This window comes from Numenius arquata, chromosome 2 (genome assembly GCF_964106895.1).
Source record: "Numenius arquata chromosome 2, bNumArq3.hap1.1, whole genome shotgun sequence".
Classification (NCBI taxonomy): Eukaryota; Metazoa; Chordata; class Aves; order Charadriiformes; family Scolopacidae; genus Numenius; species Numenius arquata.
The window spans coordinates 63923324-64057143 of record NC_133577.1 but is presented as its reverse complement, the minus strand read 5'-3'; the positions used below and the strand labels follow the sequence as shown (position 1 = coordinate 64057143).

Below are 133820 nucleotides of genomic sequence, written 5' to 3'. Positions count from 1 at the left end.
TTGATTTAAACTCTTCAGATCTGTAACTTCACTAATATCAATATTTAAACCAAGGGGGAAAAAACGCAACTCTTATAGCAGGCACTATATTCACTTTACCCCACTGGCTCTGCAGTAAAAGAGCTTAGCTGAGAAAAGTCCTGGTTCTAATAAGGCTTCCATACCAGGGAAAGGAAAATCATTTTTTATAAGTGAAAAGCACAACCAGTCAAGCAAGAAAGGAATTTTGTTTGTTTGTTTCTAGAGTTGCCTTTTTATTTAAGAAAACACAATGGAAAGCATAAAAATCTCAGAAGAATGAAGCAGACAACAGTGCCCTTAGGGAAAGGGAAGGAACACAGAGGCTGCGCTCCAACAGTGGGCACTGTAGATCGCCAAGTGGTGCGGAACCAAAGCCCCTCCAACCCAAAAGTATATATTTATGATTACACATGGGCTGCCTTCTCAATAGTTCCCATGCTACAGTATGCCTGCTAAGCATCTAGTTCATCCTGTTTGCGGGGCTTTTAAAGTCAATTTAATACTCACAAAAGAGATTCAGCACATCTCTCAGGAGTCTGAGGACAGGAGCATTTACAAGATCACATACAAAGGGTGACAAGAACTATTTATTACGATTTCATCCAAAAACCAAAATGGATCTCTGAACAGATGCAGGACATTTAAAACTGCTCCCCCCTTACAAAAGGGCCTCCCAGAAAATATTCTCCTAAATACCAGTCACACATGGATTGTTTCACTGGAGCAGACATTCAAGGTCACTCAACCCCCAAAACCCTGCTTTCTCCTCTAGCTGTTTTCTGTGGATCCTCAGATAACAAGACCCTTAATACCTTTTTCTCTTTTCATAGCATCATGTCCAAGCACTAGCATCAAAGCCTGCTGTTTTACAGACTCTAGCACCAGTGCTTCATCGTACATTCATCCAAATTCTCAGTAACTGCACAGCTATTTTAATGGATTTCCCCTCCAATCTTGGAATAACACATGCCACGTACCAGATATTCACTCACCTAGGAGCTCACAGCCTACCACCAAGGGGGAAAAAGGTGGGCAACAGCTCTTAATTCTTCCCTGTTTGGCTGAACAGCGTTCTCCCTCCCGTGCGCTGCATTCTGTATAGCCACTGCAGTGCTCAGAGCAAGCCGACTCGCAGGAGCAGCTGGAAAACAGCCTCACATCTTCTGAACCGAACACAAGTGTCCATCTGAGATTGAGGGTGGATCTTTCACAGTAAACCTATCATCTACAGCTCCCTTAGCCAGAGGGTGGGTCACAGTGACAAGTGGCCATTGGAATAAGGTGATAACTAGGGCAAGAGAGAATAATAAAACCAGAAAAATCGCACGTGTGTGTGTGTGTGTGTGTGTGTGTGTAGGAAGGGAAAAGAATAAGTGGAGCAAATAATGAGTGAAAGAATGGAGTCAGTATACAAAGAAAATTATTTACTGAACAGACCATTTGTGCTGCTGACCTCAGTTCATTCCTCTCCAAGTTTTAACTCCTTACAGTCAGGGCTTCGCCTGGGAGAGAAGGTCACAGCTCATTTCTACCACTACTCTCCCATAACCATTCTAAGACATAACCACCGGATCCTGCAGGTGAGGACACGCTTCAGCAAAGGGCTGCTGCTCAGTTTCAGCGCTCTAGTAAGTTGTCAGAAACCACAACACGCTGACCAAAAGGCTGGTCAGCCCATCATGTTCCCCCTCCACCTCTAAAGAAAAGCCCTTTTGAACCCAGAGTTGAAGGGGGTGCCTAGGGTTCATATCCCTATTATTTTTAAGGCTGTCACAAAAAGGAGACTTTTTCTGCAGTACCTGAATATTATCAGCTTATAAAAAGTTAATGCCTGCCAAACATTCCTTTCCACAACAAGGACTGCTGTATGCAAGTTAATCTCACACCCATGACCTTGTTCTTGCCACCTAAAGATTTTGCTGCCACAACTGAAACTCCACAGACACTGCACGTGTTTGCTGTGCGGAACTGTGCCATGAACTCCGATGTCAAGCAACTTGCGTTTTCCACAGCAGGCACTATCCCATCAAATAAGAACACTTATATCCTTCGCATTTCTACTTGGGGAAACAGGAGAATATAATTTTTTATAACTGAAAAAATATATTTAATATTATATCTTTTAAGTCATTACCGCATTGGAGAATAGGATCACAGAATCTACTTGTTCTCAGATTCTCTGATACTTATTAAGGATATTGCCTCCATATTGGAGCCTACATGACGAAGCAAGCAGCAAACCTCAGTAAAATTGTGCAATATGCGGTGTAACTTAACAGTACATGTCACGATTGTGTTACACGGCCTAGCATTTAATTTACAGCACTGAAAGCACCTTCTAGGCCATACCACTTTAGAAACTTTTCTAAATACAAGCCAAAGTGTCTGACTTTATAGACAGGCTGGAGGCTGCTCCCCTTCTTCTGTCAGGTGTCAGGACTCCATTCAGTCAAGTAAGCGGAATTAAAACTGAGTATCTGCAATTGCCATTGTAGCAAATGAAGCACAATTCTAGTAAATAAATCAATCTAGCTTAAGCTAAGACAGCTGTTACAAGGACCATGCTCAGCTACCCACTCTTATGAATCATTTCCTGAATTGCAGTAATTAGCACAGCATTGTAAGGCAATCATCCTCAAATCCAACAGAAGAAATTAACACTCATCTTAGTTTACTGTGTTCATCTCACAGGACTTTATTCCCAGCCCATTTCAGAGTCTTCCCTTCAAGATCCACCTCTTTTGTGACACCAACAGGAAAAGGAACAACCAAGACCAGCTAGTGTGCAGCAGGCAGTGGCCTGCTGGGTCCGGTCTAACCTATGCATGTTCAACCTACTCAGCCATCTTTCCTCTGTCTTCACCGCTGCCTCTTTCAGCTTTGTTGTACTTCACATTTCTGAAATTCCTTGCCTTCTTAAAAGTCTAGAACCAGAGTACTATGCTCAAAAGCTGAATTCACCAGCAGACACCAACTGTGAGAAAGCATCATGCCCGTAAGTTATCATCATGGTTTGCATGGCTGCATACTAAGGAATTCACCACCATTATCCTCTACCATCATGAAAGCCTTGACTGCCTAGGATGTTTTCCTGTATGCTGGTTGATCCCTATAGTTTTATGAAACCTGTTAGCTTCTCTCACCCTTGGAAACCCAGACTTTTGATATTACAAACCTTGAGCTCATTGAGAGTTTGATGAAGCATAAAATAAGCGTAATTTAACAGTCAAATGAACAACAAAGGGCCTTTTGTGATAGCTGAAGAGTACAGGAATAGAGCAGCAAAGGAATGAGGACTTGGAAAAAGACAACCTCTTATATTTGGAGGTGACATTCTGCAAAATTTGCTTAATCATCTGATTTATCAGTGACATAATACGATTTCAAATGACTACAATAACTACATTAAGTGTAATTGCTGTACTGACACAACTAATCTGAAGATGTTAGATTAAGAAAGAAAATGATCAAAATGATGCAGGAGTACAACACAATAAGGAAATCTGACCTCTTGAAAAACATCTTCATTGAAATTTTCTGGCAGAGGTTAAACAGTAAAGTCCCCAGGTTTCTGGCACAAAGAAAGAAGACTTACAAAATAGTTCTCCTCAAAAAAGTGAAATGATTTTGCTTGTGTAATAGTACCTTACAGCTCCATGGGAGCTACAGTTCCAAAGTGACTATCTCAAGATACAGCCCATCTTTAAGATGGAAGAATTCATCACAGGTAAAAATAAGTCATTTTTTAATAGCAGAGAAGGAAGGATACTACACAGCAGTTCTTGAAATAAAACATTTGATTTTGACAATATTTCAGTTTGGGAATGTCCACAAGTTAAACTAGAATAGAGGAGGTTTGAGGAAGAAAATTATGAAGCTAACAAGTTGTCTTCTAGAACAGTTTCACCAACACTTTCAGCTAGCCTTGGAGAACAGAAGAGACAAATGCTTTTTTCAATCTACCCTTTTAGATGATTACTAAACATTTTAATTCCTTCTATCCTAACACTGCACATTTTAGAAGACTGTTGCTTCAGTAACTATTTAAAAATAAACTCTCCAGAGGGCACATAGCACTAAAAACAAGCCTCTCCAGACCCATGAGACATCTAGACAATCATCCACAAAAGGGAACATTAGCAGAAGAATTCTCTTACAGAGGAAGTGAACATCTCAAGTGACACTCTCCAAGCAATTTAGCTGTTTTAGATCACAGTTAAGACTATACCATTCCTAAATTAACATTAACCGGTTCCCCTCCAAGAAAATAATACAGCAAACTGCACAGCTAATCCAGTTCACAAAACATGTCCTGGACACATTCTGTGTTCCTACCAGCTCCTCCTGTTAAGAACAGGCTTATGGCTACTGCTAACAAAATTCAGTAGTTTCTACTCCATGCACCAAAGAAGGGTAAGATAATAAACAGCCAGGAGAAAAAAAAGAGAAAATGCCTGTGCGGACCATGAAAGAGAAAAGATGGCAGTGGATTAAAGGAAGGAACATGTGTAGGAGGAGGAAACCAGAAGGAACACTGAATAACAAACCTGAACTGTGCACTATGCCCTCTAAAGGCACCCAAAAAGCCAGCTTGGATTCCAAAGAGCGGGTTTTCCAGTGGCACCTGAGCTACAAGGATAAGATATCAAAAATACAGTCCACCATTGCTGGGATGCCAGACTCCCCTCCCCAGTGCTAGTGAAGTTCAGTCTGACCATGGCCAGAAGAAGGTTCTGCATCTTGGGGAGTTACTGGGCAAGAAGGGTACAAAAAGAGATGGAAGGGAAAAGTACAGTCAAAAACCAAACAAGCAGACCTGGAAGAGATGACAGAGAAGAGCTACATGTTGTACACACAGCATACTCATCAACGAAGACCCCCCTCCTGTCCTGGAGGGAACACGGATCAGGAAACTGCTCCCGGTGGCCATGAATACATTCATGACCACAACTGTATCAGCAGACTGTGGAACTGGCTCCGCATACAAGCTGACCACCTGAAAAACCTTATCCTTTTCCTGATTTTACTAAGTCCCATCACTTACTGTCTGGGTAGGATACGAGAACAGGGAAGTGGGAACAAATATGGTACGAAGCAGAGAGATGTCTGAGGGACAGCTGAGAAGGAAGTCCACTCAGTATCATGAATCCTGATCACGTTGAGCAGAGCTACAGATGCGGGAGGATATGCCAGGGACATTTGCCCTGAATACAAGCTGCTTATTCCAACACAAAGGTTCCCAGATGACGCAAATATACACCTCTCACAGATACATACCTCCTCATAAGCCCACAGAGTTTACATTTTTGTGGCTTTAGAAGAGTCCCACTGAATGATTTGAAAGTTGGTTCACATTCCGAAATAAATCCACTGCCAAATAATATTCTATTCAATACGCTGAACTCAAAACTTCCCAGCATTTACCATTCTAAATGTCAACAGAAAAATCGTATCTGCTTTCTTCCACTCTCATCTGCTTTATTTAACAAAAACAAAAGAAAAACCCCACAACCTCAGAGCAGAGACTTCTTTATTGTGTTTTAATACAATATTTGGCACAGCAGCCTCCTGGGTGGGTCTCCAGGCATGTGTAACGCAACAGGCATTATATGTAATGCAAAAGCAACGAGAAAAGTATAACGTGCAATGATGGGCTCAGCTGTAGCCCATCTGTCTTTTCTCTCAGAGGGAACACTGAATACCATCACTGTAGAGAACTATTAGTGGAGATCTGCTACTGATGCTGTCATCTTCTGGAGAACTCCTCCATTTTCACATGTACAAACTCCTCTCTTTCTGAAGTACTGGAAGCAGATCAGGTATCACTGACACCCAGCCTTTTCCTATATTTCCCGAATGTGTAAGCAGTCCTACTATCCCTGAAAAGTCCACAGCATGCTTAGATTCTGTCTATAAGCAGCAAGACAAATGACACAAGATCTAGGAGAAACTTGAAATACCAGGTGCAAGGCCCTGGCATTCCCAGGCTCACCAAGGAAACTATACACAAAGGCTAACTCTAAACCAGTCTTTCTTTACAATCAATGCAGAAAGAGGCACAGCTCTAGCAAATTCTGAATGGGAGCTTCACTTAATTAGCAATTTAGCATGGCTAAGTGTATCTTCAAAAGCATGCCACACTCCTCAAAACTGTTTACCCTTCCCCAACACAGTTTAATCTGGCTTTTCTTTCTCAAACTGAGTAGAACTCTATTTATAGTAGATGAAGTACCACACACAATGTACACAGACTGTTATTAAAGACATAACTTTTTCCTACAAAAAAAAAAAAAACCACTTAGTGAAACATTCTTGGATTTGACTGTTTAAAGCAAGATTCCTAGGCAAACACCTGTCTTCATTCCTGATTTCTGTGCAGATCACCACGCAACAGAGGAGATACGTCTACTGTTCCTCTCCTTCATTTCTTCAGTCACATAACCATGATTTTGCAAGTGTTGGAGGACACTTCTCAACACGAGTTTCAGAGCAGTCTATTATACAGGTATCACTGGATGGATATCAACTGGTTTCACTCTCTTTAACTAGGTTCAAGCCAAATTTGGTTTCTTTTTGCCTTGAGATTTCTTTCTTTAATGAACCCTGAAAAAACATAAGCAAGTGTTAAATGGTGCAAATGGCTACAAGCTGCAGTATCTCACAGAAATGGAGCAGACTTTACACTATCCTTTTCACAGGACCCAACAAGAGAAGCCCGTTTTAACAGCTAGTAAGTCTTTCTAAATATGCTGTGTATACTAAGAAACAAGAAAGAAGGGCCTCCAAACCATCCCGTTAAACCAAGGCAGTTCCACCATGGCCATAAAGAGATAGAAATTTTAGATAGGTCTCACATGGCCACAAGCTCTTTTACTCACATAGCAGTATAGATAACAAGATAGGATCCCACAAAAATGCTGCTGTTCTGCCTACACTTTAACTTCTAGTGAGAGGTCTCCCCACAGACTCAGAGTAAAGAGATCTTAATAATTAAAAGGGAGGTCATTATAAAAGTTATGCTATCTATTAAGTCACTTTTGAACTAAAGTTACTTAGAAGAGTAGATTATACCCTAAGACTTCCTCAGACACGCCGTCCAAAGTATCTTGGAGCCATGATATTAAAGGATATAACTAAGTAAAGCTTGAAAGGAAGAGATTTATTAAACGTCTTCAATGCAGTGAAATGTCCTCTTCCCTCAACCACATCAGCTCCCAGCAAACCTTGCCTCACTTCAAAGCACTGCAGATTCAGAGGAATTATTTCCAAACAGCAGGGCAGAAAGCAGTAATAAAGAACAATTTTCCTGCTGGCCAAAGAGGAAGTTGATGCAATAAGTGGGTCATTTCCCAGATTTTAATTAAGCTTTACAACTGGAGTCCTAATGCAGGCAAACACAGCAAAAGACTCATACCATAAGACAAATATTCCTGAACTGATGTTGGAAACAGCACAGGAAATGGAAAACAGCAAAATTTTACCTTTTGTTTTGTATCCTACAATAATGTTTGAGATCACCAGTCTAAACCAGAACTAGGAACAGAACAAGAAAACACACCTCTTGTCCACAGAGACTCCAACTCAAGGAATGAGAGGATTGCTGGACAAGTGGATCCGAAGAAAGAAGAAAGCACAGCAAAAACACTCATGAAGATAAGCAGTGGCCTTCTCAGTCTACTGCCAGGCTGTTCTGGTTCAGTCAGCTCACAGCAAGGGAGGGCATTGAGAACTTCTCTGAAGTTCTGAAGGCAGAAGATGAGGTAGCTCTGTCAATATTTATGGGACTCTTCTTCACGATGGGTGAAAAGCATCCATCTACCACACCTCTTCCAGGATGGGCAAGGTAAAGAGAGATCACAACGAGGCTTTAATGAATGCCTAAAAGTTAGCAGCATTAATGGGTGGGACATGTAAAATTCTCCACAGTATCCCACTCTAGATGACAGTCAAAAAGGATCAAGAAGGAAATTAGCTTATTCTGCAGTTGTAGGACCCAGCATAGGAGTGGGTCCCACACACAAAAAAAAAAGCCCACTTTAAGTAAAAATGGTCATTGTTTTGAATAGTCGAGTGTCAACAAAATCCAGACACAAAGTGAGGGCAGCCTAGACTAGTTTTAACCATGTGGCTAGACACAAAAGATCATATCTCAAAGACGTTGTGGAGAAAGAATGAAAAAGGTTAACATATAACCCAGATAAGGATCTGGGGAGAAGGCAGAGATGACAGGCTGAGGAGATAGGAATGTAGTAAAAAGGTTTTCCTCACAGTTTCTGTAGCTTTCTTCAGTGCCCCTTCTCAAAACATGAAATGCAGTTTCTCATGTTGCCTATTGCAAAAACAACAATTGCAGAACAGTTGGTCTCTACTGGAGCAACCAGGGCTCTGTCTTCAGCAAGTGCTATGCTGGTACTGCACACCCTTAGCAGAAAAGTTAAGAACTCTCCTTAGGAAGTAAGGGATGAACCAGGTTCCTCTTTCCTGAAACTGAAATAATTCTATTGTTAATTTACTGCTGTCTACAAAGAGCAAGAACTCGCATTTCCTTTCCTAGTCTCACTGAATACTTTTGAATTGAGTCAATTTCAATATCTCAGAAAGAAAGAAAAAAATCCTTTGGTTTCCTCTTGCTACCAAGCCAAATAATTGCTGCTTCACTAAACTTTAAAAGAAAAAACATGGGGAAGGGGTGTCAGAAGAGAGGCTGCCCACACAGGTGAGCACCCTTTCTTTCCTGAAATTATTTCCCACATCTGGGCACCGAATCATAAGCCACTCCATACATAAGAGCATCACAGTGCTGCTCCAAATCAAGATACAATACAGGCAGGATAATGAGAAGAGCTAAGATTCATGTCAGTTTAGTGTTTACACAAAGAAACAAAATGCTGTCAGAGCCCTATCAGCTACCTATTCCAAATACCTTAAAATTAGGAGGAGTTTGTAGAAACAGACAACAAATAAGTCGGTGACTGCATGTCTCAAACACTCAGTTGGAATCCAAGTGTTTTCATACCATTCACAAACACCATCTATGTGCAGATCTCATTCCTCAGAGTGTACACTCTTGGGTTTCTTTTCCCTTTCTCCCTCGTGCAATTACAACAGAAGATGTCATTCAGCTGGTGGAGGGAGGGGGAGAAAAAGGAAGGAAAGGGTGGTGATTTGCTGTTCCTATGCTAGCTTACCTCGTGCTCTGTCTCCGCTGTTTTGGGCTCCCCTCTTAGTAAATAAACAGTGCCTGCCTCTTGTATCTTACCACATAATTTCCAAACAGCAGCATGAACACCAGATCAGTATCATTGCTGCTTTATTTCCACTTATCAAATTATGAACAGCATCTCTGTAGCTGACATCTCGGGGCTAAGGTCCATTCTAGGTTCCAGTGCTGCTGGGAGACCTAAGAAAATGCAAGCCAGGCTCCCCAGATGGATTTACCAGTGGATACTTCCCCCTCCTCCCCTTTTTAAATGCAAGGTGAGATTATCCATAGGATCTGCTACAGTAAGAGTACTCGCCCAGGAAAACTCTCTCAGACCACATCCACACTGGGAGTATCTCAGCAGTATTACAACAGCCATACATTATATTGGCGAAGCTGCATTTCACACCCATATATTAACAACAGACCACAATGTTAAGAAAAGCCCTAATAGCACACCTGCTTTACTCATATAACTGAATCTGTGCAAGGACCTTACATACAACAGATCATACCCCTGACTGACACTACACTAATAGAAGATTTTAGTGTAGCCCTAACCTCAGCTGTATAAGTTAAAGGATTTCTGCCCCACACCCCTCCCACCCCCAGGCTGTTAAGATGTAGATCAGATGGCAGAGAACAGATTCCTAAAACATCAGGGCTGGAAGCTGCATGGCAGAAACAAGTCTTGACCAACCTGTTACCACAGCTGCCTAAGCCTTCTCTTCAGTATTAGCACAAAAGCCATAACACCAAAGAAAGTCCTCATACAGACTCGCTGTAGCTGTCATTTCCCATGACACAGTCAAAAGAGAGTGGAAGTTTTCTGTCTCTACCAAAGAAAGACAGCAGCAGCAAGGACAGTTCTCCCTCTCCTTTTACCTACAGCTACCCTGAATACTACTCTAAGATTACAACAGCAAGACAGCCCTTGAGTTTGCAAAGGAAAAAAAACACAACACAACCCTAATCCATTCATGGATTACTTAAGTGACTGAGAAGTCATTTTGAAATCCTGCAAAATGACAGGAGTACATACAACTAAGCATCAATTCTGCCTTACCTTTCTCTAAAACAACATGGCATCAGCTCTGTATTACCATGTGTACAACAATAACTCAAGCTCTCATGGAAAAGTAACAGTGCTCCAGTCTTTATCAAAGGAGACGTGCACCTGCAAAATAACTAAGATTTCTCATGTGAGGCAGGTTTGCAAGATATTTGAAATGCAGAGAGGCAAGAAAGCTTAGAATAAAATGTCATCCTGACCTCAACCAGCTGTGTTTAGGTTCACACCAGGAATATACAGTCACATACTAAACACACAGGATTAGTATTCAAATTCATTGAAAATGGAAATTCAGATACATGTCATTCATAATCAGCATAACTATTAGTTATTTTTTCTGCAGAAACACTTGAGAGTAACTGTTGAAAGAAAAATCTTCATGGTTGTCCCGTAACATTTCAGAGGAGTTCCCCTTTCCATTAATTTAAGAACTAAAGGATTTCCAACTTCACCAATTAGCTAGAAGGCGTACCTTGCACCTGTAATTTAAGCTACAAATGAATACAAGTCTAGTATATCTAGTTATACCCATCTGTGTTCTTGGACACAAGTACTTTGTACTTAGCTTGCAGCCTGCTAAACATATCTGTTTTCTTAACTGTAGTGGGACTTTTTCCTTTTGAGCTGCAGATGAATGCCTAGTAGACTTTTGGCTGGTTTAAAGGGACACTGCCAACTTCAATCTAACTCTAAATCTAGTTTTGTGCAAGTGAGCTTTCGGAGAATCTTAGACCCGTAGAAACATTCCCATGATTAAAGAATTCCCATGCAGCGAGTTATTTTTACCAAATACATCCCTGCAGTACAACCAACGCAAACACAAGCGCTTAAAGCGTGACAGTGAAAAATAAGTAGAATAAGCACATTCTCTAAAAGAAATGCAGGAGGAGGCATCAGCATAACTATCGGGAGAAGAAATCTATTTCAACTAAGTTCTTAGTTATACACAGAAAATCCTGTTTACTGTGTTTTTTTAAGCTCGCAGCTTTCAAAGTTTGTAACTAGAAGGGGACCTAACAGGCAGGCAGTTTCTGCATATCCAGACTGTCCAGCAAGAGGCCAATTATTTGCTCAGCTTCCCCTAAGCCCCCTATATTAGTACCGACCCAGTCCACTTAAGCACAGAATAACCAAGAAACCTAATTTTAAGCCTTAAGTCTAAGGCTCAAAGAGATTTCCCACAGATTCTTCAGTTTGTCAACCTTCCGAAGCAGTACAATGGAATCGACAAAGGAAGTGGCAATTTTTGTAGTGCCAGACTTGAAAAGTATTCCTCCATCTCAACGAAAGTTCCTGTCGATTGCTCCACAGCACTAACCTTAAATGGATGACTGCCTGAGGTAAGAGGATGACTTCTTTGGAATATGGAATGAAGCTGTTACAGTGAATGCATAAGCAGGTTTTTATTATAATGAGACAAGGAACCCTATGTTTAGAAGCAGTTACCCTTAAGTATTCTAACACCCTTAAACACATTTTAGGCACACAGCCTGCAGAGATTAAATCTGTATCATAATTAAAAAAAAAAAAAAAAGCAGCAGAACAGAGACAGAAGCACTAGAAAGCTGGACATCCCTTGTACTGCACATACCTAGAACAACAATAAAAAGGCTAAAGGCTTAGGTCTGCAAGAAGCCTACACAGAATGAGGCCGGTACATGCAATTTCTCCTGCGGAGGTGTCACAAGCTCTCTGACGATGAAAGCACGGGGAGGACTTTATGACACTGTGGCAGCCACCGCTATAAAGTTTGCCGGCGGTGTAACGCAACCCGCAACGGCGGCTATCCGCGATAAAGCCCAGGCAGAAGCACGCTGTACCCAGGCACCCCGGGGTGACCCAGCCGGCGGGGCAGGGCGCTGCCGCTGGCAGACCCCGCACCGGGGGGCACCCCGCGCCCCCGCCTCCAGCCCGCCACGAGGTGCCCCGGTACCTTTGGCTGAGCCAACCCCCCCCTTCGGCGAGGGGCCGCTCGGGGGTCCCCAGGCCGGCCGCCCGGCCGCCGCCGCCTCGTTCCTCCCCGTACGCCGATCCCTGTAAACGGGGTCAGGGAGCCGGCAAGGACCCGCCACCCAGCTGCGGGCCGCCCCCGGGGGATGGGGTTTCGCGGCGGTACCCCGCCGTCCTGCGCCAGCCCCGGCCGCTGCCGCTCCCCACGGGCCCATGCGGTCCCCGACCCCGCCCGGCGCCGCCCGGAGACCCCCGCGCCCCTGCCAGCGCCGGGGGCGCCACGACAGGCCGCTCACGGGGCGATGCCAAGGGATGAAGCGGATCCTCCGCCGCCGCCACGGGAGACGCCTCCCCCTGAGCGGCGGCCACCCCACCTGCCACACCACACCACACCGCGCCGCGCCGAATCCCGCCCTCCGGGGGAACCTCACCGCCGCACTTGCCTTCGCCTCATACTGCTCCGGGGGCGGCGGTGGCGGGGCTGGCACAGCCCGAGGCGCCTCCTGCCTCGGGGGGCGCCGCGCTCCGCCCGTCAGGCTGCCGGCGCCGTGCGGAGCGGAGCAGCCCGGCCCGGCCCGGCCCAGCCCAGCCCGCCGCGGGAGGGAGCGGGTGAAGCGGAGGCAACGGTGGCGGCGGCGCGCGCACACCTTGGCAGCTACCGCCGCCTGAGCCCCGCCCCGCCCCGCGCGCGCGAGTGGCGGTTGGCGGGGCGGGAGGAGGAGGAGGAGCGCGAGATCGGGCAAGCCCACTCTCCCCGCCCCCTCCCACCCCTCGCCCCGCCCTCTCGTTCCCTCGAAGCGGGACACGGAGAGGGCGGCGGGGAGGGGAGGCGCCGGCCACCGGGCCCGCGGATCTCTGAGAGAGGTGGGAGAGGGGAGAAGCGACAGCAAGGGGGACGCAACAACAAAAGGACGCGGTTTCCACACACAACCCCACAGCCCTTTCACGCTCTCGGTCCCCCCTTCCTCCCCCCGCTCCCGGTCAATGGTACGTTCCCACCGCTCGAATTGCACACGGCCGGGCGGGGATTGGCCGCATGGGCGGGGCGGGGGCGGGGCGCGCGCGCGCCCTAAAGGGCGACTGGCGGAGCGGCGATGGAAAGCAAAAAAGGGGCGGGGCGAAGCGGCAACTCTTTAAAGGGCCCCCGGGGCGGGGCTGGGGGTTCGCGTGCGGGGCGGCGGCGGGAGCGCGCACGGAGGGCAGTTGCGGGGCGCGCGCGAAGGGCCCCGCCCGCCGCAGTCAGAGCTCCTTGAGGCGGGCGCCTGAGGGCGGGAGCCGGCCCAGGTCTTTCCCGTGCACCGCTTCTGTCGCACCTACACCCGCCGTTACCTGCCTCCTTGAGGGGGCAAAGCGGGTGTTTCCCATTCGAAGTAAACCCGCTGTTGAGAAGAATCCTGTGAAGAACTATCCGCCCCCTCTTCCCCTTCCCCCCCACCCCCATCCCAGGGCAAGGCGACGGCAGCCCTCTCAGAGGAGGCGAGAACAAGGAGGGCCCTCTGGCAGGCCGGGACAGCCGAAAGGATCGGTGCCGGCAGACAAAGGGCTGGCTGCCGGCGAGGCTGCTGGCACCAGCCGAGGTATACACTTGGAAGATTTCCACCCAGGCTTTGCGTGTAAACGCGAAACGCTGCTGAAGCCGAGCACGGGAGAGATAGCATGTAAGAAACCGGCAGGAGAAAGGTGGCAATTCAGATCTAAAAATGGCTGGAGAGGCGCTTATAAAATCAGCATGCGAAAGAGCTAAATATATTTTTGGTTTGGGGTTGGCTGAGGAGAAGCTTGGAGCTGTGGTCATAGCAACTCCTCCTGTTTGGATCCTGCTGCGTTGGGGGAAAATAGCTCATTGCCTGTGTGCTCTGCGCAATGAACAAAAACACGCCAGATGAATGCCTGCTCCCATTATCCTTGTCTCCTCCTAATTGAGTCAACTGGGAAGACCCAAATATTGACTAATCCATCAGGTTACGCTGAGGTAATAGTATAGGTACTGGATAGACAGGGTAAATGACAAACCCCTGTTCTTGAAGAAAGGACTGACGGGAACACAAAAATGTTTACAGAATCACAGAATTCTCAGCGTTAGAAGGGACCTCTAGAGCTCATCTAGTCCAACTCCCCTGCTAAAGCAGGATTGCCCAGAGCACATCACTCTGGACTGCATCAAGGCGGGTCTTGAAAATCTCCAGAGAAGGGGACTCCTCAACCTCCCTGGGCAGCCTGTTCCAGGGCTCTGTCACCCTCACCCTAAAGAAGTTTCGCCTCATATTTAAATGGAACTTCCCATGTTCCAGATTGTGCCCGTTGCCCCTCATCCTGTCACTGGGAACCACTGAAAGGAGTCCGGCTCCATCATCCTTCAACCCACCCTTTAGATACTTGTAAGCATTATGTTTGGTTGATAGGCTTATGTAGGCGTGTGTAGGCTTATATATGTATATATGCACATCTGTTTAATTTTTTAATGCCCTCAGAAGCTTCTGGTTGCTGGCTGAATGCTCTGCATCTGAAATAGCAGTCAAGAGGAGCACTGTCAGTTCAGCATGTATATACACCCACATATCTTTGTGCATATATATATATACATGTTTGTATACTGTTTATACATAAATGTTTCATTTCTGTCTGTACACTTTAGTGCGTATAAACAGTGCTCTCCTACATGCTGTCTTTACCACACTCAGCTGAGTGTCCTTGAATTCTTCAGCCAAGGGAGCCAGTAGTCGATGTGCAGCTGAGCAGAGCAGGAATGCAAACCAATACAGAAGCACTGTGAATGACCCAGGGATTAGGAATCAAGTACAAACCCAGGATAATATCATAATACTAATGGTAATACGAAAGTACACCAGTTTTCCTTTAAAAAGGCCTCTCCAGCAGAGCTAATTCAAACACCTTTCACATCCAGACCCGTGCAGTCTCCAAGTCCTACCAAAGACAGTCTTCCAACCCTACCTTAAGAGAAGTTTTGATCTCCATAGCTTATTAGGGATTTTGGCATGAAAAACAGTCAGGTACTGCAATAAAATATGTGATAAACAAACAAAATAGATACCATTCATAAGAGATGCATAAAATGAGCTCGTGACACAGCTGAGGAAATTCTTACTACAGCGTAGTGTGACAAATATCAGCCAGAAGTGCACAATTCCCAAATCACTCTCTATATCCCTGCCTGAGAACAGATGGAGGAAAGCCTTGAGCTGATCTAAACTTGGCTCAGCCCACCGTGTTTACCGATGGCGTTTCCACGAGCGTAGAAATTAGGGCTACTGGTTGCAATCAGCGGAGAGCGGCAGCCTGCCGATTCAGCTTACGTGTTGGGAAAGCTGGCAAAGATGCCCACCCGCCCCTACCTGAGCATGATAAGATGCACGATGTCGTGCACGTACGAGTGCCAAAGGGCAGGAAGATCTCCAGTCAATGGATATTCCCGCCTTTGAAGTCAGCGAAGGTCACGCGACGTCGTAGCTCATTGCAGGGGAGGCAGCAGCCTGTATGACAGCCAAACCATCGAGGCGTCCTCCTCTACAAGGATGCAGGTTGAGGATGTGTTAGATTATTGGAAAATGAGAGCAGGTGGAAGAAAGGGTTTACATACGGTGATAAGGGAGACATTTTTTAAATGCTCTCAAAGGGGCCAATGCGTACAGTGGGTGTCCGCTGATTACTGGCTGAGCACTCTGAACAGTCAGGGGGAGGGCTGTCAGTTTAACAGTAATCTTTGTAAAATGCTAATAAGGACCCAAACAATTCCCATTAGGGAATCGAAGAGCCAGCTGCACTCTAGCACAAGGCTGCTTGTGGCATCCACAGCAAGACTTGTACGTCTTGGCTTGATATTTTGGAATCCAGCACCAGAGAGGCTTAGTCATATGACAGGGTTATTTGCATCATTATGCCGTTGGATTCCCAGAGCGGTTTTCACAATGCACCGTAAGAGGAAGGGTTTAAACAAGTGGAACTAAAGCAGAAACAAAGCACTATACTTCCTTTGCATCTCTCTTTTCACTGCGCGCACGTGGTGTCCGGAGTGGGAGGAGGGTGGAAGGCAGTACTGTACAGAACTTCAGGCTAATAAAGCACACACACAAAAACAAGGGGCTGCAACAAAACGGGCTGCTTTTTATGAGCAAGCTAACACAGCTGAAATCCTGCATCACAGCCTAGTAGAAGACTGACGTTCCAGCCCTCAGCAGAGGGCTACAAAGGTGACTAGGGGCCTGGAGCATCTCTCTTACAAGGAGAGGCTGAGGGACTTGGGTCTGTTTAGCTTGCAGAAGAGAAGACTATGGGGGGATCTGATCAATGCTTATAAATACTTAAAGGGTGGGTGTCAAGAGGATGGGGCTGGTCTTTTTTCAGTGGTGCCCAGGGACAGGACAAGAGGACATGGGCACAAAATTGAATGTAAGAAGTTCCACCTAAACATGAGGAGGAACTTCTTTCTTGTGAGAGTGGCAGAGCACTGGAATGGGCTGCCCAGGGAGGTGGTGGAGTCTCTATCTTTGGAGACATTCAAAACCCACCTGGACACGTTCCTGTGCAACCTGCTCTAGGTGGACCTGCTCTGGCAGGGGGGGTTGGACTAGATGATCTCCAGAGGTCCCTTCCAACCCCATATCATTCTGTGATTCTGGTGACGTGCAAGGTAAGCCCATTGCCGTATCTTCCCTGAGGACTTTACAGAACTGCTGGTTTGCGCTGGGCCAGGTAACAGTCACCTCACCCCAGCCAAGAGGTGGTTCCCTGTGCATGAGCGAGTGCTCACAAGCACTCTGTGAAACTGGGTGCCTGGCACTCCAGAAGTGACCGCTGGTAAGCAGAGCAGCCATCGAGGCAGCAGTCCCAAACCAACCCAAGAAAAAACACTGCAGTTCAGAATTCAGCTCTTAAAAGGAGGTGAGCTGCTACTGCTCAAAATCAGGTCAGATCATGGTACCCTGTCCCATTTTGAAAAATCAATACACAAAAATGAGGCCCGATTTTTTTATATATTCTGCTTCTACAAGAAATTAGTGAAGGTCCATAAGGGCCAGGTGCTGCTCAAAGACAAGAAGTATAGCAAGGAAGGCAAGTTACAAAATAAAATCCAAGAAAGTTTTTGCTATCTTCATGATATCAAAGCTATTTTCACAGTAAAAATGGCCAAGAAATCTTGAATTCTCTTCTGACGACCTTCCAAGGCTCAGAACTTGCCAGGTGCATGACCCCTCCTGTGGGAATTTGTAATCTCTTTAAAAACCAAGAACAGCAAATTCCACTGGAAGCATACTGTCCTGGAGCAGAGTCCTCACATCTGGAATTAACAAGTAAATACACAGCAAGTGGATTTTCAAACAAGGAGGTGATCACTGAATTACAGGGTTGGAAGGGATACTGAGAGGTCATCTAACTCCATCCCTGCGAAAGCATCTCTGTTCCATCTGTTTTAGCTCTTAAAGACCCCCCAGTGCTGCAGACACCACGGACTATCCAGGCAAGATGTTATTTTCTCATGATTCACTCTTTTTGCCTTTAGAAAGTTTTCCCTAACGATTAACCTGGATCTCTTTTACCATAATTTACATTTACTTCTCATCCTACCCATCACAGTCAAAAAAAACCATTTGTTCCTCTCGCTCCTGCAACAGCCTTTTAGATGCATGAAGATTTATTGTGTCACTTCTTATTACATTCCCCAGACCTAAAACTACATTTCTTCTTGCCTGTCCTCCCAGGTTACACCGTGAGACCTCCGGTGAGTCTCGGTGTTCACCTTTGGTGGTTCTCACTTTAGTCCACGTCTTTCCTGAATTTCGCCATGCGGGAATAGCACACAGCGTGTTCCCAGTTGAGGCCTTTCCAGCATGATGCAGAATGGAAAGAGCACTTGGTGTGTTCTGCAAACATCCCTCCTGTTTACACGTCTTAGTATGATGTTTACAGCGCCACATACATGGCAGCATTGTAAAAGTCAAGGCCACAACATGAAACCAAAGTGCCACTGAAGCATCTGAGATGCTCCCCGTTGGCCAGAACTCTTATCTCCTGTATACAAGTGTTTCTGCTAAAAGTCATTGCATTTAAATTGCTACCTGCTGGAGGCAATTCAATTGAGGATCTCATTGGTGAGTTATAATCTTATTTTCTGATACTTACATCTACTTGGACGTCTAGAGCAATTATTTTTAATGTGAAAGTAAACTGTATACAAATCAGCAGCTGAATGCTTTCAAAAGAAGAAGTGTTTCCAGGAGAAATTGAAGGACGGCAGAGAAAGTCTAGTCTACAGAGATCTGCAAATTTGCTGTCTTCTGCGTTAGCTGTAACTATTAGCGGGAAAAGTTGTCCAATTCTGGAGAAAACATAGAGCTGGCTTCCTAAGCAATAACACAGGTGTTAAACTTGTGTTTGAAATACAAGGCAAAAGTCATCAGCCACCTGGCATTCTCCTGATGCAAACGGTTATTCACTGCATAATCATTTGAATAACTGTAATATTTTTAAAATGATGCTATTTAAGCCCCTTATGCTACCCCTGAACAGACACGCACACACTAATCTGGAGTGATGTTGTGTGTCAGGGGTGGGAGCTGAGTTCCAAATAAATTGCTGGTGTTGTTTTATTACAAGAAAAGAAATACAAGACCAATTCACTTGAAAAAAACTACCTATTGGCTCACTTAAAAAAAAATATATTAAAAAATAGAAAGTTCTCCAGGTAAAAACTTTTCCAGTTCAACAGGGAAATAAACAGCCAGCCCATCAGATCCAGCAAACTTTGATCATGTAGAAAAATGTTTGTAACCCTTCAGGGTAAGAAAATAAGCTTTCAGATAGGAACTAATACTGGCAGTTTCTCTGGGGCTACATGCAAATCTGCTGAGTGTTCAGTGTAGACTTAAGTATTTGGGAGCACTTAAGGGCTAAGAGAGGCTCTGGGTCTGTGCGTGCGCACTGTAGATAATTTCACCGCTCACAAATTTTCCAAGCAGTAAAATATAAAATTGTGGCTAGGTTTGCTGCTATGACTCAGGACTGTGGGCATACAAGAAGCTAAGGAGAAACACACAACTTTCGCTTCACTGTGCTGTAAATTTTTAAGGAGAGGTAACCCCAAACAAAGGCTAAACAAGGGCAGAAAACTCCCTCCTCAGACTGTACGGTACGCTAAGGGCCAGGAAGAGTAGTCCAGCTGAGTTTGACTTCACGCTTCCTTTACGAACAACAGCAGCTGGGGTGTATAAAGAGATGTAAGAGCATCTAAAGCAGTAAGACATGTGCTTTTCGGTAAGCAAAATATAGATATGCAAGAAGAAGACCATACCCAGCTGAAGTACTACTAGACTGTTGCCATGCTATGCAATTAATGTATTAAACAAGAAATTGGAGGTACAGCATTTCCTTGTACTCGAGAGCTAACCTCCGAGAGCAACTAAAGGAAAGGATTTAAATGTACCTTGGTGAAATATAAAAGAGAAAAAGTCTTGTGAGGTCATCATAGAGACCCTTCATTGGTTCTTCACCTAATTTGGGCTATGCAAATTCTGCACAAGAGCTGCCTGTGGAGGGCTGCCCTTGGGACTGGTTTAGTCCACGTAGTATGCATTAAGGTCTAAAAGGCATGTTTACTACTTTGAGTTTGGATTAGGGGAGAGCCTGAGCTATGTTTTGTATACGTGTTCTTAAAGCAACAGCTTTTTACTCCTTTAACCAAGTGTATAGAGCAGCTCCCTTGTGGTGGTGTCTAGGAATAACGGACAGCCCTGAATCTCAAACAGGTCTGGAAGTTTTCTTCAAACTCTTAACTTACCCGTGACTAGGTTCTCTTTAGTCAAAGGTGGCCCTGGTTGATGAACCTTATTGCTTTTCTAGTACTTAGATAAGTCCTTTTACAAGCTATAAAAAATACTCTACCTGTGTCCCATCCAAATTCATCACTGTTTAGAGAAGCATTAATAAAAAGGGAAAAGTAAATCAATGAAGTCACTTTATTGATCCTGAGAACGTGGAACTACTATTAATAAAACATGTTGATGTTGTTTTATGGATAGGTCAAAGTCCTGGTAAGGGTGTGTTTGTCATTCTAATTTATGTGCAGTTTCATCAACAAAGTATTTGTTATTGCAGTATTGTATTTATTCATCTCCTGTTTTCCTCCTCCACAGCCAGAACATCTGCTAAACGTTTCTGAATCTAAGCTTGTTGGGATAGGGCCCATTACTTTTACATATTTATGAACTGTGTGGTACACTGGCATTCATTCAGCAAAGGCTGCTTCCCGAAGCTCATGCGCGAATGACATAAACCGGTATGGGTTTATGTGCGAGAGGTCCACATGTGCAGGGGTCACCGAGGGGGCTGGAAATCCAGTTACATGCAGGAGTACTTAAGCTCCACTGCTGCAGAGGAACAGAACTATCTGCTAACGTTTGAGTGATGCGGGAACACAAAAAAGGGAAAAAAAAAAAACCAACAGGTATTTATGGTGTCCTAAGGAACTGTAATGAAGAGTAATGGGATAAAATTGAATGAAAAGAATTTGTGTCTGAGTCCAGAAACATCCTCTATCATCAAAATATTTTCAAGTCTAGTCAAACAGTCCAAAAAAGCAAAAGCTACTATGCGTGTGTTAGTTATAACAGACTGGACAAAGCAGAACACAGGACTGGTTCTTGGGGTGGAAAAATGAACAAATAATTCATTTCTGATTTCTGTTTTTCTTCTGTTGTCGGCCAGCCTCTCACGCCAACGCTCACACAGGCTCAGCATTATGCTATTTACACACTGGAGGGAGTGTATTCTGCCGTTATTGTGCGGAGAACTTACACATGTGACTCCCATTACCATGAACAGAAGCTATGTTCATAAATTGCCCTTGTATGCCCGGGCTGAGCGGACCTGTCCCTATTTGCCTTTCCGGCTGGATTGTAAACAGTGCCTTTCCAAAGTCGAGGTTGTAAGATTTTCAAACCTTGTGAGAAAGAACGTAGTCTGTCTCCTTTCAACCGTGAGAGCCGTCCGTGCTTCAAGGATCATTTGTCTGCCTAAATCTATGCCAGCAACAAGCGCAATCACAGTCTAATAGTCTTAATGAGATTACAGCTAGAGATGCCCCAGTGCTGCCGTCTGGCCAAGGCACAGAACAAGCACCAAATTCATCTGGAGGAAAAAAAAAATCTCCTTGGCTTTCATGTGAGCAGGCTGCAGGTTCATCAAGATTTCAGATTTACGGTGTACAAGATGCCTTTGATTTCTTTTTCCTTATAATATTTTGCAGTGCAGTGCATTATTATTTTTTACAAAGCAGCATATTCTTCTCATGGATCTCTACATTTAATTCATATTTTTTGGGTGAGAATTTAGATCATACTGCTCTGTAGCACAATTACATTTACAGATGCCTATTGTTAGCCGTGCTAGGTTGATCTCACCCATGGCTTTTGTATGTTTGACTACTGTCTGTCTGTCTGATTGACTGCGACATCCATGTGCTACGGTGGAGTGTGGTGGATCTTTGCCAATACAATAATTCTTTTTATCAGCAGTTTATCTGGCGCATCTGTTTGGCTCACTGGAATGAAATTGCTTGTAACTCTATCCTACATAGGGCAAATACTCTTTCCGCACCTGTTCCAAGCAGCATTTGGTTTGCTTACTGCTTAAATTCTTAATCTCGACAAAACCAAATAAGTTAGCCTGTATAACAAAGGCTGGAATAATGAATTAAATGAAAAAGCTGATCTTTAGATAGTACCGTATCAGCTGGCTAGGGTACAAAAGCTGGTGTCAGTGCATTAAGGTACGGATTGTGCAGTGCTCACTGCAAACTGCAGATACTGCCCTGCAGATTCCATCCGGCTCGCTGCGAGAAACCTGCTGCTAATGGGTAAATCTGCAGCTCCGGCAGGACTTCATGCCTAAAAGAGAAAATCCCGTAGTAGCGCATTCGTGGATTTTGCATGAAGCCTGTTTAGAAGAGCGAGCACAAAAGAAAAATCCCTCCCCTTAGAAACAAGAAGCCCCAGGATTTTATAGTTGATAACAAACAGTAAATAACATTTTCAGCAGAAGGTACGAGAGGCCGGCTGGGTCAGTACTCACAGAGCAAGGCTGCATCAGTGACCTTCTTCTCGCCCAAGTCAACTCCTCCCCGACAGGTGCTGATAGTTCGCCCGCCTCTGCGTGGGCAGGCAGCTAAATGAGAGCCCCCTCGCCACCCACCGTGCCCTGCCTCCACACGGGTTTCTCCTCTGGAGGGCTCGTACAAACGATTTTCTCTTTCTCTAGGCTGGCAAGGTAAAGCCAAAATAAAAAAGGAAATGGGATCTGGGATGCAAATCTCCTTCTGTACGTCTTTCCCAGAGCATCTCGCAGGGTCTCGGGGAGGCTGTGTGATGATGGGTCTGGCTGCCAATCTGTCATTGTTGCCGTGGTAACGGAGCAGTGGTCCCCTGTGGCTGGGTGAGGGAGCGGCAATGGGAGCACCGAATGTATGTATTGCCTCCTCCTTCGAGGATTCCTCTGACCTGGGTAATCCACCCATTTCTTAAAAAAAAAAAAAAGGGCTGTTTTATACAGAAAGTACTTCCCTCCCCCAGCTTTGGTGCACACACGCTTTGGTTACTCTACTCATGGAGCTCTGCAGCATCCGTAAATCTTGTTTGTATGGTATAGGAAAACGGGCATAACCCCAGGAGAGCCACTCACTTCCTCTGGGAAATACCGTGTCATGTGAAAACAGGAAAAAAGAAACCTTGTTCTGGTAAAGACCTGAACATCAGCACACGCTCACCAGCGTTTGAAGAAGCGCTAGGACGGAGCGATATCATTTTGTCTTTCTGAGCAGGTGAATGAGCAGTTGAGACAGCAACAGGGTATTTTTCTGCCAAGCGTTTCTCTGCCAACATGACCGAGCGCAAGTGTGTCTGTGAGGCCCTAGTACAGCCACGGGGAAGCTCGGGGTGGGCAGAGTTCCTTTGTTCCTGTCCCCTCAACTGAAAAGTCTTGACGTTATTCTTTCTAAGCCTTAATATTACCGGTTTCTACATTCCGTTGTTACATTAACATAAATATCATTAGTAATGTTAGGCAGGACAGTCCACAGCAGCAGAGCCCTACAGACTCTGGGCTGCAGTCAGGGCTGCAGAAGCGGGCGTTATTTTGCTGGACAATGAACAATTCAGGCTTGTTTTGGAAAGCAAATCCTCGGATAGTTAAAGAATACCACTTGTTTACGAGACAGACTGTTTATCTCATCTTCTTAATAAAATGTTGTTAATGCTTCTTTGTTACTTTCCTTATTATTCTCTCTTAATGCCAAGTGCTTCTTTTAAGGTAATGGATTTCCTCTCTCAGGATGCCAGTAACAAACAGGGCTCTGTGTGCACATCGGTGGTACAGATGAAAACAAACACACAGAAATAAAACCCCCACATTTGTTTTCTTGACTAACTTTCCTACCCTCACTTCTAACTCAAGTTGTTTGAGCTTTCTCTGACGGTGGTTCTTCACAGCTTGTTGGGTAGAGACAGGCCTCCAGGTGCCAAAATCCAACTTTTAAAGATCCCATCATGACAGGGGATTAAGTATGTTTTTGCCCCACTATACTCTGAAGCAGCAGAGAAGGGATGAGCTCAGAACAGCAGTATCAGCCAGAAGGGTTAAAAAGACTTGAACCAGATTCAAAAAAACGCGAGTGGGCTAAAAAAAATCTCAGATGTTAAAAACAATAACAATTCAAGTCTTTTTACTTGTCTTTGCCTCTGCCTTCAGGCTCAGTTTTCCATCTTTTCTCCAACGCACTGCAAGGACTATAATTTTATTTGGTTTAGGAAAAAAACTTCCATTTCTCCTATGTTTATTGGATTCTAAAACATGAGATTTGGAGAACACCACCAAATGCGGTGATGCCCATGACAATGCCGCTAGGTTTGGCAGCGCAGGAGCATCTCTGCAAAGCAGATAAGCCCATTCCAGGCTGGTCTCAGGAAGTCTGGAGCCTTCACATTAAAGATGCTGTACTTTAACAGCGTCCCCCCACACCACCTCCTTCCATGGCGGCTTAGTGGCTTGTTCAAAACTAGTTCTGAGTACACCCAGAGTTATGAGCATCTGGTTCCACGCAGATACGAGGTTACTAAAAATATGAAGGCGTGTTATGAAAAGCCACGTTATCAGGGGCATTTTATGGCTGCTTCTTCAGTAATCTTAGATGAGAATGAAAAATGATTAGAACTTGAACCGCACACTTAATCTTACATAGGGAAAATGTAAAAATTATATGTAAAATTACATATAATTAAATATATCTGCTTTTCTGACACACACCCCCCCCTTCCCCAGACATTTTTAGGCTTGGCTTAGTGGAAAAGACCCGGTGCCTCTGGGTGTGATTGCATGCAGCCATTCAAAATGAAGCTGTCCCTTGAAGAAGACAATCCTCAGAAGGAATAGCTCTGGTACGTAGGGGAGAGGAGGTGGCTGGGCTTGGCCTGCAGCACCGCAGAGCCTTTTCCATTTGCAGCTTTATCTTCCCGCAGTCAGAGCACTTGCCAGAGCTATTTAATGGGATCACGAGGGCTGCTGTACCATTACTTACAGAAGAGGGTATAAAAATGACAGCAGCTAACAAGCACCAGTTTCTCATCAGTCGCCTCATCAGGCTAATTTCACAAACAGACAATTTCGGAGGCTCAAGCGCTGGAAATGACATTCCAACTGCTGGATCCAGGCCAGCACAGAGAGAGTACTTCCCTGCGCCTGCACGCTTCAATCTCAACCAGAAACAAAAGAGAGCTACCCTAAATGTACATCCACAGGAGGACAAAGATTTCATAAACCGAGCTGGAAGGCTAAAAGGCACAGCACATTCATTCTTCCTAATGATTAAGGGGCAACAGGAGCAGGAACATGAATGTTCCTTTGTCCGTAAATGTCCAGACCACATTCCTGGTTGTGAAGTACCCTCACAGAAAGGAAAGCTTTGTCTGGAGCTCATGACTGAGGACAGCAAGGAAGCCTTAAAAAAAAACCAAACCAAATTTGGTGGACCAGGGGGGAAAAACACACCTTTAATTGAGGAGTTAGTTCAGAGGAGGTGTTCATGCGTCCAAGGGAGGAGGCTGGCTGATGCGAAGGGCGGAAAGTGGACAGAGATGCGTGTGTGGTCCAAGAGCAGGATAAAGGCAGGGAGTGTGTGTTTATGTGTGTAGGAAGGGAGCGGATTGTTTGTAGTGGGAGTGAAGTCCATGCATGTGAATTATAGATGTCAAAGCTGAAAAAGAGCTTGTTGGCCTTTTCGCTTTTCCTTCTGGTAGCCACTGAAGATTTGAAAAGTTGAATCTTCCGCTCAATGCACCAAAGGATCTAACGCAGTATATCTGCTCTAATATCATCAGTCACTAATTAGGTAATTCTGACCAAAAAAAAAAAAAAGTGACAAGATTGGTTCTTTCAAACATCAAGGTTCATTTTTGCTCTTAGTATTGCTATCCAGGTTTTTTTAAACATGCATTTAATTATTTTTTTTCACTCAGATCTATAGTTAGCCTTGTTAGGAAGTGCCTATGCTGGTTTTCTGTTTTTAAAAGATGGGCCGACATTTGTTCAGTTTTTGCTTGAAATTCTCTGGTGCACTGCTGGTAAAATTAACTCACAACCAGTTTTCAAGGCTATTGGAAAGTTATCACCACACTAAAATCTGTTCTGTGCTAAGTGATTTGGATATGCTAGGCTTTTTTCGCAATATTTCCACACCTGATTTTCATGGAGATCCTTGCTCCTGCTTGTCTATACTCCCATTAACTGCTGCTATGGTCATGCCTGTTATTGATGGGTTTCTGGAAAGCTCAGCGACTCAGCAATTTTATAACTGCATTATAAATAATTCAATCAACTGTTCTTCCCCACGTCTACTTCTCATTTATTAATGGACTTTCTTTCTAGCAGTATTTTCTCATCTCTCATCACCATCTAATATATATATACTTGGGGGAGGAATGTAATTAGTTTTGCAGTCCTTCTGCCAAAACTTCCACTGACTTCAGTCTGAGATTTGCCTAAAGAATGCCTGATTATAGCCTGTAGGAGTTGGTCCTATTTCTGTACACCAGGAACAGGCTGAAGTGAACACACACAGGTGGGCAATGGAGTCCCATAGGCTTTTTAACCCACAGGCATTTTAAGAGAAGCATGAAAACGTGGGTTTATATGTACAAAAGGAGGAAGGTGAAGGGCATGAGGGAAACCAGGCAAGGTGAAAGAGGATTCTGTTATACAAGAACAGAGCAAACTGAAGAATTTATATGATTAATTCATATTAAACTCTGTTTGGTTGGGGTTTTTTGTTTGGTTGGTTGGTTGGGTTTTTTAACTTTTCAAATAACACAAGAGTGGATTTTCTTTCTTCCCCCTTTTCTGTCATCAGACAGCTGTGCAAATATTTTAGCATGTGATTGTGGAAGCACAACACTGAAAACTTCTGAATTGTGCCAAGAGAAAAGCATAGGAAAACAAAAGGCAAAAGCCTGGGGTAGATCTAGCTGCCAGGATCTCCTGTCCCCAGGGGAACTAAACAGAGGAAAAGGGAGAGAAAAAAGGAGAAATCTGATAGCTTTCATTGCTTACAGTGACAGTGTCCCAGGTCAGAAGGAAACACAGGCTTTTGTAATCTTTTTGAAGGAGGGTGGCAAAGGTATCAGAGCAATTAGCAGTCCATTAAATCACGGCTTTCTTGAAGGTTGTTTGCTTTAGTCTGCAGCATCAGCTGCTTGTATTGTACCTGCTTAAGATAACTGAGTTCTCAGGTTGCAGGTAAATCAAAAACTTGACTTACACAGTGCGGTAAGTCAGTCTTTGAATTTAGGAAATCAGAGCTGCATGCTTGGTCTGTGGTTGTACTGGCCTGGCACGAAACAGGTCTTCTTCCAGCAGCTTAAGGGGTTCATCACTTTACTCTGCTCTGGTGAGACCTCACCTGGAGTACTGTGTGCAGGTCTGGAGCCCTCAATATAGAAAGGACATGGACCTGATGGAGCGGGTCCAGAGGAGGGCCACCAAAATGATCAGGGGGCTGGAGCACCTCTGCTATGAGGACAGGCTGAGGGAGCTAGGGTTGTTCAGCTTGGAGAAAAGGAGGCTCCGGGGAGACCTCATAGCGGCCTTCCAGTACCTGAGGGGGGCCTACAGGAAGGCTGGGGAGGGTCTGTTTACAAAGGCCTGCAGCGACAGGACGAGGGGCAATGGTTTTAAGTTGGAGAAGGGGAGATTTAGATTGGATATTAGGAAAAAGTTCTTTACTATGAGGGTGGTGGAACACTGGAACAGGTTGCCCAGGGAGGTGGTTGAGGCCCCTTCCCTTGAGATATTCAAGGTGAAGATCGACGAGGCCCTGGGCAACCTCATCTAGTTGGGGGTGTCCCTGCTGACTGCGGGAAGGTTGGACTAGATGACCTTTGGAGGTCCCTTCCAGCCTGGACCAATCTATGAATCTATGAATCTATGAATCAGCAAAGCAGTGACTCAGACCAGCTGACTAAGAACGCGTCTCTTCACAGGTTCTCTCAGGAGTTTGGGCTACGTAAGTGTGGGCAGCAGGTGATAACACAAATCTAAATATGCCACAGCCAGGAATCAAGCTGCACTGATTCTCTGCCAAAGAATCCTATCTTCTTACTGTAGGGGAACAAATTAATCCATAAAAAAAATAATAGCTTTCACTTGCAGTATTCTCAGTGTCTTTTGCCACACTCATTCAGCGATTCCTCTGCACTGAATGGCAGAACAGCTTCGTCTTTCCCTCCTGATTAAGTCAAAGCAAGAAGTCGTGCCATAACCAACCACTATCTCCCAGCAATGGCAAATGCTAAATTTTGCAAAGGAATTCATGCCAATTCATCCAGCTGGTGAGGGGTCACAGGAACAAGGTTTCTCCTTGAAGCTGGCCATCATTCTGTGCCCTGAAACACAGAGCTGATGATAATTCTCGTTGTTGTTAGGCCCATACCGCTGCCAAAGTTATTCAAACAAACACGAAACCTTTGGCTGTGCTGCACGTAACCTCCCATCGCAGGGAATTAAGCAGGTGGTTATTAAAACTGCAATAACACCCACACTGCGAGCACATTTAAACCCTAAAGGAAGAAATTCTTCCTTCCATCAAAGAGAGCAAAATCATTTAATGATTTCAGGAAGGCTTCATACTCCAAACTTCCTCTAACTTCATTCCACTTCCATTTAATTACCTGAATGATTAATTAAGGTTAATCAGCTAATGTTTTGCACAGTGCTTTGAATCGGTAAAGCACTGAATAAATCCTTGGCATGAATTGTTTATTAGGCTACTATTTATTTCATTGTTGTTGCTTTCTGGGCTCTTCCTTTTCATATTCCCTTTCATAGGCAGTGGCCAGTGCTACCATGGCTATTATTTCTAGCCCGAGTTACGCATTCAGCAACACTATCCTCCTGTGGCTGCTTCAAGAATATATAGCTTTTCTGGCATCCTTACATGTACTTTTATGGAACCAGAGTTCACAGTGAAGACCTTGCGCTCCATTATCCTCTTAACGGGGTTTTCACCTCGCCCTCAGGCTCAGGCTTCAGTCTCGCTGCACCTATGACCTGCCCGCATCTGCACAGCCCTGACAACAGACGGAGGCTCCCCTCGCTCAATAAGACAGCACAAACCAAGGACGGCTGCAGCTCCTCCCAAAAGGAGATCAGTTTCCCAGCCGAGGCCTGGAAATATTTGCAATTCTGTTCCTTTCTTTAGGAAGCCTAAACAGGGCTCTCTGGATGATGCAGGGGTGAGCGCATAGAATCATAGAATCATAGAATGGTTAGAGTTGGAAGGGACCTTAAAGATCATCTTGTCCCAACCCCCCTGCCATGGGCAGGGACACCTCCCACCAGACAAGTTGCTCAAAGCCCCATCCAGCCTGGCCTTGAACCCCCTCCAGGGATGGGGCATCCACAACTTCCCTGGGCAACCTGTTCCAGTGCCTCACCACCCTCACAGTAGAGAATTTCCTCCTAATATCTAATCTAAATCTCCCCTCTTCCAATTTAAAACCATTACCCCTTGTCCTGTCACTACATCTCCTGACAAAGAGTCCCTCTCCGGCTCTCCTGTAGGCTCCCTTCAGATATTGGAAGGCTGCTATGAGGTCTCCCCGGAGCCTTCTCTTCTCCAGGCTGAACAACCCCAGCTCTCTCAGCCTGTCTTCATAAGGGAGGTGCTCCATCCCTCTGATCATCTTCGTGGCCCTCCGCTGGACCCGTTCCAACAGGTCCATGTCCTTCCGCGCAGACCACAGCGGAGTCATGGCTAACGTGGCCTCCAAGCACAAAGAGGAGGCTTGTCTGTGACAGAAATCTCACCCTCCTAAAATAGGTTTGAGGCCACCTCCCAGCTTCTCCGCAGTCTTGTATGGCTCTGAAGAGGCGGTTTACAACTAGATGTACAAGCGCTGGTTTTGGGTGTCTCAAGTTGCGGTTGTTTTGAGAGACCAGAGACATGACTTTCAAAACACTGGAACAGGCTGCCCAGGGAGGTTGTGGAGTCCCCTTCTTTGGAGATTTTCAAGACCCGCCTGGATGCAGTCCTGAGTAACATGCTCTGACATGCTCTGGGCAATCCTGCTTCGGCAGGGGAGTTGGACTAGATGATCTTTATGGTCCCTTCCAACTCTAAAAAAATTCAGTGAAATTCAGTGAAAACCGGGACGTACCCCTCCAACTGAAATCAGTGGGTTCCGTAGCGACTGTCTCTCCAGATCCTTTGAGGTAAATGTACAAAATACTGGGTTTGCTTTGTTTTGTTTTGTTTTTTTTTTTTTAACTGTCAGCCATACAAATCCTGCTTTATAATTGAGAGTCAAGTCAAGTTCTTTCCTTCTTACTCATAAGTAACATTCAACAGGCCACAACAGGCCACAGGGATGCCAAAAATATAACTCTTTGGAACTTGGTAAACAATTTTGTTGATACTGCTGAAAACAGAGCAGAATCATTTTCTCTCAGCGCGTTGGCTCTTCAGAGGTAATGACAGCTCCTTTCTTTGAGTCCCTGAACTCGGCAGACCCAACTGTGAGCACAACCGGGGCAGGCTGAGCTGGTGAATCTCATGATCCTTCTCTCATGTTCCAGTTTACTTTAACTCCTTCTAGGTTCTCCGAAGCAAAAGAGAGTCTCGCGCTCAGAGACACCAAAGCAGCAAAGGACAAGTCCAGAAATAAAGTCCCTGTAACGTTTCTTTCTTCCCTGCCTAGGTCACTGCTAGACAAGCCTAGGGCTGTTTCTAAGCAGAAACATCGGTGCAGGGAATCACAGAATTGTCAGAGTTGGAAGGGACCTCTAGAGCTCATCTAGTCCAACTCCCCTGCCGAAGCAGGATTGCCCAGAGCACATCACTCAGGACTGCATCAAGGTGGGTCTTGAAAATCTCCAGAGAAGGGCACTCCACGACCTCCCTGGGCAGCCTGTTCCAGGGCTCTGGCACCCTCACCCTAAATTTTTCCTCATATTTGAATGGAACTTCCTATGTTCCAGCTTGTGCCCATTGCCCCTCGTCCTATCGCTGGAAACCACTGAAAAGAGTCCGGCTCCATCATCCTTCAACCCACCCTTTAGGTACTTGTAAACATAGATAAGGTCTCCCCTCAGCCTTCTCTTCTCCAGGCTAAAGAGCCCCAGCTCTTTGAGCCTTTCTTCACAAGGGAGATGTTCCAATCCCTTAATCATCTTAGTTGCCCTACGCTGGACTCTCTCCAGTAGTTCCCTGTCTCTCTTGAACTGGGGAGCCCAGAACTGGACACAGTATTCCAGTTGTGGCCTCACCAGTGCAGAGTAGAGGGGGAGAATGACTTCCCTCGACCTACTGGCCACACTCTTCCCAAGAGAAGGAAAAGAAGAAAGTGTGGTAATCAATCTGCCTTCACAATCCCCCTTCCTACTGTATCCTCACATTATAAGCAGCTATGGGCATGGTTTTGGGGGGACTGTGAAGCCCTGCTTTCTTCTAATCCTTCTTGTATTGGCCCTTACCAGCTCTGGAAGAAGACTGCTAACAGCACCGGCACCCAGCCAGGGTAGCCATGCAAAGTGTTTGAAACTTTCAAGTTCTCCAGGTCAGTGTGTGTCACAATGATGTCCAGGGTTTGCCCCGTACAAGTACCAGTCGCAGTCCCCAGTGCTGAGAAACGATGGGATTTGCAGTAAGTCAGCAACTGCGGAGCAAAGAGCCCAAGAACAAAACGGAGGCGGAAAAAGGGAAACAAATGGACAGCACAGAAAAGAAAGAGAGAGAAAACAAAAGAGAGATCAGAGCGGCTTAATATGGTTTAAGTCATTTGTGGGTGGCATCTCTAAACACCAGGAGAGCTAGTTAAAGCACCAGAAAGGTGGCACACTTGTCGTGGGACCTGTGTGCACATACAGACATGGAGGCATTATACAGGCAGTATGGAGAATTCAAATACAGGGGTTTAAGTCGATGTAGTACTGTGTGTATGTGCATGTTACATACATGTAGTACCAAGGGAGTAGAAAATCATGAGCCAGGTCTGGCACTATAGCACAATAGGCTTAAAAAACTTAAGATTTTGAGCTTTAAAAAAAAAGCCAAACAGGACTGTGAGCACTTTTTTGGCTAAAATTGCAGAAGTGACGGAAAAAGGTGAGGATGAACTGAAGCGGTTGCTGCAATTTGTCTGCCACCCATTAGTACCTGTGCTGGAGAAGGTACGCAAACCTGCTGCTGCATTCTCTGTCACTGCGGAGCCTACTGCTGCAGCCAAAGAAAACTGCAAAGGTGGATTTGCCCTAACTGTCCTGACTGACGGCTTTCTCTGAAATGATAAGTTTGGAACAAATTGCAGCAAACGGCTGATGAGATGCTGCCCGAGTGCTCAATACGGAATGTGAGGAACAGCCTTGTGGAGAAGACTGGGCAGAAGGAAGAAACAATATGTAAGAGTTTTGACCTTTTTCACCGAATCAACAAGGAAACAATATATGGGTCTTTCTTCTCTTTGGCTACAGTCGGTGTGCAAGAGCAGGGGGATTGGTTTCCGTGGCTCATTAACCCAGGCTACTGCTGTTTCATGGAGATCAATGTATCATTTAATAGGAAGAGGCTTTTCGGCTCTGCGAGATTTTATCTGCTGATGGATACCATGATATTTATAGACATACGCATCAGCGTAACAGGAGGAAGCAATTCTCTATTAGTCGAATTGGGTGGATTCCCCCCATTTAAATTCCATTATGGATGCAGCTTTCTGTATAGGATTAACCACTTAACTCACTGAATCCTGAGCATCATCAGCTATTGTTCACAAGAACTGATGATCTCCACAGCTTAGTTGTGGGATGGTTGACTTGTTTCAGCCTCAATTATCTTTTCAAAGAATAAGGTCCTTTGTTAACCTCTGACTTGCTGAGGAACGTGTAGGCAGCCTATTAAGTACTTCACAGTCCTCTTTTAACCCTATGATTCAGGCAGCTATAGAGAATTAGTCCCGTGGTTGTCCTATTTCTGACCAGTCTGAATCTTCAACTGTCACATGAATAGCAAGACCAGAAAACCCGTTTTGATCACAGCAAGCTTCAGGAAATAAACAACAGTGGCTTGGAAGATCAAGGCAGAAACTATGTGCATATTATGCAAAGTGCTTTAATACTTTCAGCCTAACTTTTGGTGATGATTTACAGAGCGTGCTTTCCTGCTAAGAGAACTTTGAGAGTCAGCTCCCTTGGGGATCTAACATGCACTGATTCTATCTCCTAAAATTATCCAAGTATCTTTTCTAGTATTGAATTTCTTATGGCGAACACACCTTTTGGCATGAGACAGTCTTGCAAGGGGAGCTTAGAATGGGCCTATTGTTCCGGCAGCTCACAGCGCAGAGGGAATGTTAACTGCTGCTTAATTTGACACAGAAGGACGGATGCTGATTTCTGGCATGGACAAGTGTTCTTGAATACAAATAACAAATCTGAGCTATTTAGGGTTTTGTTTCCAATTGCCAGAGCTATCATCAGTCATGTCTGTCCATCCACTCTCCCTTTCAAACTTACCATGACCTCCTCATCCCCCTATTTCTCTTAACCTTCTCTTGTGTTTACGGTGACCTCCACCCTCATGACTTGGTTGTATTCCTAGTGCCAGTGTGACACACCAGCACGCAGCTCTCATCTCCCTCTGTCTACTACCCGTCTAGTGCTTCCTGGCAAATACACTTAATGAGAAACACGAGGGCAGATGCTGTCTATGCCTGAGTGCAAAAATTAAGTTCCCAGTCTCTGGCAGAACCCACACCATTTTCCATCCTTGAAGGTCTCATCAAAGTTTATACGTGACTCTCTTTCCCATTGCCTTGCTCTTAAGTAATTTTATTTTGATGGTGTATACAGCCTCAGTGTACTATTGCTCCTTTGCTTTACACTAGTCCATTTCTTTTCATCCAGATACCTTAGAACACTTCATAAATGCAACTTAAACAACAAAACTAATAAGCTTTCTGTCAGGTAGAAGAGACAATGACATTATCATCTCTGTTTTATGAAATGAGAAGCTGATGTTCAGAGAGAGAAAAATTTTACAAGAAGAAAACTCCAGTCAATAAACTCTACTTCCAAGATGACTTGGGATAACTTTAATGCTTGAAATGCACCTATCCAAGAAACTTTTAATTTTTAGCTAAATCAAGACGCTTATGCAAATCAATTAGTCAAATTGTTTGAAAAAATTACTACATTATAGAGTTCTTTAATCATCTTAGCAACACCTGGAGCAGCGTAAAAAGTCATCATCAGGGCCACCCCCAGCGGCAATAATAGACTTTAAATGCCCTGCCCAGCCTCACTGGAGGCTCTCACCCCGCACCTCCTGTCCAGTGGTCCTGGGGAGGGGGGGACTCCATTTAAACCCCATGCTTGGCACCCAGGCCTGCCTCGAGCTACATTGTGGCTGTGCAAGTCTGTGGCCTTCTCTGTGTCTCCTGGGTGGACATTGGACCTGTGTTGTTGTCCTGCTTCCTGCTGCTCCCAACTGGACTCCCGGGATGGACCCTGAACCTAATTACTCACCTCACCTTGTCTGGCGTGGTTGGTGAAACCTGTTATCGGCGCCCAACGCTGCCCACCCTGCTCAGCTCCTGTGGGTGCGACTGCACCCCGGTCAGGGAGGACACTGCTACCGCCTGCTCTGGGATCACCCTTGGCCTCACAACCTGTCCCCTGCTCTTTCTGCTCCACGACACCTTCATCCTCACCGCTAGGTCATTGTCATGAAATGCTGGAAAAGATCTCACAAGCACTGCAGTGCAAAGCCAGCAAGCCACCTTGCTCCAAACCCTTTTCGGTGGTGGTTTAAAAGCAGCCGCTGACTTTGCAGCAACTAACACAACTAACACAAGCCGTTGCGTTACCGCTCTCCAGATGAGCCTGTGTTGATCCGGCGTGAGAGTAAGGGACTGTAGGAATGCCATGCTGAATTCCCCCGGCTACATCTGCTGAAGGAGGAACGCAGTGGGAGACAGGAGAGTTACAGCTTAAAGCCCACTTTCATAAACCAAAAATACTTAAAATACAACTTGCCCAATCTACAGTAGAGTTCCAAAAGATATTAATTACAGTTTATTAGCTTTTCTGTAATGTTTCAAGCAAGTTCTTTCAGGCTGTCTACACTGAGTCATTTTTTGGAAATAAACAGTTTGGATCTAACCCTAAATGAGAAATTATTTCAGATTTGGTCATAGAGACTGGGTTTTCAACTTCCTCCGTGAACAGGCATTTGGAACTAAAGTGTGTCTAGAAAATTTTGGCCTGCCTGTTCAGCCTGCCCGGGCTCAGGCTGCTCTCAAAACTGAAAACCTCACCGAGAGACAAGGGTTAGATTCTTCACGGACTGCCCTTCCCCCAGTGCCAAGAAGTAAACATGTATGTCTAAGGCTACATAAACTAATTAGACACCTAATCCTACTGTTGTCTGCATCTGGTATCGCCAAGAAAGATGAGAAGGAGCAGCAAGTAAGGGAGGAACAGAGGGAAAGAGAACATCAGCTCCTCAGAGAAACAGGGGCCAATACACTGCTGGAAATGTCAATTTTCCACAAGGTGTAAGCATAGCTCTCAAACCAATAAGCCCCTATAATAGCACACAGGTCTTCAAAAGGAGGGGAGAAGTCCTCCCCGAAAGAGACATGCTGTACTTTCATTGACTACATAAATAAAATCAGAGGTAAATTAACAATAATTTAAAAAAAAAAAAAAAGGCAATAGCTTCTTAATTACTGTATCAAGTTTTGGCACACGGGGGTACGCTTACCATAAAACACAAGACACAAAGGTTGCATCAGCAAATAACCCCTTCCCAGAGGGTCCTCTCCCAAGGCTCAGGGGCTGCTACCACGCAACTCTGCGTCACTGCCGGCTATTCTGAAACAAGCTCTCATCACGTCTTTTGTGAGCATCACAAAACCTGGCCAGACAAGAGCCAGGACCGGCAGCCTGAGATGCAAAAGAGTTCGTTAACTTCATAACGTTTTCTGTCATTTCCAGTTCAAGATGCAGAATACGCATCGCCCGTTTGTGTCGATAATTAACAGAAGACTGCAGTAAATGTGCATTCAAAATGAGTGATGGATATCTGACAAACACTGAAAAAAAGAAGTACTGAGAAGTTAGGAAGCTAGGTTAGAAATGAGAAGAAAACCTATTTTCTCGAATTGCCTCATTTGCCCTATGGTACAAACACTTTCAGGATTCGTGCTGCCAAGCGCTTCTCCCAACCATGAGAGCACTTTGTCTTTTGAAAAAGAGGAAAGGCAGAGATTAGTGGAGGACAACTCATTTTGGCAGGTGGGGCTCTGAGAAGAGGTATTAACTTTTAGAAGGGCTTACAACCCTAAATCAGTGAGCAAAGAGGCGCGGTGTTAAGCAAACAGGATTTGATTGACCTACAGTGACGACAGGCCTTGGGATTTTCTCACAGATAATAACTGGTTGCAGAAAAGAAGACGCCCGAGGCCTTTAACCAAATTGGTCACCTTAAAGCTATGAAATGCCCCACCCAGCAGTAATTATTACTATTATAACAGTAACAATGAAATCAAAAGTAACAGCTGTTATTCTTTGACTGCTGCCCTGCCAAGGCTGGTATTTTATTTTATACGGAGCAAAGAAAGAGGCTTAATCAATTTAAAATCACCCTTTGTTTTGGGAAGGCTTTTGCCATTACCTGAGCAAAAGTCAAGTTTCAACAAGTTGTGAAAACAGCTCTGTGTTTCCAGTTTCCCAATTTCCAGCGTTTACACCTTACACCATGTTTGTGTGTCTGTGATGAAGGTTAAAACAGGGATTTGGTCATACTTCTACGATACCCCCAGTTGGACCGTGGCTGTGACTACCTCTGTAGTTGCCTTTTCTGCCTTCTACCATCTTTGCCTGTTGTTTGTATGGGTTTTTATGTGGCCAAAATAAGAGGCAACTGCGTTTAAATCTGCTAACTAGGGACATCAGCAGGTGGTCTCAAAATCAGGTGAGTTGCCTCTTCTTAGTTCTATTTTTGAAACAACAAAATAGGTTTGATTCTGTGCCACCGTGCCCGGTGAGGTAAGAAAGTGGAGCGTCGCCATCGGCCATCTGTTCAATGCACAGCCGGAAAGCCTTCACCTTCACCCAACCCAGGGCTCTGACGACCGCCTGCCGGGAGACAGGGGAGCCCTGGATCCGGGCTAACTGAAGGGGTCTGCAGCCAGCCATCTTCACGTTGAATAGGGATGTACCGCTGATGGAAATGACAAGCGGATCACAGATTCTGGCACGTCACGGTCTAGCCAAACCCAAACAAAAGCACGTGGCGATAAGGACAGAGTGCTGCACGCTGGGACCTGCGGTGTCCACAGATCTCATAGCTTTATTAAAGAGTCGCTGGTAAGCTATGACGTACTACAAAACTCCGCATCTTTCCTAGAAACTATCCTTTCCTCAGTTGTGTTTATAATGCTTTTTATAATTTCCAGCTCTTCTGTTTGTTTTTATACGGGTGTAAGAGGGTTTCTTTCTCTTCAAGTCAAATCATAGGGCCTCACTGTTTCCAGCTCAAAGTCTCCCTAATGCTGCTAATCTCATATTAACAGCCTACTGACACAGAAGAGACCACAGAAAAGACTGATTGCCAGCTCTCTGGCCCTGTGACCGTGTGCTGGTCAGATCTGGATTAATACTTGAGGCGATTTACCTCAGGAGGCCTTGTTACAGGTGCCTGTAACTCTAAACTCTCCTTGAACTGCCTGGCAGGAGAGGGAGGAGGGGAACCTGTGAATCCACAGCTGATGCAGATGCAAACAAGGCGTCTCTGAAGTTCACTTTTCCTATAGAAAGATCAGGATGACAGCAGCAAAAAAATCCTTGATTTCAAATAAAAGGCGAGGAGCTCAGCATCAACATCCTACCCAGGACACAAAATCCATTGTGATGCTTCCTCTTACTACCTGTCACTGGCAGGAAGTTTGCTTGACTTCAGCTTTTTCAGTTACTAGAAATGGTTACCCAGGAGCATGGGCAAACACGCTGATTTCCTCCAGCATTTGTGTGGTGGTACAGCTCTGCAGCGTATGCTAATTCACGTACGAGAGTGATTCTTTCAGTTTTAAAACCAGTTTAAGCTGTTCGCATTTAAGGAAAGATGGAAAAACAGCATCATTCTTACTTGGGAATGAGCGTCCATGTGACAGTTTGGTTCACCAGCCCAAACGTCCCCAGGCTCCTCTCCAGGGCTGGGCTGCACCTCCTACGTTCGCAGCACTGTGCCGTGCCAACTCTGCTGCTCCATGACCCTACATAGTAGGAGGAGGGTGCTGGGATGACGGATCAGGCTGACCAGCTGTGCTTGACGTCACCCAGCAGAAGAAGAGTCCACGCGCTGCATCTGGGCTGCACAAGGAATATGCCCGACTGCCGGGGACAGAAACGGAGGCAGGAGCCGATGTTGCCCGTGGCCAAGTCAGCCTCCGAGGCTTCACGCATGCCAGAGTCTGGAGCGAGAGCATCTCTCATCTCCACTAAGATGATTCCATTTTGGAATGATTTCATTTTGCTTGTTAATAAATTGCCAATAAAATCGATAATTGCTCCTGGCCTGAAGTGAAACAATCCTGTTACTGAGTTACTGTTACTTGCAGGTCAGAGAGTTGCAAGAGGTTTGGCCTTCAAGGCACCACACTGTCCCCTCTAGGAAGAGGGGTGAAGTACAAAAACATTATACCATACCTTACAAGAGAAATTAATTTTATCCATAATTATTATTACAAGGCGGCTTGTTCCACCTTGGCTTCTGAAACAACCACACTGCAACTCGTACACATCTTCTGTTGGGAGCAACTCCTACCTCTCCCTGACCCTTCCCTGCCTCTGACATAACCACGTGAGTGTTGCGCCTCGCATCTCTTTCCATAGGCCTTTATTAATAAGGAGCATCTGCAAGGAAACAGGATCTGACTCACTCTGCAGCAGCTGCTCCTGCTGCTCACTTCCCCACCTGAAACAACAGTCCCCTCTTTCAAAAGTCGCCTCCATCGCCGCAGCACCCGAATCCAACATCGCCAGTGCAACGCTCTGCTCCCCTTCTAAGGGACAGAATATCCTTGGCTGCTTCCCGTGAAAGAACTTAATTAATTATATCTTTGCAAATCGCAAGCTTACCTTGTTTTTGTGCTGTCTTGCTCCTTTTCCGAGTCTCAGTGGGCAGTATCCAGCCAGTGTGAGTCTTTTTCAAAATTGATTCCTTATCCATATTTGGGAATTTGTGCTGGGCACTAGCTGGTACGAGGCATGTTCTTCCCACAGTGCACTTTGGGACTTGTAGTTCCCAAAAAGGAATGTTGTTTTCCAAGTTGCAAGTGCCGAGCAACGGAAACAGAAGTCTGAAACGCCTTTACCTCTGCCTTTGCTTAGTCGCTGGGCCCTTCCTTTTACAAGGTTTCTGTGCTGTGGGTTTGCCTTAACCAGCCTGAATCCTCCAGGAACGTCTTCCACAGTTAAGGGCACAAGCCTGCAACCTTCTCAGATGCACTGCTGTGCGAAAGCTGCTGCTGCTGCAGAGTGCTCCCCCCGCTACCGTGAGGGGCTGGTGCGTGGTCCTGCCTCCTGGAAACATCTACCTCTAAAAAGAGAGTTATGACCAAGTTTTTAATCACACTCTCCACGCTTTCTTCCCTGCCTTCAACACTGAAATGGCATAGCATCTCGCCTTTAAAAGGCGTGTTGCACTTTTTAACACGTTCTGCATCAACGTATTTTTTTTTTTTTTAGTTAAATAATCACAGTAGGGGGTCAGCATTACCAAATAAATAAGTGCCGCCCCTCCTGTAGAGATTCATTTTTGAAGAGCATTTGCACTGACTGCCATAATTACCTTGTAACCAAGACACCCTATTGTTTTTAAATAACAACTAAAGAAGACTGTGAATCATTGCCTGCAGGCTACTGATGGAGACGCTGTTATTACGTCCAAACTCTGATTCCTTTAACAGCGTAACGTGCTTAAATGTGCAGGGCCACGAAGATGATCAGAGGGCTGGAGCACCTCTCCTATGGAGACAGGATGAGAGAGTTGGGGTTGTTCAGCCTGGAGAAGAGAAGGCTCCGGAGAGACCCTACAGCAGCCTTCCAGTACCTCAAGGGGGCCTATGGGAAAGATGGGGAGGGACTCTTTATCAGGGAGTGGAGTGACAGGATGAGGGGTAACAGTTCTAAGCTGAAAGAGGGGAGATCTAGATGAGATATTAGGAAGAAATTCTTCACTGTGAGGGTGGTGAGGCACTGGAACAGGTTGCCCAGGGAAGCTGTGGATGCCCCATCCCTGGAGGTGTTCAAGGCCAGGCTGGATGGGGCTTTGAGCAACCTGCTCTAGTGGAGGTGTCCCTGCCCATGGCAGGGGGGTTGGAACTGGATGATCTTTCAGGTCCCTTCCAACTCTAACCATTCTATGATTCTATAAAAGCAGAGGCAGGGGGTGACTGAGAGAAAGGCCGTGGATACAGAGGAGGCCAGGAGAGGAAGGAACCCATGACCCCATCCCCCGAGACCCCGCCGGCACAGCGGGGGAGCGCTCTCCCTTTACTACCCGCCCCGAAGGGAGGTGAGGAAAGCCGCGGGACCGCCGCCGTGCTGCCTGCCTCGGAGGCGGCGGCCTCCTCCTCCTCCTCCCCCAGGGCCGGTTGCTCGGGCAGGGACACGCTCGGGGCTGGGCTGACGCCCGGCGGCCGCGGCGGGGAACGGCAGCGGCCGCGGCGGGGCTCTGGCCCTCATGCTAACGGGGCCTGCTCGGCCGCTTGCCCTCGGCAGCCGCACGAGTGAGAAGCTTAAGAGGCTTTTAGCAGGGACCGGCAGCGACCCCGCGGAACGGCGTGGTGATCCCACAGCCGGCGGCTGCAGCCGCTCGGAGGGCCCCCGGAAGGGGGTGGATTTCACCACGAATCCCCGCAGAGCCAGCCGCCGCCCTACCGGCTGCGGGCGGGACGGACCCCCCGGGCAAGAGAGCGCACCGAGGAGCCTCCGCTCCAGCACCGCGCCCTGGCGGCCCTTCATCCCCCCGCTCCCTCACGCCGCCACTAGACTACATGTCCCGCCGGCCCGCGGGGCAGGGAGAAGATGGCCGCCGGGGCGCCCCTTCCGCTGCCGGGAGGCGGTGGCGGGGGGGGGCGCTCCCTCACAACCTGCCGGGGCTGTGGGAGGCTCCGTGACTGCCGCTGGCTGCCCGAGCGGAGCGGAGCCGATCCTCTGCCGGGGGGGTGCGGGGGGCGGTGGCGGCGCTGGAGCCGGAGCCGGGCGGTCGGCGGTCGGTGGGGCGCGGGGAGGGAGGCAGCAGCCCTGCCGGTAGCCCTCCCGCTGCCGCCGCGATGAGGAGCGAGCCGCTGGCCTGGGCCCCGGTCTCGGCCCAGGCGGCCTCGCTGCTGGAGGAGGCGGCGGACCTGCTGGTGCTGCACCGGGACTTCGCCGCCGCCGTGGAGAGGTGTGAGGCGGGCTGCGACAGCCTGGGCCCCGGGACCGGCCCCAGCTCCAGCCCCGAGAGGTGCGAGCGGGGACAGGGTGAGGCGGGGAAGGGGCCTCAGGCTCAGGCTGGCTCCTGACTGCAGGCCCTGTCTGCCCTTTGTGTGGCTTTATGTGTTTAATAGAGGGATTTTTGGGTTTAATAAAGTGGGGCTTGCTTGTTTGTTTTCGGCGAGGGGCTAGAAGCCTCTTCGATTCCAGTATAAACATTATCTGTATGAATGGCAACAGCAGCCGTGGTCCTGGCTGTGGTTTTGCCCAGCTTTTTCTTAACTATCTAAGTTAATGGAGGGTGGCTGTAGTTGCTAAAAAGTCGAGTTGGTAACCATTTAAAACCCGGCTTGGCTTTGGCTGCTATTTGGTAAGGGCCTGCCTGTATTTCCCTTTTTCCTATGAAGAAGGGAACGTTTGAGGGAAGCGAGGTGTGCCAAGGAGCCTTCGTGGCATCCTCCTCCTAGAGATACAGACTCAGTCTGTCTTCTCGGGGGGCGTTGAATTTGCCTTTTTATCGGGGGTGAGGAGAGGGGAAAGGAGGGGAAGCGGCTGTTGGAGAACTGCAGAGTGCCAGGGCTAGGCTGCTGGAACGGATGCAAGGAAAAAGGTGGTTGTAAGAAGCGCTTATTGAAGTGTCTCTTCCTTACCAGTTCTGCAGAAGTGAAATGCTCCCTTTGTGTTGTGGGGATTCAGGCGCTGGCTGAGATGAACCGGTGGAGAGAAGTTCTGTCTTGGGTCCTACAGTATTACCACATCCCTGAACATCTGCCTCCAAAAGTTCTGGAGCTGTGGTGAGTTTCTCTCTGTGGCTGTCAGATACCCAGGGCTTGTGTTATTTAGGTTTAGTAGCAGGACAGACTTGAATATTGTGTGATATTTTCACCTTGTGCGATGTGAGGATGAAAGCAGAACCTGGGACAGGCCTGTACTTGACCTGTGTGTGCTGGAGCGTGCCTGCAGGCCAGCGGATTGCGTCACGGTGAGAAAGTACAAAAGGGGTGATGGTGAGAAAGTAACATTAGTGTCTGCACCTATTGTCCGCCTTGGAAATCTCTCTGTGTGGACCCTGATACACACCTTCATGCTGGGTGCTTGTGGGTAGTAACCATCAGTGACCTCAAACTTACAAAGAGCTGGTGTTTTCTAATATTTCTTTCTTGTATTTCAGTATCCTGTTATACAGCAAAGTGAGAGAGCCGCAGGTGATGCTGGAGGTCGGCAGTAGCTGGCTGAGAGACCAAAGCAATAAGAGCCTCCCCGAGTATGGTTCGTTGCTGGAGCTCTATCTGTCGCATGTGTTGCTTCCACTTGGCCGGTTTGAGCGGGCAGAAGAGCTTGTACGCGGCTGTCATGTTTTTGACAGCGAGCAGCAGTTAGCATTTCTGGGGACCATTTGTGAAAGCCGACGCTGGTGGACTCAACGGGAAGAGATGCACTCAGCTGCTGAAGAGCAGCCAGATGGAGCAGCGGAAACCGTTTTGGGTAGGCTTTCCCTCTTGTTTGTGGTCCTCTGTTATATATTTTTTTTTTTATTTAGTTACTCTTAGTTTACTTAGTTACTCTTACTAACTAAGGGTAGCAAGTATTAATTATGTATTAAGAATATTGTCATGACAAACCAGCCATGAGGAAGTCCTGTTGTGTGCCACAAAAGGAAATGTAAGACTTAGTGATCCATTTTCTCACAATTACAAAGTGTATTTAGTCTCTGCTGATGTCAAGAGATGAGAATTATTTTACAGGTTCAAAAGCACTTCGGAGTAAATGTATTTTTTTTTTTAAAGGTACAAAAGGGAAACTAAAACTACCTAGCAATCCTTTAAGGGTACATTTTGTTGGCTCTGTGTCTGCTCTGCTTTATTTCCATTTACAGTTAAGCCCATGTAGAATAATGCATGTCTGGCATTTTAAGTACTTTTCCTCCTCCAGAACTGTAAATCACTTGATGTTATCTCCCAGGAGATTATGGCACTGCTGTGGCATAAGATCATGTTATATTAAAGTAGGTGCCTAAAAAAAAAAAGGTATAACGAATTATATTACAAAATTGTACTGTTTCTCTGGTCCCTATTACAAAAAACAACAATAACCCAACTCTTGTGCAATCAAACTAAGAACAGGGTTACTCCAGTACCTTAGTTTCTTATTATCTATCTGTGTGATTACATTTTTTTTAACTTAACTTTGCCCTAACAGCCTTTCTGTTCTTGTTTTCCAGGTGCTCTGTCCCAAAAGCTCTTGACCTTGTTGACATTGCTACGTAGAGCACTGAGGTCCATGTCAAGCCATTTCTGCTTACTCCCTTACAAAAAGATGCTCTTGGCTACTTTTCTGCTGTACCTGGTGGTGGTGAGATTAGACCCAGGTACAGTATTAAGATTTCCAATTTTTAAAATTCCATTATGGTTACAGAGATGAAAATAGTTGCTTTTAATCGGTTTGGTCTGAATTCTAGACTCCGCCTCTGCCTCAGTCAGCTTGAGGTGCTGCAAGGTGAATGTTTCCTGGAAGAATGATTGCCTGGCAGGCTGTCCTGGCAGGAAAGCGGAGAGTTGCCCAGGGCAGCAACAGAGTCTTGCATTTGATCTGCTTGTGCTGGAGCTTCACTAGTGATGGCTGCTGCTGTTGCTAAAGAATGGGCTGGTCCCACGACGTAGAGGTAGCAGCTGGGGTGCGGAACAGATGGGTCTTTCTCCTTCTGCTGGGTGGCAGGTGCTCCAGAGCTATTCTGCAGATAGTCCATTGGGAAATACTGGAGAAGGCTTGCTAGGGACGGGAGGAGTGCCCTGAGTGAAGGCTGAAGTACTGAACCAAACAGAAGGAAATAAGACAACTAGGTTTTGGTTAGCTCTAGTTGGGGTTAGTGCTTTCTTAGTATGTTTAGTGTGTCTTAGTTTTACCTTTTATAATGAAAGGCTCTTTTGCTTTTTGTTTTATTCTGCAGCTTCTCCTACATCACTGCCATTCATTTACAAACTGGTCCAGCTCTTCCGACAGGCTTGGGCAGCTGTATTTTCTCCAATCCATAGGCCTCCAATTCAAGACTAAGTGTATTCTATCACAGAATGCGTTTTTTTTCTGCTGCTGTAAAAGTGTCAGCTTGTCTTGAGGATGTTATCAGGCTCTTTGAGGACTGTTGAAGTCAGTGTCCGAATTGAGATGACCACCTGTGAACTCCTGTGTGATGATACCTTCGTTTTTTCAGATGAAGAATCGTGTTGTATGAATTTTGAAACCATGCCAAGTATTCCTAACGTTTTACTTGGCTCTACAGCACTATTCTGTCCAACACCAGCCATAAAGCCACTCCTTCCATAATGTACAACTGAATAAGAATCCCCTTTTTGAAACACTTTTTGATTTGTATGTAGCTCTTGAGTGAGGGTTGCATAGCCAGTTACGAAGTATAGAAGAAGGTTTCATCCTTGCAACTGCTGGGCAGTTTTCTGAACAAGTGAAATAGCGTTCCCGGAGGCATGACTGTAAAAGGCAACGGAGTACCAATAATTAGGGGAATATCTGCTTTGCCTGAAGACATCTGAAAAGCCCAGTTCCTGCAGCATGGGATTTAGGACAAGCATGTGGAAGTAAAACACTGGAGAAAGCGAAGCCTATGGCATTTTGAAGGCCATGGTTTCTTTTGTGACTGATGCCTCCTTACACAGGCGCTTGATTTTAGTCATATTTAAGCCAGAAAGCCAGGGTGGTGGGCCACAAAGACTGTTGTGCTGCATCTTCTTGTCTTGAATGCAAATTACAGCACTTCGTGCTTGCCTGATGCATAGAAATTCTTAAGAGCACGTAGTGGTGGTAAGGAAACATTTATTTTTTTTAAACGATATTCGGTATTATTGTGTAGTTGAACAACTGGCGTTGTTGCATTGTTTTACTCTTTCCCTACCTCTTGCTTTGTTTACATAGGTATCAAAAAGTTTCTGTATGTCTAGAATCCGCTCTCCTCCCATCCCCCAATATCTAAAGTCCTGGTTTATGAGGCACCCATTTAGCAATGCTTGTATCATTCAGAACAAAAATTCCTTAATAGGTAGAAAGAGGTATTTCTCTGAGATCCCAAAACCTTCCCCGGATCTATGGCAAGAAAATTATTGTCTTTGCAGAAGAGCTGTCGCCGGACTGACCCCACTTCAGACCACTTGGGGCAGAAATTGGAGGTTTGGGGTAGAACATTCATTTCTTCTCCATCCATCTACCTATCATCAATTGACAAAGGGTAAATTCCAAAGGAGAGAGCACTGGCCTACTTAAATATTGCTTCCACTGGAGCAAACGGTTGTGTACTGGAGAGCCAAGTTAAAAGTAAGGACCCTTTATGGCAAACAAGTAGCCCACCATCCCAGCATCTGTGCCAAAATGATGCAGGCTGACTCACGTCAGCCCAAACTACAAAATGTTGAACAAAGCAGCCTTTTTGGCGGGCAAATTCTATCCAACACGCCAAACCTGTGAAAAGTAGCCAGTAGAGATCCCAGGAGTCCCCTTCAGGTTGTTCCTTTGTCTCTGCTAGGACTTTACACCAGGATATGTAGCAAGTAATGCTTCACCGTATTAAAAAGTTATTCCTTACATACTTTGCACACGTAGGGAAGAGCTGCTCTTGGTATTGCTAGGTGGTTCTTGTAAGCCAACTGCAAGTGTAGTTAGAACTCTGCAACCAACAGTTGATGGGAAACCAGGTCGAATCAAACACGGAGGCTGTGTCTGGACTAGATGGTATCTACCTGCTCCCTACTTTGCAAGGCCTCACTTTAAGTACTTTGTAAGCCAGTTAATGAAATAGCACACTTGAAGTCAGGCCAATTTCTCACCAAATTAACTGTTTAGGTAACAACCCTTTTTTGCTCTAGTTTTCTATTAAAGTTTTTAATTAGATGGCAGAGATGCAATTTTGGAGGTTGGGACCAGTGGTCTGAGCAGGCCATACTTTATGTTCAGAATGCTGTTAAATGTCGTAGCCGCTCATTTACCAGGACTCTTAACGTTCAACTGGATTTTAAGTATAGGTTGGTAACTTTTCCTTTTTTTGAGTACTACTGATTTTGCGTTTGTATTGTATTTAATTCATCGTGAGAGAGCAAGACGGCAGACACAAGCTGTCAGGGATTTTTTGCAATTGATACTAAAACTGCAAATACTTAATTTCCACAATAAAGTGACTACTGATACATCTCTTTGTAGAGTTGCTTATTTGCGCTGTGATTAAATATACGAAAACTTTTATATTTAATGTACTGATACTCTAGAGTTCTCAAACAATTTCTGGAAATGTTTCACTACATGTCCTCATTGCACAGGTATACTTGAATTAAGTAGAGGACTTCTTCAGTGTGAGTCTGATGAGATCTGATGAACTGATGACGTCAGTAGGGTATAAGTCTGCGTTTTTGTAGGAGTTCAGAGAATGCTAATTACTTTCTGTGAAAGATCCAGCATATATATATTTTTTAAAATATGTAAGTGTCTCTGTGTACGTTGGGATGGCCAAGACCATTACTACCAAGAATAAAGTATCTGATATTTATCTCCAGCTGTGTTTTCTCTCTGCGCTCTCATTATATCATGGAAGGAAAAGACATAGCCATGGGGATCCTACTGTTTAAGCCTTGTCGGAGAGAGTGTGTGTGTGCCATGTGTATGTGAACTTTCTGCTAGTAACTCCAGATACAGGAGGAAATTATAGTTCTGCTTTTTTGTTTTGCCATCTTCTTGCTAGGTGCAAAAAAACTTGCATTGGCCTCTGTTGTAGGCAGCTGAAAGGCTGAAGAACAGTTGTCTGTAATCGGATGAACAAGGGTCTCAAAGATAAGGAATGGCTGGCAGAAAGATGAGGTTTGGTGCCTTAACGCCAGGAGACAAGAAGGTAATCCCATCTATGTGCTGTGTCCACAGATGGTCAAATAAGCAAGTGGAATTCCTTGCAGTTCAGCCTGTTCCCCAACTCATTCCCATCAGAGGAACTTAGGCAAGTTAACTCCACGTCCACCATTCATCTACAGTCATCTTTGTCAGAAAGACGCCATTTAAAAATGACACCACCTTTTGAAAGTGTGAATGAAGAAATTCTGAAATGGTTAATAATCTTTATATTAAATGAGTTACCAGTAGCATATTCACCAGTTGTTAAGAGTTTTAAGGAAGGAAACCGGTTATTTGCGAAAACGCTCCATATGTGTTAAAATTCTGGTCGCTAATACCGGGTTTAGCTTGGAGAATTAAGTGGGAAGGCTTGCTTAAGAACAGACTTTAGGGCTGTGGGCCCTTGTACGTGGGTGAAAGCAAGCTGCTGGTGTAACAGGTGAGTGGGTGGAATGGGGACGTTGCCTGGGAGAGATTATGACCTCGCCTGCCTACGCTGTGATGCTGCGGGGCCCCTGCCGTCGAGGTGTAGATGCCCTGCCACCTCGCAGCAGGCAGCGTACGCACCAGCAGAAACACCAGTAACCAAAGCTGCTGCTACCAATCAGGAAAGGAAGCACACAGGAGAAACCATGGTAAAAAAAGAGCCAGGTTATTTTAGAATCACAGAATCATAGTGTAGAGTCATTCATAGAATGGTCAGATTTGGAGGGGACCTTAAAGATCACCTACTTCCAACCCCCCTGCCATGGGCATGAACACCTTCCACTAGAGCACATTGCTCAAAGCCCCATCCAACCTGGCCTTGAACACTCCAGGGATGGGGCACGGATTTTATGAGATAATGAGCAATGAGTTTGACCTTCTGTTTCCCCCTACTCTGGTTAAGATCTGAGTGAAGGTGGGAAGGCTGAAGTGACTTTTTTGCTTCATTTTGGGGGCAAGAAATGTACACAGTGTACAAACTATTGTGTTAGCTTCATAGTAAATAAATTCAGAGTCCAACATGTACAGCGACATTTGTGTTAATGCATTTATTGTAAGAGAACTCATATGCAGAAAAAGAAGGATGGGGTTGGAACTTATTTTTTCCTTTTTGGGTAGGAGCTACCCTGGATGTACTTTGAATAAAGTATGTTTAACCCTGCGTTATCGCCTTTTCCTACTAGATCATAAAATCATAGAATCATAAAATGGTTAGAGTTGGAAGGGACCTTAAAGATCATCTATTTCCAACCCCCCTGCCATGGGCAGGGACACTTCCCACTAGAGCAGCTTAATCAAAGCTCCATCCAGCCTGGCCTTGAACACTTCCAGGGATGGGGCATCCACAACTTCTCTGGGCAACCTGTTCCAGTGCCTCACCACCCTCACAGTAAAGAATTTCTTTCTAGTATCTAATCTAAATCTCCCCTCTTTCAGCTTAAAACTGTTACCCCTCATCCTATCACTCCACTCCCTGATAAAGAGTCCCTCCCCATCTTTCCTGTAGGCCCCCTTGAGGTACTGGAAGGCTGCTGTAGGGTCTCTCCGGAGTCTTCTCTTCTTCAGCCTGAACAACCCCAACTCTCTCATTCTGTCCCCATAGGAGAGGTGCTCCAGCCCTCTGATCATCTTTGTGGCCCTCCGCTGGACCACGAGATCATGAGTATTAAAATTAAGAGCAAAGAAATGTGGACATTTCCCTAGATACTCTGGATGGGAATCATCTGCCAAAGGATTCATATTGAAATATGCCGTGTCATAGAATCATAGAATGGCTAGAGTTGGAAAGGACCTTAAAGATCATCTAGTTCCAACCCCCCTGCCATGGGCAGGGACACCTCTCACTAGAGCAGGTTGCTCAAAGCCCCATCCAGCCTGGCCTTGAACACTTCCAGGGATGGGGCATCCACAACTTCCCTGGGCAACCTGTTCCAGTGCCTCACCACCCTCACAGTAAAGAATTTCTTCCTTATATCTAATCTAAATCTCTTCTCTTCCAATTTAAAACCATTGCCCCTTGTTCCTGTCACCACTCTTCCTGACAAAGAGTCCCTCTTCAGCTCTTCTGTAGGCTCCCTTCAGGTATTGATAGGCTGTTATAAGGTCTCCCCGGAGCCTTCTCTTCTCCAGGCTGAACAACCCCAGCTCTCTCAGTCTGTCCTCATAGGAGAGGTGCTCCATCCCTCTGATCATCCTCGTGGCCCTCCGCTGGACCCGTTCCAACAGGTCCATGTCCTTTCTGTGTTGAGGACTCCAAAGCTGGACACAGTACTCCAGGAGGGGTCTCACGAGCGCAGAGTAGAGGGGCAGAATCACCTCGCGAGACCTGCTGGCCACACTTCTCCTGATGCAGCCCAGGACACGGTTGGCTCTCTGGGCTGCCAGTGCACACTGCCTGCTCATGTTGAGCTTCTCATCCATAAGCACTCCCAAGTCCTTCTCCTCGGGGCTGCTCTCCAGCCATTCTCCACCCAACTTGTATTTGTGCCTGGGGTTGCCACGTCCCAGGTGCAGGACCCTGCACTTGGCTTGGTTGAACTTCATGCAATTTGCACAAGCCCACCTCTCCAGCCTGTCTAGGTCAAACGAGTGTTTTTGAGAGAACCCTTTAAATTCACAGTACTGGGGAGTCTGCATAGTGATCTACAGAAGGAGACAAGCGCCTTTTTTCTTTTAGAATATGGTACTATGTTTTGTTTTTCAGATTTCTGTTATTAAACTATGTGCATGACACACTACTAAAAACTTTAGAAACCGGTTATTGACTGAACCGCCATAATAACAGAAGTGTATGTATGAGAAGGATTTCTCAATAAATTAATTTAGTCTGACATGTAAAGAGTATCGAGTCCTCTTGAGGACTCTTCAAATGTTTAACTCTTCACATGTTAAATTTGAATTAAAAGTACCCAGGGAATGGGCCGAAACAATCAGTGGTTGAAATCAATTAAGGTACTAAAGGCACTTTAGTTCCTTTAATTTCTACAAATTTGTCTTCCATCTGTCCAACACACATGTTCAACAGAAGGTTGGGACATCAGAAGATATTTCATTCCCTTTGCTTTATCTATATAACACAGCATAGCCGTGTCTTGCCCTGGATAACTGGACTTGGCTCATTCCTTAGTTGGGATCTACTGTTGTTTATTTTGTGCACCTATACACAGTTTTTCTATCTGTATGTGCTCACGTGCACTTAAATGTAGATCCCGTGTACTGTACACCATGTGTAGGCATGACTGCAAATCTCTAGCTGCTGTGACTATTGTTTCTTTCTACGCACAGCAAAATGTTTTTCTTCCTATTTATAAATAAGTGTCAGAATATTTTCCATTAATTCCAGTCTTGTGGAAAATTTCGTAATCGCTGGTGGATTCGGGGTTTCAGGAAAAATCAGCCTATAGACTCTTAGGGTGTTCACCGGTTCTTCTCACCATTTCCCCCATCTTCTCCTTTCAGCATGAGTGCATCTCTCTTCACATTGGCCAAGCCGGAGTTCAAATCGGCAATGCGTGTTGGGAACTCTTCTGTCTGGAGCATGGCATTCAGCCAAACGGCACCTTCATCGACCAGCCCAGCAGTGATGACTCTTTTGCCACATTCTTCAGAGAGACAAGCTCCAGAAAATTCGTGCCCAGGGCTGTTATGGTGGACTTGGAGCAAACTGTAATAGGTCAGTATAGGACTAATCTTGGAAAATAGAAATTAATTAACTCTTCTGGGCGCCAAAGTTCAGATCACTGAATAGCAGGACAATGCCCTTACCGTTAGGGATGATCCCAACATACAGGCAAAACGTACAGAGTTTAAGTTCTTAATACCAGCTGTTAATTAAAGCTTTGTTATTCTCAATGAAAAGATGAAAACTGGACTGCGCTCTGTCATGGGTACTCTACTAATAATAAAATCAAAAGTTTACTATTGTTTAAACCTCCACTGGTTATGAGTACAATTTAGCTTTCTTGAAGGGATTCCTTTCTGGTCTTTTTTTTGTGGTGATATTTTTCTTTTCCTAACTGATGGAAAATGCCTTCCTCAAATCCAGATGCCAGAGAGGAGGATGAAGAATCAGGCAACAGAAGTGTCCTGACAAATTTTCAGGGGAAACCACTGTTTTACTCTTGCAAATCTGCTCTTTTTCCAGTCATTCCCCTGAAGGTTCTGATGGATCTTAATCTGATCAGTATATAGAGCTGAAATTTTACCGTAGCGTGGCACAGCCCTCATTTGATAAACGAATTCATTTGCGTAACATGGCAACTTACACTTGGAGCAGAGTCCACTCCTTTTTTTTTTCAAAATGGAGAACATCTCGGATGACACTCCTCACCTCTGTACTTTGTTTTTCAACATACGGATTTCCATACCATTTTCTGCAAACATAAAATGCTTCATTTGTTTTGCAAACATTATCAAACTCGGTGAAATATCTCTTCCCAGCTTCTGCTTTTTCTCTCTTGTTCAGATGAAGTGCGGACTGGCACCTATCGGCAGCTTTTCCATCCAGAACAGCTGATCACTGGGAAGGAAGATGCGGCAAATAATTACGCACGTGGCCACTACTCTGTTGGCAAAGACAAAATTGAGGCGGCATTAAATTGTATCCGCAAGCTGGTATGCACTATTCCACTGGAAGCACGACCTTGGGAGGGTGGGAGGGGAAGTAAACACCACATACGGTTTTTGATAGTGGCTCTCCTTTAGCTTTAACTATTGTTACTGGTTCAGAACAGAGATATGCAAGTCCTGGATGTCCCATCTTAGTTCCATATGAATGGAAGACTTAAACGGAAAACCTCAAATATTGCTATAGCAGTATTATTGTATGAAAAAAAATGATATAACTCTATTGATACTCTAGCCTGAAGGGAAAAGAGACAATGAGAATTTTCTGGGAAAACTACTGACTTTAGCGTTGTGCACTGGGTGTGATTATTGCTGTACCTATTTAAGAGTATCATTTAAAGACATGTTGGCTTATTCTTTCACTTTTCGTTTTGACTTTCAGGCTGATGCCTGTTCTGGGCTGCAAGGATTCCTGATCTTCCACAGCTTTGGTGGGGGTACTGGCTCGGGCTTCACCTCCTTACTGATGGAACGCCTCTCCATTGAATATGGAAGGAAGTCCAAACTAGAGTTTGCCATCTACCCAGCCCCTCAGGTCTCTACTGCTGTGGTGGAGCCCTACAATTCCATCCTGACCACACACGCCACCCTAGAGCATTCAGACTGTGCCTTCATGGTGGATAATGAGGCCATCTATGACATCTGCCGCCGAAACCTGGACATCGAGCGCCCCACTTACACTAACCTCAACCGCCTCATCAGCCAGATTGTCTCCTCCATCACCGCCTCGCTGCGCTTCGACGGTGCCCTCAACGTGGATCTGACGGAGTTCCAGACAAACCTGGTGCCCTACCCGCGCATCCACTTCCCCTTAGTGACCTACGCCCCCATCATCTCCTCTGACAAGGCCCATCACGAGCAGCTCTCGGTGGCTGAAATCACCAGCTCCTGCTTTGAGCCCAACAACCAGATGGTGAAGTGTGACCCAAGACACGGGAAGTACATGGCCTGCTGCATGCTCTACCGAGGTGATGTAGTTCCCAAAGATGTCAACGTAGCAATTGCTGCTGTCAAAACCAACAAATCCCTCCAGTTTGTCGACTGGTGTCCAACAGGCTTTAAGGTGAGTAGGGGTGCCCTGAGCCTCTCTCACATGTTTAAAGGGCAAGTTCAGTCTAGCAGGAAACTTGAATTTAAAGTTTTAGATCTTGCATGTTTTCCATTTGTGAGAAGAATGAACATAAGAAAGACGTTTTTGTATAAAATGTGCCTTTTCTCCTTTGGACATCCCATTGACACAGACCCCTAAGTATTTAAGTAAATGGAAGCATATATAGTATTTCTATATGTAGTAACAGGAGAATGCCAACTCTATAAGACTTTAAACTTAGATTGCATTTTAGGAAAAATATCGAGGTAAGGCTTATACTCTGAAGACACTGAGACACTTGAGAGTGTCCTTCATGAGATGTAAAAAACCAAACCAACCAACCAAAAAAACCCCAAAAGTTATCAATAATACATTGTTGGCAAAAGAAACATTTCTACAACATCTCTGCAAAGAGGTATTTTTTTTTCGTTGTCCTGATATTTTTGTAAGTTTTTCTTCATTAAGGTTCAGTTCTGGTTAGTCGCCTTTTTTTTTTTTTTTTTTTGGTCTTGAGTGAGGTTAAGGAATTGACTTGTGCACAAAAAATAGCTTGAATGACATTAGACTTAACACTGATGTGATCTGAATTTTTCTCTACCTCTTTTCCTCCCCTCACCAATGGTTTTACCTTTTTCTTACCCTGTTTATTGTCTTTGTCCCTTTTCTCATAACTCTCTTTATTCCTCCATCTTTTCTATTGTTATTTGCAGGTTGGGATCAACTATCAGCCTCCTACAGTTACACCAGGAGGAGACCTAGCCCAGGTTCAGCGAGCAGTCTGCATGCTGAGCAACACCACGGCCATTGCAGATGCCTGGGCAAGGCTCGACCACAAGTTTGATCTGATGTATGCCAAGAGAGCTTTCGTGCACTGGTATGTGGGTGAAGGCATGGAGGAAGGAGAATTCACAGAGGCCCGAGAAGACCTGTGTGCCCTGGAGAAGGAATATGAAGAAGTGGGAACCGACTCCTTTGAAGATGAAAACGAGGAAAAGGAATTTTAAAATACACTGTGCCCTTTCCTGTGCATAAGATTGTCTCTGTCTCTTTTTTTCATGTGGCTGTGTTTCTGCTTGGCTCACACACACCTAGTCCATTGCCATCTTAGTAGACTATAAACAGGTCTCCACTATGAGATCACAAGACAGGAAATACAGGATATATGACCTACTTTTTTGCTAATTTATCCTGAAAGGACCTCTGCCATCTATACTGTCATTTATTCAATACAGAGATACAGTCATGTAGCTGTAATATTATTTGCAGAACTCTTGCTTCAGAATGTCCCAGATAATTGCTATGGTCCCCGTGTAAGAAGTTACCTACAGGGCTCAGTCTTTATTTCAGACTAATTCGAAACATAATGTTTGTAAAGCTATAAGATGCACTGAGAACTCTGTTGGTGCCAAGAACATACAGCTTGTGCTAGTGCCCTTGCTTCTGCAGAATCCACAGTGCGGGGTGGTTAGAAGGTGTGATTTTGCCAGCCGGCCTGAGCAGTGGCACAATTCAGGTACTCTTAGCTTCAGGAGTTCAGAACGTACTATGCTTATGCAGCAAGGGTGTAACAATCCTAACTGGACTGGTCTGGAGGCACAAGTAGTCTGACAGCTCTGTTGTAACTGATAAATGAACAACATCTATGACAGAGTCAAGGGCCTTAAAAGGACCAGCTTGTGGCACGCAGGACAGAAGCATTACCGGCTCCATGGGGCTTACTGGGATCACGATAAATCAGAGCCATGACAAAAAATGTGGGTGATCGATAGGTATAGGTGGGATGTCTAAGATCACCAGCTACGACTTCACAGCTTAAGTCTTAATAAAGTATGTTTTTGTATATTTCCATTGCTTGAGGATTTTAGAACAATATACTGTTAAGGCAGGCAGGCAGGTGGCTAGACATGGCCTGAGGTTAAACTGATGGAATAACAAGAGGAACTGTTGGATGTTGCAGACAACGGAACTGGAAAAAGTGGCTAACCAACCCTAAGCTGGGTCTAAACTAATGAGGTAGTGGCCGGAGAAGCTACTGGGCATTACATATAGTGAAAGGAGCGTTTTGGGGACCCCAGCTTGAGTGTGATATCAACAGAAAGTGAAGGGCGTGTTGGCTTAACTGGGGGTACTTGCTACAGCTGAAATTACCAAATAAAGGTGTAAAAGTAGCAGAACGGGGCCAGTGGTGAAAAAGTGGGGGTGGGGTGTCTATTTAGGAGTGGGGGGGAAAGCAAGACAAAGGTAGTAGAAGGTAAAGAAAGTGGTGTCTGTTTGGGGGTACTTGTCAAGCAGCCCTATGCTTGAACAACGCCTGGAGCAAGGCAATAAGCCTGTTTGTGCTGACCTTACCATGTGTGTCCAACTTGCTTATGAGCTCCTGGTTATCTGGAAGGTTTCCCTTAGCACTGATGAACAGACACCCCGGAGGGGATGGAGGACGGACCAAGTATATACCCCTGTTATTTTCACACTGGATTTATTATCTTGTTGCCAAGAGAGCCAATGGGATCCTGGGCTGCATATGGAAGAGTGTGGCCAGTAGGTCGAGGGAGGTCATTCTCCCCCTCTACTCTGCACTGGTGAGGCCACAACTGGAATACTGCATCCAGTTCTGGGCTCCCCAGTTCAAGAGAGACAGGGAACTACTGGAGAGAGTCCAGCGCAGGGCAACCAAGATGATTAAGGGATTGGAACATCTCCCTTATGAGGAAAGGCTCAAAGAGCTGGGGCTCTTTAGCCTGGAGAAGAGAAGGCTGAGGGGAGACCTTATCTATGTTTACAAGTACCTAAAGGGTGGGTTGAAGGATGATGGAGCCGGACTCTTTTCAGTGGTTTCCAGCGATAGGACGAGGGGCAATGGGCACAAGCTGGAACATAGGAAGTTCCATTCAAATATGAGGAGAAACTCCTTTAGGGTGAGGGTGCCAGAGCCCTGGAACCAGCTACCCAGGGAGGTCGTGGAGTCCCCTTCTCTGGAGATTTTCAAGACCCGCCTTGATGCAGTCCTGAGTGATGTGCTCTGGGCAATCCTGCTTTAACAGGGGAGTTGGACTAGATGAGCTCTAGAGGTCCCTTCCAACTCTGACAATTCCGTGATTCTGTGATTCCGTGATTATTGACCTTTCATAAGTGGATTTCTTTTAAAAAAATAATCCATGTTTTGACTGAAACATATACTCAGTACATACAACTTGAGCAGGGCTACAGAAATGCATTATGTTTCACCCAGCTGTTGAGGAGTATTGTCCCGCTTCTGGTAGCTCAGTTTGTATTAGGATTGCTAAATTAGAGCTACGAAGATGATTAGGGGACTAGAACACCTCTCTTACGAGGAAAGGCTGAGGGACTTGGGTGTTTTTAGTCTGCAGAAGAGAAGACTATGGGGGGATCTGATCAATGCTTATAAATACTTAAAGGATGGGTGTCAAGAGGATGGAGCTGGTCTTTTTTCAGTGGTGCCCAGTGACAGGACAAGAGGTAATGGGCACAAACTTGAACAGAGGAAGTTCCATCTAAACATGAGGAGGAACTTCTTTACTTTGAGGGTGGCAGAGCAGTGGAAAAGGCTGCCCAGGGAGGTGGTGGAGTCTTTATCTTTGGAGATATTCAAAACACACCTGGACACGTTCCTGTGCAACCTGCTCTAGGTGGACCTGCTCTGGCAGGGCGGATGGACTAGATGATCTCCAGAGATCCCTTCCAACCCCATATCATTCTGTGATTCTGTGATTCTGTAAACAGTCATAAAGAAAAGCAGACACATCCAGAAATGTCACTAGTGTAGTTTGCCCTTTATCTGCAAAATGCATGGCTGGTCCTTATATTAGTAACTACAGTTCTGAACTTGCTATATTAGGGAAGATAATTCTGCAAGTCCAGACCTAATTCCACAATTTTTAACACATACATAGAAATTTTTTATATGACAATTCTTACCAAAAAGGAAAAAACTCTTTCTAAACTGTATCCTCAGATGTACTTAATTTTTCTTTATTTAAAAGTAATTAAAAAATACATAGCACAGTTCTCTGTTTCAGGGACAATGCCTGAAAGCCAATATTTTATCAATATAGCAGATTTTTATGTGGATACCGAAATACTAGGCTTTAGGATAATTTCAGAAACGCCTGAAATGAGATGCTATCAATTCTCCCAGTAGGTGGCAACAGAATGACAGAATGGAGTTCTACAGGAGACACGAGGAAGCATTAAGTCTTCATTCACATAACGTAATGTGGGAAAGTAACGGAAGATTGGTGAGGAGGACTGTAAATACGCTCAAGTGACTCGCATGTGGGGTGCTGGAAAACACATATATCACACTAATTGTTGCTTAGTTCTGTGTGCTCAACAAGTAGGACATCTGCATTTAGATAAGACAGGCCTGGGATGGACTCAGGGACACCTTATCGAACACGCCCGAGATTCCTGCCCTGCTGTTGAAGAGATCAAAGCACAGCGGAAAACTCTGCCTGCCAGAATCCTTGAAATACAGGCCCAAACAGCAAGTGGGAGCTCTCTCCAGCTCTCTCACTCCCTTCCTAACAAGGACTCTCTAGCTACTAAGGACTCCTGCTCCACGGTACCTGCATCCCCTGCTTGCCTGCCTCTGCCCAGGTGCTGCTTCAGAGGTTCCCCGATCCATGAGGTGTTGAGATTAAATTTGTTCTTTGCCCTTAATCCATGGTTTTGAGGTTGTTCCTGCATCCTGCCTGCATCGGCTCACACACATAAGAAGGTACTATAATGTGTGGGAGATGCACAGACTTTCATCTGTGTCTTTCCATCACCCCAGACCAGCACGTCTTTCCAGCACTTGAGTTTATGGGCTATCTCATGGCAGAGTAGGTCAAGCACTGTCTTTGGCCTAAAGCAGATCTGCAAAGGCCTTTCTCTTAGCTATGCGTCTGTGAGAAAGGGTCATCCCCACGTTCTTCAAGCTCAATTGATTCTAGAGAGATGGCACATAGTCATTGCGCTCCCACCGCCCAGGGACACCACTCAAAACTCGGTCACTCCCTGCTCCCTGGAAGTTTTTGACAGGTGAGGCATGGCCCAGCCTCTCTTCAGCGTGGCCACCCAAAACTGGTGAGTCTACGGGTCCTGGGACAGTTGAGTTTGGTTGGGGTGGAGAGAGGAATGATAAACACTGCCTCCCAGAGGTGCTCTCACCACCTATTTCAGAAGAGAGAAGGGGGCAATGGAAGAGCAGAGAAGGGACTCAGTCCAGCAATGGACTAAATTGCAAATAATTCAGTAATTCACAGAGCTCTTTTAGGTTTTGGACCTGCTAGATCTGACATGTTGACTCACAGAGTGTCTAAGAGGATTTGGGTGGTGGACTGCTCAAAGGACCTTTTCCTGAGGTGAGTCTCTGCACAGAGCTCCACATCTGGTGGAGCTGAGAGCTTTAACATTTCAGATTGTCTGGAACACTGGAGCTTGGCTGGAATGTTACCAGTTCCATTGGAAGAAGAACACTAGAACAACCTATTTCTCAGTCTCAAAGCAATGATCTGGTGATTTTCTGGAGAAGCGTGGGATTCAGATAGCTTAAGCAAAGCAGCAGACAGAAATTGTCACAGGAATTCTTCCTCTGTAAAAAATACTTGTGGCTCTAGAAATCTCTGTAGCTTTTCCTAGCCAAAATCAAAGCGGAGTGATTTGCAGGTTTATGTAAAGATCAGCAAAATGAAGACTACGTATACCAAAGTAAATGTAAGTGTATAAAAACCAGTATGAACTATTTTGCACTGTTAAAATGTTGGCGTTATTTAGAGAATCATAGAATCATAGAATCATAGAATCGTCTAGGTTGGAAGAGACCCTTGGGATCATCGAGTCCAACCATCTACCCTACACTACAAAGTTCTCCCCTACACCATATCCCCCAACACCACATCTAAACGACTCTTAAACACATCCAGGGATGGTGACTCAACCACCTCCCTGGGCAGCCTATTCCAATGCCCGACCACTCTTTCTGTGAAAAATTCTTTCCTAATGTTCAGTCTAAACCTACCCTGTTGCAATTGAAGCCATTCCCTCTTGTTCTGTCATTAGTTACCTGTGTGAAGAGACCAGCACCAACCTCTCTACAGTGTCCTTTCAAGTAGTTGTAGAGAGTGATGAGGTATCCCCTCAGCCTCCTCTTCCTCATACTAAACAGTCCCAGCTCCTTCAACCTTCAACCACTCTTCATATGATTTGTTTTCCAGGCCCATAGATAGACCTCTATGCAATACGTTTTGCATGTAACAGCCACTAAAGTATTTACTTTTTCAGCAAATCCTCCTGTTTTCCAGCATTTTTTACGTCATTACCATAGCATCTGGGCTATATGCATAATAGCGCTGCATTTTGGCTCCTGTATACATACATGTATGTATGTATATATTGAGATATCTACAGATAGATGCACATGGATATCTAAAGGCATATACACATTTACCTGTGTAGAGATGTATAAGAAGACGTCATAAACATCTCTGAACAGAAGAAAAAAAGGAAATTATCTACCCTAACTCATGTACCTCACATTGTACAGAGAAGCTGTTTTGCAGGTCCTGTTGACAGAAGCTCAGGTACAGAAGCTGCAGTGATGACAGCTACAGAAAAACAGATCAGGCAGAAACTACAGATGGTCACCCAAAACCCAGCATTTAAGACATGTGGCACTCATATTTCTGTTCATCTTTTTCTAGGTTGCATAAAGTATGCCTTTATACATATAACCTCTATGAAATGTTTTTGCTGCACTTACAAGTGATAATCATAGAATCATAGAATCATAGAATGGTTAGAGTTGGAAGGGACCTTAAAGATCATTGAGTTCCAACCCCCCTGCCTTACATAGGTAAGATAGGAAGATACATAGGTGCTGGTTGCTGAGAGTGGCAGAAAAATCTATTCATACCACCATGTCAAAGTAGACTAACCTAAACTTTAGGAATTGCGTATTTAAATTTCTACTGATTAAACATCATAATAAACGGTAAGTTTATAAAATCAGGGGATACATAGTGCTCAGATTCAAGCAATTAAGTGTGCCTTCCTCTTTGTTACCTAAGATTTGTAAACACGAGGATTTCTCCACTGGGAGAAGCTGCTGCTTTCCAATGCCGAGCCAGTGCAGAAGGAGCGGACAATAAATTGGTGGAAGCAACTGCCCTAATTTGGTGTGAGAATGTTTATGTGATGCCTCCAGCTACGTCTTGCAATAAGCACTGCAATGAGAATCAAATTGCTTTCTGTGTTTGGACAGAGGAGTTAGAGCCTGTACTGAATACTGCCCCATACTGCTGACAGCCCAGGTGACTCCTCCCAGGAAGAGAAGCGATAGAAGGAAATTGAAGCATTAATAGAGAGGCAGCTGGAGTAAGGACGGAAAGAAGTCAGGCCATCATTTAAGAGTCCTACTAGAGCACGCTTCAGAATGGTAATTATGTTTACTTTCCAGTTCTCTATTTTTGGTTTTTCTTCTCTCCTTCTCTTTTTTCATCCATTTGCGTTCTTATACCCTCTTGGTCTTCTGTATTGGAATTTAGGAGTGATTTTTGTCTACACATGTATGTGCCGGCAGAACAGGGAGCTGGGATGGTATGTGTCTTGCAGGTGATATATATATGGATAATACTCGGGTGCTAGAAAGTACAGCGTATGGCGCGTTACGAGGCCACACTGGGATTTAATAAGCCCGTCAAACTAGGCGGGACTAAATTTGAAATCTGGGGCATACCTGAGCCCTGCCTGTCCGGGTGACTCTGCATGGGCGGGGTGGTGGGGAGGGCAGGAGGCAGCGATGCAGCGGGCAGAACTGCGGAGCCTGTGACTTATTCCCCAGCCGAGGGTGACACTGAAGCGCAGAAGCAGGTGCCGGCTGCGGGGGCCCAGGCTGCCTCCCCCCCTGCAGCCCAGAGCCGGGCTCCTGCAAAGACCTGCCGCCGCTCACCCGAAAGGGAAGGAAACACCAGCCGAGACACCATGGTAAGGGGGGGATGCGGGAACGTGGGAACGCCAGTGACACGGGGACCGGGAGGAGTGTGGGCGAGGGAAGGCAGCGGGATCGGATGTTGTTATTGGTGGTTTGTGCCACAAACCCCTGATCTCACGCACCCATTACCACGTAGGAGTGTCAGAAAATCTCAACGGAGCTGTAAGGCATGGCGGACCAAAGTTTTCTTCAGAGAGTCTCTAGTTAGTGGAATTATGAGATAACTTACATCTAGAGTCTTAGCTTTTTAGTTCTTTCTATTATGACTATATTTTCTCAAGACAGGTTCATTTCCACATGAGATAATAATTTTCTTTAGAAATAAACCAAAAAAAGTTACTTACTTCTGTGTCTGTTTGAAATTAATTTATCCCCAATGGCTGTACTATACATGTCTGTATACACATCCCCAAATATCTATACATGTGTGTTTCTGGAGTGCATGAATGTTTTTATATGTGTATGTGTTAAAGTAAGTATAAAGTGCCTTTCATTTTTATGATTTGGGAAGAAATTAAAATTTCTTCTTTTAAAATTAAAATTCTTTGGGAAGAATTTAAAATTTGGGAAGATTTGTAGAAATGTCTCAAAACCTCTTAGAATGTGAGAAATCCATTTCACCTTGTACCACAATTTAAGTCTAGCGCCGAGTCTTATTTTTGGTACAGAGGACTATGTTATTTTCTGCCACTACAGCTGCAGGTCCAAAATGAGAGCGCTCATTTTGCCGGCAAGATACGCACTTCCACAGGCTCCCCGTGCCTTAAGGCAGACCTTGCAAGCGTGTTTCGGGAATAGCTGGGAGACTAAAGTCTGCATTTGTACAGTAAATACTTAAGCCAGGTAACATTATGTTTTTTTAATAGAGTCAAAGATGTCCCATGTTTAGTTTCACAAAGGACCTGGCCCCTTCTACTGTCTTTTGGTAGATAAAAAGTCAGGTCCACAGTTTGTAAGACAGGTCCTGGTACGTTAGCGATGGGATGTGAAACATGAGTTCGGAGTAGACTCCAAATTTAAATATCACGTAGAGATCAGTTTACTCTGCCTGTGACTCCGAAGAAGTCCCACTCTCTTCCCTACTAAAAGTCCAATGCCTCTTTTCAAGCTGTTTACTATACAAAATTAGAAACCTCTTTGTTCCTGTCTTGTCTCCTTGTCAGAATTTTTCCAAATTACTGCTGGGGTAGGAGAAGATGGAAGCGAAGGCAGGAGTCACGGCAAGAGGTCTGGCTCAAAGGGCAGGGTTGAGATACTGCTTCAAACCAGCACAGCTGAAAGCTCAGTCTAAAAGGCAAATAACTGGTTCTGCAGTCTTCAGCTGCGCTCCTGTACTAAGCTTTACAACATTTACTTTATAACGCAATATTCACTTGCTCATCTGTGAGAAGACAGACCAATTCCTCTACTGATCTGAGAAACCAAGCAAAGCGGCTCCTTAGGTTCCAAGTATTGCTTAACTTGTAATTGTACTTTTGCTTTAAAAGATATTCTTTAAAAAAGTCACCTCATCGCCATGTTTAAAGGAAAAAAATCTTGTGTTTTTTTCTTGCTGCCAGCCTCACAGATTCACTCTGGGGTTTAAAAGAAACGCGGGAGCCTGTCCTGTGCAAAATCAGCATTAATTGAATTCTCTAAGCCCAAATATGCCTTCAGTGTCTCCTGAGCAATCCTCCAGATGAGGAGGACAGACCTATGAACCCTCATTGTCACTCAAATAACTCAGATACTTTTGCACAACTTGGTTGAGAAAAACAAGGTTGTGCAACTACACCTGAGAGCACGTTACACACACTCCTGCATACACATTTGCAGGGTCAGCAACTTACAAATGAGTACTGAACAGAAATAACATATTTCATCGAATGAAATATTTAAATTGACTTTCCGTATTCATTTGAACTTCTGAGGATGACTCACTGGGGCAGTGGCGACTTCTGAAATTCCACTCGCTTCTGAAAAAATATCTTCAGTTATGTTTCTAAAACATAAGCGTATGTCAATTTGTGAAGAAAACACTGCTCCAGAGATGATGCTGCTCACACATTCTGCCTGAGTGTTTAGTTTTTTGGGGAAGATGCATTTCACTCTCAGATCACAGGATGATTTTGCAGGATAAGCAGTTACAGAATTAAAAAAAAAATATTAAAATTAACTGGCCAACTCTGCTATTAAGTCATTGTATAACTCTAAATGAGACATTACAAAATAAAAATGAGTGAGGACCACTCTCTGGCCTTGAAGCCAGGTAGCGTGGCCTGCTTCATATTTAGGCATCTGAATTCTCTTTCCCTCTCCAAAGCTAGGCAGTGGTCAGTGAGCTGCTCATTGGAAACCATTCTTGACAGTGAGTTGCATTCCGGATGGTGCCCAGGCATTGTCTGGGAAAGTATGAACTGGCAAAAGGCAAAATCGTGCCAGGGAGTGTGCTAATAATCAATCAGCACAGGCGATCACAGGCCAGTGTTCAGTACTACAACCTGACCCTTTCTTACTCCCTAGTATAGACAGGGCCACTGAGGTCACGAAGACAGAGCTCAGAAGACAATAATTACAATTGCTCCAAAGCAGAAACTGAAGCTGAAAAACTCCATGTCTGAAACTGCGCTCTCCTTACAAAACTGCCTTTCACCACACCCGGTGTTGTAATTGTCTGGACTAACTCAGAATTATCTGCTTTATAATTCTATTTCTGAACTTACAGAATCCAGCACCAGGTCCTTCATACTCCTGTACTCTAAGTGTAAAGGACTTTGGAGCGATTGGCACCTGCCTATTTTAGGCTGGTGTTACATCCATTGTTTTCTTTTCATTGGAGTTCCTGGCTACCACAGGAACTATGTTCGAAATTATGCAAATGAGCATGCTATATTGGAATGACACTGCCTGAAGAAGCATTGGACCTGCAATGTAAAATTCATGGCTGCTCAGGAGCTTGAAGGAACATTTGTTTCAACTGAGAGAATCTGAAATAATTTCCTGAGGTGAATATTGCTTAAAGCAGTTCTTCCAAGTTTCCATTCTAGCCTGCTATCAGAGGGTAAAAGGATCAAAAGACATCACCTGCCTTGGGTTACATGAGGTTGAAGGATACCACATGGCTGTGTCAGGTTCCAGCCAGGAGTAAAAATAAACTAAACTGGGATATGCTCCTCAGCAGGGCCAAAGCATAGGAAGAAAGGTAGGTTTCATGTAACTGAAATTAGTTTTTTTTCTGCCTGTTTTCATGTACCCATATATTACTGCACAAAGATCCCAATTTTTTAAAGAATGTCCCAGTACCTGGTGTATGTACAGTTTCATTGTGGTCATGGGGTTGAACAATCAAATGAAATGCGAACAGCAACAATTCACCATTTTGGGGGAAAAGCAATACAGTGGGAAAAAGTAACCATCAGGAACCAGGAGGACTAATGTTTCTGACCCTGTCTCTGTTCTCTCCCCTTAGCGTGAGTGCATCTCTATTCACGTTGGCCAGGCCGGAGTTCAGATAGGAAACGCATGCTGGGAACTCTTCTGCCTGGAGCATGGCATTCAGCCAGACGGCACCTTCAAGGAACTGCATGATAAAGTCAACTATGATGACTCTTTTACCACATTTTTCAATGAAACAGTCACTGGGAAGCATGTGCCACGAGCTGTAATGGTGGACTTGGAACCGACTGTAGTAGGTCAGTATAGAATTAAAGCTGGAAAATGGAGAAGAGCTTCCTCTTCCTAATATCACCACGGTGTGCCACCAACCTCCACTGGTACAAAGCAGCACACCCTTTGTATCTTGATCTACCACTAGATAGCATAAAATTAATTTTATTGTGACACAGAATGCTAGATTCTGTCACGACTCAATATGATTCTATGACTCTGTCTCTACAGGTGTTATAAACATAGCAACAGCAGGATCTTTAGCAGTTTAATAGCTAGTACACATGGTTTGCATGACTTCTCTTTGCAAAGATATTTAAATTTTAGTTTTGTTTATCCATTTTTTCCATTTGAATTCTGCTTTTCTCCAGTTTGGATCCAAAGTAGGAGCCTGAAAGTTTCCCTCCAGGAACAGAAGAATTTCTAAATACCAGGGCACCTGGGGAAACCTGATTTTCTTCACGCTTTTTTTCTGGTGACTTGTCCTCTTGTCGGTACAGGCTGTACAACCGACAAGTTCTTTAGAAGATAGCAACTTCTGTGGCTGCATACAAGCCACACTATAAATCAACAGAATGCAACAATTTAAAAATACTTAGGAAACAGTTTTCCCTTCTCCATCAGCATCTGTTTTTTTTTGCAGTCATGACCTCCAGTGACTGAAAGCTTGCACCAATGCCAGCAGCAACCAGAACTTGTTGGCACTGGAGCACAGCCATGCAGCTTCTTAGATTTTCTCTTTCTCGTTCAGATGAAGTGCGGGCTGGCATCTTCCGGGAACTTTTTCATCCAGAACAGCTGATCACTGGAAAGGAAGATGCAGCAAATAACTATGCCCGCGGCCACTACACCATCGGCAAAGAAAGCATTGATATGGTGCTTGATCGTGTCCGTAAGCTGGTAAGTCCCAGGTGTTTTGAAACAGCGGTTTGGATTCTGCAGAAGAAAGAAGTGCAGAACAGGTAGCTTGTTAAATACAAATGATACCAATAGTTTAGAAGAAATTGCAAGACATACAGAGGCATCATTGCTAGTCCAAGAGAGAGAAGCGCAGTAGTTCACTTCCCAGCTGTATGCCTTCAGAGAGTCTTAAAAAGTGGTTCTGAATATGTAATTTGTCATTATTAGCATGGCCGTGAAGCACCAATACTGATACACAAGGGTGAATTAGGCAATTCTACGTTGCTGGTTTCAGCTAGACTAACTAAAAGAAGTGTAAAGTTCAAAGAGAGAAGCTCCACAGATAAGAGTCCCATTTTTACATCATAAATTGAGCCAGTGAAGGAAGAAAAAGACAGGATTATAACCAGCACTTTCTCAAGAAAACCTGCCATGAAAGCTGTGCTGTGTAATGCTGATGACTGCTCTCTCTCTCAGCTCAGAATAAGCTCAGGTAGTGGATGAAGTGTTTTCATTCCTCTTCAGCCCCTATTCTTTCACTTTCTCTTTTGCTTTCTAGACTGATGCCTGTTCTGGGCTGCAAGGATTCCTGATCTTCCACAGCTTTGGTGGGGGTACTGGTTCGGGCTTCACCTCCTTACTGATGGAACGCCTCTCCGTGGATTATGGAAAGAAGTCCAAACTAGAGTTTGCCATCTACCCAGCCCCTCAGGTCTCCACTGCTGTGGTGGAGCCCTACAATTCCATCCTGACCACGCACACCACCCTGGAGCATTCAGACTGTGCCTTCATGGTGGATAATGAGGCCATCTATGACATCTGCCGCCGAAACCTGGACATCGAGCGCCCCACTTACACTAACCTCAACCGCCTCATCAGCCAGATTGTCTCCTCCATCACCGCCTCGCTGCGCTTCGACGGTGCCCTCAACGTGGATCTGACGGAGTTCCAGACAAACCTGGTGCCCTACCCGCGCATCCACTTCCCCTTAGTGACCTACGCCCCCATCATCTCCTCTGACAAGGCCCATCACGAGCAGCTCTCGGTGGCTGAAATCACCAGCTCCTGCTTTGAGCCCAACAACCAGATGGTGAAGTGTGACCCAAGACACGGGAAGTACATGGCCTGCTGCATGCTCTACCGAGGTGATGTAGTTCCCAAAGATGTCAACGTAGCAATTGCTGCCATCAAGACCAAGAGAACTATCCAGTTTGTCGACTGGTGTCCAACAGGCTTTAAGGTGAGTAGGGGTGCCCTGAGCCTCTCTCACATGTTTAAAGGGCAAGTTCAGTCTAGCAGGAAACTTGAATTTAAAGTTTTAGATCTTGCATGTTTTCCATTTGTGAGAAGAATGAACGTAAGGAAGATGTGTTTGTATAAAACGTGCGTTTTCTCCTTTGGACATCCCATTGACACAGACCCCTAAGTATTTACATAAGTGGAAATCTGAAGCGTATATGAGTTAAAATCTAAAGAAGTATTAATTTCAGACCTGAATTTTGAAAAAGCCAGTGAGTGTTCGCTCTGAAGCATCATCTAAAACTAAGGGAATACCAAAAACAATACAATAAATAAAGGAAATGCCTATATAAGGGAATCTGTCAGTTAACACCCTCATCCAGCCTCTCCCCACTGGCTACATAGCAGTGTTTGAAAACATAATTTCAATAGTAATACTGACATTACCAGTGGAAAAACATTAGACATACAAATATCTGCTTTAAGAATGAAAACTTATAACTGGGAACCAACTTTCTGAATTAGTTTCTATGGAGTATTTTGGTGAAGCTGTATTTTCAGTGTTGAGTAGCTGTTAACAAAACTGCCAGTGTACACTAAACAGAAGAATAATATAGACATTAAAATGACCATGTATCATACTGTTTATGACCTTATTAAAGCATTTACAATTTGGTAGTTTTGATAGTGCCACCACTCTACCCCAGCATCTGTAACTTTACTCACTTTTTTTTCAGCTCTTTGACTGCTTTCTGCTCTTGCCTTTTTACAACCTTCTTTCATATTCTTGTTTCCAGGTGGGGATCAACTATCAGCCTCCTACAGTAGTTCCTGGCGGAGACCTAGCCCAGGTTCAGCGAGCAGTCTGCATGCTGAGCAACACCACAGCCATTGCAGAGGCTTGGGCAAGGCTTGACCACAAATTTGATCTGATGTATGCCAAGAGAGCTTTCGTGCACTGGTATGTGGGTGAAGGCATGGAGGAAGGAGAATTTGCAGAGGCCCGAGAGGACCTGGCTGCCCTGGAGAAAGACTATGAAGAAGTGGGAACTGACTCATTTGAAGAAGAAAATGATGGGGAGTAATTTTAAAATACACTTTGCTCCCAGTGAGCACAGAATTGTCTGTGTATTGCACATGTCTAACATTAGGTGACCTTTTTTGTATGCAATATACAGAAATTTAGGAGGGGTCATGCTGAGACATCTTTTATTCCATAAATCTCAGATAAATCGTGCTGTAAGATACAATCGGTTGCAGGAATGCTCTACCACTCCCAGCAATGCAAAAAGACTTGGTCTTCTTCCTTGCACATTTAATGTAAGCCTTTTCAAGCTCTAATACACATGCTAAACCCACTATTTAAGCTTATAATGGAGCACAGTGAATCAGTGGAGTTTTCAAAGTTCTAATTTGACATCCTGTCACAGTTTAGCCCCAGCCAGAAACTATGTACCACACAGCCACTCGCTTACTCCTCCCCCCCGCTGGGATAAATTGGAAGAAAGAGGTAAAACTTCTGGGTTGTGATAAAGACAGTTCAACAAAACTGCAAAAGAAGAGAAAAATAATAACAATAATACTGATAAAAGAATAAACACAGCAAGTGATACACAGCGCAATTGCTCACCATCCGGAACCTGATGCCCAGCTCATTCCCGAGCGTTTATCCCTGTCCCCCTGGCCAACTCCCCCAGTTATATACTGTGCATGACGTCACGGGGTATCAAATATTCCCTTGGCCAGCATGGGTCAGCCATCCTGGCTGTGCCCCTCCCAGTTTCTTGAGAAAATTAACTCTCAGCTGAAAGCAGGCCGTTATCCACCCCTTATTCTATACCATCTATGTCATGCCCAGATCCTACGTTTTCCAATTAATCACTACCACTTTTCCTGTCTTTTTATGTATACACACACACAGAGGTATCATTCCCTTAGTCTATGGGCCATCCCTCTAAAATTCATTTGAGTTAAGTTCATTTAATCTATGACTTTTGGGCTCCGTCTTTCATAAGGGCAGGAAAGATGGTGTGTGCGGTGTTGGATTGTTGCATGCTACATCCGGAGGTCGCGGCTGGTGTATCTGGCATGGCCCATGCCCATGGTCCGAGGGCCGAAGATGTTGATCTCGAGGAAGCTGCTGGGCGCCAGCTACTGAAGCCAGTTCTAGTTTCATCACAGCTGCACTTTGCTCAGTTTCATCAAAGTTGATCCTTCATTAGTTTGAGTGATTCTTACTGTAATACCATTGATAGGGGATACAGCAACTGAGGTAGTGATGACATACAGTATGCAGGGTTATTTAACAATTAACATAATACAATTTAATTTATTGCCTATTTTCACCCAAAATCAAATCCCCTTGAGGTAGACATTGAACTTGCCCATCCTTCCGCATCACCCACAAAGTGCACCCAAGTCCTTGACCAAAAGCAATCCTGCGGATGGGTTTGCCTTTGCCTGGGACAGGACTAAGTCAGATAGTCTTCCCTAATATATTCTTCATGTGCACTACAGAGACTTTATCTCCTTCTACAGCACGTGGAAGTTTTGGTTGGGCAGGGCCAGCTCAATTGGTAGATCCCCTGGTGTTAACTAACCAGGTGGCTTTGGCTAAATGTGTATCTCAATCTTTTAAGGCCCCCCCACCCATTGTTCTCAGGGTAGTTTTTAACAGCCCGTTGTATCCTTTGATTTTCCCCGCAACTGGTGTATGGCAGGAGATGTGATATACCCACTCAATGCCATGCTTGTTGGCCCAGGTGTCTATGAGGCTGTTTCGGAAATGAGTCCCGTTGCCTAACTCAATTCTTTCCGGGGTGCTGTGACACCATAAGACTTGCTTTTCAAGGCCCAGGATAGTGTTCTGGGCGGTGGCATGGGGCACAGGGTATGTTTCCAGCCATCCGGTGGTTGCTTCCACCATTGTGAGCACATGGCACTTGCCCTGGCATGTTTGTGGGAGTGTAATGTAATCAATTTGCCAGACCTCCCCATATTTATATTTCAGCCATCATCCTCCATACCAGAGAGGCTTTAACCGCTTGGCTTGCTTGATTGCAGTGTACGTTTCACATTCATGGATAACCTGTGCAACAGGCTATTCCAGGTATGGAATATTCCTTTAGCCAGCTTGTCCTCTCTATGGTCCCTCTCAGCTTCTATGGGAAGCTGAAAAAATCCTTGATTAACATAAACATTACTTAGCAGCAACTAAAACAATATGTGTTATCAACACTCCTCAACACTCTTCTCATACCAAATCCAAAACACAGCAGCTACTAGAAAGAAAATTAACTCTATCCCAGCTGAAACCAGAACAGCAGTACGATTTTTCCACATTTGGGGGATAAATATCTGTGTTGTGAAAACAAATATCCTTTGTGGTTGGGTACAGCTGCAGCAGGCATAAGAATGTCTTTTCTGTGTCTCTGTGAAACTCTTTAAATGAGCAAATTCTCCCCTTTTTAAAAAAAAAAACTTCTTTTTTTTTGCATCATCCCTATTGAAAGCATTTCAGTATTCCTTACTCTCCCTGAATGTTCTTCCTCTGCAAGAAGCAGCCTCTGCTTTATCCAGCAGACCACTGTGTCCTCTGTGGCAATCTTTATTTAAAGCACCATGTACAAGTGAGTCTGCAATACAGGCGTTTGAATGTTCACTCAAAGATAATTCAAAGTAGTGATCAAAGATCTCAGATTTATAGGATTCGCATCTTGCTAGCAATGACAATTTTTCTTGACTAGGAAACTCCTCAGCAGGTTTTTATCTAGGTCTAGGTCCCTGAAGGAATGCACCCATGAGTGCTGAGGCAGCTGACAGATGTCATTGCAACGCCACACTTGATAATCTTTGATTGATCATGGTGATTGGGAGAAGTGCCCAAAGACTGCAGGAAAGCAAATGTCACTCCTGTCTTCAAAAAGGGCAAGAAGGAGGACCTAGGGAATCACAGGCTCGTCAGTCTCACCTCAATCCCTGGGAAGGTGATGGAGCAGCTAATCCTGGAAACCATTTCCAGGCACATGAACAAGAAGAAACTCATCAGTACTCAGAAGGGATTCACCAATGGGAAGTCATGCTTGACCAACTTGATAACCTCCTATGATGAAACAACTGGCCTGGTAGACAAGGGGAGAGCAGTAGATACCATCTACCTAGACTTGAATAAGGCTTTCAACACTGTTTCCCATAAGATCCTCATAGAGTAGCTGCTGAAGTATGGGCTGAATGAGCAGACAGTGAGATGGACTGAAAACTGGCTGAATGGCCAGGCCCAGAGGGTGATGATCAGCGGCACAAAGTCTAGTTGGAGGCCATTAACTAGCAGTACCCCACAGTCAGTACTGATCCAGTCCTGTTCAACATCTTCATTAATGATCTGGGTGATGGGGCAGAGTATATCATAGAATAATAGAATCATATAATGGTTAGAGTTGGAAGGGACCTTAAAGATCATTGAGTTCCAACCCCCCTGCCATGGGCAGGGACACCTCCACTAGACCAGGTTGCTCAAAGCCCCATCCAGCCTGGCCTTAAACACCTCCAGGGATGGGGCATCCACAGCTTCCCTGGGCAACCTGTTCCAGTGCCTCACCACCCTCACAGTAAAGAATTTCTTTCTGGTATCTAATCTAAATCTCCCCTCTTCCAACTTAAAACCATTACCCCTTGTCCTGTCACTACATCTCCTGACAAAGAGTCCCTTTCCGGCTCTCCTGTAGGCTCCCTTCAGATATTGGAAAGCTGCTATGAGGTCTCCCTGGAGCCTTCTCTTCTCCAGGCTGAACAACCCCAGCTCTCTCAGCCTGTCTTCATAGGGGAGGTTCTCCATCCCTCTGATCATCTTCGTGGCCCTCCGCTGGACGTGTTCCAACATATCCTGAGGAAGTTTGCAGATGACACAAAACTGGGAAGAGTGGCTGACACACCAGAGAGTTGTGCTGCCATCCAGAGGCAGGCTCAGGCTCAACAGGCTGGAGAAACGGTTTGACAGGAACCTCAAGAAGTTCAACAAGGGCAAGTGCAATGTCCTGCACCTGGCGGGGAGGAACAACACCATACACCAATATATGCTGAGCATCACCCAGCTGGAAAGCAGCTTTGCTAAAAATGACCTGGAGGTCCTGGTGGAAATCAAGTTGAACATAAGCCGGCGATGTGCCCTTGCTGCAAAGAAGGTGAATGGTATCCTGGGCTGCATTAAGCAAAGTAGATCATAGAATCATAGAATATCTCAAGTTGGAAAGGACCCATAAGGATCATCAAGTCCAATTCCCTCCCATCCCAATAGGATCAAGTCCTCTCAGGACTACCTGAAACGAACTCATATGACTAAGAGCATCATTCTGACTCTCTTTGAGCTCTGACAGGCTTGGTGCCCGGACCACTCCCTTGGGAGCCTGTTCCAGTGACTGAACGTCCTCTCAGTGAAGAACCTTTCCCTAATGTCCAGTCTGAACTTCCTGTGATGTAGCTTCATTCCATTCCCTCATGTCCTATAGCTGGTCACCAGAGAGAGGAAATCAGCACCTCTCCTTCTGCTGCCCCCCTCAAGGAAGTTGTAAACTGCAATGAGGTCACCCCTCAGCTTCCTCTTCTCCAAGCTGAGCAAACAAAGTGACCTCAGCCGCTCCTTGTAAGTCTTGCCCTCGAGACCTTTCACCATCTTGGTCTCCCTCCTCTGGACACACTCTAATATTTTGATGCCCTCCTTATATTGACATGCCTAAAACTGCACACAGAACTGAAGGTGGGGCCACACCAGTGCAGTGTAGAGCAGAAGAATCACCTCCCTTGACTGGCTAGCTACGGTGTGCTTAGGGAGGTCAAAGGAGGTGATTCTTTCACACCACTCATCACTGGTGAGGCCAGACCTGGAGTACTATGTCCAGTTCCGGACTTCTCAGTACAGGAGAGGCATGGACATAGTGGACAAAGTATGTCTTCCCTCACAGTTCTGTCCTGAATTGGGACCAAAACCAGAAACTGGAAGTTTCATACATAAAACATATTTATGTGTTCACACTGAGAAGTGACCCTGCTCTTCCAGTGAGAGGGGAGAAAGAGGGACCAAGTTAAAGACAAAAAATGTGATAAAAAATGGTAGATGAATTGCTTGCTGTGTTCTTTGAAAAGCTGCTGAAAGCAATGCAATGAAGAAGTGGAAATTATTGATCCAGTGCGGAGTACTTTATGCATTCTAAAAAACTGGGTGGTGAGTTCCTAACTTCCTGAAAGCTTTTTAAATCTCGTCCTGATCATCAATGTTACAGTTTATTTTATTTGCAAGGACACTTAGCGTCCTGGTTTCAGCTAGGATAGGGTTAATTTTCAAGGGGACACAGCCTGGGCAGCTGACCCAAGCTGGCAGAGGGGATATTCTATACCATGCTCAGTATAAAACTAGGGGAGCTGGCTGGGGGGTGGGAATCGCTGCTGGGGAGCAGGCTGGGCATCGGGTGGTGAGCAAAATTGTACTGTGTACTACTCGCTTTGTGTATTCTTTTGCCAGTATTATTGTTGCTGTTTTCCTCTTTCCTTTGCAGTTCTGTTAAACTACCTTTATCCCAACCCACGAGTTTTGACTTTTTCTTCCGATTCTCCCCACATCCCACCAGGTTGAAGGGGGGAGGAGGAGTGAAGGAGCAGCCAAGTTTGTTGCCATCTGGGGCTAAACCATGACACTTAGGATTAAAGATCCCTGTTCTTGCAGTTGTCAATGAACTCTTTGGAATGGTTTGGAGATTACTTTAGAAGCCCTGTGGCAGTTATCAGCAACTAGCAGCTTTTGTCAAAGTGACACTACACCAGGACGCCCAGCAGGCTGTGGATTTGGACACCCGAACACTGAATTGTTCAGTTTTAGCCATCCCTTCATCTCAGCACACTTTCTGGGCTCAGACTTCTGCCCGTTACCTGTTTTGGAAGTGGGGTGTCACAACAGATTTCCACAGGCAAGGCTTAAAATATTCTTAAAGAAGACAAATGCTCCTCTTAATTGAGCACTCAAGTTCTCACAGGGGTCATTACCAAAAGGCGCTACGGCTGCACGCTGCTTCACTATCTTCCACAGACTGTCAGACCTGGTTCCTGTTTAATCTCCAGTGTCGGTTTGCACTTTGCTTGGGTGGTTTAACTGTCTCTAGGCAACTTCTGGCTTAGCAGTTCTTCTATCTCTCTTCCTCCCTTCTATTAGGCGGAGGGCGTACAATCTAGCAATAGAAAAGGGGACATCACTAAATTTAAACCGTTGCCAAGAGGCTCTGCCAGAGTCACAGCAAAGATGCTGAGTCACCTGTACCCTTCTGCTCACCAGCCTCTACAGATATCCATACCAGTCTCCATGTGACAGTTCAGGACACTTTTCACTGCCACTGCTGCCTTGGTTGAAGAGCTCTGACTGCCAGGCAGCTGTGCTGTCTCCAACAGAACCAGGTCCTCCATAATCTGCCCAGAGGGTATGCAACTGGTATCTCTTCTGTGGAGACTGCAACAAGGACAGCTCTGACGGGCTCCAGACAACCTCTTTGAAAGCCTCCTATACGCTGTCTCCTTCCCATGGTTCAGGGAAGCAGGGTGGGGGCTGCACTAAGGTACCCGCCAAAGGGCTGGAAGCGTATAAGCGTACGCTGTCCCCACCTGTGCTAACAGAAGAACTGAAGACAGTTTAGCCTCTCTCCATGATGAATCCATGTTAGAGTAACCCTTCCCCCAGAAGATGCACCCAAAGAGATCTGTGTTACATGACAAAGGGGAGGCAGTGAACACCCCTTCCCATCATCATCAGGGTTGCATTCATCCTCCTCCAAAGACATGGAGTCTTCTAGCCACTCCCCCATAGGGCTTACTTTTTAGTTCAGGGTGCAACAGGAACAAACAGTATGTTAATAATAAGAACACATGTCACTTAATGCCTTGTAGAGCATCTTTGCCGCAGAAATATTATCACAGACTTCCACATTCAACTCCTAAATTGCCTCTATAACCACTAAATGTCTGTATAATACAGGAAGGAGACGGCAAGTCAGGGCTATGTTAAGCCGTGGTTTTCTTCCCCACACCTGTTTTTTCTGTAACATTCCTTGAATTTAGTAACTTAGTAAGACAACAGCTGAAGGCTTCTGCACAGCACATGTGAATTCAGTTTGTTAGCAGCTCATACAAGGGGCTTTTCTGAGGGGTAAACGAGTGCCCCAAAGACACCAGTGAGCCTCTAGGGAGCAAAGAAAGGGAAGCAGAAGCCACCAGGAGCTCTGCACAGCCTGTGGAAACAGCAACACCTTTCCCCTCATTAACCCCTCATGTCCTGCTAAACCAATCCTACAAGCAGAAATGAAGGGTTTAGGGTTTGAACCTGTCCCTGGGGACCGTCTAGTGGCAGCTGCAAGGGAATGACATGGTGTCTCTGACTCAGCTGGAGTTCCTGCATAAAAAGTAGGCAGGTGTGCCCTGTCAAATCACACAGGGACTCTCCCTTCTGTGGTCCCAGAGACTCAGCCTGTTTCACACACATATCAGGACTCCCTACGTCACCCGCACCATTTCCTTGGTCAGCAAAGCTCTGCAGGGCAGCATCACTTACCTTTAAACTCTATCTCCTCAAGTGGAACAAAGCTGGGCCAGCGGCCATCCTCTGACAAGAAAAGTTCCTTTACAGGATGCTGCGCCCCTCCGTTCCTCCTGCAGACACCCAGGAATGAGACAAAGGGGGAAGCCTGGAAACCCAACATACACGCTGGAGAAGTGGCCACCCAAGCATTTCTGCTCATCCAGACACAGGTCACTTGTTGAGGTCTAAAATCTCACAGCTCGGGTTGGCGCTGGAGTATTTGTTTGCCTTTGTGCTGCCATTCGTATATCCTGCTGCACACCATGGCTCACTGTCAGACGGGAAACTGCTGAGCCTTTCAGTTTGCCATGTGGGTTAAGTTTCTAAGTGAGTTACTTATTTGGGGTTATTTTAAACGAGCGATTTCTTGCTTCTAGGTAGGGTACTGTAGGCCTTGACAAGAGATCGGCTTCTCAGTTGCTTTGGTGGTTAAACCCCACAAACGTCAGGCCGAAGACACGTCTGCTTTTGAGACAACTCAACTTTTTTTTAACAACCAACCATGTGAAGTCCGGGCAAAAACCCTGAGGTACTGCATCTGTCAAAGAAGAAGTAGGTTGTTGGTTTTTTTTTTTCTGCAGAGTTCACTTTCTCAACCCTGCCTTTAAAGCTCACTCTTGCCTCTGCCCAGAAGAAACCAGACTGAACCAGATGGAGGTGTTGGAGCGTGGCAGGGGGGCCGCTGCCTTCCCCCAGTAGGGTGGCTGTTAAAGGAGAAACCGCTGCCGGAGCATTCACACACCATTCACGGTGTTGCACACACACACTTAATCTCCGGCGTGCTTCCTCTGCCTTCAGGCTCGACCCTAGGTTTCCTGCAGCAGAGTCTCAGATGTCAGGGTTTGAAAGGTACAGGAGGCAAGAACAGCCTGGGCTGGGTGCCTCCAAACAGAGGGACCCTGAACAAAGAAATCCCTGGGCAGTTATACCCTCGTGATCCATACACCTGCCCCACACGTGCTGTCCACGTGTCTTTCAGTCCAATGATGATTTTTGAGCTGGGGTCTTCTAACATCTAATTGGATTATTTTTCTGTGTCCAGGCAGGCAGGCTCTTATCTTGTTGATTTGCAGTTTATGTCAAGGGTTGGAGCCTCTGTATCTCCTGGTTCATGTTCCATATGCATCCGTCCTTGTTGGAAGAACATGGGGAACCCAAAAGTCCCAGGCTTGAGAGAAAGACTACCAAAACATTAGTATGATATCCAGTACTTTCCCATGCTAAAAGATTAAACAACACTGCCCCATCTGCTAGGAAAAGTACTGAGAAGAATAGCTCCCTCACGGCCTAAAGGTTTCAGCAAATCTAGCTCCTCATGCCAAGTCGAGCTAAGCAAGCAGCACGGATCACACCAAATCATAATTTGGGCCCTGCACTAATTACAATCCGCGGTGTTAGCACAGCTCATCCCGGGCCTGTGGCCCCAGAGACAAGCGGGCAGCCCCTCAGCAAAAAAAAAAAAAAAAAGGGGCTAATGGCACCTGTGCCGCCCTTCTGCCACCCAACCCCGCCGGGCCGGGCCGCACCGCCCTGAGGAGAGGCCTACACGCCGGCAGCGGCGGGGGCCGGGGCGGCGCGAGGCGGGGCCCCCGGCCGCCCGTGGCGGAGCGGAGTTTCGCTTTCTCTTCCCGGGCTCGGGCGGAGCGGGAAACGAAAACTAAAAGGCGGAGCGGGCGCTGCTGCCGCCCTCTGACGAGACCGGCGAGGCAAAGCGCCGCTCCGCCCGGCAGCAGCTCCGCGGGTGGCAGCGTCCGAGCTGGCACGCCGGACTGAGGGGAACTCCGCTGAACCTGAGGGGAGCCACGGCGCGGGTAGACCTGGTGTCCGAGGGCCCCTCGGCGGGCGCGGTGCGACCTCGAGTGCCAGCCTCCGAGGCTCGAAGCGCTCCGGGTCCTGCGGGAGTTGGTAAGAACCCCCCCTTTTTTTTTTTTTTTACCTGCTTGTCAGAATAGGACAAGCCAGAGCCACCGTGCAGCGGGGCGGGGAGGGGGAAAGTGGGAAAAATGAGAGGTGAACAAACGTGTAGTTTGACAGCGAAGTGGGAAGTCTCGCTTCAGTTGTATCCGAGAAAAGCATGGAGGCGAAAGGCTCGCGTCCCTGTGGCAGCCCTTTCGGGGAGTGCCTCAGGGCTGCCGTCTTGTCCCCGGGGCCACTGCCTCGCAGCCCACCTCCTGCCCCAGCGCCGCCTGCTCCCCAACATACCTGTGAGGGGAAAGGAGCAATGGCGGTGGGGAAGAGGCGATAAGGCGCAGAGTTGGTGGCCCTCCTCAGGCGGAGGGGGGCTTTGGGTGTGAGGGGACGGCTGGGGGTTTGTCGTGAGAGGCCGGTGTCTTGGGAGGGCGGATGGGCTATGGAGCAGGGCAGGGTGAAAGGGAGGCCGCGGAGCTGGCTGAGGGAGGGCGAGTGAGGGGGGTAGCTGGTTGTGGGGTTGGGGTTACGAGGAGGGTGTCGTCGCTACCTCTTCTCTGTCAGGCGCTGGCGTGGTCGCTTGGCTCGGCCATGGCACCTGCGTTGAGGGAGCAGTACCGAGTCCCACCCATGACCTGCGAAGGAAACCGAGAAAGTGACCCTGCTCCTCCAGTGAGAGCGGAGAAACCGGGGGCAAGAGGAGAGCCTGCTCCTCAGTTCCTGTGCTCCCTCACCAGTTGTTTTTTTTTTTATACGTTTAGGCAGGGAAAGGAAGGTCATTTGCAAACCTTAGGAATGCTGTGTTTCTGATAGCCGAAATGAGGCAGTTCTATGCAAGGGAAAGGTGTATCTGTCCCCCTGTTCCCTCACTCGGGTTCCTGCCAGTAGTGCCGGGGGCAGAGTTTCATCAAACTGGAGACCCACATCCTCCCATCTCTGTATCCCCTTGCACCTTCCTGCCCGAATGTCTTTCTACCCGTTTCTCAAGTCACCCGAAGCCTTTTAGCCCTCAGCTTGGTCTTTCATCCCACCCTTAATCCTACTTCTCCTCCCAAAAGCTGTCTTGCAAGTTCCCCTCATTCCCAGTACATCCCTAGCTGTTGTTCAGCTACCTCTACTCTGCCTCTCCCCCTCCGTTCTGTCTCCTTTGGCATCCCCGCTGGCTGTGAGCGTTACTTACCTTCTGGCTGATATTACACCAACTAAACCCATTTTCTCTCTCTGTACAAGCAAAGATGGGCTCTCACTCCAGCTGGGCTTTCAGGAGCCTGAATGCCTGGTTAAATCATTTCTCGGGGAAGGAGCAGTGTGAGTTCAGACCCCGTTTTGCCAAGGAAGAAATCAAGCCCAATTTCTCTTTTTCCTGTGTAGCTTTTCTAATCACTGGGTTTGGATATAAAAAGCAACATTCTTGTGACTGTCTTTGAATGTCTGAGGGTTTTTTTAAATTTTTTTCCAGATAAAACTCCTCAGCAAATTCGACAGTGTTTAGTGAATCTGGGTGTATGACACTCTGAGTTGAAAATGGTCTTCAACAGTAAAGAATCAAAAGTACAGTTGGGAAAAAATATACTTAAGCTTAAAAGTAATAATTGGGGAAAACCCCCTTCATTTCTGTTTTCCCTGCCTGATAAATTCTTCAGAAACTTAGATATTTAGCATTATTAGGCAGAGTTAACCTGAAAAATAACAGGCTTTTAAAGCAAAGATTTTCTATTTGTACAAGGTGGAACCAGGATTTTTTTTATTATTTCCCTTTCTTGGTAGCTTTTCTTCATTCTTTCAGCACCTGGCCTCAGATTCATTTTACATGCGGTTTAATATTTGTAAAATAACAATTTCTGAGCATTTGTTTTCTATTTTCTTTCCCCTCTGTGAATACATCCCTAAGCCTATCCTTTTTTTCTGATGCTGCCTTCCTGTTGGAGGTGGGCTTTTAAAAGGGTTCAATTTTGTGTAATTGCATTAGAGTATCTGTCACATTGTTTTGCTTGCATATTTTTACTTTGCTTTAGTTTGGTGATTTTTTTAAAACTTTTATTTAAGAGCCAGCAGCTGAGTCATGAGAGTCTGTCAGAGTAATTGTCTGTTCAATACTCCCTTGAAAATCAATGCATTATAACAGTTCTCTTGCTTAAACAGTTACTTTGCCTGTGATCGCTTGAAGGAGCACAGAAAGAAACTTATATTTAAGTTCTTAAATGCCTTTAAAAATTACAGTCAAAAGTGCCATAGTAGAGCTGTGACTAAGTTGCTTAAAAACAATGCAGAGAGGCCAGTACAGAAAACAAACAAATGCTTATCAGCTAAAAGACTAGAGAAGGTGAAATTTGCCCTTTTGAACCCTTGGGATACTTTGGGTGATAAAGCATTACTTTTACCAATCAGAGGACTTCAGCAACATCTGCCATTTGGACAATTTGAATCATATTATTTACCAAGTCTTCTTGAACAGGGATATCTGCAGTTCCCTGGCGAGGTGAAGCTGTTTCTGTGGAGCCAAAGGTTCGTTTATTTATTTAGCCACAAAAGGAAGATAGGGTGTGCAATTGCTGTCCATCTCCATGTCTGTTACCTTGCCAGCTGCCAGCACACCTACAATACCCATGTTAAGTGAAATATACCAAATGCTGGTCCCAGTAATTTTACTAATTTTACTGACATTCCACATTGTTCATAATGAAAATATCAAATATAAAGACAAATCCTGTGTTTCTGGGTGCTCCCTGTCTTACTGATCTTTCTGTGCCTTTCTACAGTCCTTCTGTCTTTGTGCAATATTGTTGATGGGACAAAGAAGTGGACGTCAAGAAAGAAGCAAAAAACTAGAGCTGGCATTAAGTGAGACCATGAAGGCAGAAACAGAAGTACAAAATAATAAAGATGAAGCCGAAGAGCTGAAGGCCAAAGACCGGAGGCTAACATTAGTCTTTGGGGTGGCAGATTTAAAAAATGGTAATAACATTTTGTCTGTTCTTCACCCTCCATTTTTCTGTTTCTAATACCTGCTGTTCCATTCTCTGTTCTTAGGCTTCATTTTCTCCTATTCTTTACCTTTTCACTGAGGAATACACAGACGATTCTCATTTTGCCCTGCCAAGTAACCATTTTGGGTTTTTGGGAAGGGATTACATGAGGATCTCAGAGCTTTTTCCCCTTTTAAGTCCTTAAACAGGCCATTACAGCCAAAAAGGTCTAGATGCTAGCCCTGTCACTTTCCAAACACAGCCAGCGTTGCTTCTGGATTTGCTAAACCATGGACTATGTGCAAGAGGAGTTTTCCACTTGCAAATAATCTTCAGTTTCTTTTCTTATACCTATCTCTAGGCCTTACATCCTCTTTTTCTGTGCCTGCAGGAGCTATTGGACTGTACAACGTTGGACAGAGCTGCTGTCTGAACTCTCTGCTCCAAGTGTTCCTCATGAATATACACTTCACAGGGATACTTCGAAGGTACCACTTTGAACAACATTTGAACTTTCTGAGATCCTTCTATTATGGCTCTGTTGTCTCCACTCCTTTTTTATATGGGATGTACATTTGAAGGCTTGGATCATCAAGGTGCTAGCAAGGTGCTTTCAGCAAGGTGATTCACTCAGTAAGGTCTCTCTGCCTTGTTGTGTCTGTCATATACAGACTAGGGCCTGCAAAGGTAGAAGTTGCAATGTTCTGACTTGTTAGTCATCTCTGATTCATGTGCCGTTTGCACACCAGTAAGCTGCAGTCTGGAACTGGGTCTTTATGACTTGTATCTCTGTCGTGGTATCTCTCTTTTCCGTAACAGGATATGATTTTATTACAAGTATACTCACAGGCCCTTATAACTAAAGGATGTGTCATGTGTAACTATATCCACTATTAATTTTGTAACTTAAAGCATGTAAACATAAACATATTGTGATCCCTAGCTTCTGGCCCCTGATTGTTATGGCTAGCACCTGAGAGTGAAGAATAAGTGTTGTTGTAGATAGCGAATACATAGTGTTATTTTGTTTTGCTTGATTGGGCTCTCTACTTTTTTGTGAGGAGGATTTGGGCTTCTGCCTCCCTACCAGCCACGCTAATGACTGGTTTGATTTGTTTTCAGGTTACTCAGTTCACTGCAGCTTTAATCACCTAAGCGGATCACTCCTATTCAGTTCTCTGTTTTCCAAATTTCTTACACACTGACCGGTGTGCAGAGGGGGAAGAAGGCACATTACAGACATGCTGAGAGGAGAAGTGTCATAAATGGGCAAAGCTAAATAATGTAGACAATAGGTTACCATTGTTACGGTTAAATCTTAAGAAAGATTTAGAACAACCTGTTGACTGCAATAAATTTAGGGAGGATAAAGAGCTTTCCAGTTGGTATATAGTTGAAATACAAGCGTTATGATACACGTGCCCATGAGGTTTCGAGGGTATGTCGAGAATGAAGGCACAAACAGATGGAAGGCAAGAACAGGTCTGAAACTGCCTGGAACGAATGTTGTTTCTAGAGTTCAGAAAGCACTTGAGGTCCTGCTTGGTTTGCCCCTTATTCAGAAACAGGCCAACTTCAAATTACAGCCTTTTACTTTAGAACTGTCAGCCTGTACAGTGTAGTGCAGGTGTCTGCTTCCCTTTTTTCCTTCTTTTGCCGAAAATGTGCCAATTCTGGTTCTTCTTGAGTTGCTATCTGTGCTCTCCACCTCTGCTCCTTCAGATGTGATATCTAATATTTCTCTATTATACTGCTTGATTACCATTCATGTTGCTTCTTCCCTTTGTAGGATCACAGTGCCATCACACGCTAGGGACAAGAGTAGGAATGTCCCATACCAGATGCTCCTGCTGTTGGAGAAGATGCAGTGTGGCAAGCAGAAAGCTGTTTCTCCCATGGCTCTCGCTCACTGTCTTTCAGCATACAGAGTGAAATGTAAGCAGTGCTGCCTCATGTCCACCTCTGTCTGCAGACCAGGGATGCTAATTATCAAGCACTAACAAGCAGTGCAGACTCTCGTTCTGACATCTCATTCAAAGATTCAGAAAAGTGAGGAGTTAGGTACACGATGACGTAGTGCTCTTTATAGCTGCCTTCTGCTTGTGAGTGAGATGCTGTGTCTTACTTGTGAAGAGGGGGGATAAAAAGGCCCTGCCAGATATCCTTGCTGATGCCCAAAGGGTGGGAAGACTATCGGACTGCTAGGACACTCAGCCACTGATGCTGGTCAGAGGGAAAGAGCTGTGCAGGGCAGAGAGAGGACAGCTTACAGCTTGATTTGTCTTGCTATACTGGCATGATAATAGTGAAAGAGCTGCTATTTCTTATTGGAAGGAAGGGATCATGTGGAAAAGATAGTGAGTTCACCCAGATCCGCAAGGATAGAAGCAATATCCTTTCTGTTCCTTGTTATAAGGGCAGACAGAAGAATTTTCTGGCTTAACCTCCCACCTGGGCAGGGTCCCAAAGGATGGAGAGATTGTTAAATGCACAAGTGACAACGGAATGCTGAGGGTCCGTTTATGTGTACCAATACACATGGTATACCCAAGTGCCCTGGTCTTTATCGTATAAAAGCCAAAACAGGACAGCACTGAAAGAGACAGATGGTAGCCAGCCCAGACCTATATTAAGGAGAAACAGGAGATAACCTGAATATTTCTGTTTGCATCATTTTTCCCTCTGAGACTGACCGGCTCTGCATTCTGCCTTCTCTCTTCCAATTAAAGAGAGATGCTCGAAGAGAGTTTGTAAAGCTTGGCAGTTTCCCACCTTGTCCTTCTGCTTTAAAATTCAGGTGTGGTTCATAAAGTCCTATATCCCAGCAAGTGGTGCTTTACCTGGATCATATATGTGCTATTAGACATGATGAAAGGCATATTTTCTGAGCTTCATTTAATCAGGGATGTCTGTAATCTTCCTAGAACCCAGCTGAAGTCAGTACCTGCAGACTTCCAGGGAAGTTGAAGGCACTTCCACCTCAGGGTGCTGGATTATTCCACAAAATTTGTTTCACCTATGGTCAAGCATAGAGGTAGTCCAGAAATATCAAGATTTTGCTAAACTATGTGTAGTTTTTGCCCAGCTCCTGAATCTTGAGTTCATCATGGGATGAGAACATCAGTTCTTCACATTCAAGGATGTGGATTTCTTTTTCCCCCTAAATTCAATCTTGAAGCAATTCTCTGCTGAGCCATTCTAAGCAAGCTGTGCACCGAACTGTATCCCACCATCTTAGGTTTCTTAATATGCCAGTTTAGACAGAGTGGAAAGCCAAAGCATAATGTTACTCCATCATCCTTGGCTTCCTGTGCTGAAACTGTGTGCTTTTTCCCTGGGTAGCATTCAAGGGGTTTATACCATTCTGTGGATTGGGACATATGGATAGGCCTCCCTATCATTTTTATCTCAGTGCTCAGGAGTGTTATAGCCTTAGCAAGGGGATGGAGGAGACAAGTCTGTGGAGTAATGAAGGTAAATAAGAGAACAGAATCTTCCCTGTTTTATTTCTAAGGACTCAAATGCAACCCTCAATGAGACATCTGAGCCCTGTATTCCGGGAGGTATCGGGTAAACTCTTGACCCTGTGTCTGGTGACGAGGACTTGATTTTTGCACAGGGTTGTACCATGGGGCACTCAGCCCTCCCATCTTTTCCCACTGCCTGCTCAGATCACACGGAGACATTGCAGCTCGTCTCCAGTCTTAGCTCTGTCCCTGGCAGACAGTGGCAAAGGAACGAGAGGCTGGGCTAATGGGGGTCAATAAATCTCCCTTTGCCATCTGTGGGAAGTCGGTGCTTGGTGCTGTTCATAATAATGATCGAGGTTGTGTTTTCTGTTTGTCCAGTGTTTGTGCAGCATGATGCTGCCCAGCTTTTTCTGACTGTCTGGAACTTGATAAAGAAGCAGATGAAAAGGCCAGAGCTGGTAAGGATGGTTACTGAAATGAATGCCAGGTCCTTTGGCCCTTGTTGTGTGTGGTCTTCTGCTTCTTGAAGAACAATCCCATTAACTGACAATTGTCCTAAATGGAATTCTTAAAATTGTGCCCTATTTGAATCTTTCCTTGCATTTTTCAAATGGGAGAGGGAATCTTGATTTCATAGGTTTCAACATTTTGAATCACAGTTAACTTTCGTTCATCCTACTTTTAGGGCATGCCAGGGTCTCCCTTCTAATGGGAAAGTTGATTAATAACGTCAAGATTGATCTTCTTGCAACACTGAATTTAGTTACCTTGCATTTCTTTTTTCCCCAAATTTCTTTCAGCTTTTATTGGCGTATCTTGACACAGATCCTCCATTCTTTGAAGTCAGCCATGTGCATTTCATTATAACTAGTCCCTGTTAGTATGTTACATATATGACGGTTCCTCCCAGGGGACCTGTGTAAGGTAGGAGGAAAATGACTCTTCCTCACCCACTGTCGTAGTTTTATTCATACAGAAGACAGGTTCCTGTTGCAGTTTCAAAAAAAACAATAAAATTCTGCATCAAAGCAGACATTTAGCTGTCTGATCTCATGATGGGCTGTGTCTTTCCCCTCTGCAAGGGGATGAGGGGAAGAAGTTGTTCTCGTTCAAATGGTGGGAAGTGCCCTGTCCACACAAGTCAATGTCAGATCTGGGTTCAGGCCTTAAAGCAGTAACATTGGGTGGAGTAACATGTCCACATGGGCTTTCCCACCCACAGAGGAAATACCTCAGCTATGTTCTTCGTAAACCTTGTTTTGGCCTTTTTTTACCCCTCCAGGTTGAAAAGCTGAGTTACTTGTACACTATCGGTGTACAGGAGCACCTGGTCTGTCAGAAATGCTCTCTTGAAACAAGGAGGAACAGCAGCATGTTAACCCTTCCACTCCCAGTGTTGGGTTCTGATTCTTACATGCTGAAGTCTCTGGTAAGTTCAGTGGCAGCACTATTTTCTTAGGAAGAAGATTCTCCTCTGTTAACTGTGGGAGCCTTCTTGCAACACTGGTGTCTCTTGGGACTCATCTCGATTCTCTGTGTCTGGGGCTGTGAGGTGATCTTTTCTCATTCACCTTTCTTCTTTGTCTTGAGGGGTTCAAAATTTCTCAAAAAAATTGTTTGATTTGGGGGATGGAAAAAAAAAAAAGCCCTTGAATCATCTTTCTAAAAAGAGTATTGACTAAATACTCTGTAAGACTCAAAGACTGATACTGCACAGTGGTGTGTACCTGTGAGACCTTAGATCCCACAGTGAGGTGCCCTAGATAACTTGTAGTGCCTGGCCAGACACACTACATTTGCCCAGTGCACTGTTCTTTTACTGTTAAATCAGTACTGTTGTTTGATAGCCAGATACAACAGTGATGGTGGCTATGTAGGTGCTGCCACAAGTAGACAGTGGATTTTTCAGGTGACACTGGACCATTGGATCTTATTTATTCTCTGACCACTTTATACTGTTTCAGCCTAAACAGACCTCTCAGGCTTTGAAGTGGGTGTAAAAGACATGTATTAGCATCTTTTTTTGTGGAAAATGTGGTACTCTATTGTTTTTTTTCCAACTAATGTTATGATGGCAGCAGCTAGGAAAAACGGGGTACCTTTTTTAGGCTGCTAAACAATCTTTTGTCCTTTGAATAAAATATACCTTCTGTAGCTTTGCTGCTTGCTTGTACCGTGTGAAACAAAGTAGTAATAGAAATCCAGCTTGAAGGAATTCAGTTGAAAGAAATCTCCTCTGTCGTCTTAGGAGGACTGTCTGCAATACTTTTTCCGTCCAGAAGAGTTAACTGATCACAACATGTGCTTCTGTGAACAGTGTGGAATGAAAACACCTTTTCTGCAGGTAATCAGAAGACTATTTCCCTATATGTCTTTTATACCCAGAACTCCTTTTAGGACTGGGGAAGGTGGGGAAAGGACTCAACTGTATCAATTTAAGAGGAGATCAACAATTCAAAGATTTGTTAGCACAGCAATGTCGGTTAGGTATAAACCACATGCATCCTTCCTGTTAGAAAGATCCCTTCTAGTAACAAAAGAATGCTTTCGTGGGTTTTAATGTAAATCACTGAGGGATGTAGCATTTCTGTACCAGCAGAAAAGTTTCTGTTGGTTTGTGTTGTGTTTCCACTGTGAGGCTTTACTCCGCTGTGTAGATTCAGGGGTAGACAAGAATATATTATTGGAGCTGTGCATACACATAAAAGTAGGATACTGTAGGGTGATTTTCTTTCTTCCCTGCTCTCCGCTGTGCTCCCCATTTTTTACTGTATTGGTCTGTGCCAGCTGATGAATTAACTGTTTCATGAAGAGGCAGGTGCATTGAAGAGAGAGGTGTGTGAGTGAGACTGCCTCAGCTCAAGGCTTGGAAGGGACTTTCCACACCATTTGCACCAGTGGGCCACCTCTGTGGCCAAAATGCCTCCATGTGTCTTGGTGGCAGCCATGGCACAAGCAGTAATATCACCAAAGACAGTGCTGGAATCAGTGAGCTGTCAGCTTGGAATCCTCCACGGAGCTCTAGTGGCCACATCACAAGGAAGTTGGCTTGCCTCTCCTCACCTACTTACTGCTACCAACATAGGGTTAAGAAAGTAGATGAGAAAAAAAGCAGCCCATGAGACACCCAAGGCTGGGTGCTGATCACACTCAAGTTGAGAAACTTGGTTATCACAGCTCTGTTACGTGTATGTGTCTCGTGTACAGATGAGCTACAAAGGTTTGACATCTGCTCTCTGGTGGAATTTGCAATCATTCACTGTAGCACTGACTGCTCTCCACTCCATTCACTGGGTGGCAATGGCTGTTTCCACCCCACCTCCCCAGGGTTTGTTCCTTAGTTTTCAATTCCATTATTTATTGCTTTACAGAGCATGAAGCTGGTCCATCTACCACAGACTCTGACCATACACCTAAAGCGCTTCTGCTTCGAAAAGTCAGCCTACGTTCACAAGCTTAGTCACTACCTGCCATTTCCACAAGACCTTGATTTCAGTGCAGTCTTGACAGAAAATCAGTGTGAAGCAGATGACAATGAAAAGGTAAAATAATCCTAATGCCACGTTTAAGAAGGGCAGATTTTCTTCTTCCCTCTGCTCAAGTCTCATAAAAACTTAAGAGATCACACTAGTACTTGCCTCAGTTCAAAGCACCTGTCTTAAAAATGTATGTCTCAGGCTGTACCTGTGCCTAGTTTTGTCTCACATCTCATGTTTTTAGCTGGTTCAGGCGTTATTCAACTTTCTGTTGAGATTAAACAACTTTCAGCTCAGATTAGGTCACCAAAGGCACCATAACTGGAGCTTTCTGCCATAAGGACAAAACCTAGGCTTTACCAAAAAAAAACCCCAAACAGTCCTTTTTTTTCTGAGAGTGTTTAGCATAACTTTTTTCTTCCATTTCTAAATATACTAAAGAAAAGATGAAAACACAGTTCATTTGGATGACCAAATCCAGGCATTGCAAACAGCGTCTTAGAGGCAAGTTCTGTCCTGTGGTTCAGCCTCCAGGGCAAGATGGCCTCAGTGAGCAGCAGACGTACTGCTTCGCAGAGGTCACCAGTCCAAGACAGGGGAACTCCATTCCTGGCAGTTTCCCACGCAGTGTTACTTGCCATGGAGTTGAGGTTAGCGGGGAGATGACAGCTTTGCCAAGCAGCTGGGAGCGATATGCCACAGTGAGGATATTCTTCCCTTACTGAGAAATAGCAAGGGTGACAACAACAAAACCTCGCTGGTGCAGTGTTGGCTGCCCCTTTGCTGTCCTACCGCCTTTTTCACATTCCTGTGATCTCCGGGGAGGCCACAGCCCATAGCTGGCAGGCAAAACTCTGCGGGTAACAGCGAAAAAGGCAGGATGCTCAAGACCAATCTAATCTTTCTCCGTTTTCCTTATGAAACACACATTCTTGCTGTCTTGGCTGTTGCTTCTCTTCAGCTAGAGCTGCACTGAAAGTTACCCTTTTTGGTCCTTCACAGGCTTCCTGGCAGTATGAGCTTTTTGCTGTTGTTGCTCATTCAGGGTCAACTAATTTTGGACACTACTGTGCCTATATTCGAAGCCTCACAGAACGGAAATGGTATTGCTTCAATGATTCCGAGGTTTGCAAGGTAAGGAGACAAATCCACATTTCTTTTGTAGCTGGAGAGACTCTCCTCCAGATCTCATGCAGTCTGACTGACTGCTGATTAAAGAACCACAAAATAAGACTGACGCTGCAGAGCTTTGTGCACCTCGTTCCTCTGCTACGGCGTACTCTGAGCTGAGGGCAAAACAGCTCTAGCTTCTGTACCAAAGAAGGCTTCAGGTTCTGGTTTGCAGTTTGCTGAAGCAGCTGTTAGGTGTTATACCCTGCTTTATGTACTCTAGATCTGTATAATATAAGTGTGAAGAAGAGGCAAAGGAGCTGGTTTTCCTCGAAGGGTAAAAGCATTAAACCAATTTATTAAAAGGTATTTAGTTCCTGGAAGTACCACTTCTACCACTCTTACGAGAACTGGTGTGCTGGTATCACAATGTGTCCATCTCTTAAGAGCTTTCACCAGCCTCCTCTTGTATGTTTTTCTTCTGTAGGTATCATGGGATGATGTTAAATGCACCTATGGACATTCCAACCTCACCTGGTAAGCAAACACATCTCTGCTTTTACCTAATGCTGCTCTGGGGTCTGGGATGAGGGTAGCGAAGAGAGATAAGACAAACGGTTTGAACCGCGTATGGCCTGGGATGTACAGGGCGTGCAGGAGAGTAGAAGAGGCTCATGTTCTGGTTACTCTGATGTGACTGTATATGACTATAGGGGGAGCCTGCAGGATTACTGAATAGTCACAAACGGGTCTGCAGGAGTCCTCTTGTTACTTTTGATTGCCAACTTCGACGCTATATCCTGACTAAATCAGATACGTCAGGGTTCCTCCATGGTTTTTGTTTTCATGCCTCGTAAGAAAACGAGCCATGAAGAAATATAGTCCCTCCTATAAGCTATAGCACTGCCAGCGGGTCAGCTTTATGGAATTTTATGGAAAATGGCCAGTTTTCCAGTTGGTCTAAACCTCAAAAAACTAAGCAGGAGCAAACCTGGGGGGTTACTTGCAACCTAGGTCTTCAAACATACATCTTGTTTTGCTTTTTCTTTGTTTCCACAGGGGAGAAACAGCCTATCTCTTGACTTACATGAAAAAACCTCCTCAGTAGCCTTATCCAGGAGTATCAGAATGTCTTGGGAAGCTGTGCGTTATCTGTGGGACTCAGTGCCTCTGTGCCAGTGTGGACGTGTACAAATGGTTCCACAAGACATTCTGCACTCTGTCAGCAAACTCTGCCTTCACATTTATTTATGAAAAAAGTGCAGGAGAGACTCAGCTAGAGAAAGGATCTAAGGACTGCTGGACCTAGAAACTTTTTCTTTTTTGTATTTTGGTATTTATGTGATTCTATGTATTCATTTCTTCTTAAAAGATAGTGATGTTAGTCATCGTCTCTGCTGACTTACCAGTTTCTTTAGTGTTGATGCCTAGATTCCAGTACAGGGGAGGCGTTTGGCCTGAAAGCCTGTGTGATCTTCCGGGGAGGCATGTGATAACGGCTGGAGAGCTGTGATAACCATACCTTGCCAGTAAAACCGTAAGAGCTTGAGGCCTACTCTGCTTTTTTAGCACCACGTTAGGTGCTGGTAAGCTGGGCAGGGGACCCCAAAAGTCTTGAGAAACAGCTGGAACAAGGACCAGAACCCTTATGACATACACCAGTGATGTTTACTCCTTAACACCTTCCTGAGAATTGAGTCACTGCAGGGCTTGAGATGTGTTTGAAAGTTGGTGTCAGCATAAAGAGGTGCTTTTAAATTAGGAGCTATTGTAGTAGTTCTGATTTAAAAGATGAGTTTGTATATATTTATGCAGATTATTATTGTTTTAGCATACTTATCAGGAATTCATGTGCATTTTCTTTCCTACATAGAGGAAAATATTCAGAGTAAAAGAGATCTGAAGTTAGCTAGTGATTTTGCACAATGCAATCCATACACTGTGATAAGAAGAGACATGAGATGCATTGATGCACTCGAAATTCTGGGATTTTCCTTTAGTATTCTTCAGCTGGTTGCCAGCTGGAATTGTTTTGCTCTCTCCCTTCTCTGCCCATGAAGTAGAAATGTCCCTCAAGCAGAAAGTGTTCTGGAGAAAACAATTTTATGAAGAAAGTGAGTAATTATTAAATCTCTTGTTGAGTCCTGTCACTCTGTCCTGTTGATTCAGCCTGTGCTGCCATGGCAAGACCACACAGCTGGAAGGAAAATGTAGAGAGAGCTACAAAGGAAGGTCGGTAATGTGACAATCGGAAGAAAAGTGTTCTAAAAGCTCATCACGAGACTCAGCTGTGAGTAAAGTTAAAAGTCTTGGTTGTGATGCTTTTAAAGCACTCGTGGTAATTCTGGACGTAACACATTCTGTGACAGGATCAGTGATTCCAGTGGTTTGAGATCTAAAAGTACTTTCTAGCCTAACATATTATTTGACTGTATCTTTACAAGGGTGCTATTTTTGCGGGGACTGAGCACATTTTAAAACGACTAATTTAGTTGTAATAGCAGCTATATGTAACCTAATTTTATTTTGATAATGATGATGAAGTTCCCAAATCATGTCCGTTTTCTGTCAGCATGTGGAAGGTGAGTTGAGAAATCTTCGAGCATAGCTATGACGTTACATTTTTATGAACCAGCAGGTATTTATTTCATTGTATTAACAAGGTCCATTATTCTGTTCAACTGTCTTGTATCTGTACTGTTCGCTCTGCGTTTAAAAAAAAAAAAAACACAACCCAGTGTATTGTTTGTCACTAGGAAGAGGAATTTTCAGCCTGTTCGCCTTTGGGAATGCGTTACACTCTTTCTAAAGCACCTTGCAGTGGGTGAGTAAGAAAACCACGTTCCTGTCTGCTTTATCCAGCACTTTGCATATGTGAAGTAGCTGAAAGACAGTGCCCTTCCAGAAACTGAGAAGTTAATGGATTAAGAGACTGACAAGACATTTCTAATTTGATATAACCTGAAATTTAAAACCAAGCTATGCTTATGAAAAATGCCTCAAATGTGTCATAACCTTCCAGGTACATCACCCACCGTGGAAGCAATTGCTGAGATACTGACTGAAAAGATTCTTAATGTATCTCAATGAAAAGTAATCAATGGTTCTTTTTTTAAAATAAATTAATATGGGATAAATTCCTTAGAAAATAAGACTTGTGGATTATTCTCGGTGTGTTTTTCCCTAAATACCATAAAGGGAGGTGGGAGGTACAGTCCACATGCACAGAGGTTGTATGCTCAAATTAAGTAGTCAGGCTACACCTACTGCTAATCTTTAGCTCCAACAGCCGAGGAAATGAGGCTAAACCTTCCCTGGGCACTTCGCCCTCCTGCTGGAGACACAATGGGTTTATTGTCAGGTTTTGCTTCCAAATGCAAATGGGCCATGGGAGGAATGGGAGGTGTGCAAATTGCATCGCGTAGAGGTTCCAAAACTCTGCTCGAGCTGAGCTGCTTTTGCAAAAAGTCACCTTGGCTGCCTCTGCCTCCACAGCAAAGTTCAGTCGTACGCTGGAGAAGCTGCCCAAGGATGACTTTTAGCCAAGTGCAGGGGATTCAGGGCTAGTGTATCGGTACACAGGTATGACATGGAGACCAGTTATAAGGTGGAGTCCGCCTCAGCCAGGGGCTGGCTGCAGAAACTTGGCCTGTACTGGGCACTGGTGAGGCCTCACCTCGAGTGCTGTGTTCAGTTCTGGGCCCCTCACTACAGGAAGGACATTGAGCTGCTGGAGTGTGTCCAGAGGAGAGCCACCAAGCTGGTGAGGGGTCTAGAGAACAAGTCATATGAGGAGAGGCTGAGGGAACTGGGCATGTTTAGTTTGGAGAAGAGGAGGCTGAGGGGGGACCTCATTGCCCTCTACAACTCCCTGAAAGGAGGGTGTAGAGAGATGGGTGTTGGCCTCTTCTCCCAAGGGAATAATGACAGGACCAGAGGAAATGGTCTGAAGTTGCGGCAGGGGAGGTTTAGATTAGGTATTAGGAAGAATTACTTTACTGAGAGAGTGGTCAGGCGCTGGAACAGCCTGCCCAGGGAGGTGGTGGAGTCGCCATCCCTGGAGGTATTTAAGGAACGTGTAGACATGGCACTTCAGGGCATGCTCCAGTGCCCGAGATTGTTGGGTTGTGTCTGTTTGTGGGTGGGTGTGGTGTGTGGTTGTGGGCATTTGTTTTGGTTTGGTGTTTGGTGTTCTGGGATTTTTTGGTTTTTTGTTGGGTTTTGGTGTGGGTTTTGGGGTTTTTTTGTGTGGTTTTTTTTTGTTTGTTTTTTTGTTGTTGTTGTTGGTTGGACTCGATGATCTCAAAGGTTCCATCCAACCGAAATATTCTGTGATTCTGTGAAAAGCACCACCTGGATTTCTGCCAGAGAAAAATTTTCCGCCGGCGAGGCACTGCGAAGGAGTCGGGAGTATTTGTTCTGTGTTTGAGCCACGGTGCGAATGAAGCCTAGCGCGGGTAGCAAGGGCTTTGAAAAGCCAGATAAAGCCAAAAGTACACGTATGGAGAGATTATTGTAGGTCCTGGTAACTCTTCCTTTCCGTTTTTTGTTTGGTTTAGGATTACCATGTCTTCAGGGAAGGAGCAGTAGCAAAATACACATTCTCTGCTTCATCTCTGACGGACTGCTCCTCAGATCCAGATATTCCCCACCTTCAAGAAACACATTGAAAAAAGTAAACATATATAACAGATATAATAAAAATATATCACACAACATGTATAGTCTCTAAAACTTCAGTATGTTGTAAATCCTAAAATTAGACATGAAAGTAAAAGAGAAATAATTTTTTGATACTTTCAGTATCGTTTTAATTTACAAGAGTCACTTTATCAACTAGTGCAGTGTTTTTGTGTAAATACCAATGATGACGAGATCCATGTTTAAAAAAGACCTTCAAAAAAGGACCTGTTCTAATACGGATTGAAAAACATGGGTTGATAAGACTGTAGTTACTCTAAACTACGATGAAATGTGTAAATCATATTAGGACGTAGCATTACTAGTAATTTTAATAATAATGGGTTCACTGATGATTTTGTGGATCACAATAGTCTGTTGTGTCTGATGGATTCCAATAGTGAATCCTGGGATGATGTTCCTGCAGGGGAACGGAGGTAGTTTTAAGTCATCAAAGGCATCTTCTTCCAATGGGTTTAACCTTTGCTAAGCAGATTCTGTCACTGGCAGTTGCTCCTTTTTTTGGCCCTGGGGACAGCTTCAGTTTTTGGCCACCCTGGAAGCCAGCTCTGGCCCTTCACTGGCCCCTGGCGTTTCCTACAGCGCTGCCTTTCAGGCAGCTTTGTCTTACTGGTCTCCTGTCCTTAAAGCCGTGTTTCTGCTCCTAATGACTGAGACCATACTTTTTCCAGGGAAATTTTGGCTGTGTCAAGCCAGGATGGGCTTTGCCGGTAACGTCCATGCTGGTATTTCCTCTGATACCACAGCTTGGGCTTGAAGATGTGAGTGGAGAGCAGCACTTTCCTAGCAAATGCAAACAGAAACCCCAAACAACCTTTCAAAGGTACTTTATGAAGCAATTAGTTTTTAGAAGAGAGCTATTTAGCTCTGACTCTGTGCCGTTTCCCACGTGGCTGGCTTACATTTCACAGAATCTTCTTGGTTGGAAGGGACCTTTGAGATCATCAAGTCCAACCAACAAAAAAAAACCCAACAAAAAACCAAAAAAAACCCAACAACCACAACACCAAACACCAAAACCAAACCAAAACAAACGCCCACAACCACACACCACACTCACCCACAAACAGACACAAACCAACAATCTCGGGCACTGGAGCATGCCCTGAAGTGCCATGTCTACACGTTCCTTAAATACCTCCAGGGATGGCGACTCCACCACCTCCCTGGGCAGGCTGTTCCAGCGCCTGACCACTCTCTCAGTAAAGTAATTCTTCCTAATACCTAATCTAAACCTCCCCTGCCGCAACTTCAGACCATTTCCTCTGGTCCTGTCATTATTCCCTTGGGAGAAGAGGCCAACACCCATCTCTCTACACCCTCCTTTCAGGGAGTTGTAGAGGGCAATGAGGTCCCCCCTCAGCCTCCTCTTCTCCAAACTAAACATGCCTAGTTCCCTCAGCCTCTCCTCATATGACTTGTTCTCTAGACCCCTCACCAGCTTGGTGGCTCTCCTCTGGACATGCTCCAGCAGCTCCATGTCCTTCCTGTAGTGAGGGGCCCAGAACTGAACACAGCACTCGAGGTGAGGCCTCACCAGTGCCCAGTACAGAGGCACCATCACTGCCCTACTCATTTTACCAGCTTCTGATTGGCAGGCTCAGCGCTGTTTGCACCTGCCTGTGGAAATGTGCCCGGGAAGTCAGCAACGCTTTAGAGAGCTTGATGGATAAAAAAAAAAAAAATGCTGACATATACGAAGCCAAGAAACTGGAAGAGAAATGCTTCTGAGCTAAATCTACCCGAATTTAAAAAAAAAAAAAAATAATTACGAGGGCTGTGAAAAACTGAACAAGGACTTTAAAATAGAGGCAAAGGGAACAAAGACCTTCACACAGGCTTAAGATAAGGTGCTCTGAGCTAATGGCTGTTTTCCTATAATAGACTAATGACTGAAATTTCAGCCTAATGACCGGGATGCAGTTTGATTCAGTATGAAAATGTGCTTTGCTCTGCAAGGGATGGCCGGAGCAGTGGGTGGGATAACCCCCTCCACGTCTGCCTTTGTGATGGGCAGAGTTGGAGGTTGAGGAACTGGGAGAGTCCCTCTCATTAAGGAGGTGGCTACATGTCACCGAGGGACGGGACACAACAGCTGTACTGGAAGGTGGAAGGCCAGCCTGTCGTTTATCTACATTGGTCTCTGCAATGAGCTGATGCGAATTTCTTCCCATCCTCAGTTGTAGACAAACTGTACAGGTACCTCGGCAGTCACCATGAGCAGGGCATCAAGTGGATGATGCAGAGAGCCATGATCATCATATATCTTTCCTTTATCTAACCCATTAGGAGAAAAACCACATAAGTTCACCTCCTCCACTTGGAGGAAACCTTGCCTCCACTGCAGAATTCAGGCAGAAGCGGACTGATCTCTTCAACCTCAGAAATAAAATCACAAGGGTTCGCCTCTGGTTGGTCCTAAAGCTGCAGGGAATCTGCACACCGCAATTAAAACCCTTGGACACGGGGTCGAGGTGGCCAAAGCCAGCTCTGCCTCCAGCTGCTGGGGACAAGGCCAGGCTGTAGGATGGAACAGCGAGAAGGTCTGCGGTGTGAAGCCGTAGGGGAAAGGCCAGGCTGCAGGCAGGAGGCGGCTGCTGCTGGTTGAGATGGGTGCGAGCAACAACGTGAGGATACAAGAGGACAACTACCTGACATGAAAAGGTACGAAATCCTAAAGGAAATCTGGTGCTGGAGGACAGGAGTTTGCTACCATCTGGGACCTGTTGTAGGAAGCAGCAGGGCGGACTCTTGGCCACCTGATTGGTGCCCGCTGGCCTGTGGTGGCCCTTTGGGTGTCTGCCCTGGGAGCACCAAGCATGCTCACGCTCAGCCCCTCCGGCTTTGTTGATTTTTATCTACATTAACTTCAGAACAACAGGTTTTTATGCTTTCAGGTTGAGCATATTTGGCACGCAGGGTCTGCAGGCAGTAAAAAGTACCCGAATGAGGTGACCTGCCCCAGGTCACCGGGCGTTTCAGAGCCTGCCTGTCGAAACGCGGTGCTACCCTGGGGCTGGTTTTGCCGGTAGCAGGCAAAGAAATGTCAGGGAAGGAAAAGTTCATTAGAGGCTGGATAAACAATAAATGCTTACCACTCTTATCCTTAAAATGAGTTCTTGCAAAATTTGGGGCAAGGCTCAGAAAACAGGTGGCGTGCCAGCTCCTTCTGGCAGGACACAGGAGCCTCCAGGCTACGGTCAAACCCACTCTGCATAAAAACGAGAGGTTTTGGATTTTCCAGAATAGGCTGCTATTCCTGCTGAGCCTTGTACAACTGTTACTCCGTTTATGCAGAAGAAGATTTTTAGTTGTGAATGGTAAAAAAAATCTAATGTAGGACAGCATGCGAACAGAAAAACCCATAAAGTAACACTGAGACACCGTCAAGGGACAAGACACTTGGCTTCTGAAAAGTGGGCAAGTTCAAGAAAACGAGAGAGTTGCAGTCTTGCAGAGACTGCAGTCTTGCAGATTAAGCTGTTTTGATTTTGAAGAGTCATGCCAAGCTAACATGATGGATCTTGAAAAGATGAAGCTTTGTTTATTTCTCAGCTCCCATTTCAAGTGAGAGAACCCTTCCTTAGAAGGACCGTGTTGTCCTTGTGTCCTGCAGCTCCGGAGCATGAGCCATAGGCTGCAATGGAGGGGATATGTATAATATGGGTGCCTGGTGCTGTGGGGATCATAGAATCAGAGAATACCAGGTTGGAAGGGACCTCAAAGATCATCCGGTCCAACCTTTCTTGGCAAAAGCATGGTCTAGACAAGATGGCCCAGCACCCTTCCCAGCTGAATCTTAAAAGTGTTCAATGTTGGAGAATCCACCACTTCCCTGGGGAGATTATTCCAATGGCTGGTTGTCCTCATTGTGAAAAATTTTCCTCTTGTGTCCGATGACGGATGGGATGAAGCAGTATTGGGAATTTTTTTTAACAATGATCCCTCCTGTGGCCAGAACTGTGCTTCCTCCTGAGACAAACAGCTTTTTGGCTTCTTTGGCAGGGCGGATGGACTAGATGATCTCCAGAGGTCCCTTCCAACCCCATATCATTCTGTGATTCTGTGATTCTTCTGGACATGTGAGCAGGAACAGACAGGTGAGATGGGAAATTGTTCTTGGGGTGTGTGCAGACTCCGCAAATACCACTTTTCTTGCAGGAAAGCAGAGACTGTGAGGTATACAAAAAGCTGTGACCCCGGTCAATGCAATATGTGTAACTGGCATGACAAGCTGACTCAAATTCATGCGAGGAGCCCACAATAAGTTTTTAAATTCTTCAAAGGGTGAGGCAAAGGCAAAATCCCTGCCTTCTCTAGCTTATTGTAGCCCTTCTGCCCATATTTTCCTCGTTGGCAGCCACTCAGCAGGGAGGAGGAAGGGGCAAAGTCTACTTAAAAAGTTTTGCAAGGGGCTGTGGCCTCTCCTTGCCTGTGGCGGCTGAGAGGGGACCACGCATGGCCACCTACCTGGAGCTGCCCACCCGTGCGAGGATGCCCATCCTGGGACTGGGGACTTGGCAGGTATCTGCTGGAGCTGGGGACCTCTCCTTGTCCCCGGGCCTCTGGTCACACAGGTGACAGCATGGAATTGCTGAGACTTGAGGCAGACATTTTCAGCAATCTCCTCTTCGGGTCAGGAAAATGCAGCAAATGCTCTGCGCGGCGTTTCTTGCCTTTTGAAATATTTCAGGTAATCCAGGTGTTTACACCTGTCCTTCAGGACGTCTTTTTTAAGTGAGCAGGTAGTGCTCACTTAGTGCAGGTAGAAGGAGTTTTTCCTTAGCTGTGGACAAAAATCACATACTACAAAAGTAAAAAAACTTCTGTCTAGCTTGGTTTTTTTTTTGCTTTTGGCGCTGGGTATTAAAATTCCAGCATGCCCTGTAGATGTCATCTTCGACGAGTGCATGGAGATATAGGAACTTAAGCAGCAGTGAGTGGATTTGGAAATGGGAACGTGCATTAACTCCTTGGAGACTGAGGCTAAGTTATTTGTATGGCAGCAGACGAGTAGGCAGCACTTTGCAGGAAAATAGTTTGGGTAGTTCTTTACCCGCAAATGTTACCTAATGGAGTTTTGCTAAGAGGGAAGATTTAAGGATACACTGAATTATAAATGTAAAAGGAGTCCAGAAATGAGATGAAAATGTTAAGAAAGTGAGCTTCTTAAGAAAGAAAACAAAAAAATAGTGGATTGTCCCCTGGATTTGAGACTGGAGACTAAATGTGTTGAATTGCAAGCTGCCAATATAAGACACTGTCCAGTCAGCATAAAAGTATCTTAAATTATTCTTGCTATATTTTTGGGTGGGCTGCTGCTAATCATCACATAACTTATGCACAAATGGGGCTGAGTTTGTTTAACCCTTTCAGTCTTGATTGGTCTGATGACAAAAGGCACTAAGAAACCTAAAGTAACTAAGCAGGCTTTAATAAAACAAAATGTGCCTTGTGTGGGGCCTCTTAGGGGCCCGGTGCTGTGATGGAGGAGCTCTCTGAAGGAACGTGTTAAAACGCTAACAGGAACTGGTTAGGACTAAACAAAAGGAGAATTTTGGACACATGGTCCCTGGCACCACAAAAATCTCTTGTGTTAATGCAATGAAAACGGCCCAAAATCACTGCGATTACTTAATCAAAGCTATTAGATCTCAAGGTTCCCACAGCAACTTCAGCTGTGACTCCCTGCCTTTCAGTGGGGCAATGGGGCCCCTCCTTTACCCAGTCACTCTGCCTTCAGGAACTTGAGGTCCTGTTCAGTGAGTAATGTGTAGAATGAAGCAATGGATTATTTTTCTGAAAAACAACTCACGTTACAGACTTTTGTGTAATCACGGGGTATAAGCGCAAGGTCCTGCACGTGGGTCAGGGCAATCCCACGCACAAATACAGGCTGGGTGGAGAATGGATTGAGAGCAGCCCTGAGAAGGCCTTGGGGGTGAGAAGCTCAACGTGAGCTGGCAATGTTTGCTCGCAGCCCAGAAAGGCACCGTATGCTGGGCTGCATCATGAGAAGCCTGGCCAGCAGGTCGAGGCGGGTGATTCTGTCCCTCTACTCTGCTCTCATGAGACTCGACCTGGAGTACTGTGTCCAGCTCTGGGGCCCACGACATAAGAAGGACATGGACCCGTTGGAGCAAGTCCAAAGGAGGGCCATGACGATGACCAGAGGGCTGGAGCACCTCTGCTATCAAGACAGCCTGGAAAAGGCTCTGGGAGATCTTACAGCAGCCTTCCAGTACCTAAAGGGGGCCTACAGGAAAGATGGGGAGGGACTCTTTATCAGGGAGTGGAGTGATAGGACGAGGGGTAACAGTTTTAAACTGAAAGAAGGTAGATTTAGATTAGATATCAGGAGGAAATTCTTTACTGTGAGGGTGGTGAGGCACTGGAACAGGTTGCCCAGAGAAGTTGTGGATGCCCCATCCCTGGAAGTGTTCAAGGCCAGGCTGGATGGGGCTTTGAGCAACCTGCTCTAGTGGGAGGTGTCCCTGCCCATGGCAGGGGGGTTGGAAATAGATGATCTTTAAGGTCCCTTCCAACTCTTAACCATTCTATGATTCTATATTGTCACTTTTGCTCTCCACCACCAACCCCTCCATTCCAAAGCAATGCTTATCGCTCCTGCATGGCAGCTTTCCCATGCTACAGCAGCACCCAGAGACAAGGCGCTCTACAATGCCCAGCATTTGGCCAGTGTCACCATTAGCTTGCTTTCCCATGCAGCCCTAGGAGCTGCAGCGTTCCTGCGTAGGAAGGGGTGGAATAGGGAAAGGGGCTGCAAAAAGGAGGTCATTCTCCCCCTCTACTCCGCACTGGTGAGGCCACAACTGGAATACTGCATTCAGTTCTGGGCTCCCCAGTTCAAGAGAGACAGGGAACTACTGGAGAGAGTCCAGCGTAGGGCAACTAAGATGATTAAGGGATTGGAGCATCTCCCTTATGAGGAAAGGCTCAAAGAGCTGGGGCTCTTTAGCCTGGAGAAGAGAAGGCTGAGGGGAGACCTTATCTATGTTTACAAGTACCTAAAGGGTGGGTTGAAGGATGATGGAGCCGGACTCTTTTCAGTGGTTTCCAGTGATAGGACGAGGGGCAACGGGCCCAAGCTGGAACATGGGAAGTTCCATTCAAATATGAGGAAAAACTTCTTTAGGGTGAGGGTGCCAGAGCCCTGGAACAGGCTGCCCAGGGAGGTCGTGGAGTGCCCTTCTCTGGAGATTTTCAAGACCTGCCTTGATGCAGTCCTGAGTGATGTGCTCTGGGCAATCCTGCTTTAGCAGGGGAGTTGGACTAGATGAGCTCTAGAGGTCCCTTCCAACTCTGACAATTCCGTGATTCCGTGAAAAAGGAAAACTTGTAAAACTTTAAACTGGCTATTTGGTTGTGTGTAGCCTTGTGGAAAAAAACGCTGCAGTTTCTATGTCTTTCTTTAAATGTAGATGAATCAACCAAGCACCCTTCCGTTGGAAATACTTGGCAAAGTGAAATCATTAAAAAAAAAAAAAAGAGATGATGGGTGGGGCTGCAATGAAGTTAAATGTAGAAGGTGGTCACGCTTTTGAATCATGTTTCTGTTTGAAGTGCCATTTTCCTGAATCGGTATCCAGTCATCAGACAACTCTTCAGTGTCTCCAAGCCAAGAATCTGAAGTGATTTACTTTGCTGTTAAATACCAGGTTGTGTGTTTTACCCAGGAGGTGGCACTGTCTGTAGCGTTTTCTGTCCTCTCACCTCCCTTGTCCTCTGTCAACAAAAGCTGGCTTGTTTGCGGGCAGGGCCAGCAAGCTTTCCAGGGGTGATTCATTTCCTCATGTCGCCCGTACCTCACACTAAAATTGGCTTTAATTTCTGGGCAAATTAGAAATTATTTTGAGATAGCCTGAGTGTCCAAATGTGAATATTCCAGGGCAGATCAGCTCAGGCAACTCATCAGTGATTCCCGTGGCCATTTTATTCCAGAAAACTAATGAAAGCAGGATGCAATCTGGAACCCCTCATTTTTGGGGGGCTTAAAATGTCCAGATGTGGAGAACAGCAAACTTATTTTTCTGCTATTTACCAAATTACTGACTTTTCTTCTCATTTCAGGCTCTCCAAGGAACAGCGAGAGATGCAGTGAAGTTTGCCATCGGTGTTGGGTACCGCTACTTTGATTGCGCCTTCCCGTACCAGAGTGAGAGTGAGATCGGGGATGCGCTATGAGAGAAAATTGAGGAGGGGGCTGTGAGGCGAGAAGACCTCTTTATTGTCAGTAAGGTATGTCCTTGGATAAGTTGTCTCACGTCAGGCCAGCTCTCAGGAAGAGAGGCAAGGTCCCAACCTGCAAAGTGCCAGGGAATGAAGCTCATCTGGGAATTAATTCCTCTCTGTCAGGGCAAAGCATTTTGCAGATGGAGGGAAGGAAGAGGTCAACTCTTAAAAATAAAAAAATAATAAAAAAAAGGCTTGATTTGAGACGGATTTTTTTGTAGTCCATATCCATTGTCAGCCATGGAGACAGGAACTGAGGCCGTGCTCTAAGTTGCCTCTGAGATAGGAAGCGGGGCTATTGTATTCGTGGTCACTCCCGCTGCGCTACCGGCCTCAGCCTGTTAACTCCTGTATGTTATGTTTTGTTTTGTTTTTTCCCCCAACAACAATGGTAGGAAAAAGAAAGTAACTTCTATCTGCTGGAAGCTGGTGGGTTGATTTTCACCGGTTTTGCTTTTTTTTTTTTTTTCCCCCTACATTTTGTTTAATTGTTGTATGAATTGTTGGAATTTTAGAGCATCTCATTCTCATTTTACTTAACTGTCAGCACCGCAAGTAAAATAAGGTGCACAAAAGTGGCGCTTCCTCAAGACGAGAAGATGTGCCGTATCGTGAGCTGCCTCTGTGTCTGCGCCGCGTGTTTCCCCTGCCAGGGATGCTCTGCGGTCCTGAGAGCAGGAGAGCAGCTCCCAGACTCTGTGTCACCCCCACAGCTGTGGTTCACCTTCCACGAGAGATCCCTGGTGAGGGAGGCAGGCCAGAAAACACTTGCTGCCCTCCAGCTGGATTGTTTGGATCTCTACCTGATGCACTGGCCCATGGGATTCAAGGTATTGAGAATTTTAACTCCTGGGAACCATCTGTCAGAGCTCTGCCACTTTTTCCTTTGGGACCAGACATGCCCTCGCTCCTTTCTAATGAGGAGTGTTGTTAAACCTCATTAGGACATAATGACAAACCTCCATATGGAGTGCCAGGGAGGAAAGGTAAGGTCATGGCTGCTTAAGCTAGGTCTTGTAGTACAAAAATCACCTTATTTTACCCTGCACAGCATTCCCACATTATGGGTCAAATTACCATCTGGATCACATCCCACTTAAAGCCTGGGATTTGGCAGTCATTTGCTTATCTGGGATCAAACAGTTGTGAATTACTTAGTTCCTATTTTTCTCTTCTCTCTCTCCCCTCAGGTTAAACAAATCCTCATTTTCCCATCGTGCCACATCCCTGGCCTTCCCCCAACCTGACTGAGGCACACAAAAGTGTCTGCCCTTCCTCTGTCTGCAGGACAGAATCTCAAGAGGCAGATTTTCTTGAAGATTACTTTGTTCGTATATATTACTGGATTTGGCCACTGCTCTCCCCAGCACAAACATAAGCCAGGATATCCAGCGTGTCTCCAGCTCCACTTGCTTGTCGAATTTCTAAGTGATTTCTTTAACTACTTACGATTCAGCCTACCTTAAACTTGCTTTTCTTTTTTGATGATAGGCAGGAGAGGAGCTATTTCCTGCAGATGGAAATGGCATGGTCATTCCCAGCGATACAGATTTTCTGGATACGTGGGAGGTACGTTCATTGATAGGCCAAACAATTATTGCTGGTTCGAAATAACAGCTTGAAAACTTCTGGATTTCCACTTTGGGAATTGTTCTGGGAGAACTCCTGAGGTGAAGTATTCCAGATTGCTGAGTTCTCTGTGCCCTTGGGCTCCTTCTTGTGTTCCTTTGCCAAAATGGACGTATTTTTCTATCTGCTGCCATGCTTCTCTCTAGTTACACCTGAGCTGTCCAGACCACAGGAAAGCCAACATGCCCGTTCCAATGTACCCAGAGCATCCAAAATTCCTCCTCCCCCCCCTCAAAAGTACTGGAACTTGCCCAAAGCCCTTCCCTAAAGGTGTGTGTGCAAGGCAAACGGGGATGAGCACGGGCTGCGTGGGAGACAGGACTTGGGCGCAAGGTCGAATTTCTGCTTGGCTGATGGTTTGGGCTTCCTTTCCCCTCCACCCCCACCCTGCGCTCAGCACGGCAGGGTTGAAAGAAGACAGGAGACTCACCAGGGTAAGGAGAGCTTGCTGATGCTTTTTAACTTCCATCGGATGAAAAATAAAGCACAGTTTTGTTGCTCATTCGAAGGAAAAAAAGTGGACATTTCAGGCTGCTGCTGCTGCTAGCAACTCTAAATAAAAGCGATTTCTCCTTTGGAAGAGGTGTGTCTTCTGCTCTAAAGGCTGGTAGTAGGTTAATTTCTCCTGTTCCTTTTCTGCTGGAGGTGCCAATCTAATTAGGGCTGTCTAGCTGGAACACAGCACTGCTTATACTGTACTGACACCGCTAAATGGTACATCTCCCTTGGGAAATTAATCAGCGTTGATGAATAGGTATCCTGCTATACCTCTCCCAGAACAGCTCCTTGTCGAGCCGCTCTGTTCCAAATGACAAGCTTTTTATCACAGGATAATTATTTTGTTAGCTGAGGAACTACCCTAAAAAAAAAGAATCTCTTTTATTTACGAGCAGAAGGTTTGCCTGGGGATACTATTTCAAAATAGTTGTATTCTACTGAAATAATAATAGTGTTAATTGTTAATCTTGAATAATGTTGTTATTTATTTGTATGATGATACATCTGAGAGCCTGAGACTTTGACCAGGGTCGCACTGTTCAATGGACTGTACTAACGCCACATCAGAAGAGGCTTCCAGCCATGATTTTTTAGCACTGAAGTCTTTGTGCAGGCATGTCTTTCATATGAAAAAAAAAAGAAAAAAAGATCTTAATTCAATAGCAAGTCTGATTCTGTAGTGTCTCTAGCCTATGGAAGAGCTGGTGGATGCAAGAATGGTGAAGGCCATTGGAGTCTCCAACGTCAACCACAAACAGATAGATAGGCTCCTCAGCAAACCAGGCTTAAGACACAAACCCGCAAATAATCAGGTAAATTGTTCTCAAACTCATCAGTGCTGACATCACATTTGATGGAACGTCTCTGGCAGTGCAATAGCTTTTATGTCCAGGCTGTGCTTTTGATACCTGTGTGAGAATCCACCTGTGTTTGCCTAAATCATAAAGTACTGAAGGCTGCAGAACATTCTGTGCCCTTCCTTGCACAGGAAGCAGCAGTCACACAAGTCCACGATGCTCCTGGGTTGAAAGAGCACCCTTCATCTTTCTTCTGACTGAGCTCGTGCAGGCTGAGAGCTGAGCTCTGCAATGGAGGACACGGCGGGGCTTACCCTTCTCCTTTCCTACAGCCCCCAAGGGAAGAGAGGCTGCGTGAAAAGGTAGGACCAAAGCCAGGCTACGCTGCTGGGGTGAATAGGTAGGACCGGATGACATGAGAGTTGGGTGCTTCAGCTGGATGTGCACAACTGGACCTTGGAGCCCATTGATACGGGTCATGAAAAATGAGGCAAGCAGCTGGAAAGAGAAACCAGTGTACAAAGATTGGGCCTTGTTGGAAGCAGGGCTGGGAAGAAGGGGATGCAATCCGAAACACTGGCCGACTCCTTAAAAAACCCACAGATGGAAAAATAACCACCTTTTCAAAGCTGATGTAGGGCTTGGTAGGTCACCATAGCGATGCTAAACTTTGAACTGCCTTCATTTACCTGGACTTATGCAAAGCATTTGACACTGTCCCGCACGACATCCTGGTCTCAAAATTGGAAACTCATGGATTCGATGGATGGACCACTCGGTGGATAAGGAACTGGCTGGATGGCCGCATCCAAAGGGTTACAATCAATGGCCCAATGTCCAGGTGGCGGCCAGTAACGAGTGGTGTTCCGCAGGGGTCGGTACTGGGACCAATACTATTTAACATCTTTGTCGGTGACATGGACAGTGGGATAGAGTGCACCCTCAGCAAGTTTGCTGATGACACCAAGCTCGGTGGCGCAGTTGACACGCTGGAGGGAAGGGATGCCATCCAGAGGGACCTAGACAGGCTGGAGAGGTGGGCTTGTGCAAATTGCATGAAGTTCAACCAAGCCAAGTGCAGGGTCCTGCACCTGGGACGTGGCAACCCCAGGCACAAATACAAGTTGGGTGGAGAATGGCTGGAGAGCAGCCCCGAGGAGAAGGACTTGGGAGTGCTTATGGATGAGAAGCTCAACATGAGCAGGCAGTGTGCGCTGGCAGCCCAGAGAGCCAACCGTGTCCTGGGCTGCATCAGGAGAAGTGTGGCCAGCAGGTCTCGCGAGGTGATTCTGCCCCTCTACTCTGCGCTCGTGAGACCCCACCTGGAGTACTGTGTCCAGCTCTGGAGTCCTCAACACAGGAAGGACATGGACCTGTTGGAACGGGTCCAGCGGAGGGCCACGAGGATGATCAGAGGGATGGAGCACCTCTCCTATGAAGACAGACTGAGAGAGCTGGGGTTGTTCAGCCTGGAGAAGAGAAGGCTCCGGGGAGACCTTATAACAGCCTATCAATACCTGAAGGGAGCCTACAGAAGAGCTGAAGAGGGACTCTTTGTCAGGAAGAGTGGTGACAGGAACAAGGGGCAATGGTTTTAAATTGGAAGAGAAGAGATTTAGATTAGATATAAGGAAGAAATTCTTTACAGTGAGGGTGGTGAGGCACTGGAACAGGTTGCCCAGGGATGTTGTGGATGCCCCATCCCTGGAAGTGTTCAAGGCCAGGCTGGATGGGGCTTTGAGCAACCTGCTCTAGTGAGAGGTGTCCCTGCCCATGGCAGGGGGGTTGGAACTAGATGATCTTTAAGGTCCTTTCCAACTCTAGCCATTCTATGATTCTATGATTCTGCTTCTGAAGAAACCTATTATTTTTTCTATTTTGTAGATTGAGAACCACCCCTACCTTCCTCAGGAAGAGCTGATTAAGTTTTGCCAGTCCAAAGGGATCTCTGTCACTGCATATTGCCCCCTTGGAGCACCCAACTGGCCATGGTAAGAATGCTTTGTGGGACTTACATAGATTGGAGTCAATTCAGCAAACTAGTCCTAGGATGTGGATAAATCCTCACAGAGTAAAACTGAGGTAATTAGAAAAATATTGACTCATTCGTTAAACATGACACACACAGAGAAACTTCTCTCGTGCTTATTATTCAGTCCACTAATTCATACCTGTGCTGTTGCTGGAGTTTCATATTTAGGAGAAAAAGGATCAATTGATTGGTGAATGTAGGGAAGATAATTCTTAATTGAACTTGGGTGAGCTTATTAAACATGTAAGAGAACTTCTGAACTTAAAAAAAAGCAAAACAAAACAAAGCAGCACGTGCTTATGAAAATAGCAACTTTGCAGTCCTGCTGAGACAGATGGATTAGGTTTTTAAATCGACGAGTTGAAGAAATTTTCCTTTTACTCCAGCCTTTATGGCTGCCTCTGACCTGGGACTGGGCATTTACCACAGCAGCTGTGCTTGTGAAGGACACGACAGCTGCTCCTCCGCAAAATGAAATTCTCGGGATCTGGACCAAAGGAATTCCCAGCCCGATCCCAGGCTGGACTGAAATGTGTTACAGTGACCTGTTATACTAGAAACTCCAGGGCTCTTCTCGTGTGCCAACCTGCTATAAAAGGAACAGAGTGAAGGCAGGGGCTTCCCCAGGCAAGGACTGGTGAATTAAAGTGTGCAAGATGATACTTTATTATCATTTAAATAATATTCTTACACTACAGTGCTTGAGGAAGAAGATAGCGGGCCATTCAACTGCTGAAGTCTGCTTTTTATTTTCACAAGTCCAAGCCTCAGGATATTTCCCTTTTTGATGATCCCCAAATTAAGGAAATTGCACTCAAATATAACAAAAGCCCAGCCCAGGTTAATACCTGTCATAGTATTTTCCCTGGAGATGTGTATTTTTCTCACTTGTGCTAAAGTAACTATTTACAGAGGTATTACGGAAAGCTGAGTTCCAGCTGTGCCTCATACACATTGTAATGCTTTTAAAAAATATTATCTCTAATGTTAATTTTAATGATGGGCAGAAGATTAGCAACGGCTTTGGGCTTTAACTGGCACGCTAGCCACTTCTACACACAACATCCCTGGCCAGTCCTGAGCTCTTGTTCAACACGCTCCCACCTCAACTTCAGAGACAGATAATGATTAAATGAGCTCGTGTAGTAATTAGGAAGGGTTTACTACAGTGTTTTTCCTACGTGAGCCATCTCTGATTATCACTAGAGCTGTTCCATGTAGGCACGTATGGTTTTTGACGTTCAGAAGAGAGGCAGAACTTCCCAGCTGTAATTCCTTATCTGTTCCTGCAGGTGCTTATCCAGCTCCAGATTCAAAGAAACGTGAGTGTAATTCCCAAATCTGTCACTCCACACCATCTCGAGGAAAATTTTAAGGTAAGAGGGTACCTTACAAAATTATTAATGGCATTAAACTTTACACAGAAAAATCCACTCTGCCAGGGGAACAAAGTACCCCCTACATACTTTGAACTGGCAAAACCTTTTGTCTGTCAGATACCGTGTAGGTTACTTCTTTACGAATGCAAAAAGTTACTTTAAAAGTAAGGAGCCGAGTCTCCTTTATTAGACCTCATCAAGTAAGAGAGATTAACTTTTCCACCTTGTGACATAAATACGATGCAATTAGACCCCACCAGCACAGTAATTTTATGACATTTATTCATTGTTCACCACGGATGTGCTTCTATTGCACGCTCCCTAGTGCGTCAACAAACACAGCGCTTTTCTGCTTCTGCTTTCGGTATTCTGTCTGCAAATGAACTTATGCTTGTCTTTTTTGAAACTGAAGTAACCCAGCCGTTTGGGACCTTTATTCAGGTGTTTGGCTTTGAATTGGCTAAAGAAGAGATGGAAACCTTCCTTGCTTTCAAGAAGCGGTATCGCATCTGTGCATTAAGGGAGTGAGTACCTCCTCTTCCTCTATGTTTTATCAAGGTTGGATCATCACTGGATATCCTCTTAACAGACAGCATTTGACAGCCCCACTTAAAAAATAAAGAGAGGGAACCTTAGCCAATACCTGGTCACATCTGTATCCGCTGGAATCCAGCACTAGGGTTTATTAGAGCACTGCCTGTCTTGCACAGCTGGGCAGCGTTGAGATTTTTGCAGGTACATTGTGAGTTAAGGCATCTTGTAACAGACACATACCAAACTGCCATCTGAAAATCAAAATCGGCTCAAAACTCCAAAATAAACAGGCGGTGATTTTTTTTTTTTTTTGTTTTCTTTGACTGCTTTATATAAGAGACAGTCAGTGTAAATAAACTCCATTTTAAGAATGAGAGTTGTAAGTTTTTTTGAAGTGAAAAGCTGTGCCTATGTGCCAACGTTATTAAGGCAGCGTCTAGATAATAGAATGGTTAGATACAGATGTACCAAGATCTGTAATTTATTCTCTTTTCCCAGGTTATGCACTGATCTAGTAGCATTCCGCCGACTTAGGAGTTCACAAGAGAGCGGTTTGATATCGCAGGGAAGTTTGGCGATTTCAGCCAAGCAAAAGACAGACTATCTTTTGAGAGCAAGGTCACTGGTGTATGTGAAGGTTACGCAGCATTAACTTCCACTGCCCTGTGTAAACCAAGCAGACTCACGTTAGTGTTTTTTACTGTAGTTCACAGCTTTAGCGCTGCAGAGCTTTCATCAGGGGAAAAAAGCTTTTTCTTCTTAGCCTTAAAACTATAACCTTCAAGTGTTTTAATCATACTCTTTTTCTAGATGCAAAAATCACAAGGACTATCCTTTTTTTGGAAGACTAACACAGGCATCATCTTCGCATCCTCCAGGGATCAGGACCATATATTACTGTTTCAAGCAATTTGTAATTCTGCATGTGTATTAAATCACAGTGTAAGTGGAATATGTATCCAGGATGGGAGAAGGTAGATCACAGGCACCCTGAAAAGTAACCCTGGAGCATGCATACGTTTGCTTCTCTTATTATCAACCACAGTCGTATCAGTCCTTTATCTGTATCTGCTCTACTCTTCTTGTAACAAAATCCTCAGCTGTAGCAAAATATATATTCTTTTATTTAGTAATGATAGTTAAAGAAGTTTAATAAAACCCAATCTTTGGGATTTGTGATAAGCAGTCTTTGTCATAAATACAAATCCTGACACCTTTTAGAGAAATTTAGATTCTTCTAGTGGTTGTATTTTTGGACAAAAGGTCTAACAGCTAAAAGATAGCATAAGTTTTACATAAGACAACATTTTACATTTAACATCAGAAGATCTTTTTGAGATAAGACAACATGCTGCTTGAGATTCTTAGTTCAGTAATCTCAGCATAACAGAATCAAAGCTCTTCAGAGGACACTGCTGAATCGTCTTTCAGGAGCCACTTTCTTAATAAGGTTTCCTACTTATAAACTGTTAAAAACTAATAAACTAGTAGGAGATTTGTATGTTTGGTTATCATATCTACAAGAATATATAAATACTGCCTTTATCAGTAGAATGGCTGCAGTTAGGACTGTGAATCTCTTCCAGCAAATCCAAAAGTCTGATACAAGAGACACACAGGAATTATTTTATTTGGCAACTGGCTTATTTAACAAGCAGAAAACCTGGGGCAGCTCCATAAAAGCCAACAGTAGATTTTCACTCTCTTGCACTGCTCCCTGGATACTGACTGACTTTGACTCAAAGGACATGACTGGATGTTGTTTTCTCTGGTAAAAACTCAGAGCTACTGCAGCTCATACCTCTGCTAGAGGTTTAATGAGGTGTCTGTTAATTAAGACTTCTTGCTCTTGAACTCGTTAACATGCGACTCAATTCTTATAATTGCTTTAGGCTCTTGCAGACCAGTAGAAGAACAATGTGGATCAGCACTGCCTGCAGAGAGGAAGGACGATTGTGTAATTAAGGCTCAGGACTAGGATACACACTTCATGGATATCCTTTTCCAACTGATTTTCTTTGTAGTTCAGGGTTTCAAGCCTATAAAGGAAGTGATGACGCATCTTTGAGCTGCTTTAGACTTCTGCGAGATGTTTGAATAACAGGTGCTCCAGAAGTGGCAAAGCAATTCTGTCAAACTGGATTTCCTACGGCAATTCTTCTAAAGAAAGAGGCCCGAGAAGAGTATCAGCAATTGACACCGAACAGTTACAGTGCAGTAGTATGGACAGGAAGGTGCCTGGAACAGGTACTCCCCCTTTTTTTTTCCTCCCCCCTGAACATACCCTGTAACTCACCTTCTCAGTTAAGCATCATCATAGTCACAGTTAGAAAGTGAGCTCTGTGGAACATGCTCTGCTTCCAGGCATTCAGACTGTGGTGAGGTTGTCAGCCTACAGCAGCAGGAGCAACACCTGCTTGCGGCTGTGGCATACAGCCCATCTTGAAATATTCTCCACTTCATAGGAATTTTCTAACAACATTCTGATATAATCGCAGCTATCAGACTTGAAGTTATTTACAGGATGTTTATAGACTGTGGTAGGCAGGAAGTTGGACTAGATGATCACAGCAGCCATATAATAGTAAAAAATTCAAAACAAGTTAGAAGCCAGAGATTGAGCATTTGTTTTAGAGATAATAGATCTTTTTCAGCTGCCGAGACCTTAGCAAAGTTAAAACGAGAAAAATTTGGGCGATGTCAGTTATTGGGGAAATAAAGTATCTTCTACTTTGCAGCAGATCTACAGCTGTGTGACTATGATGGCAGTAAGCCTGCTGCTACAAGCTGCTCATCAAGAAGCAGACATCCTAGCTTCACCACTTCACCTACCCCAACCTGGATGCCACAAAGGCACTGTTCTAATTGCATCTGCCAACTGTAGAGACGCAGCTACAAAGATGATCTCCCTTGTATTTGGTTTTGATTCCAAAAAGTCTTCCAGCCTCTTCTGTAGGGTTTTCTTTTTGGCGAGTTCAGACTTTGCTTTACATAGAACCTACTTCTTAAGAAAATAAGAACTGCTGTGACAGGCTAGGGTAGGGACTTGGGCTTGGTTTACTGCTATTGTAAATTCAGTTGATTAAAGAAAAGCAAGAGTTTTGTTGGTCAGATCACTGCAGCAGGAGAGAGGAAGGGACAAGCTACAACTGTCTTCTGGGGAGTTTTATCTGTTCTGTCAGTCCAGGGACCTGCAGCAGAGGTACTGCCAGACATTGACACTGTCTAGTCTCCCTCTTCAGCTATCTAGGTAGCCTCAAAGTACCTGCAGCGACAGCGTCTCCACAGACCTTCCAGTGGCCCATGGGGCATTTGTTAGTTACTAATCCCCAGGCTGGATCAATGTCGAGTATGAGGAACAGATGTGCAAGAGGCTACAGGTCTAGCACTTCATAGACCTGAAAATACCAAGGATGCCTCTTAAAGCCAGGAGAGAACATGTCATGCTACAAAGAAAATGCTTCAGCAAAATGTGTGTTCTCCCAGTGTCAGAGACAGCATAGACAGACTCAAGTCACCACGACCACCTCCAGGGAGTGGAGTAAGTTTCTTGAAGGACTAGCACCTTCTGTTCTGCTGTGCCTACTTCCTCAGCAGCATAATAACGAGCTTTGTGTTGGAACTACAGCAGAAGGTTTATATTATTCCCAAATAATTTTCAGTTTCCATCGGCTATGTAACAGTGCTCTTAAACCAAACCTGCAGATACATCTTTCTTAGTCAGCAGTGAGATTATCTGTGCCACTGCACTGAACCCAGTAAATGGAAAACACCTTAGCTTAGCATTTTGCCTTTGTATCACAACATGTTGCCTCATGACTTGAGCTTTTATTGTGTAGTTCACCCATTCTGGTATAGTCAAGCCTTCATTAAAAGTTCCAAAGGGGCTGGGGGAAAAAAAAAAAAAGTAAACTGTTATATCCTGTTTTCCCTCTAAAACATGGACAACATAGGTAATGAACACTAGGTAAAATTCAAAACTGTTGATCATTGCTGCTCAACTTTTTCATCTACTATAATTCCAAGCTCTCTCATATTGAGCTCAATATCATTCAAAAGCAAACAGAATGAGAAACAAAAAGATAGAGACACATTCCACAAACTTCTTGCATTCAGTTCTACACAAAAATTTCTGATACTTGCCGCCTTCTAGATCTTAAAAAAAGACTTACAGAAGACTGACTAGGATAATCAATGGCCTAGGAATAATTTATACAGGCAGCAATTAAGTAGACTAGGACTCTCCTTGACCTGACACCAGTGCACGGAGCTATGCCAGAAGTTAACTAAACCTGGAGCAGCTTGGAAAACACATCTGCACATAGACCAGCTGCTATCTCATCCACTGTAAAAACCATCAGCAGCAAATGAATCTAGCAGCAGACAAGCCCAAAACAAATACGGAACAGAAATTCTTCACAAGATGTGTGGCTGTGAAAAATCATTCCCTTGGAATAGAACAGATTCACAAGGTCACCAAACAAGAAAAAGTTAACCGATGGCTGTTAAACACAACCGCTCTTAAACTGCTGTCAGAATATTTTAAGGCCACACCGCTGCAATGCTCAACTTGTACATCTCCAACAACTTGTTTCGGCCCCAGTTGGAGACAGGATGCTGCTGCAGTAGGTAGATACTTAGTCTGATTCAGTTTAGCTGTTCTTATGAGCAGCTATCAGCTGGCTTGTCAGCAGTTCAGAAAAGATAGTATATTCAACTCAATTTTTTTTTCCTTAAGAATTTGGAAAAAAGATATAGTTTTACAGATGTTTGTAAAAGTGATCTTGTACAATGCACTTTAACAAATTAAAATGCAAAACCAACATGGCCTATGAAAGAGTTTTAAGAGTTGCCTCTCAGCTTAAATGAGCAAGATCTGCCAGAATAAGGCAGGGCTCTGTATTTTTTAAGTGACCAAGGACGTGGCTGAGGGAGGGATGACAAATAGTTACTGACAGAGTTCATAGCTGAAGCTAGGGGAGTATTAAGTGATTAAAAAAGATACAATCATTTGTCCCTAGTCAACTGTTCTGTGTCCCAATAAAGCAAAAGACTCCATATTTCTAGTTGTAACTTCAGCATAGTGAATGCAGATTGAAAATTCAAGTACAGGATTTTCTTTTCCTGTTTTGAGTAAGTTTCCTGTGCCCCAGATTTCACAACTCTGCACAAATGTTACACTTGTGTCAGTCTTGTGAGAGCAACAAGAAGAGAGATCCTGCCTCCACTTCCTCAGAGAGAAAGACCGAGTTACAGAGCATCATATAAAAAGTGATTCTAGCCAGGCAGGCTTGTGTATTTATCTTCCAGTCTCAGCAGTCAAGCCATTTTCTCCCAAAGGAACATCAAGTGCAACCTGAAGCACACTGTGCCTGGAAGACTTTGTTGTGTCCTACCTCCAACCAGCGAGATGTCAATTCCTGCTGCTACTTGCTTTCTCAAAAAAAAAAAAGTCTCTTGCCTTTTCCGATGAGATAATTGCCATTTTCTCTACCTGTTTTCCCTGATAAATCAGTTCATCATCATTCTTTGCTACTATGGAAACAGATCTGCTCTGTCACAGCCATTTTAACATGAAAAAGAGGTCTGCTACTCCGGTATCATTTAAAGCAGTGAGAGTGCAGCTGGAAGTGAAACAAGTTTCGAGTGCAAGTACTGATTCTACCAGTCCCGAGAACGTGATTATTCTGTCTCCTGCTCTTAATCTTTCCTGTAGGCTGGACTCAACTCTCCCTAGGGTGTGCTACAGTATCACAGCAGCTTAACCGCTGCAGCAGAGTCCTGAGAAAGCCTAGTGAGAGAGGCCAACAAGGTGGAGCTGAACGACAAGTTCTTAAATCAAACACACAAAACAAAAAACAACCACTTTTCATTGGAAGAGCTACAAGATTGTATTTGTCCTTAAAAATTTCTTTGATCAGAAACCCAGAGATCAGTCAAATCACAATACAAAAACAAATGCTGTTAACAGTTATAGCAGGAAGAGCTCAGTTCGCAGGAATGCTAGGCTCCGGATATCTAATTCTTTGATCTTTCCACTTTACCTTTTAGAAGATGAAAAGAATTGTAGGCAGAGAGCGTGGCACAAGTATGGGGGTACAGCAGACATTTATTTTACCGTAACAATCCCCAGATCAACCTTGATTAAACAAAGACTCGACTGCAGTCTGAAAGACTGGCTCTTCCTCTGTCTCAGCCTTATTTAATTATATCTGGCCTTGAAGCAGTCCAAAAAAATCGTTATGGGTGCCAGGGTTTTCTATCACTCCCTTCCCACTTCTCATCCTTTCTGACAACAGCCTGCTTTCTGTTCAAGCTTATGCTTAGCCATCCCTTCGCACAGGTGTTTCTCTGTTTTTCCTCTACTCCCACTCTCCTATTTGCCCACGCATCCAAGCCCTCTGCCGGTTAAGTGCTGCACTGTGTCCCAGAACGACCCTTTCCAAATTCTTTCCCGCTAAGTCATCCAGCAAAATACAGAGAGAGCCTGTTACAATACCACTCCACCCTGAGTGCTAGCTAGTCTTCCTTCTGCTGCCGAGCAGTCTGTCTGAAAGTCTTCTCCAGTAAAATTCCTACTCCGAGAATGGAAAATTTCAGGCACAAACTTCCATAAAGTTACAGTGAAACGAAAACAGGGGAAATTAACAGAACCTGATGTACTGTTTTGGAAACCCTGACCCTCAATGTAACTTTTTGCCAGAACACACTTGTCACAAAAATGTTATTTCCAAGCAAGTCAACATTGCCCCAAACAGTTTTCTGTCACAACTCAGACTAATCTAAGAAAATTAGCTGCTCTGATTTTTTTAGATGCCTTTGGGCTTTTATTTATCGCATTATAGATATACAAAAACCTTCAGCTGCACAAGTGTTTTTGTATTTGCTTTTAAGCCCGGAATTTAAACTGATTAAAATCAATTTATGTTAGGAGAATCAGCATTAGAGGAGAATATTGCTTAGAGTCAAACATTGACTCCCTCCTCCCTCCTTGTGTTGTAAGTTAACTCAATCTTGTTTGTTCAGCCTATTGTAAATTATTCTGACCAAAAACGTGTTGGATGTAGAGTCTGGCATCAGCAATAGTGGAAATATTTAAAAGAAGCATTTGGAGATAATAAAATCTGCTTTTTCTGTATAGGGTATAGTATTTAACAAAGAAAAAATTTAAATTAGTAGAACTCCTTATTACCTTTATCAGGACCAGGAAACATATCACCTACTTTGCAAATAGCTTGAGAACAACTGCCTTCATAGTACATTTTAACCTGGCTGAGTTCCCTTTAAGGTACACTATGCTATGCAGTTATGGAATCAGAATCCTACCTTACGTTTACCATTTAGGGGTGGTTACGCATTAACAGTTCTGGTGTCTCCCTTCTTTCATCTGTTCAGAAAGAACTCCCTTTCTGCCAGACCTGCACAACCTCCTTCAGAGGACAGTTCACAGTAACTCAGACCTTGGAAAAAAAAAGTTACAAGAACATACAAGAAAAATCACCCAACACTAGCCACTGTTTTTACAAGTGCCTAAATGCATTTTGTGAATAGTCTTAAGCAACTCTCAAGAAGGCAAAAAAACCTTCAAACCCATTACTGGCAAGTATTGTGAAAACCATAAAAACCCAAGGGACAAGCACATCTCACATGTCAGAATTTGGGTATAAGCCTCTTTTTCTGTTCTCCCAGAACAAAGTTTCTGACCGGCTAGCTTACGACACAGGATTTTCTTGGAAACCTATTTTTACTATATTTGCAAGTGGTAGCTTGTACAAGCACAGCATTCTTTCCTGCATCATGTGCTGCCTGCCCTGAAAGGGCAAGTTTTCTACTGCTTACTAGAAGAATCCCATAGGATGCTGTGTAGGCTTCATGTCTTCAATGGAATGAGTTTTCTACCAGCCAAAGTATACTATCAGTAAAATAAAGACCAATTTAAACATTAGTATATTAGCTGTCAGACACATCAAAAGAGCTCTGAAGAGAGGGGCTCAAGCACATCAACAGCCACCACAGGTTCATCACACTAAGGGTTCCACATGTGCACTAGCATGAGAACAGCAGACAGCCAGCAGGTCATACATAAGTTAATGTTAACAGCAGATGATTTCTCGGGGGACAGTAATTTTTCTTGCTTTTGCATGATCTCTGGAGACAGCCGATACAACACAGCTACTCCAGCATTTCTACTGTTAGAGCATTGCTGAAATAACCATCTCATTACACACAGTAATGAAACTTGTATTTTATTATAAGCAAAACCAGCTTTTATATCACCAAGAAACCAGGACCTATACACTTTTCAAAGAGCTACCCATGTAGAAACTGCTGTACTTAGAAATCAACTTGTACTTTCAATTAGAGGGAAAAAAGCATGGAGTGTTACAAAGAAACAAAACCAAACCCAAAAATAATCAGAAAAAAACCAGACCTCGTTGATTACATAAAAGTCTGCCAACATCCTGGTCCTTCCAGACAGCAATAGCCACTATCTCCAATTCACAGTATTCCAAAATAAAGTGACTGCTTGTTCAAACTTTCTCAGTGTTTTCTGCTTACCAATTCCAGACATGCAGTTTGGCAAAGACAATCTACTAGTCCACACAGTGTGCTCTTCAGAAACATTTTAGCATTTCCTTCTTCCAAAAAAAGAAAACAAAGTCACCGAGTACATACACTGCATCTTTGTAGGGGGAAAAGAAAAAAAAAAGGCAGGGGGAAGGTGTCTGATGCAGTGAGAAAGCAACGTAGACAACTCATAGGCAACAGCAGAAGCATATTTGGGAAGTCTGGAGAAAGGCAGGAAACCATCTTCAGTATTCTGCATTGAAGGGGTAGTCCTTATGAGTCTTGCACCTGAAGGAAATCAAAGAGGAAAGATTATCTCATGTCTGAAAGATACTATATGCAGCTGTAAATCACTGCAAAAAGCCAACAAGAGAAGAGCTGAACTCTACAAAAGCAGAATCTGTTTCTTTCCGTTTTCCTTGGTGATGTGCTGCATTTGTAAACAGAAAGATTCTTCTCAGCATTTCAAGCTATGCAACCTAGGTGCTTTGCAGGCAACTAATTCAAGGTTTCACTGTTTACTGCCAGAAAGGCCTTTTTTGCAGTCTTCTAAAGATCTTGTATGTGGCTTTAGGCTTCCAAGTTGCAAATCTTCATGTTATTTTTTTGAATGTTCACTCATGTTCCCAACCACTCCCAAAAAACATACTGTCAGTTTTTATAATACACCTAAGGGTCATCACAGAAAGGCAAAATACTGCAAGTATAGTTAATCAACAACTTGCATCTACATCATGCTCATTTCTCCAATATAGATGAAATAAAATTTTTGAATAAGAAGGCGCCTGTTGCACTTCTACAGAATTTCTGCAAAACTACAGAAAGTTTCTTGGAGAATGAACTAAAAATGAAAGTTTGCTTTATGCTCATTGCAATTTGGTTCATAACACGAACATTTAAATCTTACTCCGAAAAATTATTTTGAGGATGACCCCTTTGGAAATTGGGTTTGCATATTCTGAATTTCAACCAAGACTAGTATCAATAACTTTATATACTAAACTATGACATACTGATAACTTAACAGCTTGAAGAAAGAAAAACACCACTGCCACTTACGTGCTCATTGCACAGGCTCTCCAGTTTCTATTAAAGCTGAGAATGGTTGCCATCTCCTCTTTAGTCAATTCAAAGTCAAACACCTAATAAGAGAAACAGCTGGAAATCACCTCTTTGAACAAAAGAGAGATTGTAAGCAAAAATCACAAAATTACAGAACGAGTCCACAGTGCAAGGGTGCTTGTTAGGAGAAATCACTGCTTCACAAAGGAGGGAAAGGAAAAAGGCCTCTCTCTGGATTTCTGAGACTTCACTAGCTAGAGAAGGGGCAGCAGGTAAGCAGGAACAGGAAGGGATTAAAAAAAATAAATCTGAAGTTGCAGTTACATGTGCCAGTTGTTTTAAGAAGTCTAGAGAGCACTTCATGCTGCAGAATGCCTCCATTCTCCGTTTGTGAAAAATGCAGCTTTCTGTCCTATTACAAAGGAACACATACAAGGCTTTCACATTCCACCTAATGCAACTGTCTTCCAAAATCCTAATACTGGTTTCAGTCAAGGACCACTGAATTAAGAGCAGTGATATAGTTTCCGGACACCAGGACTATTTTCTCAACAGTTCTTGCTTTACATAAGTCTTTTGTGGTGTGCTACTGTACTCAGGCCCCAATCAAGCTCTACCAGATGACTCATCCACATGGCATAGAAGAGGAAGCATCCTATAACGTGACTGCTAAGATTATCAGCATAGCTTTCCAAAAGCTTTGCTCACTCCTGCTCTCCAGCTGCAACCTTAAGTTTAACCCTCAGTAGACTGTAGGTAAACATATAGAGAAAAGAAGCCCAGTCCTCTTGCCTGAGGAGGCCGTAGGAAGGGTGTGAAAGGATCACTGCTTGCTCTGCAGTGGGAAGACATGCCATCTGTGAACATGCCATGCACCCAGCTAACTCACCTTGAAGTTCTCCACAATGCGCTGTGGTGTGACAGACTTGGGAATCACAATCACGTTTCTCTGGATGTGGAACCGAATGAGAACCTGCAAGAGGCATATCACCAAGTCAGAGAGAGGATGGCTTTTGCTCTATGGCAAGCAGAGCCTGTTCCAACAGTTGTTTGCTGCAAATTGTATAATTCAGCAGAATTAACCTATTTGTGCAGAGTTGCCTTTCAAACCATACCCAAATTCTAAGCAGCACTCTCCGAAGTGCAAATAGAGAAGTGGTGGAGTCCCACAGAGGCAGCCTCCTTTCTCATCCAGTTTAGTGATACTCAGTTTTCTCCTTCCCACCTAGGCTTTCAGTAGGCTATACAAGGCTTCACTTCTCTGCAACAGGACTTGAGATTGTAAGAGTGAAACGTTACAGCATCTGAAGATGGGTCAAGAAAAATGTTTCCTGTTGATAGCAAAAGAGCCCTTGCAAGCATGTGTTGAAGGCCACATAGCAAACAAACCTGCGCTGCTACTTAACATCACAAAAGAGCACCACGGGTGACAGGGAATGAAGAGTCAGCCTGTCCTTTACTTTGTCATTAGCTGTCCTGTGTGCCAGGAAGGGGTACCTTCTGTCTGACATCTACATACCTGTGCTGGTGTTTTGTTGTGCTTGGCTGCAATCTCCTTGATCTTGGGGTCATCCAGAAGGGAAGGATCCTCTGGCTTAGCCCTACACAGCAGAAAGAACATTAGTGGCAAGAAGCCTCCATAGATCCAACCTAGCAGAGATCCATATCTGGATGAATGGATCTCTTCCATGAATGGAGACTTGTAGTCTCAAAGTCGCAAGCATAATCCATGCCAGCTCCCTTGCAAATTGCAAAGCAATCTCACCATGGCCTGTCAGGAGAGCCAAGGGGACTGTACGCTGTCACAGCAATCCCTTTGGATTGACAGTACTTGATCAGTTTCTCCTGGGTAAGGTATGGATGACATTCAACCTGCCAACATAAGAGTATAGAGATTGACAGCAATTTAACTGCTTTAACATGTTCCAGAGATTTGTTTCAAATCAAATCAAAGGCTGATTTTCATTCTAACTTACAGTCTGTGTGATATTACACAGCCTTTGTTTTCTGTACATTGCCACCCCTTTCTACTATTTGTAGTAGTTCTCCTTGTAGTGAAGGGTCCAAGGACTGTAACAGCAGTCCTTGAAACTTTGCTGATCCATATGATCTCCAACACATAGCATGAGCAGCTACATAATTGCTTAAGCAGGACAATTCAGTAAAATGCACACACAAGAGAACTGTAAAATCATAACAACAGGATAGCAGACCCGTAAGTACAAAGTTCTCTTTTCATCCTTAGTTAAGTGAGCCATAATGGATTTTTTTTTTTTTTTACAACTACCATATTAACTTCAATACCAGTATTGTTTCACTCATTTCTATTTGCTTTGTGTCAATACTCACACTGAACACCTCCAGTCCACAAAGAGTGAGAATGGCTGACTGCTACAGATTTTAGTCCTTCAGCTTACAGTCCATTACAGAGTTTTTATAAACACAGATGTACTTGCCATGAATTTCCATAAGAATATCTACATAACACAATACAGACTCCTTAACAGTGGACCTGTATTCTGGCAAGCTAAGGCACACGTATACAGTATGGAATGGGAACTATTCATGTGTCAGGAGGCTGCGAATGAACATGAACATTTGATACTTTGCATAGAGGAACTTTAAGTATAGTTACACAGCAGGGAGCGCCACTTTCCTTTCAGCAGACAACATGAAGAACCTTTTTGACTACACTGTCATTCGAGCCTTCTGCAGCCTGCTGCTGCGTTTCAAGGCAAGACCCTGGAAACTTGTGCTACTGGCAGGTGGAGCACGAGAGTGCAAAACATGGGATCACTTTACAGCCTTGAGTGCTTTATTTGTATTTCTAGCTGGCTGCTGTTGTCAGAAGCCTGCTGCTCCCCTTCTGGAGCATGTTGGAATACTGCACAACAGGACACATAACTCATTTTGGCAGATAATACATATTTATTTTGCTTCAGCAGCTCCAGAAATGCAACTACTCAAGAGTAACAGACCATCCAGTTATTTTCTCAGCTATTCAATAGGTAGAGTTTGTGATAAGCCAGGCAAAATCACCCTTACCTGTCCACTGGCACTCAAGTTGAAAAACTTCTGAGCTATATTATCTAGTCTTATGTTTGGACCAGGATGAAAAGCCCACAGTATGCATTTAAACAAGTATCTTAAGCTATTACACAGTGTGGATTGCAATAATGATCAAGTACTCAAGTCAGATTTCCTTACTGAACTAAGTACTGCTATCATTGTAATGCAATTACTACCTTGCCAAATTAATTTCTCTCCACATATGAAACTGATGTGCATACTGACTGCATTCAAATTAAGAATGGGAATGACACCAAATACAGGGATTGCACTGAAACATCTGCAGAGTGTTTGCAGGAAGCATTATCGCTATTAGGCCAAGTGGGTGTTAATAACTGACAAGATTTCAGGCTTTCAAGCATTTCTTAAAAAGCAGTAAGTTTTGAAGGACAGGGATGAAAGACCTATTGTTCTGAGCACAACTTGATTACAGTAATCAGAAAGCTTGAGAACATTTCCAAGTGCAAGAGATACAAGGTCAGCAACCTCTACGCAAGAGACAAGGGTAATTATCAACTACAGTGATAGTAGCAATAAGGTGTGGCAGATACTGAAAGATACCATAAGACATCACAGATAGAGATATCATAAGTATCCTAGAAGTACATTGGGGCTGATAATGAAGATACACAGTAGAGAATTATGAATTTTGCACTTGTCAGAATGTTTCAATATTATGTTGAATAGACTTCCAGAGAGCAATCCTACTAGCTTTCTGAAAAGAGGTGTTAAAATCCCTTTTCAGCACATATGCTCAAGCTACCACGATAAATTAACCAGTTCCTGTAATCAGGTATCAGTAACTGAGACTGCAGTCCTTCAAACACCATGGCAATCAAGGACAAGCCTAGATAGATCCCACAGGGGGCTATCCTGGGACCTGTTCTCTTCAACAACTTGTGCCAGGCTATAATCTTGTCAAGTTTGCCAGTGATGCCAAATGTGGGATGACTAGTCAATACACTCAATATACCAGTCAATACACTCTGACACTTCAGAGTGACCCACTCAGGCAGGAAGAACAGGCCAACAAAAATCTTACTAAATTCAACAACACTGCACACAAAGCCTTGCACCTGGGAAGGAAAAGCCCCTGGCAATAACACAGGCTGCAGCCTGACTACCTGGAAAGTAACTATGCTAGAAATGACCCGGGGGCCATAATAGGCTGAGCTGAACATGAGCCAGTAGTGAGCCCTGGCAGCAGGAACACTGCCAGAAAATTGTGGGAAGTGATCCTCTGCCTCTACTCAGCACTTATTAGACCACCTTTACAATACTGTATCCAGTTTTTTCCCTTCCCAGCCCCCTCAGAAGAAAAAAGATTGACAGACTGTCATGAATTCAGCAGCAGGACACCAGTACGGCTGGAGAACCTGTCGTATTGGGAAAGGCTGAGGGAGCTGGGCTTGTTACTTGGAGAAGGGACGGCTTCAGGTGTCCTAGTAGCAGCTTTTCAATATCTAAAAGGAGGTAATCCAAAAGACAAGCCAGGCTCTTCAGTGGTGCAAGGTGAGAGGACAAAAGACAACAAGCTTATGTTAAAACAAGAGAGGTTGAGACTGGATGCAGGAAGACTCATTCCCTCCCCCATGCACCCCAGGCAGAGGGACCAGGCAGTGGAGAACACTGCCTAGAGAGGCTGTGTAGTCTCCATCCTGGCAAGTTTTCAAGATGGATGAAGTCCTGGGCAACTTGGTCTGATCTCACAGCTGATGCTGTTCCAAGCTGTGAATTACAGCAGATTACCTCCCAAGGTCTCCTGCCATCTGAATTTCCCTAAGATTTTATTCAAGTGCAGTCTATATACCTGGACACTTCTACTCTATGGCCTATTTTGCAACTCCATTTCCTCCTTCCTCCCAACCCTCATTAAGTCTATAATCAGTCCATAAAGCATGTTCCTCTTCAGTTCTCTCAGCCATCAGCAACAGGAACTGCCCTCTCCACAGAACAGTTGCAAAAAGGTCATCCAATTCTCTGTTAGGTCTATATATATACACACACACACAGAGTTTTACTCTACTACAAGGAAGTTTAGAGCTCGTATGAGTTCCCCGTCCCCCCCAAAAAAGAGGGATTCTGGAGCTGCTCCTTGCCAAATTTCCAAGTAGTAGTGCAGAAAGTCCATACAAACTCAGCATCTTGTTCATCCAGAAAAAGTTAAAGCATGGGATTGAGAGAACGTACTGCATCTACTCCATTCTCTTTCTAGAATCTCATTTCATAATAAGATCTTAGTAATTTTTAAACAATTAAAACCAGAAACAAAACCACTCAAACATTTGCCTGCAGTCACTTTGCAACTTACCTGGTTATTTGCAGGCTTGTATTTCAGTCCCGGCTTGTTCAAGATTCTTTCAATCTGCTCATGGTTAAAGTTGGAGATACCAATGGCTTTTACCAGACCAGCATCCACCAGCTCTTCCATGGCCTAACAGAAAGAAGAGCAAAGTCAGCATCTAGTATACCTGACAGGGGCTGAAGAACATGTTCTTCCTCACATGGCTTATTTACTTCATGAGAAGCACAAAATAAGCATTTAGATCTTCAGAGTTCAAGCTTGGGGAAAAAAAAAAAAAACCACCCAGAGTACTCGCATATTTCTGCCATGCCTCCCATTTCACCAAATCTCAAAGACTCATTCTTTGAGATTTGTGGAAATTCACAGCAAGTTAGAAGTGGAAAATACCCAACAACCCACTACTGTACCAGTGACCTCTTTCAAGTAGTTTTACATACATGAGAATTTAGACTGCTGAAGGTATAAAAACATGGAAGAGACTGCTGAGGGCAGAAGACATCATTCTCCTGCTGTGGCTAAACTTACCTCCCACGTATGCAGGATATCTGTGTTGCTGGGTATTGACATGCCTTTGTCATCTGTGGGAAACAGCTCCTCTCCTGCCTGCCAGTGAGAAAGAAAATCCTTGAAACACTCTTTGGTGGGAATTTAGGCTAACACCAGCTAAAGACCATGGTACTACAAACTTCTACTGCAGAACATACGAATACTTATTATCTATATATGTATTAGGTAATACGAATACTCATTATTTACATTGTTCAGCCTTTTCTTTTGCTTTCACATGGGATTATGGTATTTTTGCCCACAGCCATCCCAATAAGGACAGGTACTTTTGCTGGACAACATCCTCTGGGTCATCAAAATACATATAGTGAAACATAACTCTTCACTTGTAGAGTTACAGCCAGTTTACAAGTTTACCTTCTGTATTACAAAAATATGCAGTTCTTCTGTGGACATAAAGTGTTTTATTAAAATGTGTACTAAGGACCCACTTAAGACCTGGAACATGTTCAGTCTACATTGGACCAGATCTGCTGATAGGTCTTTCATACGGAGATTTGTTGTTTTAAGTTGCTGGCATAGGGAATGTTAAAACAGCCTGAATCTCAGTTGGGACTACATGCCAGGTAACAGCTTCATTGAAAACCAGTTGTTTTTCTACCGAGACATTACTACACTACAACACATTTTCACTTTGATAGTTCTGTCCACATGAGCTAATTTTAAAGCTACAGATGCTATGAAAAACAGGTGATCTCAGAAGCAACAAGTAGAAAGGAGGTTTTGATCAGGCTCTAACAGAAACACTAAGCTTAGAAATATTCAAACTGAGACATGCAGTCTCAGTTCCTTTGCATGCAGTCAGTAAAAGAATTAGGAACTAAAAAGTTTCACCTTTTGAAATCCAAGGTCTGTGGAACACTAAGGCTCCTACAGCAAAGGTGTCAGTTCAATCTGTACTGTATTAAAGGACTCAGTGATTAAAGACAGAAACGGAAGACAGAAACATTCTCTTGTTCTGTGATTCTGTAACATGCAGAGGAAAGAATTTCTGTCAGGCAGCAAAGCACAGCCCTCCTTCCCACAAAGGGGGAATCACACCATTGTCAGCTGAGCATACTTTGGATTTGTGGAAGAAAACACAGGCAATAATCAGAAAGAAAGCAATATAACTTAGGCTTGTAGCCAGGAAACCCACTCCTAGTACAAGGTCAACCTCTTCCACGATCAAAAGGGCAGAGGATGCTGTGCAAGCAGGAATCTCAGAGGTAGGGATGAACAGCCCTGCTTACATGGCCAGAGTAAAGCTGAACAGCAGAACAGTGCTGGTACACAACAGACACATGATGATCTGTGTCGGCTGGAGCAATTACTGGGCTGTAAAGCCATATAGCTCTTCAAAATTGCCAGTCACACCAAACAAAGCCAAAGGCATTGCTGTTACCATACCTTAAAACCAAGAGGCCAGTGGATGAGGTAGAGATCCAGGTAATCCAGTTTCAAGGCAGCAAGAGTCTTCTGGCAGGCTCCCTTCACCAGAGGCTTGTCATGAAATGTACACCACAGCTAGAGACACAAAACCAAGGCACACTGTGACTTCCTAGGTTAAGCCTCTTCAAACCCTTCTGTCCTGTTCAGGAGAGTGTCCCCTTTGGAAGGGATGTGGAACTAGGTCATCCTACTGATCTTCAAACAAGGCTTGCTCTGTGAGCAGGACTACCCCGTGATACAAAAGGCAGTATGTGCAGTGGCAACGCATGATCGAATGGTGTCATGGCTGAAAGAAGCAGTAGTCTGGCTTCATTAATCAGGACTGCATTAAAAATCACCTACTAGATGGTCAGATACTGCAAGAATGAAGGCAGCATAACTTCACACCAGGAAAAGTTTAAAGTATCACCCACATCAGTGGTACATACTCTGCATAACTCTCCATACAGGATGAAGCAATGTAGGAAGCTTATCTCAGGAGTGGCTTAAGTGATGCTGGAATTGTTCCATGCTGCACCACAGAGTAGGAAAGTAAAGAACTGGGGGGTTACAATGAAAAGACAGGTGTCTCCTGGATTCCTATGCCACCAGATCCTTACCTTACTGACAACAAAGAGGTCCTCTCGTTTCACAACGCCTTCCTTGATTTTTTGCTGGATCCCATCCCCAACTTCATTCTCATTTTGATACACATAGGCACAGTCAAAGTGGCGGTACCCAGCATCGATGGCAGCCATCACTGCAGCTGTTACCTTCCCTGGTGGGGACTGGAAAACAATATCCAAGAACCCCTAATCAATATGTATCAAAGACATTCTTCCTAGCGAGATTAAAAAAACCACCCCAATTAAAATAAAGCAAAAAACCCCAACAACAGCATTACGAAGACCCTCAGGTTTCCCTGCAGCATTCTTCGAGCACGTATACATCTTGAACGCAGGCTCCTGAGCTTAAAGCCACCTCCAGCCGCCCCTCTGTCACCCCGCTCCACTCCCAGGCAGGGCTCAGCCCAACACCTTTGCCGAGACGAGGCCCCAACAGCGGGGCCGTTCTCCAGAGCCGGGCCGAGGCCTCCTCACCTCACCACCGCTCTGAGGGGAAGCCCTCGGCAGCCGCCTGCCGGGGGTTGGAAGGGTCTCAGCCCCGCGGAGGGGCCTCGGCCCAAGCCCCCGCGACGCTCGGTGCCACCGTACCCAGAGGGGAACCCTGGCCGGGATGCCGACGGCGCCGGCAGCGCAGCTCCCGGGCCCGGGACGGCGGTGGGGACGGGCCCCGAGCCGAGCCGTGCCCCGACGCAGGCGGCCACCGCTGCGCTCGGAGGGCCTAGGCCGCCCCCCCCCGTCTCTCCCTCCCCAGCGCGGGGCCGGGGAAAGGGCTCCCGCCCTGCACGGTCGGTAACGGGCAGGGCCAAGGCCGGGCCCCGGCTACGCACAGCCGGCCGCAGCCGCCCTCCCGTCGCCAACGACGGGTGGGTGCACCGCCGCGAACCCCCGTTACCTTCCATGTGCCCAGCCCCAGGATGGGCATCTTGGCCCCGGTGTTCAGCTGCACGTAAGTCGCCATCGCCTCACACGCACCCGAAAGCGCCACCACAGCGCCAGCTGCCGCCCCAGCGCTTTTAATAGCGGCGGGGCCCGGCCCGCCCCGCCCCGGCGCGGCGCGGCGCGGCGGAGGGTGGGGGGATGGCGGGGCGGCGCTGTACCCCGGCGGGGCCCCGTGTGGGGCTCCGGGGTGGCGGCTGAGGGCTGAGGTAGGGCCGTGTCTGCGAACCCCCCCCCGGGGCTCCCCTCACTTGGGTGTGCGGTGCACGGCTGTGCCTCCGCGCCCGGCCGGTGGCCCTCCCGCAGCAACCCTGTCCCTTCATGTCACATTCTTGTCCGTCCCCGAGGTGGGGATGGGGATGGCAGAGGGGACACGAAGGAGATGGTGTCTCCTTGCACCCCGAGAGCGGTGTGCGTGTTGCGTTCCTCGGGCTGAGCCCTTCGCTGGAGCAGTGTGTTCCCCGGCCGTGGCAGGGATGGTGGCCCGGGGCTGGTCCCCCTTTGTCGCAGCCTTGTCACCCCGTGTCCTGATAGAGAGAGGCGGCTAGAGAAAACTCAGCCTGGCTGGCTTGTGAGAGCGGGCAGAACCCGTTCCCCACTCCAGATGGGACGAGTGTATGGAGGGTGAGCTGTGGTTTAGGTGTAACTCAGCACAGAGTGAGTTTAAAAAAAACAAACTTGAGTTTGGATGTCGGGAGAGGTTTTTTATTTTAAAGTGTTTTGAAAGTCGCAGAAGAGGGATGGTGGCTTTTCAATGTCTGACATAACTGATCAAATCGTCCCTCCGTCCTTTCGGGAGGTGCTGAGGGCATTTCAGAATAAAATGCACGATTGTAATCGTAACGTGGTAGGTGGCCAGTAATCTCACAGCCCAAAACTGGCTTTGACGTTTTTTGCAGACAAGCGGGCGCTGTTCTGCTGGGGAGGTCGCAAGCGCAGTGGAAAAAACCCGGCTTGCCCGGGGAGGCTTTGCTGCTGGCTCACACGTGGAGAAGTGTCCTCAGGTGTGAGCGGTTGCTGCGGGTGCCTCTCCCACGGCAGAGGCCCCTGCTCTCCCCACGGCTTCGTATTCTTTTTTTTTTTTTTCTTTATTTTTGCTCCATTTAACTAAGGGCGGGATAGGTAATTGGTTTTCCTCTTTAATGTCCCTCCTGTTTTGTGTCAGTGCCACCAGCTGTCCCCGGCGGGATGTGATGTGTTTTCACTCAGATCATGAAACCGTTGCATAACCCTGGTGCTTATCTCTTACCGCCGGGGTTCGGTTTTCCCTGGTGGTTTCTTGTCGGAGAGGTGTTCTCCATCTCCTCACCACCAAGAGGCTTCGGCCAGGAGTTCCGTATTTTGTTTTTGCCGATGGCTCCCTTTAGTGGGAGACTTTCCCCTCACAGCTGTGAGGCACGTCAGCTTTTGTCTGTTTGACCTCCTCCGAAGGTCCAGCGGGGGCCATCTCATGGCAGCAGGGCCTTGGGGGAAGAAGAAGTACTGCAGGTGTCACTGGGTGACAGCCAGCCTGGTAAATCTTGCGCGCCGTGTCCTTGATAACATGGCCAGCTGGTTCTTTACAGTGAGTGCTGGCGACCAGGAACTGCATGAGGGAGGAAGCGGTTTCCTTTTATTTTTTTTTTTCCTCTTGACCCGTGATCGAGGTTTTGCACTGAAACAGGATGTTTAGTATCATGAGTTTTTTGGTTTGATTCGCTGACTTTGCATTTAATCACTGTAATTTCACCACAAGTTGTGACTTTGCGGACCAGCAGTGTTTGGTATCTGAGAGGAACAGGGCCCAAACTAATGGAAATGGGTATGTCCTTGTGGAGGCAGAGACCCTGTGGCCTGCCGGAAAAGCCCAAAGGCTTTTTTCCTTTTTCCCACCAAAGGAGGTGACAGAATGACAAGGTGCAATCATCTTAACTCTTAAGGGGGAGAGCTGCGGGGCTCTGCAGCTTTAGGGGTGCTGATAGACACAGGCACGGCTAAAGCCAGGGTTCTGAGGTGGGGACAAGCGGGTTTCAAGCTCGAATCCCCAGGAAGGGCAGCGGGAATTTCTGCCTTGCTTGGAACCTTTAAAAGGGGAGGTTTATCTTGTTTCAGTTCAACCTCCACGTGCCAGGAGGCAGACCCGGGTGGGTTAGCTGGACCCTACTGTAGAAGACCTTGGCCTCTTCCTCACTCTGAGCTCAGATCAAGCCAGGAGCAAATCTTGGAGAATCTCCTCTCTTCTCAGAGTTGATGAGGCTTTTTGTCTTCACACTGCTGTTTGTCCGTTAATCCCACGTCTGCTTAAAAAACGTGGAAGAAGGAGGGTAGTAGCTCACCCCAGAGGGGCTGGCTGCTGAGGAGCCTGGGCCACCCCCGGCAGGCAGTGGCAGCCCTGGGGACAGCAGGGAGCAGTGAGAGGGAGTAAGCAGGGCTGAGGGGCAAAGGGAAGCATCAGGCAGCCAGCCCAGCCCTCCGAGCTGCCCTCACCTCAGGGGAGGAGTTGGGATGGACAAGTGTGATCTCTGGTGAAAATGGGGGAAGCAGAGGGAGGGGGTTGGTATTTGGGCTTAGACAGAGGCTGGGGAAGGGGGGGAAAGGCATTTACTAAAGTTTGTTTTTCTGTGTTCTTTTTCCCCCCCCTCAGTACCTGAATCGGTGAAATGAAGTTTGTATTAACTGGCGATAAATCAGCTTAGATTGCCCTGAGATGAGACCGTTTTGCCTGGGATGGTACCTGTTGGAGAATGCCTGGGATGCCCAGCCCTGTGCTGGCGTGTAATGAGAGGGACTCTGGAAGGAGCCGCGATCCTGATCCTGGGAATACGCAGTGGTGGAAGCGGAGCAACCGGTGTTTGCCTGGGGTGAGTGCAGTGTGCGAACAGCTGGAGAAAAGAGAGACCTAGGGAAACCATTGCTGGGTGGGAAGGCGATTGGGAAGAGGCAGACGGGTACTTCCTCCAAGCCCATGCCCCAGCGGTCTGGTGCATGTAGGGTCCAAAAGCACTGGCTGGGGAGCTGCCGGGGGGGGGTTGGCTGTGAAACGTGGGGAGCAGTGTGCTGCTGTAATGCGGCTGCGTGCTGGGGCTTGCCATGGGCTGCTCATGGGGCTTCAACAGAGACCAGGACTGCTAAGCAGAGAAGGGAGGGTCAGGCTGATGATCTTTATTGGAGTAATGCGCGTTAACAAGTGCCCAGGGCAAAGGGGAGGCCTTTGGTCAAGAGTGAGCGGTTAATCGCACTGAATTGCCAGATGGAAATTTGTGTGCCAGGTAGGCCAGGCTGCAGCTGTGGGAGCAGCGAGTGGTCTTAAAGCGATTGCCTCAGAGAGGGACCCTGGCACCTCTGGGGGAAAACAGAGGGCTGATGGCAGAGTAAAAACAAAACCCTTTCGGGGAGACAGAGTAGAGTTGCAAGGTTAAGTAGACCTGTGGGGATGGGAGTGCTGCTCCCCAGAGTGTGAGCGCTGTCTCGACAGTCCTTTGCTCAGAGTGAAATTACAGAAATGCTGAATACTTGCAGCAACTGGTGCCCCTGCAGTGGCTGTGGTGGTGCTGGGAAGCTGGAGCAAATGGGATACAGCTTGTGTCTTGGGAGAGCAGAGTTCTGGGGAGTTTGGGCTTTATGCTACTTTCAAGTGCTGCCCTGCGCAAGGGAGGAGGGCTTTGGGATTCCCTAGTGAAGGGCTATGTAGAGCAATGGCCTGGTCCTGCTGATCCCACAAGGATGTGAGACATGCCCATAGAGTGACTGGAAAGAAGGAGGCAATCGACTGCCGTTGCCTGGACTGCTGGATTGTGTTTATAAGCCAGGGGGAAGGGACCCTGAGAAAGTGTTGATCATTGATGCTGTGGCCTGAAAATTCCAAGGTCTGAGCACAGTTACTGCTGCTGCTCTGGTATCGCCTGATAAGCTGGTGGGATGTCAAGGAGTGACTTACCATGTCTGGTACTGGAGGGAGCATGCCAGAAGACAGGCAGGAGATTAGCAACATGGCTGAGGATAATGCTGGGAGTCCACCAGTATGGCTGACCTTGGGAAAAGTTTCAGAAGGGGTTGGAAAGTATATATTAAGATTGCTGCAGTGTTGATCCTGATAATTTTGTCTGCTGAGAAAGGGATGAGTTTGTGATGTGTGTTATGTTCACGCTGATGAGATGTAAACTACACTAGCCTGGTCTGCAGGGACAAGGGATGGAGTTTATACTGAATATACATTAAGATTGTAATGATGCTAGGGTTTATATAAGGGTGAAACAAATCTTAATATATCTTTCAATGAGGTGAAGGGTGAAATGTAAAGGACATAAATTGGAGGGAGTATCAGGGGATGGCTGTGGAGACCTGTGTGGAGACTATGAACTGCCCAGTGCCAGCCAGAACCAATTCCAAGTAGCTCTAAAGCTGATGTAAACACCCTACCTCATGCCAAAATTTAAGTCCACGGTGCCCTAGCTCAGACACAGTGTTGGAAACAGGTGCACTCTTTGAGGAGATCCATGCCAAAAGAGGTTACTTCTGAGGGTCCTTTAGCTGGTGGATGAGCCATGCTGGAGCAAGGAAATGCCTGAAGGCACTGTGGCCACTGGGTGACCCATGCTGGAGAAGGTACACCACTGAAAAGACAGTGGTCTAAACCTTTGGCTCTCCCTGCACCATAGCAAATATTGTACCTTTATTGTTCAATAATAATGTGTATTTGATGTCAGCAGAGCTGTCTCACCTCAGCCTGGGGATTGCTGAGGGTTTTATGGGTTGCTTCCTTCAGGAAGCTGCAAAACAAATGTTATTGGATGACATGTTCATGAATTGAAAGTGGAAATTTTGGAAAGAAGGTCCTGAGGTGCCTCTTTTCTTGAACAAAAGGTTTTACCATTTTCCCATGAAACCCAATGTGCAACTTTATGATTATGCATTTGGTCACCTGCCCAGTGGGAGGCAACAGAAAGGTGACACAGCCACAAAAGCAAATACCTTCTCATCTCACCTGGTATTTGTTAAAGGAACCTTGATTGTTTTGATGGCTTGAGTTTGAGTGTCAGGTGAGAAGGAGGCTTGGGGTCTTGATTCCTTGAGACCTACCCTTTGACATCTCCCCTGTGCCAGGTAAGCCCCAGAGTGGGTGTCTGTGCGAGTAAGGGTGTGTGGGGAGCTCAGCCGCCCATATATGCTGTCACTGGCTTGCTGGGACTTGTGTCTCTGCACCATGCCCTCTGGAGCCAGGATCTGCTGGAAGCCTAGAGGTCAAAGAGATTGGTAGGCTCAGACCCTTTGGGGGTGAGCACCTGCTGCTGCTGCAGTGCTGTGGGAAGGCTTGGGGCCCCCAGCTGCAGCCGTGGGGCTGTGGGGACAGGGCAGTGGTGGGAGAGGGTGGCTGGGTTGAAGGGGGCTGACAGAGGAGATGGTTGGAGCTGGATCATAGAATCATAGAATGGTTAGAGTTGGAAGGGACCTTAAAGATCACCAAGTTCCAACCTCCCTGCCGTGGGCAGGGACACCTCCACTACAGCAGCTTGATCAAAGCCCCATCCAGCCTGGCCTTGGACACCTCCAGGGATGGGGCATCCACAACTTCCCTGGGCAACCTGTTCCAGTGCCTCACCACCCTCACAGTAAAGAATTTCTTTCTGGTATCTAATCTAAATCTCCCCTCTTCCAACTTAAAACTGTTACTCCTTGTCCTGTCACTACAATTCCTGACAAAGAGTCCCTCTCCGGCTCTCCTGTAGGCTCCCTTCAGATACTGGAAGGCTGCTATGAGGTCTCCCTGGAGCCTTCTCTTCTCCAGGCTGAACAACCCCAGCTCTCTCAGCCTGTCTTCATAGGAGAGGTCCTCCATCCCTCTGATCATCTTCGTGGCCCTCCGCTGGACCCATTCCAACAGGTCCAGGGTGGATGAGCCATCATCCCTGAGCGCCTGTCCTGGGTTCGGAGCATGTGGGGCTGTCCCAGGCAATTGGCCACCGGGGCTGGCAGGGCTACTAGGGAGGCCAGTGGTTTGGGCACAGCACCGCGGGGCTGAGCCTTCGCAGCCGGGGGGCAAACAACTGGGTCGTGTGGCATATGAAATGCACCCCCCCCATTTCCACCCCGGCACGGCTGGGGGCTGGTGGCCTGCGGGGAGGGGGCAACATGGGTCTCCTCTGAGGGCTGGCTGCCCTCTGGTGTCCGTAAGGGAAAGCGCCGAGTGACTTTGTTGTCCCAGGGAGGAGTCGTGTCCCCGAAGTGCAGGTGACTGCAGCCGACCTCTGTGTATTTCACCTTTGTTCCCAGGAGAGAAGGTGCAAGTTGGGTCTGAACCCAGGGCAGCTCCCACCACGTGTGTAATGGATCACGCTGAAGGCTGCTGCCCTCCTCCAGCTCAAATCTCCCTTGGCTGTGGCTGGAGCTTAGAGGTGAGCCCCGAGGTCAGTACCTAAAGCTGAGGGAGATGATTCCCTAGCAGATAGACTTCAGCAGCTGGCTGTGACTTAGGAGCAAAGTACAGCTGTGCAGAGTGAGTCTGAAATGCAAAGTGCATCTTAAACAAAGAACAGCAAAGAAATTATCATATTTCTTTTGTTTGGTTGCGATAGGCTAACATCTATTAGTTCTGTACAGAAGTACTATAAATACTTGTACTGCATCCCTCTGCCACGTTTTGTTCCTGGCCCAGGGGGTTGTATATTACCTTCTTTTAGAAGTTGTAGTTTGAAAAACAAACAAAAAATCCTTCCCTTCTCCCCCAAACCCCCAAAACCAGTTTTATCTGTAACAAGCAGAATATTGAACTAAAAAATAATGGAGCTAGTAAAGAATGAAATCGGTTCCCAAATTCAAATGGTATTGGTGTCTAGCATCCTGTCTCACTTCTAGCTATAAGGTCTAGGCGAGAGCATAAACACACTTTCAAAGTAAAAGATCTTTTTGATAAGGCAAGAATCTGCTATTTCATTGTTGCATTTAAAGATTAGTTTTTCCTTAGAGGTGGGCATTTGAATGAAGTGGAAGGTGCAAGTTCCGAGGTGTTTGGTTTATTTTTTTTCTTTGCTTCTTAACAATTTTCCACATAAGAATAGAATTTCACAGCTAGCGATAATCTGAAGCACATATTGAAAGTGTGTTGTATCCAAAACCCACCATGCAGTTGTATTTTGACACAATTTGACACAATATACAGTTGTATATTGTTTGTATAGGACAAACCCTGTGTAAAAAAAAGTGCCCAGCGTGCATCTTTATGTTTTCTGGATATGGATTTTTATTTATTTATTTTTTAAGAGAGGGATAAATAGTAAAAAACCCTTTTCCAGTTACTTTTGGAGTGGTG

At 45.4% G+C, this 133820-nt stretch overlaps 5 protein-coding genes and 1 pseudogene across 6 annotated transcripts; 5 read left to right on the top strand and 1 right to left on the bottom strand.

Annotated features, from left to right (window-relative positions):
* Positions 1 to 41131: 41131 nt before the first annotated feature.
* Positions 41132 to 46456, top strand: PEX26 (peroxisomal biogenesis factor 26). Its single transcript, XM_074144355.1, has 5 exons — positions 41132 to 41304; positions 41927 to 42067; positions 42445 to 42758; positions 43495 to 43641; positions 44221 to 46456. The coding sequence occupies exons 1-5, from the start codon at positions 41132 to 41134 to the stop codon at positions 44322 to 44324; spliced, it is 879 nt and encodes a 292-aa protein (XP_074000456.1). The 3' UTR covers positions 44325 to 46456.
* On the top strand, positions 45024 to 53855 carry LOC141462487 (tubulin alpha-2 chain-like). The gene is given in 7 exon segments (XM_074144354.1): positions 45024 to 45065; positions 47473 to 47545; positions 49416 to 49426; positions 50595 to 50808; positions 51601 to 51749; positions 52144 to 52824; positions 53562 to 53855. Coding segments are annotated over 7 exon segments (1464 nt in total).
* A 6766-nt stretch (positions 53856 to 60621) lies between these two features.
* LOC141462484 (tubulin alpha-8 chain) lies at positions 60622 to 68248 on the top strand. 2 transcript variants are annotated; one of them, XM_074144351.1, is made up of 6 exons: positions 60711 to 60837; positions 61541 to 61687; positions 64293 to 64515; positions 65241 to 65389; positions 65949 to 66629; positions 67426 to 68243. In XM_074144351.1, the coding sequence occupies exons 3-6, from the start codon at positions 64488 to 64490 to the stop codon at positions 67711 to 67713; spliced, it is 1146 nt and encodes a 381-aa protein (XP_074000452.1). In that variant the 5' UTR covers positions 60711 to 60837; positions 61541 to 61687; positions 64293 to 64487; the 3' UTR covers positions 67714 to 68243. The 2 variants fall into 2 exon arrangements, with proteins under 2 accessions (XP_074000451.1, XP_074000452.1); XM_074144350.1 differs by lacking the exon at positions 61541 to 61687 and having other exon boundaries at positions 60622 to 60837; positions 67426 to 68248.
* Positions 68249 to 79927: 11679 nt separating this feature from the next.
* USP18 (ubiquitin specific peptidase 18) lies at positions 79928 to 89277 on the top strand. Its single transcript, XM_074168771.1, has 10 exons — positions 79928 to 80102; positions 80505 to 80601; positions 81903 to 82048; positions 83962 to 84041; positions 84866 to 85012; positions 85832 to 85927; positions 86955 to 87125; positions 88062 to 88193; positions 88657 to 88706; positions 89229 to 89277. The coding sequence occupies exons 1-10, from the start codon at positions 79934 to 79936 to the stop codon at positions 89275 to 89277; spliced, it is 1137 nt and encodes a 378-aa protein (XP_074024872.1). The 5' UTR covers positions 79928 to 79933.
* Positions 89278 to 97328: 8051 nt separating this feature from the next.
* Positions 97329 to 108926, top strand: LOC141478312 (aldo-keto reductase family 1 member B1-like; annotated as a pseudogene).
* Positions 108927 to 115917: 6991 nt separating this feature from the next.
* Positions 115918 to 126634, bottom strand: LOC141462551 (aldo-keto reductase family 1 member B1-like). The gene is made up of 10 exons (XM_074144472.1): positions 126492 to 126634; positions 125594 to 125761; positions 124953 to 125069; positions 123522 to 123599; positions 123003 to 123125; positions 119388 to 119494; positions 119142 to 119223; positions 118512 to 118595; positions 117620 to 117702; positions 115918 to 116848 (listed from the first exon to the last, which is right to left on the bottom strand). Exons 1-10 carry the CDS (start codon positions 126555 to 126557, stop codon positions 116806 to 116808), a joined length of 951 nt encoding a protein of 316 aa, XP_074000573.1. The 5' UTR covers positions 126558 to 126634; the 3' UTR covers positions 115918 to 116805.
* Between the last annotated feature and the right edge of the window lie 7186 nt (positions 126635 to 133820).

Bases quoted from the DNA above. Each gene is read 5' to 3' on its own strand.
- USP18 (XM_074168771.1), top strand. From the start codon at position 79,934: ATGGGACAAAGAAGTGGACGTCAAGAAAGAAGCAAAAAACTAGAGCTG. The intron at 82,049-83,961 runs GTAAGCAGTGCT...CTGTTTGTCCAG, and splicing joins TTCAGCATACAGAGTGAAAT to TGTTTGTGCAGCATGATGCT. The intron at 88,707-89,228 runs GTAAGCAAACAC...TTGTTTCCACAG, and splicing joins GGACATTCCAACCTCACCTG to GGGAGAAACAGCCTATCTCT.
- LOC141462484 (XM_074144350.1), top strand. The intron at 64,516-65,240 runs GTCAGTATAGAA...TTTCTCGTTCAG, and splicing joins CTTGGAACCGACTGTAGTAG to ATGAAGTGCGGGCTGGCATC. The intron at 65,390-65,948 runs GTAAGTCCCAGG...TTTGCTTTCTAG, and splicing joins TTGATCGTGTCCGTAAGCTG to ACTGATGCCTGTTCTGGGCT.
- PEX26 (XM_074144355.1), top strand. From the start codon at position 41,132: ATGAGGAGCGAGCCGCTGGCCTGGGCCCCGGTCTCGGCCCAGGCGGCC. The intron at 41,305-41,926 runs GTGCGAGCGGGG...CTTCCTTACCAG, and splicing joins CCCAGCTCCAGCCCCGAGAG to TTCTGCAGAAGTGAAATGCT. The intron at 42,068-42,444 runs GTGAGTTTCTCT...CTTGTATTTCAG, and splicing joins CCAAAAGTTCTGGAGCTGTG to TATCCTGTTATACAGCAAAG.
- LOC141462551 (XM_074144472.1), bottom strand. From the start codon at position 126,557: ATGGCGACTTACGTGCAGCTGAACACCGGGGCCAAGATGCCCATCCTG. The intron at 123,126-123,521 runs GTAAGTTTAGCC...TCTTTCTGTTAG, and splicing joins ATATCCTGCATACGTGGGAG to GCCATGGAAGAGCTGGTGGA. The intron at 119,224-119,387 runs GTGAGATTGCTT...TCTGCTGTGTAG, and splicing joins GGCTCTCCTGACAGGCCATG to GGCTAAGCCAGAGGATCCTT.